Source organism: Sceloporus occidentalis, unplaced genomic scaffold (genome assembly GCF_023333645.1).
Source record: "Sceloporus occidentalis isolate IW3139 unplaced genomic scaffold, rSceOcc1.0.p SCAF_158, whole genome shotgun sequence".
Classification (NCBI taxonomy): domain Eukaryota; kingdom Metazoa; phylum Chordata; class Lepidosauria; order Squamata; family Phrynosomatidae; genus Sceloporus; species Sceloporus occidentalis.
In genome coordinates this window covers 2015111-2157782 of record NW_028317138.1, presented here as the reverse complement: position 1 = coordinate 2157782, position 142672 = coordinate 2015111, and the positions used below count along the sequence as shown (strand labels likewise).

At 42.0% G+C, this 142672-nt stretch overlaps 4 protein-coding genes across 4 annotated transcripts; all 4 read right to left on the bottom strand.

Annotated features, from left to right (window-relative positions):
* Positions 1-6226: 6226 nt before the first annotated feature.
* Positions 6227-20910, bottom strand: LOC149280200 (SH3 and multiple ankyrin repeat domains protein 2-like; the record flags this gene model as incomplete). The annotated part of the gene is made up of 8 exons (XM_089500760.1): positions 20707-20910; positions 17943-18146; positions 17761-17832; positions 17281-17389; positions 16335-16486; positions 15122-15289; positions 11201-11317; positions 6227-6304 (listed from the first exon to the last, which is right to left on the bottom strand). Coding segments are annotated over exons 1-8 (1104 nt in total), but the record flags the coding sequence as incomplete, so codon positions are not given.
* A 68296-nt stretch (positions 20911-89206) lies between these two features.
* Positions 89207-117259, bottom strand: LOC149280199 (uncharacterized). The gene is made up of 29 exons (XM_089500759.1): positions 117215-117259; positions 116581-116727; positions 115233-115379; positions 114217-114339; positions 113839-114012; positions 113327-113497; positions 112917-113039; positions 112658-112771; positions 112090-112383; positions 110982-111146; positions 110614-110731; positions 110143-110234; positions 109161-109311; positions 106806-106915; positions 106374-106491; positions 105614-105744; positions 104615-104724; positions 104205-104373; positions 103887-103991; positions 101616-103544; positions 93615-101552; positions 92955-93091; positions 91833-91980; positions 91279-91431; positions 90877-91029; positions 90624-90712; positions 90153-90287; positions 89805-89916; positions 89207-89365 (listed from the first exon to the last, which is right to left on the bottom strand). Exons 1-29 carry the CDS (start codon positions 117257-117259, stop codon positions 89207-89209), a joined length of 13560 nt encoding a protein of 4519 aa, XP_089356885.1.
* Positions 117260-123714: 6455 nt separating this feature from the next.
* On the bottom strand, positions 123715-126576 carry LOC149280198 (guanylyl cyclase-activating protein 2-like). Its single transcript, XM_089500726.1, has 4 exons — positions 126382-126576; positions 125621-125770; positions 124707-124815; positions 123715-123842 (listed from the first exon to the last, which is right to left on the bottom strand). Exons 1-4 carry the CDS (start codon positions 126574-126576, stop codon positions 123715-123717), a joined length of 582 nt encoding a protein of 193 aa, XP_089356852.1.
* Positions 126577-139737: 13161 nt separating this feature from the next.
* Positions 139738-140787, bottom strand: LOC149280197 (CD59A glycoprotein-like). The gene is made up of 3 exons (XM_089500758.1): positions 140718-140787; positions 140358-140462; positions 139738-139931 (listed from the first exon to the last, which is right to left on the bottom strand). The coding sequence occupies exons 1-3, from the start codon at positions 140785-140787 to the stop codon at positions 139738-139740; spliced, it is 369 nt and encodes a 122-aa protein (XP_089356884.1).
* Between the last annotated feature and the right edge of the window lie 1885 nt (positions 140788-142672).

Below are 142672 nucleotides of genomic sequence, written 5' to 3'. Positions count from 1 at the left end.
ATTTAGATGGGAAAGGAAACGTGGAAACTCTGAAGTGTGTGCTCGCCCCCCTACGAGAACACCCCAGTTACTAATAGCCGCCATACGATTACTATATCGACTCCTTTTTTCCGGTATAGCTATTAAATCAGCATGTAAGTGGAATCCTTTGGCTTTCCGCGTGTGAATAAGAGACCTCTAGGTTGGCTGAGACTGCTTTCTTCACCTAGGTCTTTAAGTAAGTTAAGTACTGCTTCTCTATAGAGAACTCTTCTAGAGCAACTGTAGGGGTGACCGCTATTAGGAAAAGGTAATTTAAGGGGTACAAGCCCCATGGAAGTTTAGATTAGTTACAAGGATGCAGTCTAAATGAGTGTAAGCTTCTAAAGCCATTAAAGTGGTGAAACGTCCTATCTAGAGTCATCAAAAGAGTTCTTGCATCCAAATCTCTAAAGCAAAGTTTTTATCGTGGGGATGCGAAATGTTCTCGACAGGCCAAAAAATGTGCAGTAATTAAAGAACGCAACCCCACCATTATCTCTGTATAATGACAGAGAAGAGTGACCCTGCAATAGGGTATACTTAAAAGACAGACATAACCTTAAAACCCATTAATGGGATCTTCTTCCAGAGATCGAGTATTTTACTTTCCATACATAGACCTAGACTCTCTCAATAATAACTGTCAGCCATCTCTAAAGTTGTGGGAGTATATTGCGCAGCGCCAGAAAACTATTGTATTTAATCCCTGTGGGTGCCAGAGAAGGTGGTCTCACCATGTACAGTATACCAGGTGCCAGAGAAGGTGGTCTCACCATGCACAGTATGCCAGGTGCCAGAGAAGGTGGTCTCACCATGTACAGTATACCAGGTGCCAGAGAAGGTGGTCTCACCATGCACAGTATGCCAGGTGCCAGAGAAGGTGGTCTCACCATGTACAGTATGCCAGGTGCCAGAGAAGGTGGTCTCACCATGCACAGTATGCCAGGTGCCAGAGAAGGTGGTCTCACCATGTACAGTATACCAGGTGCCAGAGAAGGTGGTCTCACCATGTACAGTATACCAGGTGCCAGAGAAGGTGGTCTCACCATGTACGGTATACCAGGTGCCAGAGAAGGTGGTCTCGTCATGTACAGTATACTAGGTGCCAGAGATGGTGGTTTTACAGGGCACAGTATACCAGGTGCCAGACAAGGTGGTCTCACGGGGCACAGTATACCAGGTGTCAGAGAAGGTGGCCTCACCATATACAGTATACCAGGTGGCAGAGAAAGTGGTCTCACAGGGCACAATATACCTCTGGTCACACACAAGGCTGTGGATGAATTACAAAGTATTCTAGACAACATTAGAATTATAACCCTGAACAGACGCTACCTTGATTGAACTCCAACTCCCATTACCCTAGCCATTTTTGCTCTCTGAGGATCATAACCCAGCAATATTTGGTTAACCACTTTCATCACAATCTTAGAAAAGTACACTGAGGTTCCAGAACCACTGGCTATCTAACAATTTACATTCCAAATGAGTATACAACCCATGGATTTGTCATATATCAATCTGGTCCACAAATTGTTAATAGACAACAGTAACAGAAAGAAAAGATATATACGATCACTAAACAACCTTAAAAAAGCGCTCTAAGTGTAATATATAATCGCTAGGTACAGACGAGTACTGGATTGCTTTTAAATTCACAGAATAATTATTGCTATCGACAAAATCCTCCCTTGTGAACCAAATTCAAACAAAATCTGCCATTAAAATCTCAAAATTAGGTTCAATACGCATTGTAATAACCCACAAAGACAGCGCAGTACGATTATAAATAGTATAGGTGGGAAGAAGGCAGGCAATAGAGAATTACACGAAACCAGGCACACAAAAAAAGTAATGATTATAATGAAAGTCAACAAAAATCATACATTTAATGAAAGTAAATGAACATGAACGCCAGTTTTTTAAAAGAAAATTAAATAAAATCTGGAAGATGCATTAAAAAAACCAGACCTGTTCTTAACTTCTTCCCAACCAACAGCTAGCTTAGAGAGATCCGCAGAAACTGCAGCCCACACATTGCGTAATTCAGAGAGAAGACATGCAGCGGTAACGGGGACGATGGATGAGCACCGGATTGTCAAATGCACAGCAGCACATCCCAACGCACTTGTGTTCCATCATCAATTCTTAACAAACCTTTCATTCTAGAATCACATTTGGGGAGGGGGGGGGAGAGGACCAGTTTAAATTCAGAGAACACTCTTCCTACATTGATGTCCACGTTAGCGATAGAACCTGGATTCCCAGGGGGGTTTAACCCATCGTCGGCTTTAAGATAATACCGAGATCTCTTTTTTTCTAGACCAGGAGGTAACAAGGCACACCTTTACTGGCTTGCTACAATGTAACACTTATATGCAAGTTCTGATCCCCCTTTCGGATGCATTCTAAGCACAGTTTTTCTGGGCAGTAATAATAATTACCTTTTCACCAAGTTCTGGCTCATAGGGTGCATCTCCTCCAAGACTATTTCTTGTCTCTGATATCCTCCTCCAAAATAGATTCTAGACCTGCTGCAGCTATTGAGTGATTTGCCAATAATGGCCCGCTTACTTATTAAAAAAAAAAATCTCTTAGCAACCATTTCTTAGATCTTAATGTTTAGCTCCACCAAATATGATTCATTATTCCATCTGTGCTTCAACAGCGAGAAAACGGCGCTCTTAAAATAGTTTTCAGATGTCAGGTATGGTCAGCACCGGGAGTGTTCTGGAGGCCGGGGGCGCTCTGGACCCCATAGTGCTTTAGATAAGAAAGATAAGATTGTGTAGAGCAAATCAGCAGAAGACATGGCAGACATAGGACTCGGGCCAGCCAACCAGTCTTGTCTGGTAATGGTATCGTCAGGCTTCATAATCCCATTGTATACGATCACCATTCCGCTTTGACAATATTATCATTTAGTATGACTGAAATTGTTTGCCCAAAAGTTCTATGCATCTCATTCATCATTGTTTATCATTCTTTTAATTGTCCCAGCGACAATGTATTCTGGGTATCTATAGAAAAATCTTCAATTTAAGATTACTTTTTTATGTATAATTTTTTTCTAGCTAATCCTGTTATCAAATATGCTAATATAATGGATCAGTTTCATTAAAAATGGTCGATTTGCGATAAAATTAATTTTTATAAGTATACATTCATTCGCTCAGAGTTTGGTGCGATGAATACATTCAGCTACCTGCCTCCTCTGATGCACACTTAACCTAAAATGTACTTTTGCATCCTTGAGTTGCAGGGAAGCGCTCTAATTTCATAAGGAGCAGAGAGAGACTGTCACAGGCTAATATGGTAATTAAAGAGATCCTTCAAGAGACCAGCAATGCAAATCTGTCTCACTTAACAGATGGTGCGTTGAACTGGTCAGAAATACAAATAAAGTGAAGTGTCAAAGATCTCCCAAAAGATCAAAGATTAATTACTCATTCAATTCAATCGCATAAAATGTTTTCTGACGATCAATTAGCCTTTTAAACTTAAACTTGGATCAGCGAACACAACCTGCCATTGGAACACAGGAGTGATGGGAGTGATAAAGGGCCATTGGAACACAGGAGTGATGGGAGTGATAAAGGGCCAGTGGAACACAGGAGTGATGGGAGTGATAAAGGGCCATTGGAACACAGGAGTGATGGGAGTGAGAAAGGGCCATTGGAAAACAGGAGTGATGGGAGTGAGAAAGGGCCATTGGAAAACAGGAGTGATGGGAGTGATAAGGGGCCATTGGAACACAGGAGTGATGGGAGTGATAAAGGGCCATTGGAACACAGGCGTGATGGGAGTGATAAAGGGCCAGTGAAACACAGGAGTGATGGGAGTGATAAAGGGCCACTGGAACACAGGAGTGATGGGAGTGACAAAGGACCATTGGAACACAGGAGTGATGGGAGTGATAAAGGGCCATTGGAAAACAGGAGTGATGGGAGTGATAAAGGGTCTCTGTACACCTATGAAGAGATTCCATTAAAAATCAGCCGTTTCAAGCTACAATAGTCATTTACAGCATTAACCCCGTCTGCTCTGGATTTCTGATCCATATGAAGTTATATTAATAAATTTGCTTTTCTTTAAAAAAAAAAAAAAAGGACATTTCTAAGTGACCCCAAACATTTGAATGGTAGTGTTTATAAAATACTGAACAAGCTTTCTAAGGGTTAAATCAATGCTTTTAGTAAGGTATATGTTTATAGTGTTGCATTACTTTTGTTTCACAACACACACCATTCTCTGAACTGGACATTAATTGAAATACCCCTGTGTGAAAGAAAAAGCATAACCATTCCAATCATTAATTTTTTTTCTAACTCCTGTTAGCAATTGCGAATTGGTTTATATGAGTTATGGTTTCTATAACATTTGTTCTACATCTCCAACGGAAGCTAGGCCATGCTCTGTTAACCAATTGGACTCAAGCCTAAACAACCCTAAATAAATAATGCTTCTTGAACAACTAAAAGAAACGGCTCCTGTAAACTTGCGTTCTGAGCTTTAAACGTTCTATGTTCTATTTGTTCCAAGAGCTTGCGCCGGTTCTTTAAAGGCGTTTTATCAAAGTAAAAGCTCTCTCAATTGTGTTCCACGTTGACTTTTGAAGATAGGTGATGTACCTGGGAGGACATTTTTTTTTCTTTTCTCAAACAGCAGGAATTGGCCTTTGAAATCTGGACTGCTTTCAAGCGTGGGAATAGACTTGTACTATCATGGAAATGTTTGCTCTGTAATGGTACGAGTGAGCCAACGTTCGCTTCAGCTTCTCGTCCCAATGCACTGGGAAAAAGAAATATGCCGTGTCCAGGAGCCAAACAGACAGTTTTAGGTGCCAGGGAGATATTCATCCATACCGACCGATGTAAAAGAACAAAACGATAAGAACCAACCATAAAACTATAGCAGTCGGGATAACCCAGCTCCTTCTGGAGGCTCATGCCTGCCATGAAACAAGCTTTTTGGTATCATATACACCTAGTTTTGGTTAACGTGAAATAAATGGATCAGATATGGCAACAAGATTAGTTAAACTTCAATATGCCAAATTGTATAGGGACCACTGAAAAATCCTTAGAACCTGTTCTGTTTTCTTGCGAGGTGACATCAGATGAACACTCTTTTTTTGTCATACATGTTAAACATTGAAGAACTTGGCTACTCTTCCTAATGAAGGGTATATTTGTCCCACAGACCAAGACGGACCACATTCCAAGAGTTGGCGAAATCTATCCACTTATAGAGACTGAGGGCTTCCCTGACAGGCAGGATGATTTAATTCCAAGTGCTTGCGTTACCACAGAGTTAGAAGAAAGCCCCCAGCCAACGAAGCCACCTCCTGCGGTCCCAACTGAATCAAAAGTTGTCACATTGGGGAGAGAAGAGGTTTGTTACCTGGGAAACAAGCTCCAAATAGAAGGGGGCAAACGAGCCGTCAGATCACTGGAAAAAAGGGGGCCCGAAAGAAAATTCTGCTCTGCTGCCAAACTCTGTGCATATTTTATCAAGCTCATGTTGCGTTGCTCCAAGCAACTAAAGAGGTGATGGGGACAGAAGGAGGGGAACCGCTTTTAGCAGATGAGCCGGGTTCTGCTGGCTTTGCTGATGTTTTTTTGGGGATACTGAGTTCGTCTGATCCCCCTTGCAGCTTGAATATTAAATGCATGCCTGACACAGCACACGACGGCCGTTCTGATGCAGGCGTTTGTGTTTTAAAAACCAAAAGAGAACTGCTGCATCTCCGAGACCATGAACTGAAGCCCAGGGGGGAAACACAAAGCTGTTCCTTTGTTTTTCTCCACATTGATGAGTCAGTGAGGACGGTTAAAAGAGCTAGACCTTATTAACATTGACGCTCCCAGCGGGGCAAGAGATTTACCACTAAGAAGCAGGTTCTCCGGGACGGAAGATGGCAAAATGACCAGATCAACAATGGTCACTTTTGGCCACACAGCAGGAGAACCTTTTGAGAAGCTAAAGGGGACGATGTGAACAGCGCTGGCACCTGCAGGGTTCTGAAATGTAATACTGTTGCAATATTGCGTTCCCTCGTTCCGCTACATTCTTCTTCAACATAAAAACACAATGTTCTTCTTTCACGTAACAGCTTTAGAAATAAAGGAAATCTTTTCCAGCGGAGCAAAGGGTGGCAAAAGAAAACCTACGGCTTTCATAACGCAAAGCTGGGATTTCTTACCTGGAATGGAGATTGACTATTGTAGTTTTTTATTTCCTTGTTAGCCCCTCTGAAAAGCAGAACACGGGCACAGCCGTCCTGTAATACAAAGGGAATAAGTGTCATTTGCATAGAAATTGTCATGTAACGAACGAGCGCTTAAGGCAATGTGTGAAGTCTGAGCTTTCTTTCATGGGTATTGTATAGAATGTCTAAGCAGGCAGGTATGAATGGAAATTGGGAAAGAAAACAATGTTCAAGTATAAAAAGTATATTAAAGTAAAAGTTAAATGTGTGAATATATGAAATTCTAGGGCCTTCCACCATTGGCTGCGCAGTAGCCTTGGGTGAGCTCATAGTTAATATAGTTTACAATATGAACAAGGAGAGGACAATATTAAAGGGACGTTCCAGCCATCGTATGGACTTTAATGTATACGATGATGCTGCATGGTCCCTTTACATTTTCATGGCAGAACCCCCTCCCCCTTATGCATTTGCCCCTTGCTTTGACCACCAGCTATTTTGCGTGTTGAGTGTTGATGCTGTGTCCAGCCAAACACATCTCCATGCATGCGATGAACTCCCCTTCAGCCAGCGCTGGATCTGGGAGTGCTGCAGACCCCCATGCACATGCGTGGCATTAGAAGGGCCGCGACCGAGCTGCAGCTTCTCGGCCTTCTAGTGTCGGTGACATTAAACTGTCTCTTTAAGTGCAGAGTGCGGCGTGAGACAGATCCGTTGTGAATGTGGCTGAACTTACATCTTGAAACAAAATCGCAAAATAGGCCAGCAGCTCGGAGAAAGCAAGGCTTAGCATCGGGGAATTCCCATGGATGCCTTCTCGCCGACGCAAATAACGGGTTTTAATGGTTTGCCTAAAACATGCTTATAGTGCTAATATTTGAGCAGCTTGAAATAACGTTTACTACTTTCATAAAAAAAAAAGGTTTGATTTGTGTGAAAAATTTTTTTTACTGATCTGAAACATAAAAGACTAGACCAGAAAGAAATATACAGTAACTAAATTCCTGCTCTGCTCATGATTTCTTTATATATATATATATATTTATTTTATTTTTGTATTATTATTTTTTATTTTTTTTTAGCTTACAACTTTGCTGAGCGCTAAATGATTTTTATGCATTTTTTATGCTGCGGACCCTTTATTAGAAAACTCCAATTTCACTAGATTTCTTTTAATTTCTACAACAAATCTGTGCCTAATTTTGAATAAAATAAAGATTTTGAGAGAAGTAATGCTAATTAAATAAAAAAAACAATGAAATCTCAACATTCTGTACACTTGACCTTAAGAGCTTGGACTTATTAATCAAGGCATCTTTTCTCCTGCTGAGCCTCTAACACTGATTCTTGTGGCAGATTGTACCATTTTATGCGTAGATGGCAAGCTCATTAGGCTACCCGGCGCGTTTACATCAATAGCCAGTAAGGTCCTTACAAGGGGGCAACATAATACATGCCATTATCCCCTCTAGAATGTACGCTTTCGGGGCAGATTCTGCTACAATTTACTACATCAGAATACAGGATCGGCTCAGGGACAAATAATAATAATATAATAGTACAGTACTATAAGGATTATACCAGTATACTAATCTGCGGAGCAGAATTATACCAGTATGCTAATCTGGTAGGCAGAGTTTTACCAGTATACTAATCTAAGGTTATACTGGTATATTAATGAGAGGGGCAAATTGACGAGAGGGGCAAACTGCAGGGCAGGATTATACCACTATACTAATTTATGGGCAGGATTATACCAGTATACTAATTTATGGGCAGGATTATACCAGTATACTAATCTATGGGCAGGATTATACCAGTATACTAATCTATGGGGCAGGATTATACCAGTATACTATCTATGTGGCAGGATTATACCAGTATACTATCTATGTGGCAGGATTATACCAGTATACTAATCTGGTAGGCAGGGTTTTACCAGTATACCAATCTCAGATGTAAGGTTATACTGGTATATTAATTAGAGGGGCAAACTATTCTGAGAAGTAAGGTTATACCAGTATACTCATTCGAAGAGCTTACTAAACCAAGAATGGACCACTACATGTACTCCAGACCTAGCAGACCATGAAAGGTCCCTTTGTGGGCGACATGTTTATTGGGACATCTCTTGCGTCGGTGCTGTGTGATGGTAACATATGTATAAAGATACGCCGTCGGTGACAATACTATCCTTCACAACTATCCTCGCACATGGGCCACATGAGCCTTGTGTGACATTATTGCCGCTTTAGAGCTCATATTAACTACATTTAAAAAGTGGAAAAATACCCCTCGCTATCGTAAACCGGACCCTGTTCACCTGATGTATCGGTTCGTCTTAGTCTGTCAATTATAGTTTTGTCGGACCCTTTGAATGTTGGGACTGTAAGAAGCGCTGCGGAAGTTGCTGGCACCATATAAATAAAAGATATTAACAATGATGATAATAATAATAAGCATTATTTCCTGGAGTTTTGAAACATATTGTTGTTCCAAAGAAAATAAGGGTTTCATTATAAGAGATTTACCGCATTCCTCCGGAAAGGACGGGGAATATTGTGCTGACCTGAATAATGCTCCCGGCTCTACCTTCCTCCGGCCGATGCTATTAAACGCTTATTTGATGGCTTGGGACTTTTTTTTTAATAACTCTGCCTCTCGGCGGTTTGTATTTTATTTTGCTGATTTTACACCTGCGGGACTGCATCAGCCACTCGGCATGCCCATTTTACTACTTAATTAAACTGGCGGGGCGTTAAAGGAGCTCTGTCACATCACAATGAGGAAATTAAAAAGGATATTGTCATTAAGCACAAAACGAGAACTCTTTGAGTGATAAAATGCTCCGAATAAGCCGCCGACGAGGCCGCCGACAGGTAGCTCCCCAGCCGTCGGTGATTTACAGCCCCTTGATTCTGAGCTATCCTTGTTATTTCAGCGAGCGCTAACGCTTGGCTACCTCTGTGCGAAAGGATTTTGATACTTATTGGATTTTAATTAAATCAGATGCATACATAGAAAACAACGACCAGGAGACTCGAACTAGTTGGTACCGAGAAGAGGGTCGATACCCATGATAGAGGACGTCAATACCAATGGTAACTCTTTTAAACTTGATGTATATCATGGAAACGGTGCCAAAAAATGGCAAAACAGGTAAAGTCAACGGGGGGGTGAGACAGGTGGAGGTTAAGAAAAATGATGGAGGATATAGGAAGACCAAAGGTGTGAAAAAAGAGACTTAAGGGAGAGGACATGAATATCGCCAACTAGGAGGCACAAGAGAAGGACGCAAGGAGGACTCAGAAGCGGCTGGAGGGGTAACTAGAAAGAATATGGGTTATAAGTAGGGAGAGGGTGGGGTAGGAAGAAGGGTTTGTATTTATTCCCCAAATTGGAGACCCCATTGTTTCTGTCTTAATAAACTGCTCTGTACGTTAAGTAACAAGCAGACAACAGGACGGCTGCTTCATGGCGTCTTGTGTACTCTGCGGGTTGTTACAGATCCAATGTCAGTAGAAATGTCATTCATTATTTTATGTATTATCATTCTGCCTTCCACTTTGTGAACAGCTAATAATATATTCTGTGATGCCTCTGGTGCTGCGAGGTGAGGTGTCCACTTGTGCCCCCGGGGGCTATGCCCAGGGCCGGCCTTAGGGGTGTGCGACCTCTGCGGCCGCACAAGGGGGCCATGGTAGCAGGGGCGCCTGCCCGGGACTTAAATTAAAACATCGGGGTTTTTTTAACTTTATTTAACGTCATTCATGTTAAATAAAGTTTAAAAAAAAACAAAAAAAAAACCGATGCTTTAATCTAAGTCCCGGGCAGGGGCACCGAGCGGTTGCTCGTGAAGTTCTCAGCAACCGCTCGGCGCCCCTTACTCTCCGTGAAATGCTCAACATGAAATGCCGGCACCGCGGCAGAGCGAGAAGACGGATGCCTCCCGCTCTCACCGCAGGACTCCGGCAACAAGGAAAGTGAGGGGGGGTGTAGTTTGAAGGGGCAGAGGGGGGGGTGTAGTTTGAAGGGGCAGAGGGGGGGTGTAGTTTGAAGGGGCAGGGGGGGTAGTTTGAAGGGGCAGAGAGGGGGGGTAGTGAAGGGGGGGCGCCAGAGGAGTAGTCCGCACAGGGCGCCACAACGCCTAAGGCCGGCTCTGGCTATGCCCCTGTGCATTAGTCCACTCCCAGAAGTGGATGTGACCCCCAACCCTGCCACAGGTGCCAAGAGCCCCACTTATGGCTCTATGCCATTATTTATGCGGACCCCTCTGGCCGTACTCCACCTTGAGAAGGCCATCCCCGGCTAGTAGCCACAGCTCCTTTAACTTCTGCCTTGTACTTTATAGGGCTTTCTATCAATGCGTAATTTACTGACTCCACAGAGACATCTAGCAGGCTTTTAAAATCGTATGTTTGGCTGTCCAATTATACAGAATATTTTCCCATCCTCGTTAGGCTTCTTCCCCAGGTGTCTATTCCGCTTTGCAATTAGTCAGGTTATCCAGATGTTAACTAACTGCCGACTGCGATGTGTTATCCCCCAAAGACATGCTTGGGGGTCTTGTGCTTAGATGTGGGCTCTTTGAAGCAGTAATTCCCTTTCCTAGCGTGTTTACCGTATGTTTGAAATGCTAATGCCAGAATAGCCTTAATCAATAAGTCAGTCTCTTGTACGCACCGCAGGAGGTCACAAGACAAACATATAAATGTGGTCATTAGGAACTTCTATGAACGGAATGTGTGCGCCCCATAACCCTTTACTGTTTAGTAGATAAACCCACACAGTGATACGTTCATGGGACAGAGATATAAGTAGATGGAGTGAAGACTGTAGGTTTATTAGCAGAAGAACACGTATAGGCACAAGGGGCAGTAAGTGGGGGTACACAAGAGTGGGATGCACCGGGGCAGTAAAACAGAATGAATTGCTTGTGTTGCTTAAATACACAGCAGAGCTCCTCACCTGATTATAAAGTGCGCAGATGTGTAACGCCGTGTTTCCAGATGCGTTCTGAGCACCCATGTTGGCTCCATAAAACAATAAGTGCTCCAAATGTTGGAAGTGGCCGTATCGACACGCCTGCAGAGACACACATACATCACACATGTGAGTGCATACCGTTAAAATAAAAGCATACAAGGGATAACTCAAATCATAGTTACCCTCCATCGTCAATACATGATGCATAACAAGGGGAGAAGATTGTACGGCTGCTCTGTCTCTTCTACCCAAGGAACTAATGGAGTTACAATGACATTGTCCTGTTTATACGATATATTGACGCAGGGTTAACCTACTAACTCTTCACCTTTCAGCTCTCAATCCATAACTGTATCCCCCATGATTACTCCAACATTGTATAGGATACATTGCACACCTCCTTAGGCACCACCACAGAAGGAGTTGGACGCATCGAGAATATAGGCATAGAAGATATTGTTGGAAGCATCCATTTTTTTGGGGGTTATCAAGTGTGAAACTGTGAAATATGAGAATTCTCCAAATTTTTTTGTCCTGCCAACATGTTTTAAATATTAAAACTGTGGCTAAGTCAGTGCAAGATGTGTTGAATTCCAGAGTATTTGCAAAGCTCCATACAACGTAGCGATAAATGTCACAATTCCCAGAAAGCTCACACATTCCAAACGTAAAGATATAAAGGGAATTGGTGATTTACAGAGATGCGATCAAGCTCCTTCATCAGTAGAGGGCACCACAGACTTCTAATCATACGAATTCTGCCTTGCAAACGAGAAATTGGAGATGCTGTTTGTCTGACAGACCCCTAATTCATCATTTACTAAGAGAAATTCAGCGTAGAGACTGAGTGCAACACAAGCACAGCCAGGTAAGACCAGTCAGGAACCGGCATGAATGTTTCATGAGAATGATGAATGTTACACGATGATCTAATTTCTCTACCATGCAACAGGGACCTGACAGCTTTCTCTACCCTTCCTGAAAACACATAGAAACATAGATTCTGCCAGCAGATCGGCCCCATCTAGTTGCTTGTTTTTTCTACTGTAAAGACTCAAATCTTAATCAGTTGTTGGTTCCATCTTAGATTCGGAAGCCATATGCCTATATGCAAGATAAAATTCCCTCTCGTCTTGTTCTAAAATTCCTCCTCCTTGTACCCTCTTGTACTTGTAACCTCTTGTACTTGTAACTTTTTGTACTTGTAACCTCTTGTACTTGTACCCTCTTGTACTTGTAACTTTTTGTACTTGTAACTTCTTGTACTTGTAACCTCTTGCACTTGTACCCTCTTGCACTTGTACCCTCTTCTACTCTTCTAAATCCCTGTATGTATTTAACAGTTTCTGTCACTTCTCACCTTTCTCTGCGTTCCTCCACATACAGACATCATAGAAATAAGTAAAAGAGGCTCTTTTGCAATTTGGATAATTAGCCGCACTAAAGTAGAACTCTCTTGGAGTGAAACGCCCCAAAACTGCAGCATTAGTACCATCTTACATTATTTACAAAAACTAGTATAGAAAACTAAGTGTTTAAACGTTAAAACGTCATTGCTGGTGGGCTGTTATTTATATCACCAACATCAACATCTCCGTAGTAAGGTGAATGTTCAGTACATTTTCCACAGCAATTACTGTAAATTATGGTTGTTGGAAGCTGGTAAAGACCCTCGCAGGATGTAAATGGATGTTTAGGTGCAGGAGCGAGAGTGATATGTTTTACCCTGGTTTAGCTTCCTTTTTCTATGCTATGCTATGTTAACGAGCAAAAAATCTTGCCATAGAAATGCAGCATGGCTTTACTCTTCAAAGACACAAGTACACAGAAAGGACACACTTTAAAACATACTATACAACAAAGTGACAATACACACAAAATAGATACACAGTAGATAGTGAGACAAAAAGAACTGTCTATGCACTGTGAAGTTGAGTGGTCAGTCGCGTTAAGGGTTTATGTTTATAAGTAGATGCGCCTTTCAATTTTGAGAGTTGCAGGCAAGGGCATGTGAGTTGGATGACACCCTGCATGTCTTCACCTGCTATTCGAAAAAAAAACTCGCAGAAAATACGTTTTATTCTATTTAAAAAAAAATTTTGAAAAGTAAAAGCAGTGAGGGTTAAAGTGTATTTAACCATTTGGAGGGACACAGAACTTGTCAATCAACATCCATCCCCAGTTCTGTATGCATCCTCTGTTTAGTGAATAGACCTGAGATGTAACAAGAGACAGGGAACATGGGAACAAATGTGACATCAGCAAAAAATTATGGTGCCTTGATTCTTAAGAAAAAGTTGGATTTAATTCACTAAAACATCTATTCCTAAAATAACCCCTCTGCCATTTTAGTCTTGTGCTCCACAGTATTAGAATGTAGAACGTATTCAGTTTGTGGAGTTCCACATTTGATACATTAGGCCAAGTACATACTTCTTCACCTAATCATATTAAATCTTGTATCAGTCTCATCATTAAGAAGCACAGAGTCTGAATTAGGCATTTAAAGACTGTTTTAATAAATTTGATAATGCCCTCTATAGGCATACCTTTATAGAGATATGTGGCAGCTCCAAATACCCGAATGCTGCTTAATTCTCTCCCCTCTTGTCCTGGGGCTCTGTTATGTAAATATTCCGCTCTATGATTTCATTATCCGCACATTGCCAGAATCACTGTTCTTTTTACTGTCAATTAAGCACTCGCGCAGCGGCTAATATTTAAGATGGCAGCTGACATACTGTTTCCCTCCTGCCATGTGTGCGCCATTAGTGCGGAGTGTCTGTATTAACAAAATGTGTACAAAGAGAGGAGACAGGGAGAGCTGGCAGGCCTCAGAGAGCAAATGAACCCATTAGCACTGCAGTCCTTGTTTACACATTCACCATTACACAGTATAAGTATTTAATTAAAAAGAAATGATCTCGCCACTTTCCTTACAGTGACCTGGTGGTTCGCTCGCTCGGGTTTTACTGTAGAGCTGATAATAATAACAACCAGCCATTTCTTCTGCTTTGTTCTGCGGTGTGTATTATGATGTGCGGAACAAAATGTATTTTAACGTATACACATATGTATAGCCCTGTAAATAAAACTGCAGCTTCATATGCACAGAACCTTAAGAGAACACGTATCATAGTATAGTTTATAACGTATTGAGTGGAGCTCTGGAGACCTTCAGAGTAATAGACACGTTATGGAGAGCGTTCAGAAGAGGGCTACCAAAATGGTTAAAAATCATGGAAGACTAAAGGAAGCTCAATATGTTCGACTTGGGGGAGAGAAGAGAGAGGGGATGTGAAATGGGATTTAACAAAGTTTGGAGGGAAGTTTACTTCAAAAGGAGGAGAAATGTTAGAATCTAACACTAAAGGGTCGGAGGCTTAGATGTAATGTAAGGAAGGTTTACTTTACTGAGAGGGTGGAGATAAATAGAACATCAGAGTCTATGTTTAAATACCCAAAAGATACAAGAGCTACACATTCATACACTTGTCCATTTGAAGGGAATGTCATCTCGATTAAAGATTTAACTTCACTAATCATTACGCTGGAAGGGCTCGGTTGTCCTTGCATAATTTACAGCATTTAGAGATGCATGATGGAGGACCAGCTCTTTCTCTTCCGCCAGTGAAAGTCACCAAGGTTGGAGCTTCATCATGCACTGTAAAGATGGACGGTGTGGTATGCTCCTCATTCATTCACATTCTTTTCCTGTCCAGCAAATAGAGCCTCAGATATACCCCTATTAATGGAAGCTAAAGTGGGAACATATGGCTGATAAAGTAAATATAATGGTTCTGTCCTTCTGTAAGAGTGCAACCCCATCCATTCTTCCATCTAGAAAGATCTCTTATCGCCATGGGTGAAATCCAAAACACGTACATATCACATTTACTGTACCTGGTGGATCTCTTGCCAGCCATTTTCATCCTTGCATCCCACTGTGGCGTGTTCGTGAAGCAGTAATTCACAGCAATATGGGTCTCCTCCGACCATCGCTGTATGATACAGGGGAGTCAGACCACGGCTGTCCTTGTAATCAGGAGATGCTCCCAGTCCCAGCAAGGTCTGTAACAAGACAACATTGACACATATTTTCAAACACCGTTTCCACTTCTCCTATCTTGATCTAATGAGGGTAGCAATAGTTTATAGGCTTTGTTGGTAACATTTCCCCAGGGAAATAGGTTCTTCTTACATATGTCCAAAGATTCAAAATCAAAGGAGGTTGTTTTTTTACGTATTATATAATTTCCATACAATAGTTTTTTGGGGGTTTTTTACGTTAAAATGAGGAAATAGCAATTAAAGCGGATGCAGTCACCATAGCAACTGTGAGAATGTTCATGCTGTTTGATCCAGAATTGATCTGAACCCCAAGTTCGTGCGAGCAGGAAAGCAGTGTATTATTTCTGGATATTTAAGAGTATTCTTAAATATTTGATACACAAAGAAGGCAGAATAGTTTTCCCCAAACAGAGAGGTCTAATCGCAGCAATATAGGATTTTGTATGATTAGAATAGCCTGTTCCGTCTGCGACTTTGTATGCGAAGAGCCTGTTTCTGGGCTAATGTACAGTAGGTTTCTCTCTTTAAGAGCCGGGACATTGAAATATTAAATATTCCGACTCACACTGGCGCTAATGGAAGATTTTTCAAGGCAGGTGACCCAGTAAAAGCAGAAATATGCCGAATTAAATTCAGGCCACGGGAAACCCTGGAGGGGCACCTGCTCTGCGAGATGAGAAACTGTATGAAAACGCTCAACGACATTGCAGGGAATGTGAGGGTCAGAGACTAAGAGACCGAGAAATATGATAAATAGTAATGTTTCATCACAAGGCAGAGGTAACATGGACCGGATATGTAGATATATCTGCAGAGGAAGTTGGGTTACCTTCTGTGTATTTAAAGCACATGAACAGCAAAATATTGTTTTTACAAAACATTTTGTTCTTATTTTTGTATAATGTCCATGGCTCTAAATACTCCTTCTGTGAAAACACTCTACTTAGACCACAGAATCCTTACTTGGCTTATCTTTTATAATGTCATATACATTCTCCTTGTATAGTAGAAGCCAAAATCCTTTGTTTTTGGATGAGGAACCTACCACGAGAGCTGTCTGGGTCTTCGCCCGAGACGCTTTATGCAAAGCAGTCATGCCATCTTTGCTCCTGAAGTCCAAGTGAGCCCCGCCATTGCGAAGAGCTTTGATGACGTCTGTAGAGTTGTCCAACTGTGCGGCCAGCGTGAGAGGGGTTTCTGCCAAACATCAGAGCAAAAGAGTTCACTCAATCATGTAAACACGGAAATGGAAGAGGCCGTCATATAAGCTCCCATTAAGCCCCTTCCTGGTCCATGGCTTGAACATAAAATTGCCCCAAAGCTGGTGCAGCAAATGCTGTAGTATATTCCAATCGCCTAGACTCGCTGCACGGGAGAAGAAGAGGCCGTAGCTATACTAATCACTGTATCACAGCCCTTTGACAGCAAAAGACTTGCACTACAACTTAATAAATACACCCAATCCAATAATAATGATACAATAGCTCCTATAGTCAGAGATATAGGCGACAATATCAATCAAATAAGCCAAAAAACAACATTAAACCATACCAGGTATAAACTTGATGGACCTAAATCACAGCATTATTTTATACCTATTTAGAGATGAATACTTTCTTTTCACACTTATTTATTGTGATTTAGTGAGTATATAGTATACATATATATATATGTATATATATATGATTATCTCTATCTATAAAACTTTCCGATTAATTCCATTATAATCTGCTCTCCTCAAGACGTGTACACAATATTATAAAGAAATAAAGCCGCGATACGATCTAAAATAAATCCCTTATGCGCAAAAAGGTAAACATTGCATTTTCCAACCAGAAGAGAAAAATAAAAAGCATTGTAAATAAAACATTATTAAAAGGTACAGCCAAGAGATTTCATCTATTATTGAAAGATATTGCACTTTTTACATGTAGTATGAAGAGGCAGCTAACGCTGAACCCTTTCTGCCTGCCTCGGTTGTCTTTTATTACCTCCGTTATCTGGGTCATGGTAGTTTGGGTCCAGTCCTCGGTCCAGCATCTTGTTAACCTTCTCTACAGAGCAGTGCTGGATGTAATCCATAAATTTACGTAGGCTGGCCTGAACGAAACAAGATATATATTAAAATAAAGAATATGTTCATCTGCAAAGCCCATATCTGTTCCTCAGCAGCATCCTTTAAAACCAAACCCTCTCTATATTATCAAGAGTAGAGATCAATGGAATGTATGGACCATACACAATAGAGAAACATAGAATCTGATGGCAGGTTTCCTGACAACAATCAGTCCTTGGACTTGTTCTAGAGTCAGGATAGTCATATGCTTATCCCAATGCATGTTTCAATTCCCTCACTGTATTAGCATCCATCACTGGGTGGCTGTTCCACATATTTACCACCCTCTATGTAAACTAAAATGTCCATACCTTGCATCAATACATGAATATAAAAAGTATTAACATTGAGTTACCTTTGTATGGAGCTTAGCGATCTGTTTCTCATCAATGCTGGACTGTTTGTACAATCTCTTCTTATACCGAAACTACAAAAAGAAAATAGGAAATAATTATAAAAACCTGTTCAACCCAAACATTAAAAATACCTTTTTTTTGTAAAAAAAAAACAAAAAAACAATGGCACTTGGACACATACCTCCATGGATGGTACTCCCCTGCTCATTGGCTGTGGGTATTCCCGCAGAAGACGTTCCTCATCAAGGAACTTTCCGTCCCTTCCGTTACTGAAAGGCTGGTATAAGCCATAGTTGAGGACGTCCTTCAGACTCTGGTTGAGCGTACACAGGATCCGCTGCTTTGCTACCCATACGGTAGCATTGGGGTTAAAACGGATACATTTCTGCAAATCAGGAGCATAAAAAATGATAAGCACAGTGGGAAAATAATAAGCATTGGTTAAGTCTTTTATTTATTTAATACATTGCCAGCGTCATAAAACGGCAGTTAGGTATAAAAACTAAAGAAGAAAAAAAATCACAATTTATATCAGCTAACAGATTTTTCTAATCTTGTTGACTACGGACTGTCCCATGACCTTCACCAATAGTGACATCTGGATACCCATGCGTAAAGAGTCATCTACACTGAGACAGCTCTACAAATAGCAGGTGAAGCGTGGTAACAAAGTAACTGCGGTTCTTCACCCATGGAGCTGTGGTCCAAATATATCACAGTATATAATTAGATCAGTTCTCGGGCAAATTCAGTCCCAACGGTGATGACCGCTGCCGGCCAAGTTCGGGTTCTCTGATCATTGTACAAGCTTTGAGCTTCTCCTAAATGCCTAAAGACCTGAAGGGTAACATCTAATTACTAATCTATTCCTGTGTATTACATGTATCTAGAAATGTATTAACTTTTTTGAGACCCAGGGGGGCCCACTGGCAATCTACTGGGATTGCTACGGCTCAGAAGCAATCTTTTCTCCCATACTATTGTTTTATTGAATCAATATATCTTAGTAAAATTATAAAGATTTTCCCAGAGATTTCATTTCAACCTTTTAGCCTCAAGCAGACAGCTTGCATCTTCAAGCCAAACGTGTCTTCCGCGTATAAACTTTAATATTTCCAAAAACACAGATCTGTAAAAAAATAGTGTGGCTTCTGTTTGCTTGTTGGAGGCAACATTGTATCTATCATGATGTCATCTTTCAGACCACATTACCTAGAAACCTTACACTAACTTTGGTATTCCTGTTATGGATTTAAAGAAGTCCTAAAATTGGAGGGATCTGAGGAGATGAGAAAGCTAACAATCTAAGAGAAGGTGAGTCGCATGCAGACCTTTTTCAGTGAACCATGAACTTTAGAGCACTTTTGAGGTTGGTGGGTTAAAGGTAATGGGGTTTGTTAGAAGAACTAAAAGGCTTCATTGGATTTTTATGTCATGCTCGGTGAAGAACTTTCATTCTTCTTTGTCTTTCAGAGGCTGTAAAGATTAAAGAGTGTTTAAGCCGACACATTGTTCAGTCATGGTGGGTAAACGCTATTAATAGGTGATTTTGTAGTGAACACGAATGAGGGGGAAAGTTCAGGAACTTTAACGTGTGAGAAATGAGTCTCTGTCTGAAAGAGGCATGGGGCAGGTTTCCTTCATGAAGCAAAGTCTGAATAGGGTAACTCTGAGTTGCTAAGTGAGAACGTGACATAACAACATTGAGCCGTGGATGTGGAGGAGAGGTGCTGAAATACCCAGCAGAGGATAAAATGAGGTTGTGCCCTGAACCAGATTTAAAAAGTGTGCAGCGTTAGAACACGCAAGAACAGTTCATGAGCACAGAGAATTCCGCAGCTAACTCCTTAACTGCTGGACAAAAGATCGGTCAAAGAGACAGACACTGAAAAGGCATTGAGAAAATAAAAGTGCTGGCAGGGAACGACGGCTTGGAATATTTTTCAAATAAAAAAAAAGAAACACCCACGGTGTCTTCTGGTAGATCTCTCAACTTACATAAAATGCAACCGCTTCTTACATTTAACAGGGGGGCTGTGGGGAGGCGTATATTACATTAAAATCAATCCCGCTCTGTAGAATCTATTTTTATGAGGATTCAAAGGCCACAATGGCCACCTTCAAGACACAGATCAAAAGAATACACCTGAAAGGCAGAACGCACTGGCCGGGTTATATAAAGAACCCTGCTTCAAACAATAATACCCCATCTTATTTTCTATTAAGGACTTCTAGATTTACAAGCCAGTTTCTGTTTTTTAAAATTGTAATGATTATTTGTGAAGTTTTAGAAAACCTTAAGAATGAGTGGGTTTTGCAGGACTTCAACGCATGAATGAACGCAGGAAATATATTTAGTATATTGTTATTGAAATCAAGAATGGTAACCCGCAGAATGTATACATTATTAATGCAATTTATGTACTGTATGTTAAACATTAGATCTCTTCCCCCTCAATGTGGGGGGGGGAGTAATTGCCCTGCAGATACAGCCCACGCCTCCCCAAGTGACCTCATTTGTATTATTAGATTTGTGGATATGTCTAAACACGTACTGCTGCTCTTTTCGTGGGATGACCAGCACTGCCTGCTCTGCTTCTGTGATGCACTTGAAATGAAGAGGGTATTAGGCTTGTAACCATGGGAATAACTAGAAATCACAGGGTCCCAGTGCAAATTTGTCCTCAAACAGCTTGCCTGTGCCATCTTAGCCCCAAATAGCCTGTCTGTGCCATCTTTGACCCCAGCTTGTCTGAGCCATTTTTTTCCCAAAACAGCTTGCCATCTTAGCCCCCAAACAGCTTGACTGTATCTCTTTCTCTCCATGCAGACATTCTGCATGCAGGAAATGGATGTGATGTCACTTCCTGCATCCTGAATCAGACAGCGCGCAGGGAGAGCGCGAGAGAGATCATCTGATTGGTAGAAGCCACAGTCTGACTTACAGTTTGCTGTAGGTCTGGAATTACAATCCTGATGACCATAGTGTTGGTCTGGATGTCCTCCAGACGACTGGTTGGACGTTCTGCAGTGGCTCTGATGGTATCATAGATGGTTTCTTCTTTCGAACTGTCAGATTCGGACTCCATTGAATAGTCTGAAAAACTCTGCGCCATCTCATCTTCACTGGAGGTGGGACTTCGTGGCATATTCAGCGTCATTTACCCTAAAGCACAAAACACAAAAATATTAAATTATTTTGGAGGAACATAACGATGAACGCAAGAAATTCATAAGCAACAGACCCCATTAGCATTATGTTTGTCAGACATATAGGCGAGATATAGGCGTTTACACTTTGAACAAAGCTGTATATGTATCTGGTATTATTACCAGAATAAAAGTAGGCGTTTCATCTAGACAGATGTTAATCTGGAGTCTTAAATAAACCTTGGCGCTAAAAGTACCAGGCTTTATACAAACCGATACCACAAACAGTATGGAAGTTAATTTAGTTACTTATTAAAGACACAAAAGCCTAGTAATATTTATCCATAATATATGCCATATTTTATGGGGTGATTTTGCACCTTTTTATTCACACATCTAATTTTTCCTTTTATAAATTGTTACAATTGCATAATTGCAATAGTTTTAGGTCCCCAGGTGTTGGGTCATTTCAGGGACCCACTGCTCCGCATGCCCCACTAGTGGGGGGCAGTTTTGCTTAAGGGTTCCCACATTCAAAGCTGCCTTCTTCGTATTATTATTATCTTTTATTTATATAGCGCCAACAATTTACGCAGAATTTAATACAATACATATATTCAAGGAGTTCTGTACTAGACATTTTCACTATCCTTGGATACATAAGAAATCTTAAAAGTGTGTGATTTATAATGTATTAACTCTTCGCATGCGTCTTCTGTCCCACTGACTACTGTATCTGGTATATAATAGGAGAGGATGTGCTGTGGATTGTGCGATCCGAGCCTCTTGTTTAATTATATATACAAGTGCACGGAAACATTAATAATAACAGGGGCAGCGCGTCTAGAAGCAAACATTGTATTCCCCGTGATAAACACACGTTCGGGAGAAACATTCTACCTGGCAGTCTAGCCCGGCCTGTTCACGTCCTTCTGCCAAACGTCAGAACCTCCTATAAAACGTGCGAATGATTCCTATCTGCCGTCACATTCTATGTCTCTATACATTCACATTTCAAGATACGTATAGTCAATTAGCAGAACGCAGTACATAATCTATAAGTGGTTACACTATCAATTAATTATATAAATTACATTTTTAACATATTCATGCTTTCATCGCCAATCTTTTAAATTTGGAATTTTAAGCATTTGTAACTTGGAGGGTTTCATAATTAATTATTTCCAATTAAAATGACATATGCAATTACACACATATATATTGTATCTCACATGGGTAGGTCTATTTAAGTTAATTATCTATTGTGTACCTAATTCATAGGTCCCTATGAATCCACATCTGACATTGCAGATTGTATGTGCTTTTCTTATTGTTTATGGTAAACACACGTACCAATTAAAGAAGCTTCCAGCAAAAGTAATGCCTATTTACAGATTATCCTTTCCACCCCAATCTTCCCATGTTTCATGTAAAGGATCGAATCTATGTGTTACATCCCAGAGGAACCAATATCGGAGGCAGCGAGTGATAAATATGGATTAGTTGCCTAGTCCTCCCCATTAATACGTGTAAAGAAAACAGTTACACCTCGGACTACCTGCACGTAATTAGGTGATATCCATCCCTGCTTTGGTTTAATGAAATGCACAGAGCAGGTGTTGCTGGATAATTTGCATTTATGGAATCTATATGACTGTGAGAGCCATAGGCGCCCTCTGAGAAATACAATACAATATAGCTGCCGAAATATAAAAGCCCTGCTTAGTTTAACCCATTGAGTGGAAAGGACAGGGGCACAACATGGAATGTATGCCAACAGAATGGAAGGATATGGTATAAATCAATCACACACTGCCTGGTAGGTAAGTATAATGTATAGATCAACAGTATCTTCTTTTAGTATCTGAATGCTGGATACAGAATTTTAACCCCTTGATGTCCAATGACGTGTCTGGCACGTCATTTCATTAAACAAGCTTAGAAAGTGATCTATGATCACTTTCTTCGCTTAAACGGTGTTGCTATAATGCCTTGATGTCGATTTCGTGGACAGCGGGATCACTTGAACGACTCCTTCTCAAGCTCCACAGGTTTGTGTTTTGCCGGCATAGGTATTATATTGTTAATTAATATTGCCTGTTCTTTCTTTCCTGGCTAGACAAAGGGATAATCAATCACAAGTTACAATGATGACAATTTCATAATTATTAATAATAATAAACACAAGAATTACAGACACTGAACAAAGCAGATAATAAGCCGGCTTCTTTTCATTGATTCACCCGTCGAGTCATCCACATCCCTCGTGATTTGTTTGATAAACACGGCTGAATCCAAACTATTACACAACCAAATAATTCTGCGAACAATGAAAGTTCTTCAGAATACAATGCGGAATAAAGTTCCCATGGCATTCCATTGTCGTACTGACACACAGTAAATAAATAATATTACAGTATTCCTCGGTAAAATGAGGTGCGGTGTGGTCAGATTTATTATTCCTATAAAATAAATGAATGATATGAAGGACAGTAACATTCCAGTAAACCAAGTTTTTACATTAAGGTGTCTCTACCTCTTTCAGGATACATAGCGTATTTACTATACTTAATAAACCTACGATTAATGTAACCATATGTATTAGAAATGGTCATTGTCATGGATTTGATTGATCATTCTTCCCATAGTTATTCCTCCCCTCTTGGTGTAAGGCGATCGGTTATTGGTGGAAATATAGAGCAAGTAGGACGGTTCATGTCAGGAAAATAATTCATTTTGCAGGATTAGCTCCACATTCTGCTGGGGTGTATTAAAATAGCCCCAAAAAGTATCATGTCGATAATACAAGCTATAGGTAGTTTTAGGGGATACATGTATTGGTGTTACGTTTTGGGACAGAAACACTTAAGAGTGATCTTACTGCCCCCCAGGACTAATAGGGGACAAATAAGTCGTAGTCATTCTTTTAATAACCTTTTCACCGAAAATTTGAATAAAAATATAACTGAACCTATCCCCTTGTAAATAGATCTTGGTCTCGCCTTAAATTCAAGACAGCCACCGTGTGCATTTTACAGATCAGACTCATGGTGGATAATGCAATCTATTATAATGGACATGGAAGGGGTCCAAATGCAGTGGTAGTGGGTGACTCAAAGCCCTGCGCAGGATGAGCGTTCTGGGGTAAAGCTCCTGGCTTTGAGCGCCCGCAGCCAGTAGCCTTGTTAGGTTTCCTACGGGTCATAGCCATGCAGAGTAGTAGTAATAGTAGGAGCATTCTATGATTCAGAACGGGGTCAATGGACTGGAGCAGGACGCTCTGGAAACAAGCCAAATGTATCCACACCATACGGCAATGCCGAAAATACAAGGCAGCTAGCAAAATGTATCAGCCCTAATTGCTGGGAGGATGGGTATTCTATAACCCAAGGGCTCATTAAGCCAAAACCAGCACTGGAACAGCTGGAGAAAGACAGGGGGCAACAGGCAGAGAATCGACTTTTTCTGCGACAACAGGCAATAAAACCCGCAGGTGGTGTCCAGAAGAGGAGCTTCCACCAGCAAACCCAGACTTCAGGGTCTGAATCTGGCAATTCATTCCACAGACCATGGATAAATTATGTTTTTTATTTATTGTTATTATTTTTTGTTTTTCATTTTTTATTATTTTTTTTAACTGGCAATTCATTCCACGGATTAGGGATAAATTATGTTTTTTTTCTTTATTATTATTAAATTTTTATTAATTATTTTTTTTATCTAGCAATTCATTTCACAGATTAGGAATAATGTATGTTTTTTTCTTTATTATTAATAAAAAAAAAATATTTTTCTATTAATTTTTTTTTTTTAATCTGGCAATTCATTCCACAGATTAGGGATAAATTATGTGTTTTTAGTTATTATTATTATTTTTTGTTTACATTTATTTATTTTTTTTACCATGGAGGTGAGCAGCTGGAGTAACTGCCACCTTTAAGTATTCTGATATTAATGATACAATAAAAATATGCCTTTACTATGAGTTTATATTAGCTTGGTTTGCTGGATAACGTTGAAAGAATGTCATTGCCAGAGCAGCCATGTTGGCTTTCGAAACAACAACTACTGTCAACGGAAATCAATAAATCGCAATTTATTTATTTTTTAAATCCTCTTTTAACAACATTTATCTGGGTGATGGGAAAAGCGCAAAATACTGGATTTAGATGATAAAAAAATGAACCAAAAACATAAGAATAACACTGTTTAACTTTACCGGACATACAATTGTTACTACTAAATGTACGCATTAATTAAATTATCACATAAAATAATGCAGAATAATTCCCAGCATCCACCTTCCGTTTGGATCACGATACTGTAGGTGCTTTCATCCAACAAACAAAAGTATATACAGAACAGAGATACTGATCTAATACAAACCATCCACCCAGCGAGGCTGCGATTCTTTATAACACTAAACAAAAGTTCTTCTAAACTTCTAAACAATGCTGCCTTGTTTTATGGCTGAAAGCAGAAAGGTAATAGATGCACAGAACCATTTTTCTGGAAACACAGCGTGTAACCACAAACCCTAAAACACAAGCAATTCTATGTGATGTACGCGGGGGAGAGGTTTCTTACTGTCATAAAGTAAAACTCCGGGCTGCTCCCAATAAATGGGAGAATTATCTTAATCCAGAATCATGATGTCACTTGCACGTGATTGCAGGAACCACCAAATCAGCTTCAGAATGTTTCTCAAAAGCCACATCTAAAGTTTCAGAAGTAACTCTCGGAGGCGAACACTCCCAGATAAATGAAAGGCATTGTGTTCAACGCCTGGGAACCGAAACACAGCCGTAACCACCTAACCGCCATACCTGCTAATGAAAACAGTATCATTCCGAACGGAATTTTACCTACATTCCTTTTCAGCTCAAAAGGCGCCCTACCTGTTCTCGATATCCTCACACAGAATATGTATCTGATGAGCGGACTCAAGTATGATCGGATTACAAAGTGGATACCCGGTCATAGCTGTTCCACCGGAGAACAGGGACAAAACCTTGCGTCTTGAACTGGAAGAGCTTCCCCGACTACGGGGATCCCTCCTCCCTGTGTGAACGCCTATTATTCATAAACATTAAACAGTCTCGGGAACACAACGACCTACATGTAACAAAAACTAGAATATCGCAACAGGGGGGGCTTACCAAAACCTACCAAGGGTATTTGCACAGAAGAGCAGAGTCTCCCAACTAAAGTGTACGGCAATTTTTAACCATCAAATGGCCAGGGGTAAAAAAGTAACACTCCAATGATGACTTTAACACTTCATGTTCTTCTTTGGAGGGGCCAAGGCTTACAAGTGTCAAGAAGAAATCATTCCGAAAATAGTCTAAAAAAAGTCTAAAAAAAATGTACAAAAATAAATCCTATCAGACATGCTGATATACTCGCCAGAACAAGAAGACAGAGGCAACTAAACTGCATTGAGATGGATGAAGTTTATTTTGGCAAAGTTCCACAAGTTGACTTAACAGTTACAGAGCCAAAAAGCCTCGCCCGAGGTGCTGAGGGCGACATAAAGGCGAAAAACCAAACTCAGGGTTTCAATCTCCTCCCCGTTGACACTTTGTGTCGTTAGAAGGCTTAATAGAACAGCTACGGTGCTTTGCCAAGAAGTAGTGAACGGGATGGAGGGGCAGCTGGGATACAGAGCGCCACTTCATGCCAGACGTGAAATGATGACCGGGCAGCTTATATGTGCAACACCGTTCAAAACTTTGGGGTCAAATGGCGCAGATGGGGTTAATGTTGTAAATTACTTTTGTAGCTGGAAACGGCTGATTTTCATGGAATCTCTTCATAGGGGCATAGAGGCCCTTTATCACTCCCATCACACCTGTGTTCGAATGGCCATTTATCACTCCCATCACTCCTGTGTTCCAATGGCCATTTATCACTCCCATCACACCTGTGTTCCAATGGCCATTTATCACTCCTATCACTCCTGTGTTCCAATGGCCCTTTATCACTCCTATCACTCCTGGGTTCCAAAGCCTCTTTATCACTCCCATCACTCCTGTGTTCCAACGGCAAGTTGTGTTCGCTGATCCAAGTTTAAGTTTAAAAAGCTCATTGATGGTTAGAAAACTCTTTGGCAATTTATTACAGCCAGAAATGTCCTTGTTTTCTGTGAAAGCAGCTGAGTGACCCCAAACTTTTGAAAGGTAGCGTATTTACTAAAAACTTTCACAATAAAATAACTTTTAATGCACACATTTATTGACACATTCGTTGATTTCCATGCAAAACACATCATTATGAGTAACTAACAGTCAGTTTTTTGTTTAAAGATCATCTGGCTTCAGGTACCTTAGACAACCAAGCTGTCTTGATGCCAAATGCAATTATTATTTATCCCAGTATATCTCATTTAACTTCCTTGATCCAATAAACAATGCATAATTCCCACCGGTGTCTGTCGAAGGCTTCATCGCGCCTATGAGAGTCCCAGCAATGAGCAGCTTCTCCTGGGAACGGTTCTAACGTCCCTGCATTGCAATCTGGGAGAAGGTTACATCTCCCCCCGAAGAGAGGGTTCTATTGTCAGAATAAAATATAATAATACATCTTTTTTAACCATGTCTCATTTACGATCTATACCAGAAGGCTTGAATGCCATGGGCGAGGACATCACATCTCCTGGAAACAAAGTTCTTGTTGGCTTTACGAGGCGGGGGCAGGAATTTAGCACTAGATTTGTGGTTTTGCTAATTAAGTTTTTATTCTGCGCAGATATACAATATTACAAATTATCTGACATGACATCACATTACAAGGCTCTGCGCGATGACGAGGGTTATAATGGCAGCACAAGGACTCCGCATATTTACAACAGATATGCCAAATATTTTTTTACCCCTAGTTCTGCATCTGCGGTGATTGTTCTGATTCTCACGATCATTCTTTTAAAGGTATTTTATGAACGGTTTGAGGGGTTGGTTTGGTTCCCAGTTCTGTTTTTGGTGAAACCAGTAAAATCTTTGAACTTTGTTTTAATTTTCGTACGGAAAAAAAAGGTTCTTCGTACGGAATGAAATTCCGCCTTGGAAACAAGCAATAAACGCGTAGAATAAGTTAAATTGAAATGGTGAGATTGTCCTCCTCTCCGAAAAAAAATGTGCGAGTCTAGTTTTAACTCTCTAACTTCACGATTCTCCAGCAAGAAGAGCTGAGCTAGACCTTGAAGGAAACTAACCGATTTAATTATACATCATACAGGGCCGGCCAAGTTCTTCCTGCAGCAGTAGATCATTGGATTGGCTCTTCATAATGTATAGTGTGAAGGAGCTCAAAATGCCGCTCGCCTGCACACTCTCTCCTTTCAAATCTCCCTTTAGAGAATAAATCCCAACGCGTCAGAGTCTCTCGCTGCCCTCTGATTCTCCCATATTTTTTCATGGAAAAATAGACCTTTTTTATGTATTAATCAATGGACAGAGTTCCCGTCACACATCTTCTCATCTACCATTGCCGGTGCTTCCCAGATCCCGATAAAATCTCCTGTATCAAAATCTATTAACACCTTCATTGTAGCACAACAGTTCCTGAACTGCCCCGCAGAGCCCAGATGTTACAAACAAATCTCTTTACTGTTGTAATTAGATGTATAATTGGTCCGCTGTACAAATTATAACATATATATATATATTCTTCAGTTTTACGTGTTTCCATGGGATTGTGAATCGGAGTCGTTGAAGCTCGTCTCTCCTCCATCCCCCAGGCAGCCCCCACACGTCCTCCGTATTTACCCCATTAGTCCCCCCTGCAGATGGTTGGGGCAGCAGATAGACTCCAGATGTTTAATTGATACGTAACACGTTCATATTAAAGCCGTAGAGCCCACCCTGATTACTTTACATTATGTTTAGTAACTATTTTAATTTGATGATGGAAAAAATATAAAATGAAACCTTATTTTTTTCCCCTTATATTAATGCAAAGCATTGAGAAAATAAAATATTCCCCATTCTGCAACACGGCTACTCGTTATAAACCAAAATGTCAGAATATGCAGTGTTTGGATTGATTAATGAGGGCGAATGATGTCTCACCCTAACGAGCTGAAGATGCGCAATAAAAGCAATCATCCGTAGTCACTAGTTCGGAGCTAATTAATATAATGTAGCGGAAAAGCTAGGATAACGTTTATATGTGTCTAATTACTGAACGACATACTTGATATTAGAAAGATATCTGCTCCTCTAGCCCCCAAGGGTTACATTCATGGTTACGAAAACATCGGCAATGCTGGATTTATGATTTATGATGATTTTACCCCATTCATTATGCAAGTGAAGATCCCCTACTTATAGTAAATAATCAATAATATAATACTTTGCCAAGATGCTGTCGACAAATATCCACGAGACACAGGGGTTTTTAGGCTTTCGTTGAAATATGTTATAGGAGGTTTTAGACAGAAGAAAGGAGACGTGATTCTAATGTTTGCATCATATGCAGAGGTTCTATTGTTAATCTATAAGTACCCCATACAGACATCATTAAAGGGAAGGTCACAAATATCACCAGCTGGAGACTGAAGGTATATCCAGTACGTAAAGCTTGGGATCTGGTGATGGTGTCGGCTGAGGGTGTTCTGACAAGTGGACTGTGGAGAAGAAAAGTCAGAAGAATGGAATCATTTAAAAGGGTTTGATGGTTTCATCGATGACTACACATACCAAATCAATGTTAAAGGGTCTCATTATTGAAATAACGAGGACATATTTAATAGAAATCCACGCCAGTCGAGTTCCAGCAAAGACATTTTAACAGCTTCTCATAGAATTAGCATTTTCGCTTCCCCTTAGATTAATTTTCCCCTCTGGGTGATGCACCCTGGTAGGATCAGGAGGAGAAGGAAAAGATAATAAATAGATAAATACATTAAGAAGACAGAAACATAGAATTTGCCAGCAGATCAGGCCGGTTCAGTACGTCTTGTCTGACTTGGGCTCATCTTTAGGTAGCTAGATATATTTAATGTTAAGAGCTTGTTAAACTATAATGATTATACAAAAGCACAAGACAGATCTCCTCTAAACAGCTCCCAAAAGGAGTTCAGAGACACTAGAACATGTACAGAGACAAAGTCTTGCTGTATGGTATGTTGTCAAGAACAGAGCCAGAGCGGGAAAAGGAAATACCGTATTTGCTCGATTATAAGACGACCCTGATTATAAGACGACCCCCCAAAATCTGAATATTAACTTAGGAAAAAAAGAAAAAGCCTGAATATAAGACGACCCCAAAGGAAAAAAGTTTTACCAGTAAATGTTAATTCATGTAAACTATTTTTTTTAAATAAAAGCTATGATTGAGAAAAATATTTTTTTTGTTTTTATTTCCTTGTATTTTCCAACCTGTCCCCCAGTTACGCACATCTGCCCCCAGGCTTGCCACACCAATATGGCACTGTGGCTCATGATATGCCTTTTAACTCTCTATATGCCACTGTGCCCCATGGTATGCCTTTTGACCCCCTATGTGCCACTCTGCCTCCAGAAATGCCTTATACCCCTATATCCCATTCTGGCATTTAGGGGGTTAAAATGCATATTGTGGGGCAGAGTGGCATATAGGGAGGTATAAGGCATTCCAGGAGGCAGAGTGGCATTAAGGGAGTTAAAAGGCATTGTATAGAGCACTCTGCCTCCAGAAATGCCTTATACCCCTATATGCCACTCTGGCATTTAGGGGGTTAAAAGGCATATTATGGGGCAGGGTGGCATATAGGGAGGTATAAGGCATTTCAGGAGGCAGAGTGCTCTATTAAATGCCCCCTTAACGCCACTCCAGAAATGCCCTATGCCCCCTTTTAACTAACACACACACACACACCCTATACCCCCATTTAACTAATACACACACACACACTCTCTCCCCCCTCCCTCCCCTCTCTTACCGGTGCTTCCAGCCGGGGCAGCGGGTTGACGTCGCCTTCCGCTGCAGCCGGAAGGAGGTGGAGTTGGCAGCGGGGGTTTGTATCCGTCCGTCGCGTATACTTTCCCCGGCTGTCAGAGATCAGAGTTCCCCGCACCGGTGCGGCACCGGTGCGGGGAACTCTGATCTCTGACAGTCGGGGAAGGTCTACGCGACGGACGCAGACAACCCCCGCTGCTAGCCACGCCTCCTTCCGGCTGCAGCGGACGTTGTCTACGCGAATCGCGTAGACGTCAACCCGCTGCCCCGGCAATACAGCAGGAAGCACCGGTAAGTGTGTGTGTGTGTGTGTGTGTGTGGGGGGGGGGGGGAGACAAGGGGATCCAGGTCCCCTGCAGCGGTGCGGGGGATCTGGATCTTAGTCTCCTAATCAGACCTCTATTTGAGGTCTGATTAGAAGACGACCCCGATTAGAAGACGAGGGGTATTTTTCAGAGCATTTGCTCTGAAAAAAACCTCGTCTTATAATCGAGCAAATACGGTACTAGCTAAGCCTGTGTCTTCACCTGTGACAGCCCCATCTCCCCAGAGGTCGAGCCCCTGGGTACTCTGCGTCCACTGGGGCTTGAGATCCAAAGCCAGTTGTCAAAGGAGTAGACAAACTCATAACCTAAAACTAGCCAGGAGGGCCGGGGCAGGTGGCAGACGAGCGAAAGTGAAGCCAAGGTCTGGTACACGGGAATCTATGGACAGGAATCGCATCCAGAGTACAGCAAGGTCGCTCAGCGACTATCTTAAATACCCCAAGCAATGTCACATGTACATGAGACAAAAAAAAGATGCAAACCGCGTAGGGCATCATACCTGTCTTCTACAGAAAGCATAACAAATAATGCACCTGCGGACCAGGTAGGGACATGACACCTACTAGCCAAACATGATATGGTCGACGTTGTCAAACGACCTTGAAATTTCACATAAAGTCGCTTGAAGATATTCCAGAAGGACAGCGTGTTTTTCGGCTATTTAGACTGTGAAAAGTTACCAAATCAATTCCTAAATACCGTATTTGCTCGATTATAATCTTATAATCGAGGTCGTCTTCTAATCAGACCTCAAAAAAATGTCCGCTGGGGCCAGGCTGCTTACCGGTGCTTTGGTCGCGAGCAGCGTTTCTTCTGCTAGCAGCAGGAGAACAGGAAGCTAGCAGAGTGTCACATAACTCTGCCTCCCCCCTCCTTCCTCTGGGGGCGGGGCCAGAGAAGTTGCTCGCACAGCCGGGCCCCTGCAGAAGTCTTCGAGTGAGAGATCTGCAGTTCAGGTAAGGGGGTGGGGGAGGGTTTTTGACCAAGTATGTGTGATTAATGGAATGAATGAGTATTTAAATGTTTGTGAATGAGTGTGTGTGTGATAGCATAGATTTGTAAGGGGGGGTGGTAGTAGCATGGCATAGGGAGGCTGTACTCACACTCCTATCATCCCCAGGTTCCAGCATGTACTGGTTGCCTTGGCTTGATAGGAGTGTGATTGCTGTTAGCAGTTATATATATATCTCCAGAAATGCCTTTTAACCCCCTATATGCCACTCTGCCTCATGATATGCCTTTTAACCCCCTATATGCCACTCTGGCATATAGGGGGTTAAAAGGCATATCATGGGGCAGAGTGGCATATAGGAGGGTATAAGACATTTCTGGAGGCAGAGTGGCATATAGAGGGTTAAAAGGCACAACATGGGGCAGAGTGGCAAATAGGGGGTATAAGGCATTTCTGGGGGCAGAGTGGCAACCCTGGGGGCAGATGTGCATAACTGGGGTGGGCAGGTTGGCAAATAAAAGGAAATAAAAAAAATATATATTTTTCTCAATCATAGCTTTTATTAAATATGAAAAATGGAAATTTTTTTACTTACCGTAAATTCCTTTTTCCTTAATACAGTGGCAGTACCAGTGGGTAATGTTCTTTCCTAGGGACAAGTAGAATCTAAAGAGAGTAAAGAGTTAAATTGCCCAGAGCCCCTCCTCCTTACCCATAAAACCCGGGACCTCTCGAAGAGAATCAGTAAGTAACAAGACACACACAGAAAGATGCTTGCCAAAATATAAGTTTATTCCACCAAAACAGGGGAGGGAAACCTGTACTGCCACTGTATTAAGGAAAAAGGAATTTACGGTAAGTAAAAAAATTTCCATTTTTCCTGGCATACAGTGGCAGTACCAGTGGGATGTAGCAAGATCCCGGAATTGGGAGGGAAAACGCATCAGGAAACCACAACCTGGAGCACCTTACGCCCAAAATCCGCCGCAGAGGAGGAGAAGATGTCTAGCCGATAATGATGAACGAAGGTGGAGAATGAGGACCAGGTAGCAGCTTTACAGATGTCCTCAGGGGAAGCTGCGGCCTTTTCTGCCCAGGAGGTTGCCATGGCCCTCGTGGAATGGGCCCTGATGGGCCATTGCAGAGTGAGGTTATTGGACTGGTATGCCATCCGGATGGCGTCCACCAACCACCTGGAAATGGATGATTTCGAAGCCGCTCTCCCGGCCGAGCGCCCGAAAAAATTCACAAACAGCTGGTCCGAGGTACGGATGGAGGAGGTACGAGCAATATAAATCTCTAAAGCCCGTTTTACATCCAACGTGTGCCATGCAGACTCTTCAGGAGAGGAAGGAGTGGGCAGAATCAAGGGCTGATTGAGACTGGACCTGGAAATCACCTTAGGGAGAAATGAGGGTTTGACATGTAGAACAACCTTATCCTCATGAAAAATGGTGAACTCAGGAGAGGAAGAAAGAGCTTGGATTTCTCCAATTCTCCTAGCCGAGGTAATAGCCACCAGAAAAATCGTCTTCAGCGAAAGCAGCTTAAGGGACACTTCCTCCAGAGGTTCGAAAGGCGCTGAACAGAGAGCATGAAGAACAAGGGAAAGATCCCATGATGGAAAAACAGACCTCCTAGGAGGACGACGAATAAGGGCGGCCTTAAAAAAACGTCTAATAAGCACGTGAGATGCCAAATCCGAGAGAAAAAAATGACTAAGGGCCGAAATCTGCCCCTTAAGGGTCGAGACACTAAGGCCCAAAGCCAGACCCTCTTGCAAAAACTGAAGGATGGAGTTGATGGACAGAGGGAAAATCGAACGATTCTTGTCGGAGCACCACAGGAGGAACTTGGTCCACACCCGCAAATAAATTCTGGAAGTAGAAGACCTGACTGAAGACAGAAGAAAATTAGACATATCTTCGTCCAGACCCTGGTAACTCAAAATCAGCCTTGCAACAGCCAGGCTGTCAGACGGAAGACCTGAAGAAGATCCGGAAGGACGACGTTCTCCAGAAGCTGGGACGAAATCGGCAGTTCCCAATAGGAGACGGCCCTAACCTCCTCTGAACCGTGTGGGGGGGCTGGTGACACGGTTGCACTGTACTGACGAAAGCTCCAGCAGTCAGACAGGCAAAGCGCATTATAAGCAATTTAAAATTGCCGCCCTCCGGAAGATCCGACTCGCGCATGCTCAGTAGCACGATCGGATCTTCGGTGGAACGCAACGACACCCGGGCGTGCGTTCCACCAAACTGCGCATGCTCCCGCTTCCTGAACATCAAAAGGAAGACTCACCACATCCTCCGTAACGCGAACCGCTACGGAGGGACGACCCCTCTCTGCTCACCACCCGGGGAGCAATCGGAGGCAACGAAACCCCCAGGCAGCAACCCGTGCGCCTCACCAGCTTGCCGAAAATGTCCGGACCTGACGATTCCACCTGTCCGTCCCTGAAAGGGACAAGAAAAGAACTGATTCTCTTCGAGAGGTCCCGGGTTTTATGGGTAAGGAGGAGGGGCTCTGGGCAATTTAACTCTTTACTCTCTTTAGATTCTACTTGTCCCTAGGAAAGAACATTACCCACTGGTACTGCCACTGTATGCCAGGAAAAAATTGTTTACATGAATTAATATTTACTAGTAAAACTTTTTTCCTATAGGGTAGTCTTATATTCAGGCTTTTTGTTTTTTTCCTAAATTAATATTTAGATTTTGGGGGGTCGTCTTATAATCAGGGTCGTCTTATAATCGAGCAAATACAGTACATCCTTCCCTAAACATAAATGTGTTAAAATTTTAGGAAACGATCGGTTCGCCGGGCACAGCTTTCTAAATAAACCACATTTAATGACTGCCCCATTCAGATATTGCGGAGAACTTCTATCCTGTCAATGCTCCACTGCTCATTGCCTGGGACATCGAGAAGCCAAGGGAAATTTACTCACAAAGGCTGAGAGAGTATTTTCTGATTTATAAAGATGTCTGTTCTCTCCTCTACCAGAAATTACTGTATAAAAAAGGCAAAGATATTTCTGAGCTCCTGGAAATGAGGTTACAATGCCATTTCAGATAAAATACTTCCATTTTTCAAATGTGGGTCAGAGTCTTCGCATATATTCTTCCTTGCTACATTGTGTCAGCCTTCTGCTTTTGCCTCAAGCTGTAACTTTAACGAGTAAAGGGTTGTATTTAAACATGTTGGGAGAACCCAAGAGCTCTGCTCATTACTTGGCGGAGCAAGAAAGACCACCCTGGAGCTGCAGAACATTGCAGACCAGGCAATCGAGTCACCAGGAACACACATTCTACAAGGGAACCAATACAAAAAAAAGTTTAACCCCCTTTATTCCTTCCTTTGCTTATTAAAACACTAATCATCTGCATGGTGAATACCTGATAGCCCTAAAGCCTTGAAGCTAGCTCATATCAGTGACCTTCTCGCAGTACTTCCATCTCACCCTCAACCAGGGCAGTAGCTCTCTTTATGGCCTGTCTAAGGTTGTTCTATCGGCCATTGGAGAGAAGACCCTATGAATGATCTATCCTACAGGCTACTGTTTGACAAGTATAAGATCCATACATTGAATCAACCTATAAAGTCTACATACTACTGGGCTGCATTTGAATTCATGGTTGGTCAACCTTCAACAGCCGATACGGTGGTTGAGTCTCTCTGCAAAGGGATAGGGTGAAAAATGGATCAGGAAAATCCCTGGATTCACACCAGATCCTCCCGTATTCAGAGCTAAAAATCAGGCCTCCACGATAGCTTCTTCACTAACGAAAATAGCCTCACCGAGTCGCTCACCTGCTTCCCTACAATATGCAACCAGGCTGGAGTGGGTAAGAAATCAAAAGATTTCCCCCTGGGCTGTGCTAAAGTTAACAAGATGGACTGGGAATCTAGTCTCCCAATTAAGGTGCAATGCAACCAATGCAATAACTGGGTTGTTTATGAGCGATGGAAATATGCTGCGCATGTAGACCCTTTTAAGTTTATGCTCACATCCCACCCATCATTTTGGGACACCTAATCCTTGGGCCATTAGAAATGCCATCCGACCTTCGTCTTACCTCCATCACTCATCTGAGAAATGACAATATTCCTTAATAGTAATTATCCCCAATGCCATTTCCAGCATCTTACGTTACAAAATACATTTGTCATGCCGGCTTTCATGTCTTTTAAAAGCACTTTTCATTTCATCTTCATAATTCTCTGTTTGAGGAAGACTGGTATTCATCGGATGAATGCGTATTTTCTCATTTAGCGTTGACTCCTACTGGTAAACTCAGCCATTTGTCTTATTTACATGTTATTGCCTGTTATTCTGTTATATTTATGCATCATCTGTTCGGCTGTTTACTGTTATTTATTACACTGTCCCACCTATGGCACGATTCTATTTATCTGCCTAATAAAACATGAAACATTTTTATCAATATTGTGCATGTGGTTAAAATCAATAATCCCTTCTCAGCTTTTTTACAGCTCTAAATAATAGCGCTGGCTGTTAATGAGCAATTCCCTGAAACGTGATCTATACAAAACTTCAGCATTTTAAAGGAACATCTCCCAGTAGCATGTAATACCAGTGTCTGCTGGATATAATGCCTTTCTTTAAAGCTGCTGTTCCACTACTCTGCTGAATTTGCACTTTTAAAATAAACAAAAAGAAAGAAGCCACACTTCCAATAATTGAAATTGAAATTGAACCCACTGGTAGATAAATGTATAACAGCTCACTGAATAAATATAAAATTTAACTTTTAATAATACGTTACCCGATGGAAGCCGAAACGTGTGTAGGGTTGTCTATTTAAATTGTTATTATTATTATTAAAATATTATTTTTTATTATTATTATTTATTATTATTATTATTAAAATATTATTATTTATTATTATTTATTATTATTTATTATTATTAAAATATTATTTATTATTATTAAAATTGCAGTTACCGTATATATTTATTCAGTGAGGAGTCATACATAAATACCAAATTAGAAACATTACTAATAACGTTGAATGGCTCAACCCTTCCTATAAATCTTTAAGCTTGTAAAATGTTGCCAAATTCATACATTTTCAGGGAATCCTTGGCTGTCATGTGACAAAAAAGGAGGCACTGATAGGTTGTAGCCAAAGAAACGAAACCTTTTTTTTCACACAAACAATCATTTGGGTTTGTAATATGATGCGCATGGATGTCTGACCACCAATGAAAGCAAGTAACCACTTTTGGGGAGCTTATAGGACAGTCTATCTCCCCTTCTAGTCATCTGCTTGATGACTAGTCAACCCTACTTTGCCTTGTCACCATAAGCAGGAGGAATGAACACTTACATATAAGAGCTGTGCTAAAACCATTCAGAATCCCCGAGTAACAGGGACACTCCGGAGGTAAATGTTACTTGTATGAGGAGATGCAAGAGTTAGCAGAACACCGAAGGAACTCGTCGTTACATTGTTTGCCACCGAGAACCTATGTTTACCTTAACATTAGAGACTTCAACAAAGCCAACAAGGCAAGGCTTTGATCATCTCAAAATCTCCTTCTTCACATTTAGAAAGGGCACAGCGCAGACACTGTTTATATAGTACTGTATTCTTTTATGCTGTAAACGAAAATGGATCCAGTACCTAAAGTTTGGGTATAAATGACCAATGCGTCTGCAGCGATAAAAGGTGTGCGTCTGCAGCGATAAAAGGTGTGCGTCTGCAGCGATAAAAGGTGTGCGTCTGCAGCGATAAAAGGTGTGCGTCTGCAGCGATAAAAGGTGTGCGTCTGCACGGATAAAAGGTGTGCGTCTGCACGGATAAAAGGTGTGCGTCTGCAGCGATAAAAGGTGTGCGTCTGCACGGATAAAAGGTGTGCGTCTGCACGGATAAAAGGTGTGCGTCTGCACGGATAAAAGGTGTGCGTCTGCACGGATAAAAGGTGTGCGTCTGCAGCGATAAAAGGTGTGCGTCTGCACGGATAAAAGGTGTGCGTCTGCAGCGATAAAAGGTGTGCGTCTGCAGCGATAAAAGGTGTGCGTCTGCACGGATAAAAGGTGTGCGTCTGCACGGATAAAAGGTGTGCGTCTGCAGCGATAAAAGGTGTGCGTCTGCAGCGATAAAAGGTGTGCGTCTGCACCAGTTCTTTAGATTGTTGTCTTTTTTTTCACACACAATTATAGGAAGAACCAACAAGTGATAATTGGCCCCCCTAATGTAACAAAGTGGCAATACAGCGCTCACCAGAAACCTCATTTTCAGGGATAAATTCAGGACACCAGGTCCTCAGCTGGTGAACGCTAGATAGATTAGTCAGATAATGCGTTGAATATCCTGGGGGAGAGGGGCCAAATTATCTGCTTGTGAACCACCTGCTGCCAGTCTGTTCAGGCTCGTGGTGCGTGACGGTGCATGATCGATATAAGACCTTGCCGGACAGAGGTAATTACCTTACCGTGTTCCATACACTGCATGTTCATATATATATATATATATATATATAATATTTTAAATACAAAATGCTCCACTTTGTCGGAGAGACAAACTTCAAGCGCTACAAAGCATAAAGAAATGTTATCTGGAGCAGAGTACCATCCTCCTTCCTCTAACTTCCAGTAATGTATCACCGATCAAACCATTATAGTACAATGGGAAGTTAATAAACCCATACTGCTAAGAGGAAGATGTCTCTTCCCACCATCAAACACCATTTAATGGCGTATGCATTGGTTTGGTGACAAAACATATTTGGCATCCAGAGAACAATTTTCCGTCCTATGGACGCAGCGAAACGTGTCCCCGGAATTGTTAGTGACAGAGACAATCTGTGTTGGCCTTTGGTCCCTGTCTCTGGCTGTTAAGATGATTTAAGAGGACGAAGGAAGCGGTCACATCTTATACACAATGGTTGGAATGGGGAAATGGTAGGGATGTTTGTTATCTGGCCTGCAGCATGTCAGGGAATACATCTCACTTATCTCCGTGTACTGAGAACGGGACATCGCCACACGGAAGAAATGCCAACCATTTCAACAAAGACAATCCCATTATCTACATATTGTATAGGGTCTAGTTTAATAATGTAAATGGGCATATACTGTAGTGTCCAGCAATTGTTCTGTTTATGATGAAATACATGATGGTGCATCCCGTGGACATTTAAGGTTAGTTTATGTTTAACATTCTATACAGTTACAAAGATTTTAACTGCAAACTACAACAGATATATATTCTGTCCACATTATATATATATATATATATATATATATATATATATATATATATATATATATACATATATATATATATATACATATACAGGTGAGCTAATGGATACTGTGGTCCTTTAAAGGCAAATACCAAATCATGTGCATTATCAAACAGGATACAAGGAGCTGGCTGGCAAGAATAACAGGTAACAAGAAGAACCTGTTCTCCTGATAATACGAGGATCTGGGGTAGAGGCAGTTTACCTACACAGCACATATCAACACACCAGGCAGGGCAGGAGGGAGATGGGAGGTTTCTTGGCATATTCATGGACTACGTGGACGGGTGATTCTGATCCAGCTCAGGTTTATTTAACTAGTGACATTTTGGTCAGACACCTGATTGCTAGTCCCTCTGCAAACTTCTTTGTCCAGCAACATTAATAGTTTTGCAATCAGTTGGGGGAGGCTCACAAATTCTTGAACCAAGGGTGAATTACACAAATATCGTGACCTCTGGTTTACAGGAAGAGCAAATAATTTATTGTCATGTTTTAAAATGATTACACCATTAGTTTGTTCAATGAAGTCACTCAAATATCCCTATAATAACTAATAAGACAGACTTGGGTAACTAAGGGTGTAACACAGTATGTTCAACTTGTATCTCTAAATGTAGGTAGATGACCCAGAAATGTCACAATTGTCACCAACACAACCATGAAAAACCATGAGCAGGGGCCGACCTTTGCTCCGTGAATTCTAACTGTGCCTGGTCTTGAACTAACGTCCAGCCAACATCAATAAGTAACTATTGCAACACAAGAATGAAAGGCATTCCATTTAACGGTAGAGATAACGGTGACATTGGGGTCATGACTTGTCCAGGATCCCTGATATTATATTAACTATCTCCACCACTTTCTCACCGAGGAAATGTTTTCATTAACTGAGTTAAAGGTTTCTAGCCACAGGCGCGCTCAAATCGGCACAAATTATTGTTAAGCCATTAACACAAGAGAATGAGAAAGATAGAGATGGCTGATACACCGTTCCATCTATGTGACTCTATTCTGTGTTTAATATTGGGGGAAAACCTCCTCTTTTTTGATGTAACCGATACCAAAACCTGCTGCCAAAAATTTCCTTGAAATTAATCAATGGAACATGAAAATTGTAATAACCATGTGGCGGTTTTGTGCATATTTGTAACAAAACACATTGGTTGTAAAAATCATTGGCTTTTGGACATTTATCTAAATCCAATCTATACGTCACTTGGTAGTGATCTATCCTCTATCCGCTCAAGTAATAATCTATCCACATCCATAAAATGATTTTTGCTTCCAGCACCTTCCATACAAAATATCTGATTCTTAAAAAACATCAATATATATATATGATGTTATAACAAAAAAAAAATCAGGAGATGTCTAATTCTATCTTAAACATAAATTCACTTTAAAAAAAAAATAAAAAATTATTCATTCTCTAGTGTCACTAAAAACAGGAGAATATTGAGCTTATTCTGTTCTGTTTAGTTGTCCATTAAAAAAGAATCCTTATTAGAATGTTTGAACCAGCAACGGATATTATAAAAAGTAAAGCGGGGTTAGTGGTTTTCAGTAGAGTGTAAAACAAGTCTAGCTACATTTCAGTGAAATCACAAATCAGTGTATCTTTTCATACAGAAAGAAAACAGCAGCGCGCGCGCAAGAAAGAAAAGGTGCTATAGAAGAATATAAAAGATTTTTTATAAAAAAAAATAAAATAAAAGCTGCATGACAAAACATAACTATAGAAATGAAGAATTCAGCGTAATTTACATGCCTCTTTGTGAAAAATTATTCTCCAATATACAGAAATGTGTAAAAAGTGTGAAATGTTGATGTAATAGGCGAAGCAGTAGGATAGGAATCTAATATGGGGAGAGCGGTCATAATAGACGGTTTATGGGTGCCGAGATGGTCGGGCGGTTGGATCAGCTTGGATCGGCTACTGACTCGATCTTAAATAACAGTAGATTTTTATCCCAATAAAAATATAAATAAGCCTAATGCAAAAAAAATCCTAATACACTGGCATTCATGTGAGTGCCGGGCAGGGCCGGCCCGACAATGGAGCCGAGTGGGGCAGCCGCTCCAGGCGGCACTTTTGAAGGGGCGGCACTTCGCCGCTCCAAGCCCTTTTTTTTTTTCTTTCTTTCTAAAAAGAAAGAGAGAGAAAGGGGCGCCGAGTGGTTTTCGCTTACCAAGCTGTCAGTACCCGCTCGGCGCCCCTCTCTCTCTCCACTGCGGCGAGTCTTCCTGTTCAGTCTCGGTGCCGGCTTGTAATGCTGAGTGCCGGAAGATTTCCGGCGCTCAGCATTACAAGCCGGCAGCGAGACTGAACAGGGAGATTCGCCGCAGGACTGCTGAAAGGTAAGTACAAGGGGGGGGAGGAAGGGTAGATAATATGGGGGGGTGGATAATGGGGGGGGCGGCAGGGACGGAGGGAGAGGAAGGGTAAAAAAGGGGGGGGCGGCATTTTAAAATTCGCCCCAGGCGGCATTTTGCCTTGGGCCGGCCCTGGTGCCGGGAATCCAAACTGATCTGCACCCCCATAAACATAAAATATGGAGGGAATGATTTTCAGTACACAAGTGCTCTGCAGTAGAATCCGTTCAATTGAAAGGATGGTTTCAAACCTCAAAGGGGATAATTACCCACAATGCATAACAGCTATGTTATGGATAAACTCAGGCAAACCGAGATCAATGGCCATGGTTCGACCCCAACATTCAGAGGTTTTGCCCCTCAGGGCAAAGGGGTATATTCTATGGGTCATATAGTCTGAAGCTGACTCCTTCCTATTTTTTGGTATATAAGACTTCCAATTGGTTCTTTTGCTACCAGTATGTTGGGGGTTCTATTCCTGCAAGGTTCCATGAGGACCTGTACTAGTCATTTGGGTAACGCACTTGTGGCCCTGCATGTGGAAATATGTTAATTTTCAATCTCTGGATAAAGTAAAATCCAAGACATTTACAACAACGATAAAAGATGCCTTAACATGAATCACAGTGTAAATGATTGTGAAAAAAGGCATCAGCTACAAAACTCAATAGAATGCCATAAAAAGTTTATTAAATTCCCTTATTACAGGAAACTCTTTCCCCAAATTATAATCTGAGATGACGTCACAGAGATAGAAACACAAAGCTCCAGCTACCACGAGGAAGATGACAAATCTGAAATTAGGTGATAGTTCTGATGGTTTTTGATGAAAAAGACGAAACCGTAGACAATCACGGGATTGATGTAAATTAACATTTAATTACAAGATGCAGCTACAGCCGCCCCAAGTCTTCAAATCAAACAATATTTTAAAAGACCGTTTCGCTAATGAAAAGCAATATCTAACTAAATTATGTTTGCACTATCAGTCCTCAAGGGAAGGGCCTTCATTAAAATGCTCATAAAAAGTGCATTTATTTCTCCCCATGTGTGCTGAGCTGAAAAATTCAAAGATTAATAAATAAGTTATAATAATAACTAAGAAAAAGCCCAAATTTCCCAGGGCTGGTAGAAGTAACATAGATGAACGTGAAACAATGTATCTGAGATATATCTCATTTCCACTCTGATTACCTTCTATTTCATCAAGGATCTGCCAACATGACTCACTTCTTTTAGGTACTTTACTATTAAGTAAATAAGTAAAATCGACCTCCCTTTCGACAGGACCATGCTATGCTAAAGAAAAGAATAGAGGTTTTCTAACGTATTCGTGACATACAGTAGATCTAACCTTGGATCTTGGTGAAATAGCCTCATACCTATTTGAGGGGTGAGGGAGTTCCTGTGTCTTAGTGACATCTCTGACCATAGAGAAGTCCCTGGTCCTATCTATTGTCTTCTGCCATTCTACTCATCACAAAAGCTGTTTCTTTGTCATGATTTTTAAATGATATGCAAATGTATTTATCGATTTACCTGGCCACGGAAGCAACTGATAAAACCGAAACGATAGTAGACAAGCCAGAACGGGAACTCAATCAAATCCATCCGAGAAGCTAATTATTAAAAATCGTCAAATTAATTCAAATGAGCAGATGGCCCTGATTCTGTGAAGAGTGTCGGGCACCTGCGTGTTCACATTGTTCTAGATTGCGCTGTCGCCTCTGTAACCCTTGCCGGCGCGTGTATTTGCGTTTGTATAAAAACCTCATCAGCTCCATGCAAGAACAACCAAAGAAGACGAGTATCCACTAATCCGAACATTTAGAAACCACACATAAAAAGTAGATTTGAAAAGATTTTAGTTTAAACGATATCATAATTTTTTTTTTCATTTGGAGAACTTGGTTTCAGATCTACCTGAAGACCTCCTGGATGTATATTGCATTTAGGGAAAGGTTCCGCACATAGATATATATGTATATAAATAGATATAATATATACTGTATATATTAGACATGTGCACGGTGAGCAATATCGAGTCGGACAAAATTCGGGGTCTTTTTTTATTTGGAATGACATTCAGGCATTTCCAGTGAGGTCCCTGACACCTTTTGGACTCACCTTTCATTATAGAAGTTTTTAAAAAAGGTCCTCCCAGAGTAAGGACTTTCAAAGAGATGCAGCAGCAGCAGGAGTAGTAGTAGCAGGGCCTTGGGTCTGGGCAGGCAGACACTGGCAGATGATAGGTGCATGCAGCCCCGTGAAGCAGGACTAAATTTCCCCAATATTATATATTATACATATTATATTGTCACCAATATTTATTATCACCAATATTTAAATAAATAAATGAACGCGTCCACATATGACAGGTTTGATATAAATGGCCAACTGTGTCAATCAACTAAACTCCACTCAGGAACAGAGGAAAAAAATGTTGGCTGCCGTCCCTGTAATCACTACAACGTCTCCAATCCCCCCCCACAACAGCACATTTTCTGCACTAAAATAAACTATTCATTAACATGCAGTATTCTATATGAGTAACGAGCAACAATCTCAGCCTCTGCTAAGCTAACTCTCACCATCTCACACTCCAACTCCCATCAGTCTGTAACTGCCGCTACTGAAGCTGAAATGACGTCAGCTCACTTATATATCTAACGCTTGTCCCGTCCTCTTGTAAATGCTGATTCGGCAGAGTGAAAACCTCCCCACAGGCTGTTGGACCTGTCAATCACAGCCATTACCATGAATGAGACCACCACCTTTTTTGGCTACTTCTACCGATCATGCATTTTAATCATGCAATAAAAAAAACAGATGTTTGCAGACTAAAGACAAGACTTCATGTATAATTCCTTAGCTCCAAAGTTAAAATTATTTACTGGTCCTCTGAATAGAAAAGAAACATGGAAAATGTTTACAGTGCGTTCTGAAACAGGAAAATCATGCTGTACAACTTCGGAGAATGGAAGAATAAGGTCAAAGGTCACAGTTCTTCCAAAAAGATGTTTTCACATTATGACATCATACCATGACTAAGCAGCAGGATGTTCCTGTTACAAGGTCCAATCGCAGAGCATGGCCATTGCACTTCACTCGAAGAGGGTTCAGGGATTTCCCTTTTAACATAAGAACCATATGGAAAATGTATATCGAGAGGGCTGCATTAAAATCCCTGTTCCCTGCGTGGTACATTTTATACATGTCCCCATTTGGGAGCAACCTGGCCACCCTACGCTAACTGGCCAGTAATATATGTATGTACCACACGAATACCAACAGTAGATAAGTGGCACAGCCACACAGCAGAAGTGGTAGAGGTTAACGCAGAATTTCAATATGCATGGGATAGACATATGGCCATTAAATTCGGTGTTTTTTTGTTTTCACCGAACTTCCTGGCAGCCCTGGTGTTAGTATTCCAGCTAGCGCTTATGCCTTATTGAATTGCGTGTTAGCGCTTTCCCTTCTCGCGGTCCGAGTTTGAGCGATGACTCGAGTGTTTCCGCGCCGACATTGACAGACTGCTATCTGAAATGACTGTCACTTTATTGCAGCCGCGTTGCGAACACATTAACGTGTAGTGAAGTGGATAATTCTCAGACGCTTGACAGATTAATATACTATCCATGCGGGGAAGCAAAACAAAACATTTACAAGCCACTTATCCCGTGCCTCCCAATGCAAGCAATGAGAAGGTTCCACTTAAACAGAAATTCCAGGCGTCAGACATGAGTGAAGTCCCTGCGAAATAAAAATCACTAATGATTTACAGTCATTTCTTTTAGTAAGTAACAAGCAGCGGGAAGAGTCCTCTGCCTGCCAAAGAAAACAAAACAGAAGTTGATACAATGTAAGCAAAATGACTGCCAGCCGCTCCCTTCGCTTGTATGGGTCTTTCGAGTGAATGGCTGATCCGTTGCAATTAAATAGGCTTTGTACGTAATCGCAGGCAAGGATTTTTACCAACATGAGTCAACTAACTGTGACTATGGGATGAGGAATGAGTACGGCGTACACCAATAAGGCTCCGTATAAAATGTCCCAAAATGTTAGACGCCAAATGTAGAATTCTACAATCACCTCGGATAAATATAGAAATACAGGCTACTTAAGACAGGTTTTCCATATCCGTCACCTGATAGATGCTACTGAAGTAGGCCAGTGTTTGGAAGTCAAATTAATTTAATTAATTATTTTTATTATTATTATTATTATTATTATTATATTAAATGTGATTATTTCACCCAGTATATGAATTGTTCTAAGTCAAAAGACGAATCAAACGGTTGTCTTTCAGCGCGGGGAATTCATTGGTGGCAACCCGATCTCAAAAACCACATAAAAAATCATTTGATTACAGATCACCACGACTGTCCATTAAAGAGACACACCAGCCATATGTACATTAATGGCGGGTAAGAGGTCCCTTTAAATCTTCCCTCTTGCAAATAAATGCAGAATCCCCCCACATTTGCCTTTGAGTACGTAAAAAATATCACATCATATCTTCCTGCTGTAATACAATAACCCCTTTATCACAACAAAATCGAGCTTCAATATTGAGCAGGCTACATCCGATATTAAGAAATCATTAAACTGAGCGCTGCCTGCTTTCTAACTAATTATCAGCTTAATTGCATCTAACACCTTAAATCAGACGCACGGCACTCTCAGAAATGAGTTTAATGAACTATCCCTTATGGAAAGGTTTTCGGAGGCCAGCAACTGCCTCCATTAATCTCAAGCTGAAAACCAGAAGTATTAACAAAATGTGGCCATCAACTCCCAGCCCAACTCGTTTCAAGTAAGTCGATTTTTTTGAACTGTCTAAATAACCATAATTCATTCCAGCGCTCTCAGCCTTTATTCACCCAGAAAGGCTTTTATGGACATGAATGTAAACACGGTTATAAAAGGGGAATTACCAGATAAAGATTAATGGCAGTTTATTAAATATAATTATCGCAAAACTAAATAGCATTTAACAAAGAGAGAGAAAGGCAAGTCTCGTAAAACCCCGGACACCACAAAGCCAGCTTCCATACACCGCAATCTTCTTAAGTGATAGTAATGAGAGCGATGAGAGTGCTAACCATTAAAGGGCTTGTAATAAGCCATGAAATGTGTATTTAATGCAAAAGGAAAACAACTTGGTAGTTTGTTTTAATACTTTTAGAGAATCTCTCAGGCTGGCAGCTTTTTACATCTCATGGCAGAGAAATAGAACTAGCACTCACAACAGTCTCATCCAGCCCTTGCCATGTTCCTCCTTCTTTATTACATAGCACATAAGGTTGAAAAAAGACCTAAGTCCGTCAAGTTCAACCCTTCTACCTAACCTTCCTACCATCCAAAAGAAGGCAAAAAACCCTAATTAAGCTACTTTGAATTCTGCCATCAGGGGGAAAAATTCCTTCTTGACTCCAAAAGGCAATCGGATTTCTCCTTGGATCAAGAAGCTCTAAAATATTCATTCTATTGATAGCTCTGTATGTCATGCAGACCCCTTTTAAAGGCATCTAATGTATTTGATAACAACACCTCCCTTGGCAGTGAATTCCGTACCTTTATTGTCCTTACTGTAAAGAATCCCTTCCTTTGTCGTCTTCACTCCACTCCTCCAGCGGCAAAATTAAAGAGATAATAGCTAAAAGTCGGTAACCAAATGCCCATTCTTGCCATCAATGCTTACACTAAATTTGTAAAATTTTACATTTTACAGCGCAGTGATGTGCTTAATGCTGTGGTATATTTTCCATTAGTACCTCTATTAAAAGGAGAATATTTTCAGCCAAGTCTGTATTTCCTAAAACCCCAAGCATATGTAAGGCCACGGTACAACCATCTTTCCAGGCCGTGTATCCCATCATTGTAGAGAAGCGTTTTCCTGTATTAACTTTGGTGCTGTTTTCTTTAATTGTAAATATTATCATTAATAACAACAAATTAACAGACCCGAGCAGTCTGGAAAGACTGTGACCCAGCATGATCTGAAAATTAATTTAAATACTTATGTTATATGATTAGTACATTTGTGTAAGGACTGGCATCCATACATGGCTATTAGACACTCAACGAAAAGACAGGGTTGTGAAAGATCTGAAGGCAGAACATGATTTTCGAGAGCTCTCCAAAAGACCTCTGGTTCTCTCACTCGACCAAGGTTATAATCCGACGACATTGATCTCACAACAAGCATTTCTAAATGTCGTCATCACGCCAGAAGCATTTAAAGGTGTTTCAAGTTATAATCCAAACCTCATTTTATGCTTCCCCAAGAATCAATATGCTGGGAGCAACAAAGGACACAACTTAAAAATAACCAAAAAAATTACAAACTTGTATTTGTTCCCTCAACATGTGGTTTTGTTGGTTGATAAATGAACTGTATGGATGTCCTAACATGACTGGAAGTATATAACTATCATTTTTTGCTACAAAATATGAGTTTCTTGTAACAAACATACATTTTGCCAGCATATCAGACTCATTCGGCCCCGTCTAGTCGCCCGTTTCTCCTGCTGTAAGGACTCAAACATTAACCAGTTGTTGGTCTCGTCTTAGATTCAGGAGCCATATCCCTGCCCCATGTATGTTTAATACCATCACTGTATTAAACTATTCTGGGTTCTATTCTGGGTTCTACCCATCTACCACTCCCAAAGCCAACTTGTATTCACTTAGCTTCCAGACATATTAACCCCCAGGTTTATCAAATACCCCTCACAATAGTGGTGGGGGAAGAGGTGGGCAATCATCACCCCCCCATTAGCTAATAGGATGATGTAGAGACCCCCACCTTTTTTTTTATTATTCTTTTATCATTATTTTACTTACTTATTTTACTTACTATAGTGCGGAATTATAGTTATAGGAGAGGGCATGCAAGTTCACAACAGATTTTTGAATAGAAGTATTACTAAGCGAGGGCATTCGTCCTTAATCGAGTCTGATAACCCTCTTGACTGACCACTCGACCTCTTGTTCTTACATTTTGCCTCTTTTGAAACAAACTTCCCTCTTGTACTTTGTTAAATCGCTTTATGTGTTTAAATGATTTTATGTTTCTATGTCTTTTGTGATGTAACCAGTTAAGCCTGTCTCAGAAACCATCTGCATGTCTAGGGATTGCTGGGTTAAATTTGTAGCCATCAGCCAAAATGCATCACGTGAACCGGGGAATTAGAGAATGGTAAGCAAAGGCAGTACCTTTTTTATCATAGAAACCAGTATGTGGTAATACCTTTTTCTCTTGGTCAAACCCCTCAACCTTTTCAGGATGAAGCCTGTACAATGGTTAGTAAAGTTAACTGTAATTTGTACAATTACTCCATGAATGAGTTAAGCAGGGCTCACTTATTACAGTATTTGCTCGATTATAAGACGACCCTGATTATAAGACGACCCCCCAAAATCTGAATATTAACTTAGGAAAAAAAGAAAAAGCCTGAATATAAGACGACCCTAAAGGAAAAAAGTTTTACCAGTAAATGTTAATTCATGTAAACTATTTTTTTTAATAAAAGCTATGATTGAGAAAAATATTTTTTTTGTTTTTATTTCTTGTATTTTCCAACCTGTCCCCCAGTTACGCACATCTGCCCCCAGGCTTGCCACTCCAATATGGCACTGTGGCCCATGATATGCCTTTTAACCCTCTATATGCCACTGTGCCCCATGGTATGCCTTTTGACCCCCTATGTGCCACTCTGCCTCCAGAAATGCCTTATACCCCTATATGCCACTCTGCCTCCAGAAATGCCTTATACCCCTATATCCCATTCTGGCATTTAGGGGGTTAAAATGCATATTATGGGGCAGAGTGGCATATAGGTGTATAAGGCATTTCAGGAGGCAGAGTGCTCTATTAAATGCCCCCTTAACGCCACTCCAGAAATGCCCTATGCCCCCATTTAACACACACACACACACACACACACACCCTATACCCCCATTTAACTAACACACACACACACACACACTCTCCCCTCTCTCCCCTCTCAGCCCTCTCTTACCGGTGCTTCCAGCCGGGGCAGCGGGTTGACGTCGCCTTCTGCTGCAGCCGGAAGGAGGTGGAGTTGGCAGCGGGGGTTTGTATCCGTCCGTCGCGTATACTTTCCCCGGCTGTCAGAGATCAGAATTCCCCGCACCGGTGCGGGGAACTCTGATCTCTGACAGTCGGGGAAGGTTTGCGCGACGGACGCAGACAACCCCCGCTGCTAGCCACACCTCCTTCCGGCTGCAGCGGACGTTGTCTACGCGGATCGCGTAGACGTCAACCCGCTGCCCCGGCAATACAGCAGGAAGCACCGGTAAGTGTGTATGATGGGGGGGGGGGTGAGACAGGAGGATCCAGGTCCCCTGCAGCGGTGCGGGGGATCTGGATCTTAGTCTCCTAATCAGACTCTATTTGAGGTCTGATTAGAAGACGACCCCGATTAGAAGACGAGGGGTATTTTTCAGAGCATTTGCTCTGAAAAAAACCTCGTCTTATAATCGAGCAAATACGGTAAATACAGAGGGGCCTTATACACATTTGTCCATCTGGAGATCAGTGGCGTCGGCAGGGGGGGGCCAGAGGGGGCCATGGCCCCCCCTACATCATGCTGTGCCCCCCGGTGTGCCCCCCCAATTGAAACGCCATCTTTTTTTTTTTTTTTTTAATAGACCCGGAGGAGAGAGTGAGAGGCGCCGAGCGGTTGCTGAGGAATAAGTTCTCAGCAACCGTTCGGCGCCTCTCACTCTTCTCCGCGACCGCGAGGCCTCTTCCTGGTTCGCAGTGCCGGCATTTCAAGCCGAGCGCCGGTATATGTCGTCATATCCGGCGCCCAGCAGTGAAGCCGGCAGAACCAGGGATACAGAGACCTCGCGATCTCACCGCTGGACAAGCCCAAGGTAAGTGAACTTCAAAGGGGGGGTTAGAAAGTTAGGGGGGGGTTAGAAAGTTAGGAGGGGGTTAGAGAGAAGAGGTAGATAGGAAGTGAGAAGGGGTAGATAAGGATAGATTGGGAGGGAGAGGGGGTAGATTGGGAGGGAGATGGGGGTGGATGGGATACATTGGGAGGGAGAGGGGATAGTTAGGATTGATTGGGAGGGAGAGGGGGTAGATAGGATAGATTGGGAGGGAGAGGGGGGTACATAGGATAGATTGGGAGGGAGAGGGGGGTACATAGGATAGATTGGGAGGGAGAGGGGGGTATATAGGATAGATTGGGAGGCAGATGTGGTAGATAGAGAGGCAGATGTGGTAGATAGGATAGATTGGGAGGGAGAGGGGGCAGATAGGATAGATTGGGAGGGAGAGGGGGTAGATAGGATAGATTGGGAGGGAGAGGGGGTAGATAGGATAGATTGGGAGGGAGAGGTCTTTATGGGACAAAAACGGCGTACGTTCAGCTGTTTGGGGACAAAGTTGACATAATGTGTAACTTAGGTGCTGGTCAGGTTCTATATGGGCAGTGTGGACACCAGGGCTGGCTTTGGGGTGTGTGACCAGTGATCTATGCCTGTAATTTAGGGGGGTTTATCTATACCTTTAATGCAGAGTTTATATGTAATTTCCAATTGATTTATATCTGCAAAGCTGGGTTTTGTGTCATTCTGTTCATCTGTATCGGCTATATTTCCATACATTATTAATGTTTACCTGCAAATATAGGATTTGCATGTCTTATTCAGTTGATCAATACCTGGAGTGCTGTTTCCATGTGTTGATTATTTGATCTAAACCTTCAGTGCTGAGTGTACATGTGATTTCCAGTTGATATATACCTGCAATGCTGGGTTTGTGTGTTCTGTTGGGTTATACCTGCAATGCTATGTTTCCATACATTATTTATGTATACCTGCAAATACAAGTTTTTTTTTTATCTCATTCAGTTGCATGTGCCGTTTCCATGTGTTGTTTATTTGATCTATACCTGAACTACAGGGTGTAAGTAAAAGAGCGCTATGGTTTAGTGAATGAGGGGACAAAGGGACTCTGGGGATGATTACAGGGGAGAGGACCTCTCAATGTCACGGTGCAGTCAGACGGAGGGAGCACTGCACTGACTCTCACTGTCTTCCCCGATCTGCAGTCAGTGTGGCAAATATATTGGCAGCAGGGTCTAATATTAATATATATTGGCTGCAGGGGCTAATATTAATATATATCAGAAGCTGGGACTAATGTTTATATATATCAGCAGCAGGGGCTAATATTAATATATATTGTCTGCAGGGCCTATTATCAATAAATATTGGCTGCAGGGGCTAATATTTATATATATTGGCTGCAGGGACTAATACTATATATCGGCAGTAGGGGCTAATATTAATATATGTTGGCAGCAGGGTATAATTTCTATGTATATCGGCAGCAGGGTATAATATAAGTATGTATCCGCAGCAGGGGCTAATATTAATATATATCCGCAGCAGGGGTTAATATTAATATATATCGGAAGCAGGGTCTAATATTTATATATATTGTCAGCAGGGGCTAATATTAAAGAATGAAAAATAACTGTCACTTTAGCTGTTATTTTGAAATCATATTTTAATCACAGTCTTTACTTCAAAGAGATAAGTGCATATTATGTAGTTAAAAATGCACGTCTAACGTGTGTGTGTGTATATATATATATATATATATATATATATATATATATAGTGTATATGTACCGTTTTATAATTGGCCCCCCTACTTTGGTCCCTGGCCCCCCATGTGCCCCCCCTAAATATGAAACCTGGAGACGCCACTGCTGGAGATGTATCCAAAGGTTGAAAAGAAGAAGGTGGACCTTGTCTCCATCTCATCCTCCTTACCATCTCAGATCCCCGACTGGGTGAGCCATTGGTTTCATGCCTGGTTTGAGCTCATGTTGTCTCTCCCAGCACTTCACATAATAATTTTTTGGACCTTTCATTTTTTATTAGTGACAAAAATCCCAATGCAGACAAGTTTATATATTATGGGTCATCGTGTCCTACGTATGTATGCAGGTGTGAGCAATCCATTTTTGTAAATTCAACCCCACTATATAATTTGATCAGCTTAATCATGATAACCTACTTGTAATTGTTAATATAAGGGTCACGTTATTGTGCTAGGGAGCTGCCTCATTAACTCCATAAACAGTCAAGCATTGTAGATATGTTCAAAGCAAGCTGATCTAGAGCACTGGGTCCAGAACGTTGACAGGGACCACTTTTATATCCTTTACAAACGCAAAAATAACCAAAAAAGGTTAGTATTTATAGAGTAGGAACTATAAATGTGTATAATTTGTGCTTCGTGAGACATCCTTGCACCCTATGGACCCTAGTGATTCACCACCACAATATATTGTTCTTCTTCGGTGTATTACTTTGAGATTCACGTAAATGTTTTCATGAACACAAAAAGGGTAACCGTGCTCCAGAACCGTGCTCCAGAACCGTGTTCCAGAACCGCGCTCCAGAACCGCGCTCCAGAACCGTGCTCCAGAACCGTGCTCCAGAACCATACAAAAGGAGGCGGTGATCGAAAAGAACCGAACGGTGAGAAACCGTCTATTTTATTAGGCAGAAAAACAGTAGGGAAATAAATCATCCAAAGGCTCTCCTTTTTCTTTGAAATTGTCACAGCGTGGAATTGGTAATTCATGATTACACTCCTCACATACATTATAACAAAAACTGAAAAGAGATTCATGCCCTCTCCTCCCGCGCAGCATTTTGATAAATTAACCACATCTTTACGCTGAGACGTAATACGGCTTTATCAGACGTAAAAGGGAAATGTCACGCTAGTTATTTGCGCAAGTTAATGTCAATTGCTATGTACATAGCCATAACTGTTTCTGAAACGCTGGATATTCATCTCCCTGACATTTGGCCCGTGATAACGGAACAAAAATGTCAAAAATGCATGGAAACGTTCAAAACGGCTACGTTTCCATACTGCAGTGTGACAACATCATTTATTTTTGAATTTCAAAGTTAATTCAATTTTTTTTTCATCTTTATTAAAATAAACCTGTCATCTCAGGGCTACGGCATTCGTTGATGAACTGTATATTTAATTTCTATATGAAGGGATTACCCTAGGACTGTTTTATCCACGAAGATTGCGGGCGATTGCCCAAGTCCCTCAGTTTATGGCACCACCAAAAAAAAGAGAGTTGGAATGATCAAAGTTCTTTAGTAGGGCAGCATCCTTTACACATAAGAGCCACATGATAGCGCACACTTTAATTTAATGACATTATGTTATGCATTTATGGATAATGCATAAGCTGCTACTTACAGCCCTCTCTAATTAATTGGCCGCATCCCTCTAGATTGTAAGCTTGCGAGCCACCTAATGTATGGGTTTGCCTTAGTCTGTCAATTCTCGTCTTGTCAGACCCCTATGAATGTATGTATTGTATTAAACTGCGTAAACTGTTGGCGCTATATAAATAAAAGCTAATAATAATAATCAGAGACTATTAGAGAGATTCTCCCCGGAGATCTGGATATATTGTAACATCCCAACCCTATACTGCAGTGGATTTTTAAATGGGCATATAAATTGTATAGTACGCAGAATTTAATATACGTTTCCATCAACATCTAAAAACCTACAGCTGTCAGTTATCTTTTCTTTGAAGGGACGGCCATTGTGCTTCACTATTTTTATTCAAAGATATTACCATTAATATCATGAAGTTGCTGAGCAATTGGGGGAGCTGAAAGGCTCAGCGGTCTTCTTACCATTTTTCCAGGCGACAGATAGGGATCTGCTAGCTACAGAGATTGTGTCAAATTCAATTGACGACTTTAAGGGCTGGATTATTCTTATTCTTATTCTTATTCTTAGCAAAGAAACATATACAGGGTTGGAACGGCTATAAGGAACGTTTAACGATAAGTCCTAGCTTGATGATCCAGTGAGAAGTCAGATTTTCGAATCAAGAATACATCTTCCCCATTTTTAGGCACACTTGGAAATCAATTCAATGGGGGTTTATTGCCTTCTTCTGGATCTGCGGAATTGAACTCGATGGACTTGCAAATGACAACATCATGTCCGAAGCCTGAAGGGCTAGTAGAAATGAGATTTTGACTACCGGATCCCACCTATTCTGCAGTCATGTCAATGGATGTAACCTGTCCTATTAACCGAAACAGGCTAATTTAACTCGGAAATTAAAGTAAGCATCACGTAGGGCTAAAAAAAAATCATCTTAATTTTGCCCTGAGAAGTGTTGCTCTTTAAGACAAAATGTTTTGTTGTCCTCTGGGTCTTAACCAAGCCCGATGCGCCCTCAATCAGTTTGTTTCTGCGAATGTTAAAGTGCTTTTGTCCGTGGTTTCGAGCGTTCCATCAGCAAATCAGGACCCGCTTAAATAAATCCATAACTCAGACCCCACGTATCAGGCCCCTTCTTCATAGGGTACAAAAAAAAATCTGTAGAAAATGAATAAACCATAAAGAGGACCGTAGTTCAATTTACATCTTGTTTTCATCTTTTGATTTAAACGTTAGCGGGAAACACAGAATTTGCCGGCAGGTTGGCCCCCATCCGGCCCCCGTCTAGTCGCCCGTTTCTCCTGCTGTAAAGACTCAAAACTTAACCAGTCGTTGTTCTTGTCTTAGATTCAGGAGCCGTATGCCTATCCCATGCATGTTTAATACCCTCACTGTATTACCCTCTACCACTTCTGCTAGGAGGCTGTTCCATTTACCTATCACCCTCTCAGTAACGCAAAGGTCCTTCACAAAACGTATCAACCGATTAACGAATGGCCTCTACCATTCGGATACAAGAGGAATGGTTGCAAAAACAAATGTTAATTAGGATTTGAGTTAAAGCACAACATATTTACCATGGTAACCCCCCCTCACCCCCCGTTATTTATCATCGCAATGCGTCTTAATATTCTTGAGTAGTATGTAGGAGCTAACACTTCAACTGCCTTGAGTTTACCTGACCACATTGGGGGTTTTTTTTTATGTCTCATTGTCCATAAAAAGTATTCCAAAATTAAGAAAATAGCCTAGAACAGTGGATTTCCCGGCCCCCTTAGCTGTTATATACGATAGAAATGTGATTTATTTGTGAGTTTCAGGATTTTTGGACCATATAACCCTGCAAAATAATGCAGCAGATCCGCTAATGAGCTTCTAAAAACCACCAGTCGCTCCCGTTCCCAAATATTCGTCAATAATAGAAATAGTGCGCCGGTGACATTTTCTAGCACTGAGCACAGAAAATCCTTGAATTGAATGAAATTTGCCATTTCGCAGATTAACGGGACGAAGTCTGTTATAATTCAGTGCTTCTCAGGAATTGATGAAGATGCCGACGATAATCTGCATTTAAATGATCCACAAACAGGGGGAAAATAACAACTATCATTTAATACATTAAAACACTGATTACTATTAAATGGGGCATGTAATTGTTTGTCCTCCCCCATATCATCGGTGATATTTTGTCTTTTTTCCCTCTATCTGCTGGGCTGTTGCCTGGCAACCTGTTTGCTCGCCGTGCCCATGGGAGTATCAGCGAGGGTTTAGCACACCCCTGTATTTTAACCTGGCTGTGTAATAATATATTAGGCGGGGGGGGGTGACGCGTCTTCGGGTTTATTAATATTAGTGTTCTGGGGGGAGGCCGGAATGCTTAGCGGGTTGTCCCCCCACCCCAATAAAATGTGATACTTAATCTAAACCCGATGATGTTAGGGGTGTCTTGCTGCCAAACTAGCCATTAAAGGAATGGAAGTATCATTTGAGGTCTATTCACTAAAGTGGGATTTGGTAGGAGAGTTTGTGTCAAGCTGGTGGCCGCACTTTGGCCGAACCCAATTGCCCCTGGAGCAGAAAGCCACGACCCACCTGGCATTTGGCAGATGGCTGGTCTGGGCCTGATCCCTTGGAAGATGCACCTACAAAAATGGCTGAGATGGTCCTACATAATGCATTGTCCAGTTGAGGAACTGACTGATTTAACTAAGCATTATCCAGGGCCAGCCAAGCTCTTCTTCCGCAAAACCTCCCTAGGGTTGGACCTCTATAATGAAGTTGGTGAACTGAAATCTCCATTCTCGTGCCAGCTCTCCCTTTTAGTGAGTAAAATCCACTTTGTGAATTTATTTGTTAAACATAACCTGAGATCTTTGTTCGATCTCTGCTGCTAAATCTTCCCAGCTTCTGAGTGCACCTGAGCTCAAGAACTCACAACAATGTCTGATGTCATGGAGGGACCGAGGGCAGCTCACGGAAGCCAAATTAACACACTCAGCTTTAAGCACACGGATACGCTCGGCTTTAAACCTTTAAGCTAATTAACCCACTCAGCTTTAAGGTACTAGTTTCAGCAGAATGTTGCGATATGAGAAGAAACAAGAATATAATATAAGACGTACCTGTTACCTGCAGTTTTCTCAACCTAAGTCTTGCTGGAATTCCGCTACAGAGTCAGATCCTCCGCGGACCTTGGATGGGATCTGAGCTCAGCAAGTCATGAATCTGATGCTCCCATCACCTACTTTACTGCAATGTCTATTAAAATATTCCTAAAGGTGGGAAATATACAGCCTAGAATACTAGGATAATATTCATCTCTCACTAAACCATGATAGTCTCTGGATTCTAACCTGCGTACCTAGAATAGGGGGACGTGGAACTATCCTACCTGTAACGCCCCTTCGCTTAAAAATCCCAATTCAGTAAAGGATAATTATGGTTGAATATCATACTCCAAAATGTATATTATCCTAGGGTTTTATGCTGTATATTTCCCACCTTTAGGAATATTTTAATAGACATTGTAATAAAGTTTATGGTTTTAGTTTCATTTGGGTCTGTTAGTTTTAGGGCTTTAGTTCCCAATTATTTATCCTACCACCAGCACCATGGCGTTTAGGTTTGGCGTTCCCATCGCCTACGGCTAGATATGTGTTCCTTCCCAATGCTGGAATACTCCAGTGAGCAAGTCCATTGATAAGCTCCGCTGGCTTGCCAACAGGCTGTAAAATAACACCAGTTAGCTTCGACGGGAGAAGGACTTATTTTAGAACAAATTAGCTAAGAAGTTTGCTCTTTTTTTGCGGACGAACCTGCTTTCGCCAAGTTATCAAGTGGCCAAATGTTGACATGTTGAAACATCGCTAGACGGTGAGGACTGAGGGACCTTCACATCTGCGGAGTGTGAGAGCGTTGTGAAGGCAATCAAGGCAGCCTAATCACACGTCTTAATTTCCAAACTTCTGAATCAAATTCTAAAATAGAGCTTAATGTATTTTCCAGGCTCTCCCCTGAGCTCCTGTCATATTTCCTCTCCTTAACCCCATGAATCTTCTTCACTGCCATTTTTTGTGGTTGCCTAGCAACCAATGAGTTCAGGAGTTAACAAGAGGAGTTTGTGCTGATTGGTGCATCCAGGAGGAACTTCCAGCCAGAACAATATAATGGGTATTCCATACAATGCATGTAACACTTCCATTTACAGTCAATTGGATCCAGCACAAGACATAATTTTTGTCCTAAACACTAAAATATGCCAACAAATCACACCATATTTAACATTTATTAGGATCAAATATGTGTTATCCAATCCTCCAAAATCTTAGGTTTTCTGTGATACTGTAACAAGGTAATTGAAATATGTATATATATATATATATATATATATATATACACACACACATATATATATAATATGTGTGTGTGTGTGTGTATATATATATATATGTGTGTGTATATAAATATATATATATAAATATATGTGTGTGTGTGTGTATATATATATATATATATATAAATATATGTGTGTGTATATATATATATATATGTGTGTGTGTGTTTATATATGTGTGTGTGTATGCATATATATATATATATATATATATATATATATATATAATTTCCCTGTTCCAGTTACTTAAACCATTAATACCTGTAAATCAATAACTTGAATGTTTGCTCTCCCTGCACAGTTCACATGAACTAAGTCCCCCCACTTGGCAGAAAAAAAGACTTATCAGGGAATTTTTAACAAACAAAAAAAAAGGGGAATTAATCCCAGCAGGATGTTTATCAACAGAAATGTTTTAATAAATATTGACAATCATTATTTATACACACTTCTTTTACGAACAGGACATTAAGACTAATCACACAAAAAAGCAAAAGAGTGTCAGGTGGGCATTTAACTCACTCATCACCAACAACCAACTGTTGCATGGTGTTGGCATCTCAAAGGTTAATAGCATTATATAGAGTAACGAAATGCTTGTCATATACGTATATCTATAACGTTATCCTTATCCATATAGTGTGTGATAAGAATATATTTGTTTTTAATATTCTACACTACATTACCGACTAAAGACAATGTATTACAATGTATAAAGACTGTGGGGGTGGGGTGGTTCTAAAGCATTTTCACGTGTAGTTATTACAAGATACTGTTTCTGGCATTTTATCTTGACTTTTTATCTTGACTATCTTGTTTTTTTAGTACTCTGAAGAAGAGACCTAAGTAAACACAAAGGCTTGCAATCTATTGCAGTTCTTTTAGCCAATAAAGGCATCATTATCACCAAAGAAAGTCCTTTCAGGAGGCTCTGGAAACACTTGCACAAAAGAGGAGAAAGTGTTCCCAAGAGTCCTGACCCCAATCATACTGAGCAAACAGCCCCAGTGTAAGCAATGTAAGCAATGCCTTCAATCCCCAAACAAGCTCTTTAATTTTCACTTAAAGGAATTACCTCAATAACTGAGAAAGCCCTTTGAGAATTCACTGCTCCATCCAACCATATAACAATTACCGGATGGCTCTGACAGACAGAATAATACCTTTCCTAACAACACTAATATCAGTCTCATCCTTCCAAGAAAGGGGTTTCTCAGCCCCAAAGAGCCCCTTTTCAACAGAATCGAAGCACAATGCAGTCTGAAATATGGGGCACTGGATACTCTGTAGGGGCTTCATAAAGATTGTAATCTGCCCCAGCAATGAAACAGTTAAAATTATGTTTCAACATGTATTTTGAGGAGGAATAAGAGAATTATAGGTGATCCTATACAGATCTCTTACAGAAAGCTCCCACCTGTAACCCCTTCTAACCTGGATAGCAAGATCTGGTAAGAGACGCTGCAGCTCTTTGGCTAAGGGGGGGGGATGCTGTGTTCCTAAATTATTACTTTTTCTTAAATACTTAAAAAAGTTTTAATACTTATCCCAAACTGCACACACCTGCTACAGAAATTAACCTGTCTGCTCTGGATTAAGAAGAGAAGAATGTTTGTCTTTTTTTTTGGTGGTTGAGGGCAGGGAGGAGGGTCTGAAACGAAATAGCTCTGAGTATTGTTTCCTTGTGTAAGGAGATACCCAAGTATTGTCTGAGCACCAGCACTACCCAGTTCCAAACTGGGAAATGCAACTTAATTAGGGCTCTCTGTCTTTCAGTACTGGCAAGTACAGCCATGACCTATTTGCTATTCACTAAACCCAATCTTACATTGGATGAGATGAATTGCCCCTGTATTCCTAAAACAAGCATAGTAAACAGCCACATACCTCAATCTGGGGTGAGTGCACACTCATCAGCGCAGAGAACTGAGTCCCAGTTTAAAGGGCATATCCCACGTGACAGCTCCTGGTTTTTTGGATAGGGTCCGGGTGCCCTCGTTAGAGGGACGGGGTGAGTGTAGAGAGGCTGTCCGCTGCCAGCTCTTGGAAGGAGGAAAGGGCTGTTAATGATCGGGTGCTACTCGCACGATTCTGCCCCTGCACGCCGGTAAAGGCTGCCTTCCCTTCGCTGGAAACCGGGTGAAGGAGGCTCGGCTTCCCCGTGATGTTCGATCACTTGCAGGACGAGGCTGTCGCGTAGAAATAACTGGGACGTCCTCCCAGTATGAGATAAGGTGTTCCTGCTGGAAGTGGGCTGTGCTCAGAACAAAACTGGGATGCCCCTGGGGACAAGACCTGGGCACAACTGGGGTGGTACTATAACAAGTCCTGCCCTTCTGGGGCAGAATAGGGGGCACTGTGACAAGACCTGCCCTTCAGGGGCATAATAAGGGCACTGTAAGAGGACCTGCCCTCTCTTAGTACATCTCGTCTTCTCCGCTAAACAGAATTAGAATGCAATTTCTAGAAATCGGTTTAAGACTGGAGTGCTGGGAGCAGTGGTGTCTGCACAGGGCTGGATAGGACTGAGAGGAGTAGTGGTCCCCTTGCACAGGGTAGGATATGGGTACTGGGAGTAGCGGTGTCTACACAGGGAAGACTTGGAGTATTGGGGGTAGTGGTCTCATTGCACACGGCTGGACTGGAGTACTGGAGGTACAGGGCTCAGGGTATGATGGAGGTATTAGGAGTGGTGGTATCCCTGCACAGGGTATGATTAGAGTATTGGGAGTAATGATCTCTGCACAGGGTATGATTGTGGTATTGGGAGTAATGATCTCTGCACAGGGTATGATGGTGGTATTGGGAGTAGTTATCTCTCTGCACAGGGTATGATTAGCGTATTGGGAGTAGTGATCTCTTCACAAGGTATGATGGTGGTATTGGGAGTGAACAGGGTGTGATTAGAGTATTGGGGGTGATGATCTCTCTGTAGAGGGTATACTTGTGGCATTATGAGTTCTGTGATGGTGAATTCCGTGCTGGACCTGCCAGTCTATTTCCCCAGGATTGGGGTGCTAGGAGTTGTGTTCTCTTCACAAGTTTCGGGTGTCTCCCTCAATTAGCGCTCTTTCTCCACAGGACGGGGAGTACTAGGAGTAGTGTCTGCTCTTTCTCTCCGCGGGATTAGAGTGCGGAGAGTAGTTTGCTTGCAGCCCATGTGACTGCGCATCGCCCGCACAGTCTCTTTTAACCATACTTTTAACCATACTCGGCACCATTGTACATTCCGCAATATCCCCTCCGTTCCGTGGGTACCCTTGAGGCAAAGGCGCGCTCCCGCCTCTCACATCCACGGGCTGGTGCAGCACACGCGCTCCCGGACCACTTAGAGGCGCGTGACGGACCCGCGCTCATTTCCACGAGAAGGAAGTCAATCAGACGCAGGTGGCGGGCATGCGCAGTCAGTCACGTGGTGCCACCTGTACTGGTAGAATGCGGAGCCCGCATTTGGTCACGTGTCACCAATAATCATCTGCTATACATTCTTACTCTGGCATTTATGGCTTAAATTGTTAATAACTGCTAAAGGTAGGCGATGCATGCCCCTTACCCTGGTCAGCATTACTCCCATGTGTCCCTGACTAGTTTACCCAGTCCCTGTTTGGGCTCCAAATATGTGTCCCTCCTTCCTCCCCTGAAGTCTTTTTTTTCTAGGAGCTCTGAATGTTTGGAGGGTGTCACAGAGGTCTAGTGTACATCGAGTGTCCCAGCTGTGTAATGTTCACATTGTATACCGTGAGCTAACAATCACTTTCCCAAGGGGTGTTTTGCCCCCGGCAGAATGTCTGCGGTCCCCTGGAACTGCCACCCCAGCTTTGATGGGGCTATAATATGCCACTGATAATATATATAATGTACACAGCGTAAGACCTGTTATTGATCAGAAATGACAATTTCCTTCTGTAATGGTCACCATAAATCCATCGCTATTTGCCCTAACTTGCGGTATTTTCCCGGCACCATTCCAATAATTCTCGGTTATTCCTACGGCCAGAAGATATCAGCTCAGTTAATGAATCAGCCATTTTTCCTGCCCCGCCAGTGCAGATGAGACAGTCCTGTGAAATGCCACGGAATATCATCAAATGCAAAAAAAACATATTTACCTTAATCTGCACCAATTATAACAAAAATTATAATAAATTAATATTTTCAAGCACCAAGCTCCCCAATAGCCGGGCACAGCTTTCATATGTATGGGCTAAAGTAATCCGCTGCCGCTATGCCCATATAAGGAAATGCTTGGCATTTTTTATTTTTTTATGCAGTTTTTTTATTTATTTTAGGTTAACTCAGTATGAGAATTTAATCATGCATGGGGCAGGCATACGGCTTCTTAATCTAAGAAGAGACCAACAGCTGGTTAAGGTTTGGGTCTTTACTGCAGGACTAGATAGGCTAAATGTAGGCCTGGACTGGCTACCTGGCACCCCCGATCCGCTGCCCAGCGTTGTGCGGCCGCCGGCTGGATATGCCAGGTCACACGCTACATGAGCACAAAAAATAACATGCGGCCGCACATATCCATATGATGGCTGCTGGCCTTAAAGTGCCAGGTCCCCTTTTTTTATCCCCAGTCTGGCCCTGGCCAAATGGTTCTTGTTTGCCGTTGAATTCTATGTTTCTAAGTCACGGCATCCCAAATGTATTCAAGACTACTGTCCATAATAATGATACCAGCGATTGGTTTCACAGGTTTCATGCGTTTTATCCATCTTCTCGTAAGCACTCTGTCTATTCTGATTTTTCCCCTGAAACATATCTGATTTGGGGGGTTTTGGTTCCAGTGTTGTGCCGGGCCAATCCAGCTCTCTGGGCTCCTTAATCCAGAGTCACCCTGGTTTATTCGCTTAAATTATTTATTTATTTAACTTGATACATGTTGCACCAGGTGAATGATGTGCTTTTAAAACACAAATAATGAAAACTTGTAACATTCTGGATGTTGCAACCAAGTGTGACATATATGATAAAGAAGGATTTTAATGCCCAGGGTTAAAGATCGTGGAATGTTTTCAGGAAAATAAAAAGGTTACTAAATCATTTTTGGTCAAGGCATAGCAGACCTCTCCTATGATATGGGTGTAGTGCATTACCTAAAGGGTTAAGTCTCTTTACCCTATAATAGCCCTGGGCATTAACTGGACATGGCGGATCATAGACGTAATATGAACATAGTCTCATGGCTCTCCTGTGGCTACATGGCTTGTGTCAGGTGAATCTTTGCTCTCGAAACAGGCGTCTGCTGTTCTAGATCCTGAAAACCTGCAATATTTAGAAAAAGAATATGAGGACTGACTTTTAGAACCCCATGAAATAAGGAAAGTGAGTCAATGGCACCCCTGACTTATGTGATATTAATGATTGGCCCGCTATGTTAGGCCGCCTGTCCATCAAATTGTCAGCAATCTGGATGAACCTCTTGAGAATGATAACCTGTCAGTTACCGTTCTGCCTTCTGATCTGTGACATCAAAAAAGTCGAATGGTTTGACAGCTCGGCGTTCCCGGAGGCGCTGCAATAAATAGAACTTTACGTTTCCAAGAGGTTATTGACTAATAATGACCATAAGGGGGGTGATAGGGATGACTCCATATCTGGGATGTAAGAATAATTTGCCCTCTAATGTCAATAACAGCAAATATCCTTGTTTAAAGGGACAGGTGTGCCAAATGTACATCTGGATGAAGTAGTTACCCATTTATAAAAGGGTTTATATTGTTACGCTCTATGAGTGCAATAAAAGTCAAAGTTAACAAAGAAAGGAGATCTCTGTGTCCGAATCAATAGGAATAATAGCAATAAGGTTTTGAAGTATGTTACGTTAGCGGTAATCTTATTGTGAATATTAAATCATTTTTGGTTACGTTGTTGCGGTCACAAGAAAACTGATTTTCCTTGCCCTATCTAAAGCAACTTCCCCCGAAGTGTTGGCTTAGTGAACACTGCAGGTCTACCTAGACCCTCCTGAGACCCCTGACCCCACAGGTTGGTCAAGGTGCTGCGATCAGCAAGTCAGGGCAATGGAGCACGCCGTGATCAGCAGCCTTGACGACCAAAGTGAAAATTGTTTAATTGTTGTAAGCAAAACACCTAACTTAACTACTGAATAAATCGTACACAACTCACACCTCCCTATCCCAACGCACTACATCAAGTATATAGTAAGTAACTGTGGATACAACTCCATTCCCCATAATGGTTATCCCTGTATGTATCAGCCTGACACTGTTTCATGTTCATTGCTGAGCACACACTCATCTTCATTCTCAACAAAGGAGAATGTATATTAAAGTACTTGGGAGAAGTACCTTTGGGAGAAGCTGCAGCTCCCCGCCTCCCCCGTCGTCTCATAATTCTAGCTGTTGATTGGCTGGTTCAAGCAGCCAATCAGTAGCTGGAAAGTGCCTCTATAAACATCAGTGGGATGGCTTTTCGCACATACAGTGGGGAGATGTTTGCTGAGCCAACAAAGGAGTAGACTGGCAGTAAGTATATCACTTCCCAGGAGATGTGTCGGCCAAACGCATCTCCTGCACAGAAAATAGTTAGGAACAAAGGCATATAAGGGCATTCTGCAGAATCCCCCCCCCATGCCTTCGCAAGGGGGACACTGTGTACATTTAAAGGAATCTCCCAGCATATAATGCCTGGAGTGACCCTTTAAAAACTCTAAATATTTTTTTTCTATTGAATTTAAATGAAAGAGCATAATTATTTGGCATTTCTTGAGAAAGGACCGGAGGTGGTCCGAAACATTGGCCGTGCTGATAAATAAACTAGTGTTAAACGCACTTTACTACAAAGACCCGTGAGTGCCCATTTTTCTTTGGTTACATATATATATATATATATAGTGTGTATTTGTATGTGTGTATATATATATATATATAATTTCCTGGAGATATCTGTTGTTTTGTTTGCAGGAGGGTGTAATTCTTTGCACTGTTTGTCATGGTCGCCTCCTGCTAAGATACATAAGTTGATACATAATATTAAGTGCAAACGTGAAACAAATATATTCATATAAGTCAGAGGTAAAGAGACCTCAAAGCAGACCCCCACAGCTTCTGCTGCGGCAATTACCAGTACTAAAGTCAATTAGAGGTTTTCCTTTTAGTTTTATTAGACTTGTAGTGGTTTAGACATGGAAACAGTAACTCTGGGCGGATATTATGACATATGCTTGCTAAATGTATACATGCATTTAAGAATTTAGAGATTTTTTTGGGGGGGGGGATTTGTTACCGTTAGGTTATCTTTTTCTTCATTATAGATGGGTCATTGAGCTCCTTTTTTTCCCCTCCAATATTAATAATGGTATAAAGTATCACTCAGTTTCTTGAATGGTTAGAGTTGATGTTGAAATTGATAGGTATATATATTGATAGGTATCTCATTATTTAATAGTTTAATACTTTTCTTTTTTATAATGTTACATTGCAATATCAGCGCCATGGAGATTAGCTTTGATGTTCCCATACGTAATTGTGCTTATAGGTTAAAATAAGGAATATACTTATATATATACATATATATATATATATAAGTATATTCCTTATTTTAACCTATAAGCACAATTACGTATATATATATATATATATATATAAGCATATTCCTTATTTTAACCTATAAGCACAATTACGTATGGGAACATTAAAACTAATCTCCATGGCGCTGGTATTCATGTGCAATGTAACATTATAAAAAAGAAAAGTATTAAACTATTAAATAATGAGATCCCGCAGGAAGGAAGAAGTCCCATTAGTATTAAGAAAATGAGAAATATGACTTAATGTAAAAATGCTTTTTTAAATTTAAAGGTTTATTTAAAAATTAAAATAAACTTTCCCTTGTCCTATTAAATTTTGTGTAATGATGCCTTCCAGTTGTCGTAATATCATAAGTTTCCATTTTATTTTTCGGGAGGACAGCCTTAAAGTCTTAGAACAACCGTGCATTGTAAGCATGTCTGTCAGTCTTTATAGGAAAGACAAAGCAATACCAGGAGCTGGCAAGGGATTCCTCTAATTAACAGTTAATTAACCGATCAATTAGGCTGTCAACTACCCTGGAATAAGTAACGTAATCTTACCCTTCAGCCCAACTCTGTTACGATTGCTGGAGAAGGACAGATGACGATGAACGTTCCACTGACAACCGTAAGGAGAACTTAGAACCCCCCCAGAAACAATCAAATCCAAGGGAAATTCATGTGTAAGCTTGAGTATGCCTTTATAAGAAAAAGACTCCATCTGAAGAAGAGACCACTGTGGTACTGAAACCTTATGTAAGGGTTAACCGGAAAGATGGGACATAAGAGTTACAGAGTAACACTGATTGTTACTTTCATTGAAAAGCAAAGAGCCTTCAGCTCCATGGAAGGCTGCTTGGGGGTTTGGTGACTCTTACTTTGTATCTTGGTGCCCTGATGGAGCTGCTGAGATATCAGAACCTTCTATACTGAGATTAAATGGTGCAGAAGACATAATATGGAGTATTTACTGGCACTCGGAATGTACATTCCTCTAAAGTTCATATTTCTCTAAGAAGATGCAAGAGCTTTTGGGATTGGTGGGAATTTCATAATTTGGGTCACCATATGAGGCCACTAGTCCATCGCAGAAACAATTTAAACTTAATTCATTACCTAACGTATTGGTTTATCTTAATCTATTGATTCTAGCTGTTATCAGACCCTTTGTTATTAGTAATTGATTTATATAGCACCATCATATTCTGCAGCGCTGTACAATGGATGAACAGGACATACCATCACATAACAGTTTGTCTTGCAGAAAGAAGAGGTAAGGAGACTCAGTAGAGGTACAATCTAGGAGATCGTCTGAATGTATGGAGTTTAAGAAGCCTGGGGAAATGTATTATCGCTACATAAATAAAATATAATAATATTCACTAAGGGCAAAAGTGCTGTCAGATCTCTGCTTTGGTAAACTATCATTATTTTCACATACATATTGCACTATTTAGGAGGGTTTACACTCTTTTTAGGACACTAGCGCATGGAATGAGACTGATGCTGTCCAGGGTCCTTAAAAGTAGGCAGCTTCATGCTCGGTGATCATGCAAAAAAAGGTAAGCTTGATGTGGTCCCTATAGGCACCTATGGATGAAAATTGGAATGAAACTATGCTAAAACCTCATTTTACGCATTTGTATTATTTAATCCTGGAACTAGCTTAGCGCATCAACATGTTTCTACATGCAGGGGGTTTATCCACGGTTCAGCCATTTATTGTATTCATTTGGGAAGCTTATAATGTATCTGAGGTCTTGTCCTCTTATAAATATGGATTCATTAATAATATGACCAATACCGCATGTGTTTCCTGAAACCTTAATCAGTCGTTGGTCTCGTCTTAGATTCGGGAGCCGTATGTCTATCCCATGCATGTTTAAATTCCCTTTACTGGATTAGCCTCTAACACATCTGCTGGGAGGTTGTTCCATTTATCTAACACCCTCCTACTAAAGTAAATGTTATTTTCTTTTTGAATGCTTTAATGGATAACATAACTACTAAAACCTCTCACACTCATGCAAACACCGCTCTTTGCTATTCTGAATCAACTGCATAAAAGTCCGGATAGGGAGCTCAGTTCAATATCCTATCCAGGACCATATGGGGTTGTAAACAGTAAAACAAGTAAAACTGGTAAAACAAAATGTGCGTCTCTTACAAGTTGCGACTTTGTTGCCCCCATCTGCCTTGATTAAGTAGTAGTCTCCATGTCCATGGCACATAATATGTATATACCTGCTATGGTATAGACCTTGTATGTGACTTAATGCTGGCATAAAAGGAAGAATATATAAAACTGCCCTCGCTGGCTCATCAATTAATTGATGTTGACCGTAATCAATGTGTCCGAAGTTCTGGGAAGCCGTCACTAAGCTGAGGAGGCACTATGTCGTCGGTAGCGAACACATCTGATCAGGATCTGGATGACCATACCGATCCTAATTTCTGAAGGAGCCATGTCAGCGCGAGACCTCCGATACAGATGAGTGCGCTACATACTAATGATCTGCCAAGAAATAATTGAATCTGCAATATTTCGACAGTAGAAGGTGAAAAAACTGAATGCAGGAAACTCTTCTGGCATTCCGGAGGTTTAACATTTGTATCAATGGAATTACGAGTACTTTATCTATCAATGCACTTTTTCTATGCTGCGAACAATCCACAGATTTCATTGACAGAGGCAGAGAATGGGGAAATAAGGAAGCTCTTGCAGTAACCATGGCAACCTTGTGGGACACTGGGGTAACCAGAAATATACGTTTAATCGCTGTAACTCATTATTTTGTGAATGAATTCAATTAGAATAAAATTAGGGTTTCTTAAAGTTGCGGTAAAAGGGGCCAAATATCTTTTGAGACAATTACTTTTCCGTAAGTCTTCGGTTATTATGTCTGTTTTTAATACTTGTACTTTTTGCAGCCTGGATGTACAAAGGATAATAAGGAATGTACTTGTGTCTCTAGACAATCGGTGAGAAATGCTAAAGTTCCGAAATGATTCTAGAGCCATTATGTACAGAAATTATGGTGCAAACTGATAAAAGCGGTGCAATCATGGAATGGATTCTTCTGATTCACCATGGATGCCCCATCAGGCACACACTGCCATTATAATTCTACATGTTCCCTGGTTTAAGGCCATGATATTTTTTTATGAATGCCCAAAAGACAACCAAAGGACCCACCAATTCTAGAATAAATGCTGTTTGTTTTGTGCTAAAATTGTGCTAATTACTAGACATGTGCAAATGGGCCAAAAATGATTCTGATGTTTTTTTTAGTTAGTTTTTCACCCATTCTTTTTCAGCCAATGAATTATGTTCCAAAATAGCTGCACCGATTGGAGGATTGGGAAGTGAGGGCAAAATAACAGTGCTTTCGGTGACATCCTCTCCTCTGATTATCGGGGAGAGGACATCACCGCAAGCGTCACCATTTTGGAGGAAGTTGATGTTGGGTTACGTCCAATGGGGGTAAGACATCACCGCAAGCACTGTGTGAAGCTATTTTGAAGCTTCGGATAAATCACCAAATTTACCAAAATTCAGTAAAGTGCAATGCATACGAATACGAATGCACAAGTCTACTAATTACTACTACAGCTACAAATGCAACAGAGAAAAATCATTGATGTTATCTTAATTTTCATTGAGTCTCAGATACAAATACACCCTGCTGTTTAATTACATCTGTTTAAAGACTAAGCACATGCGCCACAACCACTTCTGTCCACAACAAAGAGCGCTACCCTCTTAAGAACCTTCTAATAATAATTCATGTCCTGGGGGTAACAGTTCTGTTTGAAACTATTAAATTATAGAGTATTGCTACTCATTAATGCTCTCGCAGCTCTACTGCATTAACCTTGATTCATGCAAATGGTTGTGAAACGCCTTTAAAACCAAACGAGGAATCTCCTTTGTAGACATCTGGTTCTTCTGCCCTGAAGATGAAGCGAGAGATCCTTGGAAACTGTAATGGCTTTTATTCTATGGAATTCCATTTCTAGATAAATCTGACATCCCCCCAAAACTTTCACAACTGGAAATATCCCCTAAAATGAATTAAAAGAACCTAATACCTTAATACCAACCTCTATTGTCATCAAATAATAATTAATACTGTTGATCACCAATCAATATATTATCCAGAAAGTCTGACTCATGTTATAATCTCAGGTTCTTCACTGTCCTAGAATTTAGGTTAAAGGAACGGCAGTCAGGGTTGGAAGATTTATGGCACCGAGTGAGACAATGCACTGCGCACTTGCATGTTAAGGAAGCTTAATCCGTCACCGTCACAATGAAAAAGTAGAAAGCCGGTATTTAGGTTACTCGCTTATTTCTGCTCATTTACAATTGGACTAATCCTGCTTTCGAGTAATGTCAGAATTTTCCCTGGAAAATGATATGGTGACATTGCAGAATCCTTTGTTTCTTACTTTACCAAGATGGTGGCAGATAAATGGAACAGCCACCCATCACAAGCGATAGAGGCTTATCAAGTGAGGGTATTAAACATGCATGGGATGGGCATACGGCTCCTGAATCTAAGACGAGACCAACGACTGATTAAGGTTTGAGTCTTTACAGCAGGGGAAACGGGCGACTAGATGGGGGCCGAATGGGGCCAGCAAAAAGTTCCACATTATTATTTATTTTGTATTACAATTATGGCACTTTCCATAATTATTTGGCACTGGTTATGGTGACCCACCCAGGTATACATCTTCGTTATCCTATATTATTTGTTTCTCTTTAATGGCGATCTGCTTTTATCACTAGAATCTGACGTTTCCATAAACAGATACATTGTGAGTTCATCTACAAACGGCTTGTCACGCTCGCACAGTACGATCGGCCTGACATACGGCTTTCAGTTCGGTTTGTTGTTGAAACAGAAATTCTTCCAAGGGAATTCTTTCATGTGAATCTGAATGCTCTAACCGGCTGTTCCTCTCTCTCTCTAAATATCACCTGGGCTTTCAATGCAATGATTATAACCCATTGGAGTAACAAAATGATTCACAACATTCTGGGTTTTACAAAAATTTCTGCCCCATCTGGTCCCAGAATATAAAAAGAAAGCGAACCCTGAAACGCTAATTGGGATTAGTGGTCATTTTTTATCAGCAGAAGAGAAAATACGCATGCTGGCATTGATGGGGGTATCTGCCCTTAAGCTACAGGAAAATGTTGTCCGCTTTTTACAATTTTACTAATTTCTTTTACTGACATAGAGCACATTTGTGTAAATGGGGGGCAGAATTTCATCCTTGAACCCAGTCAGCACAATGTTTTGGGCCAGCCCTGAGTCAACACCTAGCCTCACTTTGTATTGTGTTGGCAAAAGACACCGTAACTCTTTTGAATGATGGACACTTAATGACTTCTCCTAAGCAGTTTGCATCCACCGGGGACACCCCACTCTATGAGTGTAATTTATCATATCTACTTAACGCAGTACTTGATAAATGATCCCGCAGAATAACATGTGATTAAGAGTGATTTTCTTTTGGTTGAGCGTCTCTTGAAACATTTCAGCACATCCCTTAGAAGCAAATGATTGAAATTACTCTAATTGACAGCGGAAGGCATTGTGTCCGTAAACATTGATTCCTAGTATTTTATCATAATTTCACAAATGTTATGTTTTAGTTGACGAAATGCCCTTTTCTGTTAATTCTTAGGCTTCCATTAAGGCTATTAATTTTTTTTAGCTGGTATGTTCATACGTTTTATATCTAGAATTGTACATCTAAGAAGCTGGGGGGGGGGGGAATGTGAGCTGTAAATAAAGTAATCAATGTGGTCTTCCAAAGAAATAACAAATCGCACAACTTCTTCCTTTTCAAATGTCATTATATGACTCTTTCAGGGTAAATATCCCAAAATCAGAGATCAAAATGCTGTCATTATCTATCATGCGATAATATACAGATTCATAGATTCCAGGAAAAAAAAACATTTTTTGGTTAAATGATTGGCATTGCCCCACTGAAGCCAAAAATCACGTATGACATGGTAAAATTAGTCTAAAAAGACCCCCCACTGACTCAATTTCTTCCAGAGAATAAACTCTTTAACATCATGTGATTAAATAATTAGTCATAATTAAATATCAGTAATAATATGAACTTATTCTTGGTCATATTGCACATGAATTCAGAAGTGTTAATATCAGACTGACTAAAAGTCTGCAAATATTACATTTTGGATACAATTCAATTGTCACTTTAAAAAATAGATATTTTTTCACCCTAATAAATAATTTGCATTGGGTTTATTCCATGTAATATATAATGTTTAATAGAATGTAATATTTAACCATTTACATTGAGTTTATTCTATATAATATATAATGTTTAATACAATGTAATATTAAATAATTTACATATGTGTTTATTCCATGTAATGATTAATATGCTGTATTTTAATCTATATATACATAGGAGTGAGTATACAGTATTTGTACTTTTATTATTCTGGCTTCAAGACAAAAGATGAGGCTCCACTAACATTCTTATTGGTTTCGGATGAGTGACCCAAGCTGTCACCCTGGAATCTGCAATCTGCTTTGGGACAAAGTGATCACTGAACTAATATTTTCTTGAGCTATCAAATTAACCAAAATGAAGGCATTTTTGTCGGTCCTGAGAAAGCAGCCTCAATTCCATGAAATCTGGATACATTTATTTTCTTTGGGTCGGTATATCTTTGTCTGATGTTCAGGTACTTTTAATCTGAGTAAGACTGATGTCGCTGAAACGGCACAAGAATATTTTATGCACCGGTTTTCGTATTCCAGACCACAAGTAATATGGAGACTGATTCCTTTTTGGGTCATGAGGTCCCATGTTCGTTAGGAAGAACAGGTGTGAAACCCAACAGTCTTCTTGCGTCAAGTTAATCGGTTGACTTATTCCATCGAGTTCTTAATGATGAGTCCAAGGCTACACTCCAAGTGAGGACTCATCAATGTCATAGATTAACACAGATAAGATGGAAACATGTGAAATGTCTTTCCATTCAGAAGAGCCATGAGCCTGGCTTTGACATCTAATGGTTAACAAGCACAATGAGCACATGTAATAAGTTGGAGATGCCATAGGGTAGACTTGAAGGTCTTCTTCTGCCCATGGTGGGTTGCGCATACATGTAAGTCTTTCCATGTTGACATGTGCCGCGTGCATCTGGATACCTTGACACGGGACGCGTTTCCGGCAGCTATATTCAGGTAATTATCAGTGGCCTCATTTTCTGCCTTATAGCTGGGAGTGAAGATATGACCTGTTTTTCCTTAATTTTTTAGAATGCTTCTTCAGCAAGGAGATAACTCATCCAACAGTTACACACGTAGCTTGCGCATGCATGACAGATGCCAGCAGCTGCCTTAATGCCTTGACGCAGCTTTCAGTTGATGAAGCAATTTGGCTTCTACCTGTAATTTGCCAATTATTTTGCAGTAAATTGCTATTAGAAGCGGTGATAGAATTACCATCCGAAGCCAAGACCAACGTGGGGCAGCTAATCCTTTCCCAAAGTTACCTCTCCTCTAAGCAGCATAATAAGGGGGAGAAAGCTCTACGGGGAGGAATAACCATAGAGATCCTCAGAAAAAGAAGTTAAGACAGCTGCTCCCCTGGGATACACAAGAGTTGGGTTTATAAAATATTTGTGCATTCTGTGACTCGTACGAAGCTGGAAAACGAGGCCAGACCCTGCATGAATCGGAAGAAAACTAACCAAAAAGTTCAGATTTTTCCTCTAAAATGTGTGGGTCCACATTCACTCACACTCTCACTCACTCTCTCTGAATGTTTTCCTACCTTCCGCTTCTGCCGACCACTTCCATGGTGAAGAAGCTTTATGCGAAACGCGTTTGCGTGGTGATGTCATTGGGGGAGGAGCCTAATGACCATGGAAGATTTTCTCATCACTTATTCACTTATTTGTTTATCTTCTATCTTCGTCCGCTTCTCCCTGGACATAGCCCGGAACTTCCGCCAAAACAATGGAGCTTGCAGTGATGTCCTCTCCTAACGTGAACTGAGGGCAACATGGCGGAGCGTCCGGTGACATCCCCTCCCCCGACTGGAGGATCTGGCCCGTTTGATAAACATAGGTTTATCTAGTGTATAGAACTGTAATGTAGGATTTGTGGCAAAATGTTTATTGTATTGAAGCGAAGTGATTGAAGTGTCATTGTTCTTAGTAATCTTTTTTTTGTTTGTTCCCTATTTGACATTCATTTTATTTAGATGCCTAATGTGCAACGATGGAGAAATGACTACCTTTTCTATACTTTACATGCACCTCATGTGACCCCGAGGGTCTAGCGTGATAAGCAGGTGGTACTTTGACACTTTCGGGACTTACCTCTCCTTCTCTCTATAGTAAGTGGGTTACTGGGGACACAGAATGCCGGGTGGTGGCATTGGTACAGATGCCCCTGCCATACCTCAAAACAGAGGTGGGGGGAGATAGGGTAATAAGCACCAGGTAGATAACCCCAACATATTTAGAATCTTCAGATAAAGTTGAGTTGAGATCCCAACTGCAGAGTTCTAGAATCAATGTCTTTATTTTTTTTACAACAATTTATTCTTCAAATTGAGGCCTCTGATGACACAAATACAAGATTCCGTGTAATTGTAACTTATAATGTCAGTGTTCTAATCATAAAACCGTGGTTAGATGTAGCAGCAAGAACGCTGAGGAGATATATGGAAGCTGATGGCTAATTGCAATCTCCATGTTTATGATAAACCACCTCTGAGGTGTCAACAATCAATGATAATAGGCGGTAATCAATCCTACATCTTGCATTATCAACATTGTCACTCTTGTTGGTCCAAAATCAAACATCAATCTTTCCGACAATAATAATGATAACACAATTAACAAATCTCAATTAGGAGCTCCTCTCACCCACCATCACCTGCCACCTCCTGCCAACGAATTCATGTGAGATCATTCTGCTTTCTGCTTTCTCTAAATAGGGGATATTATTAGGCTTCGTTAACCCGCTGCAAGCAAGAGGTTTAATCTCTCTTCTCCGGGGATGACCTGGAGTGTCACTGTTCAGATAATAACTTGGAATGGCGAAAACAAAAATGGAATGATTTGGAGGTTACCACGGAAATCTGTAGGATCGACTGTGATCATCGTGCTCCACATCATTTTAATTCTTTACCTCTCCTTACTAATTACACAGGGTCATTTGGATTAATCAGTTTTATTGACATTGTGTATTGGGTCTTTCTAGCCTTGGGGTAGGACCCCGAAAATCACAGCCGGGTAGTTAGTATACACCTGCTCCAGATCCGTTACCACCCGGTCCGGGGTGCTTCATCCAAACTTGGGGTGCTTCGGCGTAGTGGCAGTTGACACAATTTACGGCCATATAATGAGACGGAATCCCCAATATTTATGCCGCAGATATGTGTTTCATGGTAGTCGCTGGGCAAGCGCTGAATTCCTGCGTATTTTTTGTGGGTTTTTGGTCATTATTATTCTAGCAGCAACCTGAGAATCTGAATGTTCGAGTCTTTTATGCTTTTTAGGTTGTGCCCTATTTTTGTATATCTTTTCTGCTTCATCCCATTGCCAATATGGCTTCCTGGCTAGGGAACTATCAAGAGGGCCCCACGCTGGCAGGCCTGTTTTAAGGGCGATGGAAGAGGCAGATACCCAGCATTGCTTGTATGCTGTATTTTTAACTAAAAATTTATTTGGGATTGTAGTGGGGTAAACATTGGTTCTCGTGGCTCTGAATGTGACTTTAACAGCGCCCATAGGCAGAATGTCCAACGGTGATATATATTATCTTTATTTTATACCTCCTGTGGTCATGATGTGTTGGAATACCTGGGCTCCTTCTCTTACAAGGACTAAGGACTTTCACAGGGCATGGGGCGCGCGGAGCTGCTAGGACTTCTTAGAATCGGGGGCCGCACTCGTCGGCACCCTCTATTATGTGTCCATAGACCGCGTGCCAAACTGCAAACCTGTGTTTAAAAAGTAAGACTTCTTCCCATTTACCGAGCCTTGAAGTCTCGCTGCCCCCACTCACAGAGATCTCTTCTTTTCTCACAGTGGGAATTATTTTCAAAGAAACATTTGCTTTTTTTTTCCACTCAAAGCCTCGTGGATTCCCGTGTAAGAGGGACCCTCTCTTAAAGGTGACGCTCTGGGGATATTCGTCTTATATCCTCGTTGAAACCAACTGCAAAGGAGAGAAATACGTCGCATGGCCTCCTTTAGAAGGGGTTAACCTGTTCATGGCTGCAGCAGTGACTGTATTACGTTCAAAGCTTGAATGCTCTCCACGAGGCTGGGTGGTCTAAAGAAGCAGAAATTCAGCCGGAAAATCCCTCGGTAATGAATCTTCCTCTCCCTGCAACCCTGCTTTCCAGAATAATTGCACCATGTGAGCTTCTCCCAGCTCTCCATGTGAACCACAAGAATACATTAAGAACATTTCATTCATGTCGCTGTCAAGAAGTTAACACACTTTGTGCCTATCAGAGCCCATCGGAATTAAAAAAGGTCCCAATACATCCCTTTTCTCTCCTCTCTCACCCCATTTATTGTGGGCTCTCCCTCGGCCACCTCGCTAATTAACCACATTCCGACATATATCCATTCACAGGGTAACCAAGGCAACAGAAACTATGGAAACCCACACGCAGAGGGGGGAGTATGTATGTGTGTGTGATATACCGTGCATGGTTTGCATTGAGGGTCACTATCATGAGGGTGTTTGTAGCTCTCTTTTAGAACACACGTGGGGTGGCATTGATACATTGTATTAATACATTTACGATACATGTGTTTCCCGTGTATATGGCTCTCCCCCCATGGACAGACCCGTCAGGTGTCGCATGAGTGTCTTAAAAATCCATAGGGACCCCTTTTAACTAAAAACACGTGTTATTGATATTGATTTTTTTCTAGTAGTGGATCTCTTTAAGGCTAGGTTTCCACTTGGGTTTTTGTCCTGCGTTTTTTTCTTGATGAAAAACGCCAAGAAAACTCCCACTGCATTTTCCTGCGTTTTGGCGTTTTTTCTGGAGTTTTTTCTGGCGTTTTAGCCTTTCTGTGGAAATTGCTTTTTTTGACCTTAGGCAGTTTTTCCAGCCTTTACACGTTGGAATTGTCACCCAGCTAAAAGGGATTCGGATAAATGGCAAGTATCTGCCCCCTCCTGATGTCATTTCCTTGGTAGAGTTCTACGCCCCGGCGGACCCTTTTGTCACTTTTCTGTGGTTTGTAAGGCCTGCTTTATTCCGAATGTCTGCTCCTCGAGGAAGATTGGCCCCAAATGATGGTGCAAATTGTTTGCTGTTGCTTTTGGCAGGCAGGATCCAGTTGGTTTGTTTGTATTGGATGTTTGTTCCAAATGGTGTAAAATTCAATATGAACTTTGTTTTGTGTGAAACAGTTTGTTTCCAGCCTATTTCTCGTAGGACACACAGATACCGGGTCCATCCTCTGCATTGTAACTGCGGAAAAAAACGCCATAAAAAACGCCAAGGCAAAAAACCCACATGGCTTTTTTTCTCTCCCATAGACTTCTATTGGAGAAAAACGCCAAGATTTCCTTGCAAAAAACGCCAGAGAGTCAACATGCTGCGATTCTGAAAAACTGCTGAATTGGCTTTTTTGTGGGCGTTTTCAGCAGAAAAAAACCAAGTGGAAACCTAGCCTTACGGAGACTTTGTCTTGAGGGATGTATTTCCTCTCTGCTCTATTATCTGCCCCGTGATAGGAGATAACATCATTTTGAAGATGTTGACTGAGTTACAGCAGGTTCCTGGTTCATAGTTCTACTACAGAATTCAGTTATTAAAGGTATTGTTTAGACGTGAGGCGGAAAGTTTCCATGAATCAGGGTCCACCAGTGAAGCCTCCACAGATGCCATGATAAGAAATCATACATATCCGCACACACGTTCACTCTCTGAGACACATAGTGACCCTACACCGGTATTTTCTGAGACCACCACCTGTCTCCATATTCACGAGAGATATTCAGACATAGACGGTTATACGATCTCGTTTCCGAGCTGGGACTGCATCGCAATTACTGAACGTGATGTCATGATGACAGCGCCCCCTGCTGAAAGGTCATCTCCCAAAAATCTGTTATGATCTCAGACCGGCGGTTATTTTTTTCTCCTGTGTGATCAATGATGCTGAATAAATGTAATGTGACGCCGAACGAGCAGAAAAAATAAATAAATAAATGGTTTCCCACGAGGTCTCTGCTCTAGATTTGCAGAAAGCTGACATTGATACATAAAACCCAAACGCCCTCCCAGTTATTTGTATCACCATCACTCATACAAGATCCAGGGCTTGAACCCGTAACGACTTTAGAGTGAATACTAAATTAATAATCCAGCTCCCTAATTAACTGTTTGGTGTTATTAGAAAATTAGGCGTATTTTTCTTCTCCCTTGCCTACCTTCTACTGTTCGCTGCCCGTGGATGCTTTTTGTAAGCCCATGAACAGGCGGCATACTTAAGTACACTTACTGACCGTTGTGTGGTCGAGCTCATGTGCCCGTATACCACATCAGGGGTATAACTAGAAATCACAGGGCCCGGGGCACCTCAACTTCACAAGCAACATGTCCCGCAGTGCCACCTGTGCCCCCAGCTTGTCTGTGCCACCATTGCACCAAACAGCCTGCCTGTGCCATCTTGGCCCCTGAAACAACCTGCCTGTGGCATCTCTCTCCCTGAGACAGCCTGCCTGTGCCATCTCAGCCCCTGAATCAACCTGCCTGCACAATCTCTCCCCCTGAAACAGCCTGCCTGTGCCACGCTTGCCCCTTAAACTGCCTGTCTGTGCCACCTCTGCCCCTGAAACCGCCTGCCTATAAAACAGGAATGCACACTGGTTCACATGCAGTAAAATTCCTTGGGGTCCACGTGCAAATGCATAAAAAAATTGGGGTGTCTCTTTAACAGTAATATATACCGGTATTATACTCTATATTATACCTACCATGCCGCGTATGGACTAATGAATGACATAATTAATATGCGTGAGTATTTAACCCATCTCAATAGATTTGCCAGCGACCAAGTATCTCTTCAAATTCATTAAGTTTAATCCCACCAAGTGCTTGTCATTTTTAATTGAGCCCAGGGGCTGATGGTAATAACTGGTCGTTCACTGGAAACACTGAAATCGATTAGCGTTAATCTGGTCCCACCATGTAACTCAGCGAAAAGAACTCTACGTATAGATTGTGTTGTGATGAATGGTGCTAGCGTGTTGTTCTAGCGTGTTGTGCTAGCGTGTTGTTCTAGCGTGTTGTGCTAGCGTGTTGCTAGAAAGACTGTCCCCTTTCCAGGCTGTGGTTCTGGGCACATTCGGCGCGGTAATTAATCATCGCCTCTGAAGGTACGACCTTGGTTTGTCTTTGTGCCAAACGCCTGAGTAATTTTGTGTGACCTGCAGGAAGCAGATTGCGACTTGTAACATCTTTAACTGCATCAAATAAAATGTTACGGCGGCTCGGAGTTCCGGGGAGATTTATGATGTAGGCTGGAGGAGTTTTACTAAACGAGTCAATGAGATTTTAGAACGTTGGGGTAATAATTACATCTGAGGTTGTCTTGTTCAAGTAAACACTCAACGTATGGATGGATTTATTAGTCCCTGGCCTTAAAGGGCCGGTTTTAATCCACAACCATTAATAGAAATAAACTTAATACCAATCCATAGAGCATAGGGGGTCCTGCTCATTGCGAGGGGCTTGGGCGTTATGGGCATTCATCAGAACTTCTTTCTTCTCTTCTTGTTTTCTGCTCCGTTAATGAAATTGTGCCGCAGAATATGATGGCGCTAAACAAATCCGTGAATAATATTAATATATTAGGCTGTGATAGCAAGAAGGTTAAATGCACGATACGATTAGCACAACAGAAGGGGAAAGAGAAAACATATGTGCCGTGCTTCGCGATAATACCCCCCACCGAGTCACCTACACATTTGCGCATGCACGCGCGTTTCGCAGCCTTTCATCTATCATATTATTTGTTGCGATTTATTTTTTATTATCAGTTTGGTTCAGATACAGGCAGGCAGCTACGATGTCGATAAAGCCGAAACCGCTGATAATTTATGGCATCACAGCATCTATTGTGTCGTTGCGTGTTTTATTCGCTCTCTGGGTCCTATTCATTAAAGGTCGCGTTGAGCTGAGTTGGCTTTTAAGTCGAGTCACTGAGGCTAACGAGACCAAATTATCTTTAATGAACCAACATGATTATTCGTTAACGTTAACCTGACATTCCTGTCTCGACTCAATCCCTCAATAAACCGCGTTGGGAAACGTATCAGCGGCGGGCAGGTCAACCAACTACTGGTGTGAGCTGCTGAGTTGTTAGAGCCATTCTTCCTGCCGATTGACCAACCATCCAATGCATGTTTAGCCTCTACCATTTCTGCTGGGAGGCTGTTCCACTTATCTACCATCGTCTCGGTAAAGTAAAACTTTCTTCTGACCCTCTAAAATTGCTCCACCATCCGCAATATACAATAACGGGGCGCACATGCCGTCACAGAGCTGGAATCTTAATAAATAAAGCAGTCTTCCGAATGTGGGGAGATGCGGATGGCGTGTAAATGTAAATGTTTCTCATTTCATTCATACACACACACTTCAGTGCACACGCTTAGCGAGATACGCAAGCACGCGGTTATTAACACGCGGAGAGACCTGCACAAGACGTACAGCGCTCTGAGCTTAATGTGCGTTTAACATATGAAAATGTACATATATATTCATACAAGGAATGTTATTACTAACTACTTTTTATATGGTGACAACAATGTCCGAGGCGCTGCTTACAGTCCCTACATGTAAAGGGTCTGACAAAACCATAACTGACAGACTACGCTGATACATTAGGTAACGAGTGTCTTTCTGCCTTTCTCTCTATATATATACCAGTTGGCTCCAGTCCCATCCTGCTGTACTGGGGCAACACTTGACTCTTGGTGTCACACCATCTTCTGGAAGTTGGAACCTCTTCTCTTCTGGAAGTTTGAACCTCTTCTCTTCTGGAAGTTGGACCCTCTTGCCCCATGGAACATCAAGTAGGAATTCAGCTTTGAACTTTCCAGAGCACCCCCCCCCCCCCCATGAGGGTCACAAACGCCAAAGCAGCCAACGTGTTCATCTGGCAAATCCCCCCCCAAGTTATAATAGTTACCCCAAACGATCATTCCTGCTCATTTTCTCAAGAATAGTTGGTTTTTGGATCAATGGTGAATGAGCTGAGTGATGAATCCAAGAATCATCACCTCAGTAACTAAACCTACATCTTACTGGAAGCTCCCATAATTCTTACAGCATGGAACAGGTTAAATATTCTCTTTGAGAGTGAAATTCCTTGAATCAGAAAAGAGTAATCCTGCTATTTATATCAACAATATATACGAACCCACCACGTGGAACACGATCCTCCTTTGGTTGAGATATTCCTCTCTGACCGAGATGTCCTCGATGGTTAAATATAGCACAACATCTGTAGTCATTAGGAAACGTGATAACTAATTATGCAAAAGAAGACTGAAAGGGCCACCGCCGGAGAGAAAACTCCTTGTATTGTTCCTGTTCAATGTTCAGGTGAATAAAGTTACAACGGAACGCGCGGAATGAGCAGCCTTCATTCATTCAATCAGCGATAAGCGATTGTCCTTTAGAACTTAAAGGTTAGGACCTTAGGACTTTCAATGCTCAAGTGAAGTTCACTCGAGTTAAGGCTACTTTATTTTAGGTAACCGGATAGTAAATCTCTATCTCGCCAGCAGATCCTGGAATTGTATGCCCAAAGAACATGTCCTCGGGTCATGGTCGGGTCAACTGTTGAGTTGATGTAGCTTCTCCATGAAGGTCTCCTTTGGGGTCATCAGTCGATTTCTAGGTTAATGTAACAAGTCTTTGGTAGGTGGAAAACTACCCTAACAAGCGGGTTCCTGACAGGCATTCTAAAAACAATGTATCAAGTGGATTTATTAAAGAGTCCGACCATTGAGTTGGCCAAAGCTGTCCCTGGGGTGGTCTATGGTCTGATAAAGTTGGTTCCTTTGGATCCCTACCTGAATGTATCCAGCCGTGACCAAAAGATGATCCCAAAACATGTTATTCATTGGCTATATAATCTCTGTAAAGACTACTCCTTCTGACCAGGTCACAAACATTCACTACTGAGTGTGATTTCTCTTGCACGATGTGTATAGACTTCAACGTATATGTTGCGTCAAACAGAATTAAGCAACGGGGAGATCGTCAGATCCGTAGCGGAATAACAGAACGTATTAGAATGAATATTATCCGTCCGTCTCCGCCGCAAACACCCCTCTCCGCCCGCCTGTCACGGAGTGCATTAGCAGAAGATGAAAGAAGAAGGGTCACGGGGGTCATCGTATCCCCGGGGGTCCTATTAGACGGAAGGAATATGTTATTTCTATGGGTAACACCACTGATCATTGAAGCAGGCAGGAGAAGAAAGAGGAGAGGAGAGCCGGTAGGGAGCTTTATCTCCTACAAATTAGCAGCGCCTTGTGCTCCGCGGAAATGTCACAGCCCTCCACGTGGCCCTCATCCTCCCACACATCGGGGGACACGCAACTTCATTTACATACTAAGTCCGTGACATTAAAACAAACTTCTAGCCATGAAACATCTTTAAAGAGACAGGCAGGGTTCCTGGAGGTAGTAACGATCCGCCTCCCAACATCTGCCGAGACATGGGTAAACCAACCAAACAACATGTTGTGCGTGTTATAAGGATAATATAATATATAATATAATGATAGTATAATGGTATAGGGCGTTATGAGGATAATATAATGTATAATATAATGATAGTATAATGGTATAGGGCGTTATGAGGATAATATAACGTATAATATAATATAGTATAATGGTATAGGGCGTTATGAGGATAATATAATGTATAATATAATGATAGTATAATGGTATAGGGCGTTATGAGGATAATATAATGTATAATATAATGATAGTATAATGGTATAGGGCGTTATGAGGATAATATAACGTATAATATAATATAGTATAATGGTATAGGGCGTTATGAGGATAATATAACGTATAATATAATATAGTATAATGGTATAGGGCGTTATGAGGATAATATCATATATAATATAATATAGTATAATGGTATAGGGCGTTATGAGGATAATATCATATATAATATAGTATAATGGTATAGGGTGTCACCTAGTTGCGCAGTAATTGAAGTCCATTATGTTCAGCCTAAAACACATCTCAGAGCCGCACTCAGGGTTTTTTTTCCAACACCTTAGTTGCTGCTATAGATTAGAAAGTAAAATAAACATATATATATATAATGTGCTGGAAATGATATGGTTAAAGCAGACATTGCCCTTGGAGTAAGTGAGGACTTCCTGAAAAATCAAAAATTTACAGGAGAATGTCAAAAGGACCCCGCCAACTAACCGCAGCTGTGCACAGATTTTGATTAAAATGTAATCCCAACATCTGTGCGCCTCGCTGCACCCCGGCTGCCTTTGCCATGACCTTAAATCGGCGCCGTTCTCTTTGCTGGACGGAGCCGGCGCTCAGGGGTTGAGTCCGGCACCATATTACACATCGGCTCGGGATCCACAGCTGGAACACTTACCATCTCAGCAACTGATAAATTCCGAGCACATAAATCCACACATTGTCAGGAGTATAAATTTATAAAACCCAATATTTTATTATTGAAATACTCGTCAGCTGGACACGCGCCGGACATGAAGTTCCAGTCTCTGCAAGCGACATCACCAGGGGGAACTTCTCGCTGGTTCTTTCGCAGGTTTAGAATCATGGAAGATGTTTCATTCTCCACGTTGAAAAATCTTATCTGTGAAAGGTTCCCATACATCAGAACCTCCCAGAGGTGGAAAGCTCCCTGATGACCCAAAAACCTCCCCTCAATATACCGTCCGGCTCCCATTTACCGATCACCTACCTTCTCCAAGCTGTTTGAGCTTCACTATCTTCTCCATCTGTCTTATGTCTATCCCACGCGCCCCCCCCCATTCAACAAGTGAAAGATAACTCTCAATGTTTCACATCAAGGCTGGCTGAGGGTGTCGAGAGCTGTAGTGCCCGACACCCAGAAGCCTGGAAGTTGCCAATCTCAGCTCGCGAGGCGGCAATAATTCCATCTCCACTACGTTTTAAGAAAAAGAATCCTACGAAGGACTTGATGGCATGGAGTGAAACTGACACGATGCCTCTGAGATCTGCGTTGGATCTTCTCAGTGGGCGGACGGGGGGGGGGACAGGAGGGAAGGATAATGAGGGAAGCCCGTTTTCCTTTAATCACTGATTATTTCAGGGGTTTGGGTTTGATGGAGATGTGCTGGAGATGCTGGGAGCTGGAGGGGAGCCTGTGTCAGAGAGGAGATGCTGAGAATAGAGATGGAACAATGTATCTGATAAACAGATGGAATAAAACATGAGATCAGGCTGTCAGGACCCTCAGCGGCAGCACATGGAGCTCTCTCATCATCTTGGATTGTTGCGAAGGAACATTAAACATCTTCAGCAACATCCAACCCCACAGCAGCGCATGGCGGCGGCGGCGGCATAGTTTTGCTACTAAGTATCACTCAGCAGCAACAAACACAGTAACCCCATCTCGATACGTTGTCCTTTTGTCTTAAGAATGAAGCATAGAAACATTGAATTATCTAACAGATCGGCCCCCATTCGGCTCCCGTCTAGTCGCCTGTTTCTCCTGCTGTAAAGACTCAAACCTTAATCAGTCGTTGGTCTCGTCTTAGATTCAGGAGCCGTATGTCTATCCCTAGTTTCCATTCTAGGTTTCCCTTCAAGCCTTCTGTGCAGGGCTTGGGATGCATTACGATTAGCCATGGGGAGATGATTGTTTTTATCTTTCAAGAAAAATCAGCCAACACCAGAGGTTTCAGCCTTCGGGGCACCTGTTTAAACGGGTTAAATATGGAAAAATATAGAAAAAGAACAGGTTTTTGTTTCTATTGCCCCATAAATGGCCTTAAAGGTTAAAGATCTCGAGGTGTTAGAAGGACATAGTTTCGTATATTCCTTGATTTATTCAGCAGGATCGAGGCTTCTTTATCTGTAATGTTTGTGAAAAGTATGGTTGAGTTACTTGTTCATAGCCGACTATCCTCCGTTTGATACATTTTTGTTTTTTTTTGTTGTTGAATGTTCTTTCTGCGTCTGCTCCCTCCCCATGGAACAGAAGCCGAAAAGCGATGGCAAAATGTAACATACGATATCTCCCTGTTTGGACGCAGCCCGCTAAATGCCTCCGGCACCGACACCCCGCCGCTTATGGGATTGTACGATACGGGAGTCATCGATTCCAACTTTTCAGCTGCCTCTCGTAGCTCCGTGAGTTCAATATGTAGCACTTAAAAGCGTACGCGTTATCCGGGCGAACAGCAGCCCAGCAACTCCCTCCTGTAACCCGCGGAGCTCCCCGGACAGCCGGCGCCGGCCAAAAGCAAGACGTTAACGCACTACACGATGGGCACTTAGGAACAAACGCTTGATTTGTTCAGCATCGACTAGAAGTGGAAATGCAATCTATATTACATACAGCTTGTCCGAGAACAATCCCACTGTTCAGAGGGAGATTATACCCTTACCCACAAGAACTTTACTTTACTCGGAGTGTATGGGTGTTAATGGATACGGTCTATTCGCAGAGCTACTAAAATAAAGTGACTTGGATCGGCCATCTTGTAGAGATGACCAACGGCCAGGCCAGGTCCTACCAGCGCTCCTCTCCACTCGTTACTCCATGGAAGCGGTGGGATTGCATTATTGTAGACAATCACATTTTTTTTATGCAACAAATGAGAGATAAGCTTGGTATAGATTCCATCGTTATGGTCTTTGGCCACCAAATCCACAAGTCATGGCCAAGCATTCTTGATGCAAGCTTCAGGGCTTGACGACGTTGGCCGTGGTCAAGCCCTCTAAGCTTGGCCATTATTACAGCCCTGGTACCAGTTCTTTAAAAACACTTTAAGACTAGGAAACATTCAGCCTAAAAATACGGGCTCGTCTTCTCTTAGTCGCTCATGTTGCTGTTAATTCTGAACACGGGGAACACGTTATTGTCACGCGACACGAAACCAAGGCAAAAAATGGATAAATCAGATAAGGTTTATTTGTGGAGCGAACTAGAGAGCACGAGTAATATCCTGTCCAAGTGGGACAGCACCTTTAATATCTACTACTAATTCCCACATATGTATCAGGACACAAAACCCGCTGGTGAATCCCACGAGTGTTAACGCTGTCCTTCTATCGACGTTCCTTCAGCCACCGATGCTCACTGTGAGGGTTCGGGGTAGATGCCGCCTGGCGTGTACCATTCTCTCTCTCTTTACATATACACGGAAATGATTTGGAAGCTGAATTTTTTTTCCTCCCCGAGCCATACATCTGCTCGGCGGCTCGTTATATAATCACAAAGGGCTTTTTCAGCTGAATACATCGAGTTTGTTACAGACGGCAGATAGCGGCACGTGCAGACATGGCCGAGGTGCGGAGCAGGACACGGGACATCGGGCGATGGATATAACCGTTAAAGGAAAGCTGTAACAATGTATTGTTCACAATGCCTAGCCATTCCCGGGTAAATGCAGCATTTCATACTTTGTCCCAATCCCAAAAATAAAAAACGTGATTAACCCCTTAATGACAAAGTGCATTGTTTTCAATGGGTTTAGGGACCGCCCATTGTCCTTAAGGGGTTAAAACCCAATATGTGGGATTTAAATGCAGGATTAGGAGTTTTTTGTAAATCCAGCGATTAAGATTTTTTAAATATTGTATTATCACAAATCATCTGGATGAACTGCATGCACAGATACACCTGGGGACACCTCGGGGCAGATCCTCAGAATCACAGAGTTTGGAGCTGAATCCATCATATTCTCCTCTGATGTAACGATATATGAACATCCCGATTGGTACTTTTCTCATTGCTATATCACATGTGAAATCCCTGCTTGAATACAGGTGACTTAAGTATATGTATATATATATATATATATACACACACACATTCATTCATTAACAGCGCAAGTTTGGTGCATGAATGTCACGACCTCACAGCAAGCGTGTAACATTCAAAGGGGTATATATTTTTAAAGGGCTGATCCGGCGCCTCTTGCGACCCGTTCCTTCACGCCCTGGGTAATAATTGCTGAAATCTGCTACAAAAAGAGTTAAAGGAAGTCAGAGGTTTGGGAAATCCTCATATGACTTCTTTCATGTGACAGATCCGTTCTGCATCTGTCACGTCCCTCAGGGCTCAATCCATTGGAAATCACAACAATGTGCCGTTTTCGCACTGAAAGGCACCTTCCCGGGACGCGGACGCAAGACAAAGGCACTTTTAATAATTTTCAATTTAACAAAAATGACATTTTATTAACGGGGGTCAGTGTAACAAAACGTAAGGAGAATGATCCTAAATCTGGATTATTGGTCCTGTAATTCGAGCCCGGAGGGGATGTTGTAGAGGAGAAGGGACTTTTGTTACAATCGCGCATGTGTGTGCGGGGTCTGTCTGGAGACCCTCTGCAGGGCGCGGTGCAGAGCAATGACTCCACCGCCCGAGCCGCAGGACTTAGAGATGCTGAAGTCCAGCGCTTTGAGGCTGCAGGCACGCTGCTCATTCACACGCAATGTAAACTTCCGGAGGTTTTTAAAGGTGCCGTCCCACTTATACATTTTTTTGCCCACTTTCCTAGATGCCTACATTATTATGTCCCACTCTTGTGTCCATGTAAAATAAGCATACTCCTGTTTTAAAATAAAGGAGCATTTTTCCTAGTTTCTCCGGGGATTCTAAATTTGTTCCCTCTGCACTTCTCTCATCTGGCAGCCAGAAGGGGCATTTGATCGAAGGCCTATTAGCTTAATGGGGACTGGGAATGGTTGCGGTGGGTCAGACGGCTCTGATATAATACATAGAGGAGAGGCTTTGGAAGAATGACAGGACTCTAAAGGTTTCTAAGCAACTCCAGCATCTCAATAAACCTTTTAATGCAGCTTTTAAGTGACATGGCTTTTCTTTGGTTCTTTTTACTTATCTGGCGATACTTTAGAAGGCACTCAAGGCGGAACTGAACCTTTAAGAGGAGACCTAATGGCAATGACATCGACCGGAGCTTCACGAGCCCATTTATCGGCATTAACAGAATAAAGACACAGACACATTTTATCAGTAGCCTGTTTAAAGTTTTATTTTTAAGGTGGAAACCCAACAAATCTATAATATGTTTATTGCACTTTTAAGCTTCCTTTGCCACACACCAACCGAGAAGCCGGGAAGAGTCTAAACGCCGATTAAATACAGACCGTTTTATCTGGTCAAATTACATCAGTATAGAAAAAAAATCGACTCTGATTCAAGTAATAAATCATCAATAAAACCTCTGAAAGCAGCATTTTCTATACAGTCCAAACCAGGAATTGTTTAGCAAATATAATATTATATAAAGTCATCTAATACAGAACAACCGTGATATACAGAACAGCTTTGGGTCAGAGACAAGGAACCTCTGAGCACTCTGTCTACTGCGGACTACGGCTCCCATAAAGCCTCTGGATGGCCAAACGCCATAGGGATTGTAGTCCAGAGAAGACGATGTGCCCTTGGCCGCTGCCCCTGCTTTATATTAACTCTTGACAGCCCAGGAGGCCAGGCAACGCGTTTCACGGCCTCTGAAGACCTAAAGGCTTACATACAGCAGTGAGATTTCTATATACATACAACCATACGCAGTGCAAAGGTATAAAAGCAGCAATGTACCGTGGGGAAGAAGGAGTGTTAAATACAGGATCCAGTATTTACAGTTCATAGGACTGAATATTTTCAGACCCTACGAGAATTATTTTAAATATACACGTTTAAATATAGAATGACCTGCTCCTACGCTCCGAGACCCTGTATACTTTTATAACTCAGTAGTGATACACCAGACGTCTTGCTCCCGTGCTCCGTAACTTAATACACGTGGTTTACAAAAATAAATTGTTAGTGTCATTGGATGCCAAGGGTTAACAGAAGTTTTCTTGCCGCCGTTAACCCTTAAGCAGCCGGAGAGGCCTCTGTAGTATCGTTGAAAGCGAGATTCCCGGCTATAAGACTCCCATCAGGCACATGAGGACTAGAGCGTGCAGCACCAGAAGATAAGTCAGAAACAGGTAGCGAGATTTCGATCGGGACGTCAGCAGCTTGGAGCAGTAGAGACTTCTGCCACGCAGCCACCTCCGCAGCGAGAGGACGCCTCCTTTCATCTAAAAGGGGGAAAGAAAGAATAAAAAAAAAAAAATATATCACATTACAGCGCTCGTGAAATGAATGAAAAAAAAATGCAACCTATAAAAATAACGCACTCAAACATAAGCTTAAAAAAAAAAAATTATGCAACATTAGTAGGTCTCATAATACTCCATGAAACACAAATAAATCAACACCAAGAACCACCTACCCACTACTTTCCATCTGCAATCTTTAAAAATTAAAATATATCAATAAGAATTTTAAAAAAACATACAAAAGTCCACATTTTATTTAAGAAATTATTTCTTCCTCCTTTTTTCTTGTGAAGATGACACGTTCCAGTTTTTACACCAAAGACAAGCTTGCGCTACTATCTGAGAACCCCTGATATTTCCGTCATAACCCGAGGAAGGATTTTCCCAGAGCGAGCTCGCATCGTGGCTTCGTACAAACCTTGCGCACCATAACATTCTGAGTCGGATCAATTATTAAAGCTTCTCTCTCGTCTTCAGACTCCATCTGGAGGGAGAACTCGTAGTCTCTGGATGAAGAATTTGTCTCAAGTCTAAAACAACACACAAATTGTGAATATTTCAGCGATGCAACCACTGGGTACGAGTTCGCATAAAACGAGCAGGGTTTGCCAGAATTCTACATGAACAGAGTCAAAAACCAAGAGAAAGTAGTATGGAGAAGATGGCCTTATGGAGATGTGTGTGTAAGTGCTATACACACATATATAAATACACACATATATATATATATATATAAAAGCAGTAACTGATATGTATCATGCCCGACCTTTTGCTCTGTTGCTCTGCCAGGTTCAAGGCATCTTCAGCAGCCTCCCGCCTGGACTTCTCTTCCATTAACCTGTCGGTGAGTTGGGCCAGCTCTCGTTGGGTTGTCCCGTAGTGGAACTCCATCTCTGCAAGCCTACATTAGACAAAAAAAAAAAAAATTATAAGACCGTAAACCTGAACCAGCCAAAATATGAGGTTTTCAGGCTTACCCTCTTACAACATTACTGGAAGACAGCTTGTAGTCTCTTAAACAGATCAAACATCCCCAAAACACTCTTGCCCCCTCTCACATAAAACCCCTCCTAGACAGAGCGCGATAAACAGAGATCTGCCCAGAGGTGAACGTTCCATGTGGGGAGCCTACATAGTATAGAGCAGTACCGTTAACAACGCTCACAGCAAGAAGTTATAATATTCCAGTAGACACAACTAATTCCTTAGGGACAGAAAAGTCACAATGTTAGCAAACCTCTTTCTCAGGTCCATCAGCTCGGAACCGTCTACTTCCACGAGAACGCTTGCCTTTTCCCGGGAGACAACTTCTGCACGGAGGTCATTCTGTAAGCAATGCGTCAGGGGTTAGAAATCCACACATAAGAGGCATGGAGACCTGGATGAATATCAGTTGTAGAGTTGCAGTGACAAGCAGATGTTCTCGCTCCTTTCTATAAGGGTATGCAAACATATACATAAGCAAACACCAAAGGTTCTTGCGATCTCACCCGGTTTGCCCCCTGCACGGTCCGAAGGTCCGTCTGAAGTCTGTAGTGTTGGTTCTGCAGGTCGCTGTATCTTTTCTGTGCCTCCTCCAGGCCCTGGGATACGGTGTTCAGCTGAGCCGACAACAGCGCATTAATTTCTATCGCCTCCATAGCCTGGAAAGAGACCGCACGACATTATCGGGGGGGGGGGGGGGGGGGGCTTTACCTGCCAGGAGGAAAATTTACTATAGCCCACCAGCTGCTTTGTGATACACAATGTTTTTGTTATTGCATCTTTCTCATTGTGTAAAATAAAACGTCTCCATTGTTTTGTGGATGTCCATGACAGGATTTAGGCGAATGAAGAGTGTGAGCGGTATTCGGTAACGGGGCCGTGCCAGCATTTAACATCCAGTAGCTCACCTTGGCGTTAACTTGCTGTATGATGAGGTCTTTCTGCTTGATCTCCTGAAGGTATCGCTGGACATCGTGCTTCGGCTGAGCTTTGTCATCTGCTTGCTCACCAACTCTTTCTTTAGCATTAGGACTTCCCAATAATGCAATTCTCTCCACGTTCTGCAACACACACTGAGCCCATTACACCGTTTCTGGTAATTTTTAACAATTAGGTATTTATTATTAATTTGCGTTCAATGCCCGGCAGCTGGAAGAGTAAGCCTCAAGGTAATAATTCCAGGAAAACATTCTTCTCTACCTAAATTCTACAAGGGACAACATGAATGTTTGGGGATGGGACTATATAAAAAGAAACGCTGGGGAGATGTATTAAAGCACTTAAAACAACAGTGGAGGGAACATGAACACCTGAAGGGTAAGTGCTGCTAAATCTGCATATATATATATAAATATGAACCATGCCACTTAATTCCCATACTTTAAAACCTATTTGTAACAAAATACAAAAAGATACTTTTTTCTTTTCTAAATTAGTTTAAGGCGCTCAGTAGTTCTCTCACCTTCGCGCCATATAACACATCGCCGCCGGTGGCAGACTGATCCAGGGCTTTGCGTAACTCTGCAATCTGATGGTCTTTGTCTGCGAGTCTGGCATTAAGCTCATGCCGGAGAACTTGTGCTTCTTTGGCAAGGATGTTCTTCTCAGATCTATAAACGTAAATCATAAGAACAGAAATACATTTAGTTTAAATATCAAAACGTGTAAATTCCTATAATTACGTGATGTTAGCATAAATCGACCACAAGACACTGAGGTGGAAAAGGAGAGAGAGAGGAAAGAAAGAAAAGAGGAAAAAGAAACAGAGGTGAATGAGAAGGGAGAGAGACAAGAGAAGTGGAAGGGGAGAGAGACAAGAGAAGAGGAAGGGGAGAGAGACAAGAGAAGAGGAAGGGGGGAGAGAGACAAGAGAAGAGGAAGGGGAGAGAGACAAGAGAAGAGGAAGGGGAGAGAGACAAGAGAAGAAGAAGGGGAGAGAGACAAGAAAAGAGGAAGACAGCAAAGAGCAAAAAGAGAGATGGGAGAGAAGTAAGAGAGAAGAGGCGATGAAGAATAAAGAAGAGGAGGGGATAGGAGAAAGAAGAGAAGGAAAATAAAAAAGAATAGATGAGAAGCGGAGGGGAGAGAGGATAAAAAAAGAAAGAGGAGGGGAAGGAGGAGAGAGGAGAGACATTCACAGAAATGCAATGACAGGCTAGTTGTTATATATTAAGGCAGTTGTATAGGTTACATTTTGATTGTCAGCTCTTATAAGTCTAGGGGGGACGTTTATTCCGGTATAAGAAAACAGATTTCACTCGGGGAAATGAGGTTTCACTCTACCGAGCCCAATAACGAGGTTTATCACGAGGCTCTGGTAGATTCTCATTAAATCTTTACTTTGGGGTCAGTAGTGATTTGGCATTGTAAATATACTCAATGAGCCTGAATCAGGAAGAGACCAAGCGCATGCTGGGACACCTCATATTCCTGACAGAAGAGACAGCGACGCGAGTGCAAATCCTAGAATTCAACCAGCACATGGTGCATTAAAAATGATAACTTCTACCTAGGTTTTTATGATTTCTGGATGGTTGTCACGTTTTGTTTTTTTTTTTTGGTGACAAGCAATCTGATCGTTCACCTGAGTTCCGCCAGCTCAAACTGATAAGATGTGATCTCTCGCTCTGCCTTTTCCTTGGCTTCTCGTAGCATCCTCTCCAGCTCCTCCACCTTCGGCCGCGAGAATTCAGCCGATGAGTTTCTGATGGCGTCCGTTACCTAAAAGAAACAGGTAATTAAAATAAATTCACACCGTTTTCAGATTGTGTATTACTCCAGACACCTGACGGCAAGGGGACCGTTAAAAACCATGGGTTACGTGTAACGATCAAATGTGTTTCTTGGCATCAATGAAAGTTACCCCTCCATTACCACCCCTGCTGTGTTCACTACCAAAAGCCCCAAATGGAATTCGTGCAGGAATGCCCGTCTTCCGGGGCGTGTATTATTAGGCACCAAAGTACACCTTTTAAACTGTCGTGCGTCCCTTAAAAAGTCCAGAAGCTTTATGAGATAAAGCATAGAACTCACATTCTAACTACAATAGTACATAAACCACCCCCCCCACCACGATACACAGAAAATAGTCACAAAATAAAATAAAAGCACTATTTGATGATACAATACATAATAAACAAATCAAACAGAACAATAGGAAAAAATGCAGGGAAATGACGTTCGGCATGCAAGGATATCAACGTTCTATCTTGGACAAACACGACGGTGAAGAGGTGAAGCTTACCTGCGCTATTTTATCAGTCTGAGGCTTATCCATAGTGAAGTATTCCGTCTCTTCGGGGCTGGCGGGCGCCGCGGAAGCTGCCGGGCCTTGTTTGACTTCCCGAAGCGAGGCTCCTGCTTGAAGCTGATGGAGTAGTCTCTCTCTGTCGTGCTGGAGACTGGCCAAGGCTTTGGAAAAGGCGTCAATCTGCTGTTTATAGTTTGTACACTCCGAGGAGATCCTGGTGACCTCCAAGCCTCCGCTGATCACTCTGGAACACACAGTTTCTATTTCAGCGCCCAGCCTCTCCAGGGTCCATTTTTCCCCGGAGAGGAGAGTCTCGTCGAGGAGAGAGTTCTTTTTCAGAGTGTTGTAAAGGTGGCTTCTGAAGTCATCCAGCTGCCTTTCAAGATCGTCTCCTCGTATCTTCTCGGCTTTGAGCTCCTCGGCGTATCTCCACTGCAGCACTTTGAAATCTTCGATCAAAGAGTCTCTGTTGTCCTGCAGCGCGGCCATCGCCTTCCCGAAAGATTCATTCTGAGATTTAAGTTCCTTGTTTTCTTTATAAATGTCCCAGTAAGGCTTATCCGACGTTTCTTCTTGGTTGTCCAAGCGGCCAGGCCTCTGGTCATTAGAACCGTTCTGCAGCTCTGAAGGCTTCCTCCTCTCGTTCTCCTCGTCCTGCTTCCCGAATCCTCGCCGCGTCTGCTTTCTAGAGTCGAAGAAGATCTTGTCTTTGTTTATGGCAGCGATGAGAGTTTCCTGATCTTTCGCTTTCGAGGTTAATTTTTGATTCTCTAATTCTAAAGCCTCAGCGGCCTGTTTTAGGGAGGAATTGGCATTCTGCATATCTCTGCATTGTTTCTGGAGATCACATTTTTCTTGTTCTAGATTTTTGATATGGTCTAACTTTTGTCTCAAGAGTTCCTTTAACTGGTGGTCCTTTAGGGACAGGACCTGATTCAAGTCCTCCCTGTATCTAATCAGCTGCGCCCCTAACATTGCACTTTCTGCATTGAGGTCATCGATTTGATTAAGAAGTTCCCTGACTTCTTGTTGAAGTGTATTGTTTTCGCTGGTGGCAGAAATAATGATCTCGTCTTTCTGGTTGAGAAGCGTCTCGTGTTGGGAATGCAGATCCTTTAATTCCGAGCACAGCAGGTCTCTGTCGGTTTGGAGCGAAGACATGGATTTTTTGAAGGCCTCGACTTCGTTAGAAATCGAATGCTTGTCATTCAGAGCTCTTTCGGATTGTTCTTGGAGGATCTTTAATTCTGTTTTCAACCTCTGACATTCTTTATCAGATCTTTCCTTCTCCACCTGCAAAGAGCTCAGCCGATGCTCGTAATCCTCGATTTGTTTCCGGTACTGACTTTGTACTTGAGATAAGTAACCGGATATTTGCCCGTCTTTAGAGGAAAGTAAGGCAGAAATTTCAGCATCTTTGTTGTCTATTACCTGCTTCATATGTTTGGAAATAGTCACCTGCTTTTCTAAATCTGTCTTTAGTCTTTCCTTTTCCGAAAGGACCTGTTGCAGATCTTTGCCTTCTTTTATTGACATATTCTGCATCTGGTCCTGCGTAACATCCTCTTTAAGCAGAGGAACGGAGTCGTGAAGCCTGCTTCTGACCTCACCATTACTTTCTTCCTTGTCAGGCAAGTCGTTTGAGTCCTTATCACCATTCTCCCTACTTAATTTGAGTTTTTCTTTCACGTGATTGTTGGCCACCGACTCTCCATTGCTCGCTTCGAGCTCAGGCATAAAATGTCTAAGCTGTGCAGTTAGGTATGAAACTTGCTTCTTTGCGCTTTGCAACAAGCGTTCCTTCTCTGACAGCTCCTGCTTCAAGTGCTGGCCATCTTTGGTCACAGTAGCCAAGTTCTTACGGGCGCGGCCAAGTTCTTTCCTAAGATTTTCAAGTTGACCATTAGAATCCTTCACCGTTCCTTCTAGGTCCAATATCAGCTCCTGGAATCTTATAGAATCTCTCTGCAACTGGTTTATCTCTTGTTGCTTCTCCTTGAGAAGTTCCAGTAACTCTTTCGATTTGCTTTTTGTCCCTCGATTATCATCCTGAGCGCATTTCACTCTTCCTTCGAGCTCCCGCAGAAGCTGGAGCTGATGTTCCTCTTTGGCTCTTTCTATGCTGCTTTTTTCCGACCTTAGAGACTCGACCTGTTGACTGAGGAGATTTGTCTGGACCTGAAGAGACTTAAATTTTTCAGACAAGCGGTCGTTGTTGTTTCCAGCTTTCAGCAACTCTGCCTCTAAATTCTCCCTTTCATTTTTCAACTTGTGAAACTGTTCCTGGACATTTTCCATCTCTTCTTGTAGAAGGGCCTTGTCGTCTTCTAAGATCTTTACCTTTTCGTTCAGGTTTAACTTTTCTAAGTGGAGGTCGTTTAGGTCACTCTCTAACTGTAGTATTCCGCTCTTTTCCTGTCTTAGCGAGAGCTCGGCGTTGCTCAGTTTCTCTTGTACATCGCACCTCTCGTCGTGAGCTTCGGCCAAACTTTGCTCGCTCTCCGAAAGTTCTCTGCTTAATTCCGTCACCTTGTTGGACAGGGTCTCTTTCTCCGAGAGCAGTTCTGAAGTTCTAATTTCTACGTCTGCTTTGTACGTGTCGAAATCCATCTGCAAGTCATCTAGAGCGGTCTTACTGACAAAAAGGTTCTGTTTTTCCTGCTCGTTGTTTTCTGCTAGCATCTTCATGCTTTCGTAATCTTCTCGGAGTTTTTGGTTATCCTCCGTTAGCTGATGATTCTGGAAGGATAGTTCTTCGAGTTTATGTTCCAGCTCCGCTCCAGATCTCAGAGAGTCGGCCTGTCTATTAAACTCCGCTTGCAGGCTTTGTATTTCTTGTTCTCTGGACTCCAGTTTGGCCATCAGCTCGTCGTTCTCATCACGGGCGTCCTGGATTTCTTTCTGCAACTTGTGATTTTCTGCCTGGATTTCGTGGCACTCATGAAGCATTTCATGTTTTTCCCTCTTACTTACTTCTATAACTTGTCTCATTTTACAAATCTCGTCGCTGATATTTTCATACGCCTGGAGAAGGGACTCGTACTCCTTATTCAATTCGCTATGCTTGGCCTTCCACCCGGACAACTCGACCGTCTGAGAATCCTTTAAAGAATTGAGCTGGAAGGAAAAGGCTTCTTTATCTTGGACAATGGTTTCCATTGTAGACTTCAGGCTTTCGCAAGCTGCCGAGAGGTTTTCATTGACCGACATAAGCCTCTCGTTCTCGGAGACCAGCTCTTTATTTTTCAAAGACAGTTCAGAGATTTCCGAGCTTTTGTTTTCATGGACGTTGGCGACTGAACGTTTCAGTTCATCTCTTTCCAAACTTAAGGAATCTATCGTCTCTTTTTGGGATTTGTTTTCTTTCAGCAAATCTTTACGGGATATCAGCGCTGCCTGTAGCTTCCGCTGGATTTGCTCCTTAGTGCCGCATTCTTTTGTAACCCTCTGCTCCAATTGTTCCTTTTCTTCTGTGTTTTGCAGGAATTTGTTTTCAAGTTCCTCAATCCTGTGTTGTTTTCTAGAGCAATCGTTGCATGCGGTTCCAAGAAGATCGTCTCCAGCCTGGAGATTTCCATTTGGGGCATCGGGTAACAGATGCCCGACATCTTCCCCGTCCCGCTGTAACAGTTGCGAGCCGGCTCTTTGTGCGACCTTCTCTTCTTCCTTCCGGGAGTTCGCTACAATCGTCCTTAGATGCATGATTTCAGCGTTCGCCTTTTCGAGTTTTTTCAAATTATCTTCCAGTTCTCCTCTGATTTGATCAAAAGACGTCTGGAGTTTGTGTGTTTCCTCATAAGACTCATTGAGTTTAGTCTGTAGTGTTCCAAGTTCTTCAGAGGTTGTTCTGTGCGTCTGAAGCAAATCCTTCAAAGCTGTGATCTCTCTCTCTTTTTCAACACTCGATGTTTCAAGAGCATGCTTCAGTTTCGCAATCTCTACCTGGTTTGAGTTACAGGTCTCAAAGTATTCATCTTTCTCGGTCTTTACTTGCTGAATAGCTAGTTCTAGTCTCTTAACCTCTGTTACGTACGCGTCAATATTTTTCTGTAACAGATTCACTTCTGCCGTCATTGATTGATTATCATTTAACAGCTGCTGCTTTTCATCCTGCAATATTTGGCTTTGGCTTAACAAACGTTCATGCTGGGTGGTCAGTGTTACTATTTCTTCGTCCTTATCTCCTATGCTAGACCTCAATTCAGAGACTATTTTTTCATCCTGTTCGGCTTTGTTTAAGTCTTGGGAAAGGTCTTTGATTTTTTGCTGCTGTTCTTCCAGTTTAAGCTCTCTGTCACCGAGTTGGGTTTTCATCTCTATTAGTTGTTCTTCTAGAACCTGTGTCTGGTGCTGTAAATGTTGCATTTGGGCTGTAGCTTGCTCATACTCTTTGCATTTGGTTTCATAAGCATTAAGCAAATCCGCACGGTCCACCTTCAGGCGTTCAAATCCCTGAAGGCTACTGTTAAGGATTTCCAGCTCCGCGGTCTGTTTATCTTCCTTTGTGATTCCCATACTTTCTTCGTTGCAGACGAACGACGTGTGAACATTATTGTTTACAACGGCATTTTCCTGGTTTGAAAGGGTGTTTTGGTGACAAGCACTAGAATTCACATTGTTGACGGACGCAGCTTGAGCAGGGTCATCGACTTTGTGGTGTATCTTTTCAAGATGGGATTTCAGGTCTTCGAGTAGACGTGCATTCTCCTCCTCTAGGACTGTAACCCTTTCGGTCAGCGAGTCTCTTATCTGAATAACGTATAGCTCTTTCTCGCGAATGACTCTTGAATGTTCTTCGCACGTGTTATCTTTTTCCGACACGGCGCGCTCCAGTGCAAACACTTCATTCTGGAGCTCCTCTAGCCGTGCGTCTTGCCCAGCAATGAGACGGTCCAACTCGCTTCTATTCACTTCTTTCTCTGAGATCTCTTGTTTTAGCAGCAGGACTTGAGACTGGAGCTCTTCATTCTGGTTCTGGATACTTTCCAGTTTGCAATTTAATTCCTCGACTGTTCTCTTTAACTCTGAGGATTTAAGTTGTTCGTCACAAAGTTCATCCCGTCTACCATTTTCCAGTTGCTCGATTTTAAGCATTAAATCTTTTCGGATAACTAGCGCAGCCTGTAGCTTTCTTTTTAAATTTTCCTTTTCTTTGTTAAATTTCTTCAGCTGAAGGTCTTTCTCATTTGCTAAATCGCTTAGTAAAGTCTCCTTGTCGGCCAGCGCTTTTTGAGACTGTCGCAGCTCGGCGGCGCACGCCTCCAGCTTTTCCGAAAGGTTCTGAATTTCCGATACACAAGAACTTTTGGCTGATCGCAAGTTCTGAAGTTCTAAGTTCAGGCTATTCTTCTCTTCCGTAAACCTAACCATTTGATTAGACATGGACTCCATGACCTGCGTAAGAGAAGCATCTTTCTCTTTCATTTGATCACTTAATGCAGAGATTAACTCTTTCTGGTGATTTAGCTGGATATTCAGACTTTGCACAAGCAGATCATTTTTCTTGGCGTCTTCGACTAGCTCATGGACTCTACGGAGTTCCTCGTCTAAAGACAGGCGACTTTTCTCTTGCTCATTCTTTGACAAATCTAGCTCTTTCTGGAGCTCATTAATGTACGCATTCATCTCTCGTAACCCAGCTTCCTTTTCTAGCAAGATACATCGTTGCCGATCACTGGATTCCTTAAGAGCTGCCAATTCTTCTGCCGGGGATTCTCTTTCGGACAACTCTCCTTTTAACTCTTGAACATCTCTTTTCAAATCCTCTCTCTCTTTCTCGAGGGACACAATGGATTGTGCTTTCTCTGCTATTTCTTTGTCTTTGGTGTCGAGCACTAGCTTTAATTCGGAGACACTCGACTTGTAGCTTGAAGCCACGCAAAACATCGACGAAAGTTTCTCTAACTTGCTTTGGCAATCAGACTGGTAGTCGGACGGGGAATATTCCGAGACGTTCTCATCACACAACACGCTCAACTGTTGCTCTACAAAACGCAAATCGTTACGCAAAATCTGCAGCGCGTTTTCTTTGATTTGGATATCATTTTCTAAACCGCTGTTGTGTTTGCCAAGACAGACATTTTGCTCACTGACACTTTGTATCTGCTGCTGCAGAGCAGTGAGATTCTGTTCTAAGTCGTTAATATTTACGCTCAAAGCACAGATTTCTTCAGCTTGTCCACTAACCTGCTTGTGAAGATCGGCATTTTCATTCTTCAGGTGGTTGTTTTGAGTCTCAGACTCCTCCACGTTATGAAGCGTCTTCTCTTTCAGCTCTTCAATGAATTCTGCCTTTTCCGTTAACTGTTTCTGCAGGCTACCCAAGGCGAGAGCGTTTTCTTCTTGTAATGCTTGTAATTGTGCCTCAAAATGTAATTGGTCTTGTGTGGCGGACTGGAGCTGCAGCTGGAGCTGTTCTTTTTGAAGTGCCGTGTCATGCTGATCTTGTAAGAATCTGTAATTTAAAGTCTCCAGATCGTACTTGAGGCTTTCAATTTGTTGGTTTTGAGAGCCGCACGTCTCCCGAAGATCTCGGATTAACAATTCCTTTTGTTCCGTCTCTTCTGTTAACTCCTGCAGTCGTGTCGTGGACTTCTGGTGTTCTGCATTCAGCGACTCCAGCTCAGTTTTCAAACTTTTTACCGACTGTTGAACCCGAGACATAGAATCCTCCTTCTCCTTGAGAACATCAGATACATTTTTGAAGTCAGACGCACCTCTACCTAGTTGCTCTCGTAAAAGATCAACTTTGTTAGTAAGCGCTTGAACGTTACGTTCCGCCACTTGAAGGCATAGTGCCTTTTCATCCTCAGACTTCAGAAGTTTCGCAATATCTTCTTCCTTCTTGACGAGGGACTCCTCAAGCGCACGTTTGTGTTCGTAAAGAGATGCGTACTTATCTTGCAAATTCTGAACCGTGTTTTCTTTGTCTGTGGTCGACTGCTCAAGAGCTTTTATTTTATCGGTCAGTTCTTGCACTGAATCTTGTAGCGCCGTCTTCTCCGCAAGCTGGGAATCGATCAGCTCGTCTTTCTTAACAAGGGAAGCTTTGCTTTCTTCTAGCAAACCATTTACACGATTTAACTCGCTTGTTCGCGTTCTATTAATCTCTTCCAGGTACGTTATCTGCTGCGTGAAGGCCACGCGCTGCTCCTCTTTTCCCCGTAATTTTAGTTTCAGGTCTTCGTTCCCCAAAACCAGATCCTTGAGCGTTAAATCTTTTTCCGACGCGTGAGCCTTGTGCTGCTCGTTTTCCACCACCAAGCTTTCCAGCTGCCTTTTCTGCACTTCTAACGAGTCCTTTAACTCGGAAAACTCAGCCTGGAGATTTACGTAACCGTCTACCTTCTCTTTCAGAGACTCGTCTTTCTTTGTTAGGGTCGTGTTTAATGTATCTGTAGTCTCCCTGAGATTTTGAAGCTGGCGGTGGAGGTCGGATATGACTTCGACGTGTTCTGATAACTGAGTCCTAAGCAACTCTGCTTCCTCGCTTTTATCCTTGTATAACTTTACTTCGTGGACTAACCTTTGCAGTTCTAGCTCCTGGTCTTGGATTTTTTGCTGCAAAAGAGCGCCGGCAGAAGCAGAACTGTGCAGCTCGTTCTGCAAGGCCGAGATCGTTTGTAGGTAATGCCCTTCGCCTTCCAGCCTCTTCTCCGTTTCTTGAATCAGCTCTTCTTTCTGAGACAGAAGATTATCTTTCTGCTCAACGCTAAGCAATAGCGTTTGCTTTTCTGCACTTAGAGTATCAATCTGATCGTTCAAAGACATAATCGTGTGACCTTGCTGAGATAAATGCGAGCTTAGAACACTGATTTCTTGGGACTTGCTGGCCGAGGTGGTGTTTGCCAACGTGATATCGGAAGCTAGATTTTCATTTTCTGCCTTTAAAGTTTCTAACTGCTGCTTCAATGAGCCTATTTCTGATTCCGTCTGAAGAGCTTGCGATTGGAGGCTCTCGCACTGCGATTTGTAATTAGACAACGACAACAGAACCTCCTCCTTTTCTCCACTTAATCTTTCTCTCTCTTTAATACTATTGTCTACGTTTTTGCTCAAATCATGGTTTTCCTGCGTTGTTTTTAGAACCTCCTGCTGCAGCCGCTGACGTTCGCCGTTTAACTCTTCTATGTGCTTCGTGACTCTTGCGTTTTCCTCTCTTAGCTGATGTTCTTCGTTTCTTAGCTTCTCAAAGCTCACGTTTGACTCCTCTAGCTGTCCGTGCAGCGCGTTAATGGCCAGACCCTTTTCTTGTAAGTCTAACTTTCTGCGTTCAATTTCTTCGGTTAATTCATCCACTTGCCTTTCCAACGACGTGCATTTCTCTTGGTTTTGGGTTAGATTCTCACGTATTGCATTCAATTCCAAAAGCCTGGCTTGAAGCTCATTGTCTTTCTCGTGACAGCTCTCCTGAGCTGCTGTTAATTCGTCTCCCAGCGAACGCACCTGGGCATGTAAAGTCGAGGATACCTCTTGCTCCTTAGCTAGCTGTTCCTTTAAACTAAGGCACTCCCCAGCTTTGCCGTCTAATTGCGAGGCGACGATACGGTCTTTATCTGCCCACTCGGCAGACATATTCTCGATCTTTGCCAGTAATTCTTCTCTCTCGCTCCTAAGGTTGGACACATTTGTCTTCTCTTCTGTTAGTATATTCTCGGCATTCGTCATTTTACCTTGAAGATCAAGCAAAGCTTGGTTCAAAGACGATATTTCAGATTCTTTGTGACTCAAAACCTCCAGCAGACGTTCCCGCTCACCAGACAAAAGGCGATGCTCCTCCTCGGCGTTCTGCGCCTTTCTCTTCGTTTCCTCGGCTAGGTCTATGTGGACGGTGAGGGCTTGGCCTCTTTCCTCCAGGTCCTTCTCTAGAGTTTTATTTTGCGCACGCAACTCATCGCTATCTGTCTGAAGCTTATTAATCACATCAGTCTTTTCAGCCAGTTGGTTCTGTAGTTCTTGTATCTTTTCCTGAAGGGTTTCCAGCTTATCCTGGTTGTCCCTTAGAACGCTTGCAGACGTCTGCTCCAAAGACGACCAACGCTCCTGTTTGCTCTGTAAATCCCAGTTGAGTTTATCACAGAGCTCCTTTTGTTCACCGAGTTCATTCGATAGCCGTTCGATCTCTTCGTCCTTTTTCGATATTTCACAGACTAATCTGTTGTGTTGTTCTTTTGCCAGCTTCAGCTCGTTTTCAAAACTCTTCTCTTTGTTGCACTTCTCTTCCAGCAACCCTGCAATCGCTTCTCTTTCTGAGTTATCTTTCTCTAATTGAAGCTTTAAGCTTTCGATTTCCTTTCTGTGCTTCATTTCCGTCTCGTCGAGTTTCGCAACAGATACATTAAGTTGTTCCTTAAGTGATGTAATTTGTGCCGAACACTCCGTGACGTGATTATTGTGTGTAACGGCTTGCGTCTGAATCTCCGAACGGAGGTTTTTAATTATCACGCCAGTCTCATTGATTTGTCTAATCAGCTCTTCCGCCTCTTTACTTTTACTTTCGTTCAGACTCTGCGCTCTATTTAATTCCACATCCATTTCGCTGAGTTGCTCGGAGAGGGAAGAGATCTTAGAGTTTGTTTCTTGCGTGTCCAAACTCTGAGTTTCTCTCAAGAGATGGAGCTCCCTCTCGGCTTTAACGAGGTGGTCGCTCATCTCTCTCATCTGGTCCTCTTTAAAGCGAAGCTGCTCTTTTAAAAGAGCCACTTGCTCCGTGTATTCTGAAAGATTGCCGGCGAGGGCGGTCAGCTCCTTGTCCTTTTCCTGTAACACGTCCTTCAGGAGGTCCATCTCCCGCTCGCACCTTTGCAGATCGTGAATGAGCTGCGATCGCTCCTCAAGGTGACTCGTATTAAGTCGATCAAGTTCTTCATTGGTCAGATCGAGGTCCACCTGCATCTTTTGCAATGACGAGTCTTGCTTTGATACCTGCAAATGTAAATAAAGGCATTAAAATGAAAAACTAATTCACAGATAAAACGCAGCGGGTTATAAGTGATTATTTCTCCTGTTGGAGTCAAAGTTCTTTTTGGTTTCTATCGCCAAGTTCAATGCAGTATTTGAAGGAAAAGCAGATGGCCACCCTAATGCAAAGAGGATAACACAAACTCCCTGAGGTCTTCATAAGAAATACCAGAATTTGATACAATTTCATTTACATGTAACACTAAATAAAGCCTGGTGAATACAAAAAAATAATATATCTATATCTAAGTTTACCTTAAAATAATATAAATATATATATATATATATATATCTATATAAGTTTACCTTGTCTTTAAAAGCCGACACCATCTCCAGAAGTTCACTATTGGACAGTTTCAGAGCTGAATTTTCCGTTTCTGAAGACATTTGTTTCTTTTTGGCATCTTCAAGCTAGGAAAGCAAATAAATCACAATGTGAAAAATGTATAGGTTACTTAGTGTAAATTATACTGACTGCTCGGTGGGGACACCAGATTTTTCACAAATGCCCCACACTTCTATCTACCGTCCCACGTCTCACATCCCACCACTGTCAGACCAACCATCATTCTATCAAAGATCCTCCGTCCACTCGCTTTAAGGCCAGCATCATTTTGGGGTTACCTGGTGCTCGCTGTGCTCCAGCTTCTCACAAAGCTCCTTGTTGTGAAGCTCCTTCTCCTGCAGAGTTTTCTGTATCACCCCCAGACGCTCCAACTTTCCGGATGCTTCTTGCAGGATCTGCTCTTTTTCCAGCATCGCGTTTTCAAGAAACACGTTTCTGTCTGTCAAACTAATAGCAGTCGGCGCAGAGTTAAATTCATGCATCGAACCAGGGCACAACTACGCAGATTCAGACGGAAGACACAAAAAAAAAACTTGGTACTTCACAGAGCTAATAAAGCAATTTTAAATATTTTACACCCAACCCGTACAAAATACCCCCCACCAATAAAATGTAATTATTATATATATATATATATTTATTATATTATTTAATTATAATGTAATAAAACTTAAAACAAAGTTCATACCCTTTAATTTCCTCGTTCAAGGTTGATACGAGGTGATGGTGCTTTTCAGACTCTCGGCTCTGCTGTTGACGGAACTGTGCGATTTGTGACAGCAAACGTTCATTTTCATTCTATAATAAGACGAGAGAGGTAGGGATCATATTTTCCAAATAAACGCTGAGCATGTAATAGAAACAAAACACAGCCCTCTGCCCTCACCCCGAGTGTAAAACCATCACCCAGCGAGAATCCCCAAAACACTGTGTGGATATATGTTCCTGGTGCTCGATCGCACAGAGGATACTGTTCATGGCTGCTAGACAAGCTGGTTACCAACATATATTACATCTAACGCTACTCCTTTATTTATTTTTTTAACCCTTTTTTTCATCTGAACAGTCTTTCTTAGTGTGTTTTTTTTTACTTGTCTTTTGTTCTTCTTTATAGTTTTCCTTTAAACATTTTTTTTAATAGAATCTAGAATCTCAGATGCCCTAAAATTCCCAAACAGGACAGGGCTTTCTTTGAAGGCGCGTGGCAGCTTCGTCTCGATGTTAAGATGCACCCCAAACAAACACAAAGCCATGTTTAGGGTCGGCAGCAGCCAGAAGCAGTGCACACGGGATAGCAAACGCAGCCAAGTGTTAATCCCCCTTCACAACGCACAAACACACGCTCACACTCCGGGAAGGGCCGGACACACCTGGATAAAGGGCTGAGTGTCTTCATCTACATCAAATGTTACCTGTGTTAAAATGCTTTGTTACAACTCCCAAAGAACCAAGGAACAGCAAATTCTCAACCTATTTCCGATATATTCAGTTGTACAGAGAAAACGTTCACGAATAATTGACTTTCGCAGGCATAGCGTTTTACTAAAAGGGGCTCGGCAGTAAATAGTGCTTTGGTTTTCAGCCGGGTTAATATGTTACATGCCCAGCTTTGCCCGTGAGAGTTAAAAGCAGCACGAATTCTGTGTTTCGAGTGGATCGTACAGGGTTGGCGATGGGGGGTGCATACCTGGAGGGACTCGATCCGGACTTGAAGCTGCAGCCTGTCCTCCAGCTCCTGACAGCGTTCCTCCAAGGCCATGATTTGCTCCTGCAGCTGGTTCCTCTCCAATTCCAGCTCCTCGACGACAGTCCGCAGACCTGCAAAGAACACGTAGGAATACGCAGATCTAAACTACCGCACAGAATTTAAATAGTTCATATCCACATCGTAAGATAAACACAAGAGGTTTAAAGTATTATTTGCCGGAACTTTAACAGCCAAGGAAATAAAAATAATTTAAGCGCTTTGAATAGTGTATAATATTATATTTTATATATATTATATACACACACATACATAAATATACATGGATATATAATAGATGGGGTTTTACAGTGATTTGGACCACACACACATGATATATGATGCCAAATACATGCTGCTCCTGTTCATTCCACCGCACTATGCATCATTATGAACTTTTAAAAACAGTGAAGACGCACATTACCAGACCCACAAGGAACACTGCAACAATAACCGTCATAACCGTGAACCAAACTAGGCAGTTCATCCAGCTTGCACATGCCTCCAAATGAAAAATAAAGAGATGAGCCACATAAAGTAACCACAAAATAAGGATTAGGAACCAACACGCCATAGACATGTTAGTCTAAAAAAAAATAAAAAAAAAATGGATAAAAAAAAAAAGTGATGCAGTGCATGCTCGCCCCCTTGACTGTCCGAGGCCAGACTTGGGGGTTAATAAACTGTCTAGTGGGGGTCAAACCTGAATTAGGAGAACTGTACTCAGGCCACCAACCTCCCATGTTCTCCCCCTCGGAGTCGACGCTGTCCAAAGTCGAGTTTTGGTCCTCGAACCGTTTGATGCCGTAATCGAGTTCATCCTAAGGGTAAAAAAGAAACGGATCGCACCCACAACGTACATCAGTCCTCGGGGAAGGGGAAACGTTCTGATGGAAACCGGGACCTCGACTAAGAATAATCTATTATGATTATGATTTTATTGTTTTATATAGCGCCAAATTCCATAGCGCTGTACAATAATCTACTCATTTTCCAGCCCAAGGATGGTTAATTTATCCCTGGTTAATTCCAACCCTGTGTTGAGATAAGATACCCTTAAATTTCAACATCCAGGGTGGTATTTTAAATCCAGTCGGACACGTCGAGTAATGAAACGCAGGGAAGGTACACTGACCTGAGGCTTTGCGGGTCCTTTGCTGCTTTTCCTTCTGGCTTGCCGTAGTTTGCCCATGCCCCTGGCAGTGCTCAGTTCCTCCTCCAGCTCCTGCTGCCCTGAGTCCATGGCTGGATCGGAGCAGCCAGGAAAGAACCAGTCATCCTCAATCAGTTTTGTGCCACAGGAAAGCAGTTTAACACAAAAAAAAGACAAAAAAAAAGCTCTACCGACACGCAAGCCCCCAAAACGTAAAAACGGCATCAAGTCCCCAAAAGGTACATGCAAATCTAGGCAAGAAACCAAAAAGGCGCACGTCTGACCGAACCGCCGCTGGGTTGGGTAAGCAGAGGTCAAAGAACTCGGAGATCCAAGCCACGGAACGTTAGAGACGTGCAAAGTTAGAATTCTGATCAGGGAATACACAGAATGGGGTATTTTACCAAAAAAAAAGTAAAGAAAGGCAGCATTTAGTTTGGTGCAAATTATGTTATTTCGAGGACATCACAAGGTTCCGGAACAAAGCAAACCGGCATCAAACCATATAATTATGTATAGACAATCGGAATTTTGTGGGAGAACCACATAAAGATTACAAAATAGTAAAGTGCTGAATGAATCTTCTTGGTTTAATTTCAGTCGTACCCGATATATTCCCATCTGTTTTGTGATCTGACAACAAAAACGTTACGTTGATTGAGCGAGCAAATCGTATCATGCAAAGCAGACAATGGACAAAAGCAGAAGGGAGACGGGTTTGTGGAGTTCGGTACGAGAATATCTGTTCATTCTGAACGTGGGTTACCAATCCTGGCCGTGTCTACCGATAAAGGTTACGGTGCAAAATGCTAGTTACCTCTAGTCCGTTACTATGGTGACTGCACCATACTTAGAACTCCATAAATACAACCTTAAGTCGCTTAGACTGAAATCTGCTGTGAACAGATCTCTCCGCATCTTGTGTTTAAAAGCGGCATGTATTTTGAATGTCCATTACAGTTTCCAAGGGGGTATATATGGGGGGTATATTTGTTAAAATGCCTATATTCTCCGCACCTCTACTGCCCTAGGAAGTCCAGAGCCCTTCTGTGCCGATCGCAGGAGGACGCGGATAGAGCTCACTGGACCAAAGCTCGGGTCCCATACCTAACATGGTTTAGGGGCTTTTAGGGTCTACACCAGCTACTGAACCCACAATCCCAAACAGGTCTCACTTGTGCTTTAACCAAAAAAATACTTTACAAGCCATTTATGAGCCTTATTGACCCCCTAATAAGCTTTAATGGAGTCTATAAAGCATCACAGGACACGGTGGGATCGCAGTCAATTGGAAATGGAAATTCGGACATGCCAATGCGATATGATTGCCAGCTATGCCTCGCTGCGAATGCTTAAACATACAGTCCCGAGCAACAGAAAACAGACATGGGTTTGGTGAGTAAAGAGGAGATTCAAGCAAAATCATCACTAAAACAGAACAGGTTATGGTGAAGAAAACAAGAAGATGCAGAGGCAGCAAGCGATATACGGCTGTCTGTTTCCACCGCTAGATAACACTCTGGGGGAAGCCATCAGCCGTACATCACAAGCTGGTGTAGCAAAAAGAACCTGCATGCACAAAACTGATGGGAAACTATGTTCTCGGTGGCTGAACAAATCCCAGTGAAGGGTAGAAGGGTGGAGGGTAGGAATGCTGAGCACTCAGCGGATGAAGTTGTGGAAAAATAGAGACAAAAAGTCATGCTTGGCCACAAAAAAAAAACCAAAAAACAATATGGAACCTTTGAGAAAACAATCCTATGAAGTCTCCAGCTGATGTACGACAACCACTCCTGTGATTCCCAGCCAGCCTGAGCACAGCCAATCAGCTGCAGGGATACAGGGTAGCTACGTACGCTCGATATAGGTCAAAATTTACGCCAGCGGAACCAGCACCTCGATCTCAAGAAGCCTAATTATAGCCAGTGCCCCGAAAAAACGTTCGCTACCACCAGAAATCAAGACGTAGCCGCAGAATTAAAAGCCCGATACCACCCAGGAGGCATTTACTGTGGAGACGTTAGCCCGGGTAGATGCCTCGAGACCCTGAAATTGTTTGCAACACTAAAAAGGAATTAAGAAAGCTAAAGGACAAATTTAATTACGAATATGGAGCAGAATGGCGTGGTTTTAAAGGGATGCCAAACTTGGAAATGGAAGCTTAAATACATATTTTTGAGATAAAATATTTTTGTGGCATTACTCGTGAATTACTCTTTGCCATTTTCCATAGCAAATAAAATCAAAATGCAAAGCCGTACACTAGACGCGCTGCCGTCAGACACAAGTGAACCTGACAAGGTAAGCTGCTCTCGGAAAGAAAATATGGGGATTCACCTTCTCTTTCCTCTTCGATCTGAGCCATTCTCATGGCTAGAACCGATTTCTCCTCTTGGTCGTGATCTGGAGTCTGTTCGGTTCCAGCGTTAATTTCATTCCACTCCAGAAGCTGGGTCTGTAGCTCGTCCACGCTGCCAGACTCGCTGGTCTGAAAGAACAACACACCAATCGGTAAGTAATAGTCATGCATAGTAATGTACAGTCCCAGCTCTCTAGCAAACCAACGTATTTCAAAGAAAAAAGGTAGATCTATATATACTCCAGTACATCGGCATATTTATGGGATGACAACGCCTTGCGGCATTGAGAGGAGCAAAAAGAAAAAAGACAAAAAGAAAAAAAAAGTGATATCTTTGGATAATGTGGGTTAGGGAAAAAGGAATATATTTTGTTCAGTAAGGTAACCACAGCATGCAGAGTTAAAATGTTTTAATTAATTCAGCAATTTTGAGGCTTTAGGAAACAATCTCAGCCTACCTTTTACTGAACCCCATAAAATTGAGTTATGGGCATTTTTTTTTTTATTTGTTATTATTTTATATATTTTTTTTTTATTTATTTTTTTTTTTAACACTCGTGATTTCTGACCCAGTAATAAAACCAATTTCCACACAAAACACAAGCCAATAAGTCAGTGGGAATCCCATGCATGACTTTAAAAATTCTCCCGTAAACTTGCACACAAAATTAAAAAAAAAAAAAAAGAGAACCATGTTGAAAACCACAAATGGCAGAGCTTTCTATACCTGTTTACTGTAAACAAATCCAAAAGAACATAAGCACATGGATTCAGTTAGAATACAATCGGTTTTTGGCCTCCGTTATGCTCTGTTTGAATTGTAATTTTTTTATGTTTGTTGTACTGTAGAGGTTTGTTAGAACAATATGTGCCGCCTGCGGCTTCCTGAGGCCATTAAGGCATAATTAAGGCAAATTCATCTACGCCTATAAGTTTATTTGCAATATAAAACGAGGTCACCTGTGAGTCTGCCCTCTTGGCAACCTGTTCAAGATCTGCTTGAAGTTTCCTCTGTTGTTCTTCGTAGATCACCAGTTTGGCCAGAAGATGCTCTACAGAACATAGAATTATAAAGGATAAATTACAGAGCGCCCATAGCGTACTCCGAACCATCAACCACCAGTGCAAAATAAATAAAGAAATCAAAGGTTGTCCAAAGTAGCCCAAATTACAACCAAAACATAATGACTGCCGAGTATGCTAAGCACTTGCAAACTTGCTAAGATTCCATGAATGAAGCAACTATCTTGAGATGATAAACTCGGAAGAAACGAGCAGCCAACTAAATTAGAATCCGTTACTTCCGGAAGACGCTCAGCAAAGACTAAATACATAAAGTGTCGCCAGGCTAGGAAAAGCCAGTTGCCTTTTACTCAATAACCCCATTTGGTACCATAAAGTTCTAGAAGATTCCTAATGCCGGGTACTCACCATTTACCGTCTGCAGTTCTGTTAGCGACTCTAATCTGGACTCCATCTCTCGCTTGTCATGTTCTAGCTCAGAAATTCGACTGGTTAGCAGGTCGAGATCACGGCTCTTGGCTTCCGACTACAAAGAATAAAGGATTAGAGAATTAAAGAGCTGAAGAAATCTGCCTGCAGTTTAATAAGCAGATCGTGATTATAGTATACAGATACAGAAAGGCGCCGAGACCAGGTGAGATTCAGAAAAGGTTTAACAGGTAAAGGGTATTTGGTATAAGCAGGGGATGTACAGATTTCCACTAACTTAACAATGAAGAGGAAGGCAGAAGAAGAGCGGGACTATAAGACAGGTTGGATGTAAAGGGTACTTGTACAGTTTTTAGTTCTTCCTCCAACTGCCTGATTCTGGACTTTGACCATGCCTTCATTTTAAGGAATTTTGCTTCTGATTTACTTGCCTCTTCGGTCTTCAATTTCACTTCCGCTGAAGAAAGAAAAGAAAACACAGGATGATCAGTCTCGTAACTTATTTTTATCAGCTTTTTGTTCGGATCCATAAGAATTTTAACAGAAATGTGCCAACTCGTACGTTTGATAATTTGTACGAATGTCTAAAAACTTAGAATCCCCAGCAAAGAAAACAAAGCAGAGAACTCTGAAGTTTTGTTTGCATTCCGTTTTTTTCCTTCACTTTTTCTGTCTTTTTTTCACTTTATTGGCCCGCTTCTCCCATTAACCTCGTTCTTGGTCCGCTCCTCCCGTTAACTGGCCTCATGAAGTGCTTCCGCAGAAGGGCGGGGCCATGGTGTACCCCGCGGGGGGGCAGCCTCTCCTCATTCCTCCAATCCGGGGAGAGGGTGTGTGTGTGGAGGCTCCGCCCCTTTGTGGAGGCGTTCTGGGAGGCCTGGATAAAGCAGCAGATAGCAGGGAGAAGCAGACCAACAACGAATACAGAAGGCAGAAGAAACAAAGAACAAGAAGAGGCAAGACAAGAAGCTTCGGGAAAGGAGATGGGGACACGGAAGCGACTGGCGGAGAAGGTAGAGAGACAATGACCGCGAGTGGAAGAGATTGCGAGCAACACATTTCAATAAACGAAAACATTGAATTGTTTTTGGTCCATGTGCACAAGTCTCATAGACGCTATATATTTGCCCGTTTTTGTCCCAGAGTCTCTATTAGTTTCAATAAAAGAGAGAGAATGTTTATTGTTACGTTCGCTGAGCTCCCTCTGTTGTTCAATCCAAGAAACTACTCATTCTAAAAATATTTTATTTAAAAAAAAACCTGCCTGCTACTCAGACGGAAGGAGTAACGACGCGTAAGGCAGAAGGGGCAAAGGCAGCGTTGGTAAAGATGGGAGGCATTTGGAAACTGGGATGCAAAACACCAACCTCTAACCCATTTAGAACAGATCCTAATGCAGGAAAACCCATGAAAAGTTTACCAAGTGACATTTTATTCACCTTGCCATTTAGCAACTGCAGGGCTGGAATCGTCCGTGGATCCTCTGGGGTTACCCTCGGCGCTCCCCAAATCCTGCAGTTGTTCCTGCAGCCTCAGCACGGTTTGGCATTTCTCCTGGATTTCAACTTCATGTTTCTCTTGGATTTCTTGCATCGCCGAGTGGTGCTTCTCGTTCAAACAACGCAGCTCGGTTTCATGCTTATCCATCATGTCCCGGAGCTGGGCTCTCATTACGTGCTTCTCGGCATCCAGCTTTGATTGCAGGTTGTCTTTCTCTGACTGAAGGCGCTTACATTTCTCATTCAGTTCCTGGAAAACAAAGACAAATTTCACTGGAACAGGAAAAGTGAACGTAAATGAATGTTTCCAGATCATAGCTTTCCAATGACTTGTGTTTATAATTCTTGTACAGGTATCAGTTTCCACCCAGAAATCCGTAACCCTCCTGAATATAGACACATATAGAATAAAATGTACCCTTACGACGTGACTGGTTTATCTCCATTTTTGTTCATCCTTCTAGCGGCAGAAACGTCGCTGAAGTGAGAATTCTTTTTTTATGTCGTAGGGGAAAAATTCTTACCATGAAACGCTGGTCCTTGTTATCCAACTCTTTCTGCAGCACATCAATCACCTGGTTCTTTCCCAATAAAACCTCTTCCTCCTCGTGTAGTTTCTGCTTCAGTGCTTTGAGCAGCTGGAAGAACAAAAATATTGACTAACTGTAGACATTCCCTGCCCCAGCAATTTGCAGAAACTGATTATTAATGGAACAGAACGCCCTACGGTTACAGAGGGTGTAGAGATGGGAGACATTGCACGTTAATATTCATTGTTAATACCTGATGGAGATCAGCACTAGCATCAGATTTCGCGGCCAACTTAAACAGCTCCTGCTCGTGTTTTTGGGATAATTCTTTCAACTCTTTTTCCTTTTCCATGATCATGTTTTGATATACCCGTATCTGAAGAAAAAGAAGGAGTGGGAGAATTCACGATACTCATCCTTTCTGCGGAGGATCAAGAAGTTTGAGCTCAAGTGCCTGCATAGGCGCCCGCTAAAGAAGCCCTGGTGTGTCTTAACTTCATATAAAAAAAACCAAAAACGCCAATTGGTTCTTCTATATAAAACCAAGCATAACACTTCTGACGACAGATTCTCTAAAGACCGTCTGGAGTCATGTAAACATTTTAAGCCCAGTGTCTGCTCCCTGAATCACCCACACAGTACGTCCCAGTCCAGCTCACTCACATTTTCTGTGTACATTGCCTCTTTTTCTTGGTAGTCATTCTTCTCTTTGCTCAGGAGGCTCTTTAAGGTCTCTGCCTGCTCCTGGAGAAGGCTACACCTCTCCTCGCTTTCACCCACCTTCCTGGTCAGGTTGAGGATCAGAGTCTGAAGTTCCTGGTTTGAAGAATCTTTCTGGTTCTGGGCAAATGAAAACAAACAATAAACAAATGGGAAAATGGAAAGCTTCAGCGTCAAAAAGGCATACACTTTTTGGGATGTGACGTCTATAAGAAAAGACTAAGTCCATTGGACCAACGTTAGGACATCAGTTCATATTGTCACTTAAAACAACCAGAACACGTGACTTCCAAACCACCAACACAGCTGGCGTACACATCTGGAACTGAATCATCTTGAAAAAGTGCCTCAAACCCAAGTGTGTGTGCGTGTGTGTGTGTATTTAAAGGGTTTCTACACACAACAAATTATTATAAAATGTTTCCTATTAAAGCACCTGTGATAAAACTGAACACTGCCCCTACCTTTGCGTTCTCTTCCGACTCCGACACTTCATTGTGGATGTGTTTTCCAGCTGAAACTTGGAGCTCGACAATGTACGCCTCCTTCTCGGCCAGCTTCTTTTCTTTCTCAGCAAGCATGTCGTCGATCTCCGAACCGCGCAGGCGCTGCGACTCCAGCTCTGCCTCCTAACAAACGGTCAACAAAATTTCAAACACAAGCAAAAAAAGGGTACACAAGTGGCAATAGAACACAGGTACAGGGCAAACGGCTTCATAAAAAGGATTCTCCATTTGCAATGTTTTCCATTAAACTGTATTTAATGATATAAAGGAATGTTTAGCTCTGTCTCCGGTCGATGATCTAATGTGATTAGTCTACGTCAAATTTACCTTTTTCTTGAGATCTTCATTTTTTTGTGACAGCTGAGACTCCAATTCTTCTACGCGCTTCTTTAATACGAGAATTTTCCCTCGATTCGCCGAAGCACTTTCATGGTCTCCATCTCCAGAACCCTTGAATCAAACCGTACAAGATGAATATCAAATGGTAAAGATTTGGTGAGATTTGCATTCACTAAATAGTATACATTACGACAGCAGGAAATATTGGTATGATTTACAGATAGCTCCCTTGTTTGAATGCAGGCCGGGTAACTACACAGCGACTTTAACTTAATGATATATGTTATAGGCAGGTTTGTTCCATCAAAGAAAAAGCGCACCAACTTCCAGGCTCAACACTCACAGCCAGAGCTGGGTATCAGGATCTCACCATATCTTTCCCAGAAGTCTCTTTAATTTTATTACAGACAGTCCAATGACCAAATGGGCTCCGTGTACTGATATGTGAACCTTAACCCAAGATCATTTGGTGCATTAAAGCAGAAGACCCGGATCACCAGCGAGTCCTGCAGACAAGCACGGGGTGATACCACCGACCCGAAACCACTAATTAAACAATAAAGGTTAATATAACATGCCTGCCGATGAATAGCAGACAAAGATTTGGGGTTATTTTACAGGTAGCTATACTTCAGATGCCCCCAGAAGAACATAATACAGCGGTACTGAATGGGGGGGGGGCTACAAAATCAACAAATGTTATTTAGGGCTCGGGAGATGCTTTGCGATATAGAAACATGATAAGCGCACTGCAATTCAGTGAAATATATATTTGAAAAATATTAGAAAAAAAAAAAAGATTTAACCCCTTAAGGACAACAGTTTATCCGTAAACCCATTAAAAACAATGCATTGTGAGCCCGTAGATGTCATTAAGGGGTTAAAACACAAACATGGGGCTGGTAAACAAATCATAAGTGCTCCATAAATCGTGACATCAGACATCACCAAAATGCATGGTTTTAACAGCAAGCAATACTAGAAAAGGCTTTGGTCGCAGTCACCTTTCTGTGCTCGGATCGCTTGTCCTGCTTATTGGGAGACCCAAACTGCTTCTTCAGCTCTTCCAGCTGGGACGTCAGCGACGCGATCTTGGCCTTGTTTTGTAGCTTTGCTTTGGAAACCTTGGATTCACAGGACTCCTTTTCTTCCTGTACAAAAAAATAAAAGCGCTAGTTAGAGAACTTTGCAAATGTTTAACAGATTGTGGAATGTAGTAAATCAAACATAATCCGACCTAAGCAAACACAGAAAGCACTTGCTGGCGATCAACGCCGATAAACGTTTATTACCTTTAAAGGAACAAAAGGGTTTTCCGACAATCAATTAGCCTTTTAAACTTAGATCAGCGAACACAACCTGCCATTGGAACACAGGAGTGATGGGAGTGATAAAGGGCCATTGGAACACAGGAGTGATGGGAGTGATAAAGGGCCATTGGAACACAGGAGTGATGGGAGTGATAAAGGGCCATTGGAACACAGGAGTGATGGGAGTGATAAAGGGCCATTGGAACACAGGAGTGATGGGAGTGATAAAGGGCCGTTGGAACACAGGAGTGATGGGAGTGATAAAGGGCCGTTGGAACACAGGAGTGGTGGGAGTGATAAAGGGCCATTGGAACACAGGAGTGATGGGAGTGATAAAGGGCCATTGGAACACAGGAGTGATGGGAGTGATAAAGGGCCTCTGTACACCTATGAAGAGATTCCATTAAAAATCAGCCGTTTCCAGCTACAATAGTCATTTACAGCATTAACCCCGTCTGCGCTGGATTTCTGATCCATTTCATGTTATTTTAATGGACAAAATGTGATTTTCTTTAAAAAAAAAACCAAGGACATTTCTAAATGACCGCAAACTTTTGAACGGCAGTGTATATCATGAGAAGAGTATTAATAAGAGTTCACTGTGGGAAATATAGTCTAAACAGAAGAAAAACAAGTTAAAACCATTAAAAAACAAAACAAAACAAAAAAAACGATCTTTTAATGATTCACAAATGACTTTTTTTGTTGGTTGATGAGTCTGTTTGAAATGACCTTATGGTTTAACCCACCATTTTTTTTTTAAATGTGCCAACTATGCCAAAAATAAGGAAGAATAAATATTTATTTAATAAGTAAATAATGTTGTCAGACTTTAAGACACTGGCCGCTTTAAATCTAAAAAATAAATGTTAATTTCATGTCAAGGAATCAAGTGAGAAATTTCACAAATAGCGCAGCCAGCCCGCTGTAAGGGAAGCCGTGCGCCTCCACGCTGCTGCTTCGAAACGGATTTGTCTTGAGAATTTAGGAGCGACAGAACACAGACAACCCAGAACTCAGTACCGGGCCTCGGCACGCAGACCTTAAGCTGTTGATCTTTCTTGCGGAGCTCATTATCCTTCTCTCTGATCAGTTCCTTCAGCTGAATCACCAGCTGCTCCGTCTGCGAAAGCTGCTCCGTCAGATCTGCCACCGACATGGTGCCAGCTCCCTCCTGAGAGTCGGGCGCCTGCGGACGGAAAAAAAAGATGGCGTCAACTAAGTGTCAACCCTGTGGCAAATATACCAGCGAATATTTACAAGCTACACATCACCAATAACACAAAACTCAATACAAAAGGTGAAAATATTTACAATAAATATAATTTTCTTTGCCTGCAGAGATATTTCTACTTTATTAATCAGTTGGCAGCACTTGTCCGGTTGGCCTCTACGTTGGGCAGATCAGCGCCGCCGGCTTTTATTTTTTGTCCTGAATCACAATTGGTGTTCTGTCACTTTAAGAAACCTTCATTACGGAGAAAGTAGGAAGATCAGCCTCTGCAGGGAAGAATTTCTGGAGGGGTAACAACTGGGGTAGGATTTCTGTTTTAACACTGATAGTCCCTATATACGCCTGTATAAGCCTCAAAGACTTTTTTAACGGGACATTACATTTCCTTGGAATGTAGAATAAGCATAAAAACAAAACAAAAAAAAATATACATTATACTTACGCCTGCAGGAGGTAAGGACTCGTCGGCCGAATACCATTTCCACATGATTTACACCGGGCTCTGAATAGAAGAACAGAAACAGTTACATCAGTAACAAAGCACACTTCAAAAAATTCCAAAGGATCTGCTAAAGAAAGTTATTAAGTATCATATTTTCCTTTAAGTGACACTTCACGATTATTGCTGCAGAGCATCGCATTACATTCACAGTCACTTCTAAACAGTCCAAGTGTTACAGAAAGCCGGGCAAATACAGACCTAGACCTCCCGACGATCTGCAATCCTGGCCTTTCCGTTGGGCCCGAACTTCCATTAAATACTTGGGAATTGTTTTTTCTACAGATTTATCTAGTTTATTTGACTTAAATATGCTCCCCATCATTACTAAATCTTTGTCGGATTTAAAAGCTTGGACCACTCTTCCACTTAATCTCGTTGGAAGGGTAAATCTCATCAAGATGGTCATTTTTCCCAGATTCCTCTATTGCCTCAGCATGTTACCACTAATAATATCCCCACGCGATATCAGGAAAATACACAACGCATTCTCTCGCTTTATATGGAGAGGAAAGAGGCCCAGAATTAGCTTTCAGAAACTGACACAACAAAAGTCCAATGGTGGACTAAACCTTCCCAATATCAAATTATACAACATTGCTTGTCTTCTCCGGTTTGCGAAGGACTGGATCTCTCACACTGACCACTACACTGATTGGAGACGCGACCAAACCTTTTGCTTAGAGTGGAGCTTAAATTATCTCTTACACGCTCCCACAAGAGACATCCCAGTCTCCTGTCGCTCTAATCCCCTTATAATGGCTACTATACAAGCCTGGCGTAGTGCCTCTTGGTTCCATGACACCACACTCAAGTTGCTGCATAGAGCTTACATATCTCCAAGACAGCTATCCACATTTACCCCCCATACACCATGCCACTGTTGTAAGTGTGCCATGATATCGGCTGATATGGATCACTGCTTACTTACCTGCCCCAACCTTCTCGCCTAGGTCTATGGGCCGTGTCATAGGCACCATACTGGGTGGTGATCCCATTACTATGTCTTTTGATATTCTGCTGGGCATCTATGATTCATTAGAGATCAGGGGGAGGTACAGGATAGCCTTGCTAGACTACTTAATACTGATAGCAGTTAAATCTATTTTGGATCACTGGCTAAAGCCGTTAGCTCCTTCTTTATCTTATTGGAAGAATAAGGTCACTAAGGCCATGTTTCTGGAATGGACTATGGTCCTACGCGATAAAGAGGGACGTGGTGAGAAATTTTATGAGATGTGGGAACCGTACATACTCACCCTGCCATCAAAACTGCAACGTCAAGTTACTATGGTCTTTCAGCATACTGTATGGTTTTGTTCGCGGGCATTAACCTCTACCTAACTAATGGTGTATATGTCTTGTCTTCCATCGCTATGTTGTGAATCATAATCTACATGCGATACAATGGCTTTTGTTGCTTGGCCCCTTGGTCGGACGAAGCGTGGTACTTGCATATACTTCTCCTGGTCTCGGTCTCTTTTGTTTACTGTTATTTTTCATTTCATTTCTTGTCTTTGTTAATTTTTGTTATTTTCTCAAAAACACACAAAAAAAAAGCACAAGTGTATAGTCTTATCTCTACAATGAGTTACGCTGCAGATTTGAGTTCACTGCGCATTCTTTGTATACATGATATGATGCCTTGGCTGGGTTGACCCCGCATACTCTGTAACTCCAATGCGACACCAACTAGATGTGACTTTACCTTTACTGTTATCAGATCTCTCCACTCTGGACTGTCGATACATTTACTTCATGTTGAACTCAAATGTTTTACTACTGTATACGCTGTGCTTGAATAAACAGTTTTGGGAAAAAAATACAGACCACAACTCACAACATCCCCAGGCAGCCAAAGGCTCCTTGACCACGCGGTAACATTTTACTATCTCTGAGTGAAGGGGAAATAAAACCTGTAACCCCCCTCTCCATGTATGAATCATTCAGACTGAGACACGTCACTTCTCCTCTGTAAACGTACACCTCTCCGACGCTCAGTCATGATCCATCTTGTCTAACGTGGCCAAAACCTGAAAGGCAACATAATATCTGCCTTCTCCGAACGGCCACAGCATACGATTACAGGCGCTCGGAAAATAAATACTATCCCGACCTCTCTCCATCGCAGAACAAGGCAGCGTTTACATCGTCTCACCACTAATCTACAGTTATTGTCTAAAAGCCAAAATATAATCCCAGCCGCACGCGCCATGTACAATATAATACATATTACAAATAAATAATAGAATATTAAATATTACAAATAAATATATTACAAATAAATAGTATAAATAAATATAATACATTACAAATAAATAATATAATATTAAATATTACAAATAAATAATAACAAATACTGCAAATATAATAAATATTAAATATTAGAAATAATATAATAAATATTACAAATATAATAAATAGTATAAATAGTAAAATATAAATAAAGATTATAATACATATTCAACATAAAATATTACAAATAATACTTCTACATATATAAAAAAATATTACAAATATAATATAATAAATAGTAAAAAAAGGAATAAAAATAATTATTAATATAATAAATAAAAGTACAGAAAAGGATCAAAGTGGGACAAACCTAGTGAAATTCAGCACACAGTGTCTGCACTTATACGCAAGAGGAAAAAAATATCGATTGAATAATAAAAAAAAAACTTCAGGTGATGGGACCTCCTCGGCAGCGGAATAAATAGAGGAACTAGTGGTCCTTCAGCTCATCCATAAACACTAAATTGGAAGTTTTCAACTAATCATCTTCACTATAATCCGGGAAGGGACAACCCAGCAACCCATTTAAGTAAATAAAGCCCTAAGTTGACGAGCACCGTTAGTAACACCGGCTACGTAATTTTTTTTCACTTTCATAAATTTGTGGCCAAAGCTTTACTACCAGTAAATCTGATGAAGCAAAGAGTAAAGGTGTACGCGTGTGTTATAATTATAAAACAAAGCTTTACTGTGAGCTCGGGGGCCAAGGTGAGCAAAAAGCTGCACATAGGCTATGGAGGGGACCAAGCCATGTGGGCTACAACACAAAGCCATTAGAAGGGGGTACCTAAACACATAGGAGCATGGAAAGGATCCAGACATGGTGTAAATGCTGCATAAAATCATTTTTTATGGAGATACTTTTATGCTGAACATGTAAAATTTTCTAGTGACCCAGAATGTGCAAATTGCCCCCTCCCATACCGAAATGGCCAGGGCACCCGTCGGGTCACGTACACACGCTCCCAAAAAGGATCAGATGTGCAAGACAGAGTGAATGTAATAACCTAAATAAAAGTATTAACCAATAGACATGGACCTTTAGGGTCAACCTAAAATTCACGAGTGAACGGGGGCTTTGGACGGCCAATAAAGTTTCACCGCTGCATTTTGCCGGTCAAATCAGTATCGTTGCTGGACGCTTCATTACATTACAGTAAACTTTGGCCGATGCATGGTTAAAAAATACCATCACTCTATATGTTGGCTAAAAAAATAAAAAAAACAGAGAATGACATCATATCCTCCTCTTTAAATTATTTTTCCATCATCCCACCCGTGCCGGGCTTTGTATTAAACCGAACGCCGTAACGCCGGCTTCAAAGAAAGATCAGTCTATGGACAGACTTTATGGAAAGTACTCAGAAGTCTCTCTCGTTATCAAATTGTAAACCTTTTAGAAGTAGTAACAACCAGTCAAACTGGTTACCGACTGCGGCGGATCACCCAGCAACCGCTCCCTGTATAATACCAGCGCACCCTTTATAGAGGAAGCCCGCCACTCACACTTCAGCGTCGCCATTTAGAAAGGAGGCTCTTTTTTAGTTCTGGGCTCTCACTTATATTTTATTCGTTTTAAAAGAGTCAGGTCCATCGTACATCCATGGCATAGATTATGCCTGTTTTGTTTTTTTTTTCCTCCCCGACGCCTGCTCTCCACTTCTGAGCCGCTGTCACATAACCGCTGCATAAACCACAGCCACAAATAATTATTTCGTGGGGCTCTATCCTCCTGGACGGCATTAGATAAAACTCCCATGTCATATTTTTAGCCTTAAACTTTTTTGGGGGGTTACTGGGGTCACATGACATTAACAATGGCTAACTGGAAATCTCGGAGAGCAGTCTCTCAAAGTGACAGCTGGAAGAAGGTTGGGGATTACCCCGCAGCTGTCACACACACAAGGATGGAGGAAGACGAGACGGCCAGGCTTATCAGACGACACGGGGCGGGCGGCGATGAGACGCAGGGACCTCTCTATAAGCAAATTAATTACATGGAAACAAAGCAATAATACAGATGGCAGCACAACTTCTATTTAATATTGATTGTAAGCTCCTCTGTCCAGGGTCCTCCTCCCTGTTGTTTCTGTAAGTCAAATTGTTATGTTATATACTACTTGTTATGTCCTGTCTGCCCATTTTACAATGCTACAGAATACGATGGCGCTATAAAAAACAATATATATATATATATATTGACGTACGTTTCTTCCCCTCATGAGAGGGGGATGCTTTCATCAGGGGTCCCTAGGCAGCCCCCTTTAAAGGCCAGTCATCTATATATGTTTTCAGGGAGCGATGAACGAACGCACACATCTGCCGCATTTTGACATCATGAGATGAACCCAGCAACCGACGAACAGCAGCACCAACTCAATAGGCTCTCCCATAGGTGCCCCAGGTTAAAGGCAGGATTTGGTGGCCCCCCTGGGCTTGGGTCGCTGCTTTTCAGGATCAGGGGCGTCCTGCCACCGGTACAAACACCCGATAAATAGGTGAAGGAGCGAGACCACAACGTGTAGCGTACAAAAACACTACGAGGGGCCGGTTAGGAAGAAGTAAAAAAAAAATAATAATAATACACAATTAATGTTAAATTGCAAAGCGTTGCTTACAAGGGTCACAATGAGGTGGCCCAGACACCGGCATTTATTCCAGTTGGGGTAAAATGAAATACCCCAACACCCACTTCCAGGCAGTACTTAGCCTGGGCCCAGGTCAGGGGGTGAGGTGCAATACTCCCTAAACAACCCCCCAAACTGACATGCCAGGGGAGCTGGGCAATAATGCGGAAGGGGCCTCCCCCGTCTGTAATTGGGGTGACCCCCTACCCGCAGGGGCAGATTCCACCCCCACTGAGCCTGAGGCACCTGCTCCCCCACCTTTAAAATAAACCAAGCCCCTCCCACTTTTATAGCAGCTCCTCACCTCAGCCCCGTGGGGCATTAGGAAAGCCTCATGTCCCGTCGCTTTGTTACCCTTCACACTCAGTTGCCCCCTTTACCCCACAGCTTCGCTTAGGCCGCCATCTTTGGAGAGGATTACTACCACAGCTGACGGTGCACGTCAAGGGGGCGGTCCCACAGGGCATCCAAGCCCTATCTCAGAGCACGTCACTTCCCATTAGACTTTGCCAGTCTTAAAGATGGCGACCGTTGCCGGTGTAAGAGTGACGAAGCCTCCAACAGTTATCACTGTGTCCGCTAGATGGCGACATATACATTATCTTGTAGATGGCGACATTTATATTTACTTGTATTATTATTATTATATAATATACAACAAACGGTTACATTCTAAAAACATAAATCACACAATGAAACAATTGTGTCTGTATATTAACTTAACTGGAATGATTTATTAACTGCCCCTTGTATATAGATTGCGTGTCATAACTATTACAAAAAATACAGAACATTATTGTGTACTTCGCCACAGCAGTGCGAGCGTCTTCAGAGATCCATTAATGCAGCAACTAAATATCTTTTGCGTTGGCTGCCCCTGTGTGGCATACAAAAATGTATTAAAAACTGAAAAAAAATAAAAATGATCACATTGTTCCATTTTTTTTTGAGTAATAATATTTATTAATTGGTTTCAGTGGAAAAGAAGTTCCCCCTCAGATGCATTCATTATAATGTCCAGCAGATGGTGCTCTTTGATAGGTGTTGGATGAGATCTGGATCATCCCGGGCTAGAAAAGTCACATTAGAGTGACGGGAAATGAAATTATTTGCGTCACATTCATTCCTGGGAACTTTCTAAATAAGCCAACCCGGAGATTCTCCAAATATTAACCCTTTAATAGCCCGTCATAAAGATTCTATGTAGTGACCATCAAATGTGTTAACCAAATGGCGCTAATACCGGTCGTCATGGAAACCTTGACTTGTCATTATTTAAAGATACACTTAATAGAGTCGCCTGTATTCAAGCAGGGACATCAATCGTAACATACTGGGGGCAAAAGAACCAACTGGGAGTCTAATGTATGATCACAACAGATAGGAGTATTCTACCTGCAGTCAGACTGTGTAACGCTGAGAATCTGCCCCTTCACCCTGAGATTGGGGCAAAAACCCTAAGGCTTAGGGGCAAACCCTGGGAGTTCCCAAAAGTAACAAACAAGGCAAATACGATCATTTTTAAAATAAAGCACTTTTCCTCCGTTGCTCCATAACCCAGTTATATGGACTTGTGTTGAGCTGCAGCATCTTCAAGACCCATTCGTCCTTCTTCGCTCCTTCTATAAACTCTTCGAGTGAAAGCTGGCCTGGGAAGGAGAGACCACTCGAATTAGCCACTGAATCCATGCGTATGACAAAAAAAAAAAAAGCTGTACGAAAGAACACCCGCGGGAGGCTGTCAGTGTGTGATGGCTGGACATGCTTATCTACACGGACAGGTGGTAGTGTGAATGCGTGTGTGATAGGATGCAGCGGAGGATGGTGCGGGCGGCCCCCGTTTTCTTAAATTGGGTTCAGGCTTTCCAATGTGGTTGCCAGGGGTTGATGGCAAAGGCGTGATCAAAGCATGCCTCCCAACAGTCCCTGTTTTTGAGGGACAGTCCTGATTTTTAGGCAACGTTCCACTCTCCTCCTATCCGGGGTAGCTGTGCAACTGCCCTGCTTTTCTTGGCATAGGGGATCCTCAGCCAGTTGAGGAGCTGCAAAATCAACAGACGCCTGGGTTGTTGACCCACAGACCTCCGTTTTAAGCTCACGATATTGCTAAGCACCACGTGGTGGCTCTTCAGGTGAGATGAGCAGGTGGCCGCACCTCTGGCCTGGCCCCTCCCTACCTCTTACCACACCCCCTAAAACAGGTGTCCCAGTTGGACACCTGAAATTTTAGGGGGCATGTGGAAGTGGGTACAGTGGGTGTTGGGGGCATTAATGGGATGGGTTTTTTTTAACATAGATGGGTAGTTGGCGCAGGTTACAGTTAGATTTTTGGGGCAAATTGTCTAAATTATGTGCACTAAAAGTAATAAACTGACAGTCTTCATACAATCTTCACGTGGGACGAGGTGTAATAAATGCAAAACCAGAGAAATTAAGAATACAGAGGGGTCTAAAATGTGAATTGTCCTAAAATCATTTTAGGGGCATCCCGTGAATGCAAGTCCTGATTTTACCGTCTCCGTTTTCATCAACAAGCTGAAAAATCCTCTCGCAAACGTCGTCAGGGCTCATTAATTCTGTTTCTGGATCCCTTTTCCAGTCTTTCTTCACGCTATAAATTGACTAAAGAAAAAAACAACTAATTATCTATAAACATTTGGTTTTATACATTTTTTGCATATTTAAGTTGTTGAATTTTCACGGGCGCCCCCTCCGCGTCCAGCCACGTGCTGGCAGTGTGGGGCGGAGCCATTCGCTCCGTGCCGGCGCGTGAGCCGACGGGAACCGTCTGAGTGGCGGGAGGCGTGATGTGCACACACACCACATGCATGCCCGGTGGCCACGCCCACAGATCCAGATCACACTGCTGGGACAGGGGTGAGACTCCTCCTTCGTTACCCCAGCAACAGGGGCGTTCCTTGTCACCTGGAGCTATAAAGCCCCACTACGGCTTTTCTCGCTCCCTTTGGATTGGATGCTCTTGGACAGCTTTGTTTGCTATTGGGTTCCAGACCAGCCAATTGGGGCGTACTTAGTTAAAAACGCCTAGAAGTATTTTATAGGGTCCCTATGCTCTTCTACTTTTTTTACCAGATTTCACCTTTCCCAACAGCTTAACATCTTACCCAAAATAACTCCCAGAGTCTTCCCTTTTTAATACATTAAGATACAACGGCGCAGGGTCTTCATTGACCGACGGTGGGTCCACAAAGCTGTTTACTAAAAATAAAGGGATATTTCATTATTTCCTGACCTTTTAGTAATGAAATACAAATAAACCAAGATTTAGAGGCTTAGCCGCTCGTTTCTACTTGGCGTGTATAGAGGCTATTTTGGTCGCTGACCGACCTGATTAGCTAATGGTAGTTACATAACATTGTCAGTGAAAGGAGCATCGTATAGGTTTTACACCACGGGGTGCCAGTACCTGCACGATTTCTCTCAATTCCCTTTTATCTACAGAACCGTTTCCGTCCCTGTCGTATATTTTAAACGACCACCGTAACTTGTGCTCCAGTTTCCCACGTAGTACGAGATTCAGAGCTGCCACGTATTCGAGAAAATCAATTGCGTTGTCCTGTAAGAGCAAAGTTGAGACTAGTCAGGTTCAAATGAACTTATTATGGCTCCATAACAAAAAGCACACCCTGTGTTAGAGGGATAATTGTATCTCTTTTTTGTAACTTTTTACGAAAAAAACCCACAATTCTATATCTTAACTGTCCAGTATGTAAAAAAAATAAAAATCTCCCTTAGAACGTTCCTATCATTCCCGTAGATAAAGTTCCTTCCTTATATTGACCTTGAATGGATCTATATGTGAATTTAGGTTCTTGTAGAGGGAAATTAAGCCTCAAAGTACCCAAGTACTCCATCCCACCTGCTGGGCCACGGGTGCCAAAGAACAAAAGGATACGTATCTACCATTGGATACATGGATGTATCTCTGCTTAGCCCCTACTGTGGGCACGTTACTCCAAAACCATTGGGCCGTTATGGCTATCAAAGCCAACAAATGGAGCAAAGAAAGATATCTACCCCGGGAAGCTCGAGTCTTCCTCTTTATCTTCATGGAACACCAAGCGTCAGGTCAGGGAAGATATGAGAAGAGACTGGAGGCCCTAAAAACACTCAAGCGTGTCAAACATGTCTTCAACACAAAAGATAAACAGTAAAGCATTGTCTTACCCCATTTCTATCAAAAGAACTGAACATTCTTTCAACAAATTGTGAAGCTTCGTTGTTCTCGGAAATTCCAAAAAATCTCCTAAATTCGTGCTGATACAAAGCTCCGCTAGGACATTCGATCACAAACTTCTTATACAAATCTTGTAAGTCTGCCACATCGATCTCCTCGGCACCAGAACTTTGATTCTGCCCCATTTTTTTGAATTTTGTCTGGATTGTCCTAATTTTGGGGCTCACACATACCGAGTTCCGTAGAGGTCGAGCGTCCATCACACCACCGAGGGCGAAAGTTGGAGAGCTGCAAATAAATACTGTCTCCGCAAAACACTAGAACCCGTCTATATATACAAACCAAATACGCTGAAATCTGATGAGCTCATTAGTAGGGTCATTTAATTATCTCCCACTAATCCCTTTTTTTATTTTCTGATCCCAACATGAAACCATCAATGCTTTTAGCAAAAGTTTCAGGATGAATTCATGAAAACAAACGATTTATTTTCCCCCGGAGTAAACAAATGAAATTAAACTTTGACCATATTTAGTGAATGAAGCAGCTTTGTAAGGGCTGTAAGTTGTTTCCAGTGACCTTCAAGAGGTCATCCTCTGAGATGGGAAGAGTGGAGATTTCATAGACGACCAAGGATACACATCTTTAAAAGTGAGGGCAATAGAGGTACGGAATTCACTGCCAAGGCAGGTGGTTCTGTCAGATACAACAGATGCCTTCAAAAAGGGTAAAAGCAGAACATACCGGGCTATAAATGATAGACAAAACATTAATATTTTAGAGCTTCTTGATCCAAGGAGAACTCTGATCCCCTTCGGCGGTCAAGAAGGAATTGGCAAAATCCAAAAAATAGCTTAATTGGGTGTTTTTTTGCCTTCTTTTGGATCAAAAGCAGGAAGGATCAGTAGATGGGTAGAACTTGATGGTATCTTTGGCTTAGTTTCTCAAGTTCTGTGATACCATTTGCTTCATTTTGAATGTTTTCTGCTAATCCCGAGGCTACTGCACAAAAATAAATGAAGTAGAGAGAAGAAGTTATCTTGTTCCTGAATCAGAATTCACGCTGGAGCCATGTGATTGCTACTTTAATGCACTGGGTGTTCAACTGTCCATCGTTCATGCGGTTTGTTACCAAATACCAACACTTTTAATCACAAACAGACTTTTACGATTCTAAAATAAGGGTCACGAGGCAGATGTTTTATACAAAACTCTCTATTTTTGTTTTTCTACTCATCACGCAGGGTCCATCAAATTAAAAACAGGCTGGCAAGTCCGGTGGAAACAAATAAGATTGTGGCACAAGTTGTAGGAGGCACCATATGGACAATAGGTATTCACACAACGTTATATCACAATACATTAAAATGACAGATGTTCTCTACTTCTTGCACGAAACGTGACTTCCAGTCATCGAGCTTGGATCTCGGCATCCCTCCATACGGTTTGACGTAAGCATCATCCCACGTCTCTGTACGTTCTCAGATGTTGGACCAACCACACGTCGAGGTATTGATAGAGAAACAGGGGTCCATGAAGAAAATGGCTGGATTAGTGAGCCTAAAGTACGAGGAACTCTTGGCGAGGATCTTCTGGGTAATTCTGGAAACCTGACGAGAAACTTAGGAAGCAGAAAAATACAAAGTCAAAGTTACTGATGCCTGTTATCCAGAGGCTGCGTTAAAATCTCACATAAAGAAGGGATTCATGCAAGGGGTTCTTGGACTATTAATGGTTCCTGTAGAAGAACTGAAGTTCTAGAACCAAACGGAGCTCAAATGTGATTATGTTCTGTGGCCCAGTTGCCCTGCACCTTTGGAACCCGCATGGCTGTTGTCTTACGGGTAAACAGGGAAACTTTTGTCTCCATCGAAATAAAGTTCACCTGCTCACAAGTTCATGACTATGATGGCATTCAGGGTTCTGGGTTATGAAGATACTACCTGTAAGAAATCATTTTTATACTTTTATTTTGTTCTGCACATTTTAGGCCTGAATGCAACTTGAGTGCTAGGAACATATGGTATTAATTAAGTGACGTAGCTTAGAGGGTCTTCTGTGGAATGCCGGTGTATCCTATGACTGTTCCAATAGGATTCCTTTACGTATACCCTAACCAAATGTAAAGGGGTATAAATTGGCATGACTACAAGGACAAGGTCTCTTTCTACGCTCTTTTCCACGCTCTCACCTTCATCTCACCAAGAATACTGAGCCTACAGTACCTTTTATCAACATTTGTTCCAGCATTGGTATTGTATGAATTGATAATTTGTTATCGAATAAACCTGATTAATAAGACATAGAAGCTGTGGTCTTGATTGCTGTTTGATCACTGGAGAAGCTTAGATATTCAAGACAAAGAATATTCTAACAGTACCGATAGCTCAGTTCTTCTCTGTAATATATAGGATAGTTGCCCAAGGACAAACAAGTGAAATGAAGATGGTGGAGGACAAGCAGCGGCCCTTTCTTCTTGGATGGACTAGCGTAGCATTTTTACAGCAAAACAGCGCTTCATCTACCCCATTCCTTATCTCTGTTCCTGAGGCCCTTTCTAGCCCCAGCCTGACACTAAGTAGCATTTACTATAATTATACAGAGATTTACAGATTTAAATAATTCACTGCTTACAGCCATACCATATGTTTGACGACTGCACTATGTTCCTTCCTCTAAACGCAGGCTCCCTTGTGAACCCCAAAAGTGAACCATTATTATTTCCTTAAAAAAGGCCTTATCGTCCAGTGCCGACATCCATTTGGTCAGGGTCTTTCTATCACGGCGGCACGGCAGTCGTTGAGTTGGTAGCCTTGGAAATGAAGAGTGAAACGGCGTTTTCAGAACCCGCGTAGGTTCAAAATAAACATTTCCACCGGCAACGTACCAAACCTGCCATATGAGAAAAAAAATCATCGACATTCTTATAAATCTAATTTCTGCTTCATTATTTTATTATATTTTTTTAGGTTGGTGATGTAGAACCTCATTTAATTACAGGCTGGTATCAAAAGACCACATTAATAGGCCTAGGTCTCATCTTAGATCCACATATACCTGTCCCGTACATGTTTAAATGCTCTTATTCCCACTTCTACTGGGAGGCCCTTCCGCTTATCTACCACATAAAAAATGTTGGCTTAAACTTCTCACCCCTGAGTTTAAATAAACCGTTGGATACATTGTACACTTTGATGCACAAGGAAGAGAGTAGGACACCCAGGCTGATGATGCCAACGATACAGCAGAGGAATTGAATTCCGAGGTTGGATGCGGACCCCCCAGTCTGGTTACAGGGTGGACAAACATATACTGCGAGTTCAGCAATTTCTAGTTTCTGCCCCGGGCTTTGGCGTATCATGCGTGAAAAACATAGATTGAGTTATTTTATCCCTGAACCTGAGGAGGCAAAGAAAATGATCTTCAGCAGCTTGTCCAAGACCAACGTTAATCCCCGACCCCGAACATCTAATCAGGGTAATGCGCGGTGGCTGCGCCTAATCTAAGGATTATTCGCTGCCCAGGTCTCCAGAAACACATTACTTTCATGATATCCGCCATCATTATAGCTCATCTATTTATCGATGTTGATCAATTGTTACTCTACTAATTGCCAGGACTTTATCTTGCTGACTATGAGCGACACGTCGTGGGAAAGGGGGAGTCCATACCTTCCAATGGTCCCGATTTGCACGGGCCAGTCCTGATTTTGCCATTCCATTCCGCTATCCCACTAATCTCTGCCTCTGTCCCGATTTCATTCTCCAGTGTCTAGAGAACTGGAGAACGCATACTGTACATGCGCAGCTCTCGCAGTGACGCTAGCTCCCAGACTTCACCCCCAGCTGATCTGATTTGCCAGGGGTAGAAGGAGCCCAATGGATAACAATATTTTTCTCCTTGGCGCTATATATACACAGTAATATACCACCCAGCACTGTATACAGTAATATACCCCCTCACTCTCTACAGTAATAATCCACTAGCTCTATATACAGTAACACCCCCCCCCAGCGCCTTATATAGCAATAACCCCCAGCACTGTATACAGTAATAATAACTCCAATAAACTCCCTTCATCTGCAGACTCAGAGGCCGCCATTGTTGTCAGTATTTATTTTGTGTGACTTTTCTGCTCAGACACCACACTGAGCTGATGCTTTATGGTTATGCTAATAAAGTCAGATCCTCCATAGATTTTCATTAGCCAGAATGTGAGTTGGGTGATTAGGACTGAGCCATTCTATTGTTTCCTACAGGAAGTCGGGGTGTTTGCCTAGTAGATCGGGGCTCAGATGACAGAACGAGAACTCATACAAACGGCTGATATGCAGTTGCCTTAAAACACAAAGCGTACTCACTGTGAAAGGGTACACGGAGCCTGGGGTACTTTGTGACAGTCGGTCGCCTTTACGCCTGCTTTTCGGGTGGTTTCTGGCAGTGCCTGCGCTATAACAAGAGCAGATAATTGTTCCAAGAGTTGCGTTAATTGTTTGAGCTTCCACAATGCTGTACTTGTCTTAACATGTCTTAGAACAAAGAACACATTGTTCAACAAGTTGAAATAGAAAACCATTATTTATATTTATAGTAGGAATCTAGAACTTACCCAGCAGATGACATACAGTCTATTCAGAGAAAGGTTCTAGAGCAACATTCTAAGAGCTTTCTGCACTAACTATACATTGTAAGATTTTCCTACTGTTTGGCTTTGGTCAGAAAGATCAAAGAAAGGGTCACTTGGAAAGACTAAATCCATTCCTGTGGTCTCCTCCAGCCCATGTTTCATAAACCAAACGTTTTCCATCCTTGCACTTTTCAGATAGTAGACATTGGATATAGTGACCCGGCTGGGGGTCCAAGGTTCAGGAGAATTGAACCAATGGTGGCCCTACCATATAGGCTAGGTGACCCAAGAGCAGAAGACCTGTACATCTGATGGCAAATGTCACTTTTTACCGACTTCTTCCTTTGCCTGATTTTATGGGATAATGTTATAGAAGAAACTAATCTGGAGAAAGAAAGTTGCGATTGGCCCTTGACCCCCACTAAGGACGGGTTACACTTGGACAAATGGTTTGCGAAGCATCATCTGGTTTAGTAAATCATTAGAAGGAATCATGAAGGAATAACAGGTTATGGATGAAATAATCCGATAAGGGAAGCTACAACCCTGGGTCCGAGTGCGCCACGCACTTTGGTGATGCAATACAACAGAAATGACCTTGGCCAAGAGACCATTATTTCTCCGTAGAGACTGTTTAACTGCAAAAAGTAACAAGATAAATGATACAATAAATGATCACGATACAATGTGTAAGGTGGATATACAGTATAAGGGACGGATGCGGTCCTTATCTCACTAGGATAGATGTGGAGGGAGGTAAAAAGCTTTGAGACACGGACCAGTCAAGTTGCCCCACGGAGGAGTTTCTAGTATAAAATGTATACAGCATAGGTGTCAATGTAAGAGTTCCATGGCTTTCAACAATACCTAGCAGAGGGCAACGAGACATACCGGAAAAACACGAAGAAAGCCTTTACGGAGAAAGAGTCCATTTATTATCCTTATTTATTGTTTGCGCAACAATGGATGTGCGCCAATCAGCTACTGAGGGTAGGATGACCTGATGGCTCAGTTCCGTTGTTCACAGTTAAAGGAGTCATCGGGTTACCACAATTTAGATCACCAACTAATCTGTTTGCCCCTGCACCCCAGGGGCAGGATGGCCCTAATTCTATAAACAGGAGGAGCTCATGGCCCACCTGCAGATGCCAGGCTAAGTGGGGTCATGTAAGGTGACATTACAGGATCCCACGGCAGTAGAGCAGCAGGTCACACCATGGGTCTGAAGGTAGCAGCCGTCCCCTGTTGCCACACATTTAAAGGAGGTAAGGAGTCACACACACCCAGCTGAACATGGGGCAGTTCTCAGGGCTGATAGTGACCTCCCGTCTGACCTACAATTAGCCTGATTTTATGCAGCAACGTTGCGAAGGCTTTTCTTCCTCTCAGGTGTAACACTCTTGAGGGCAGTTGGAAGATCAGTCATGTGAATCAGACCGGTAGATGATCCCAGTTCTCTAGGTGGTTGGTAAGAATTGTCTAATAAATAAAAATGTGACAAAGTGTATAAATAAGGATTGAGTGGAAGTCCTGAATCTGCTGTCTATTGGTGAAAGGGAAAGTTCCCCGGAGAAATACCGTAATGCTTGTAGCACAGTATATAATGCTTGTAGTGTAACTTAGAAATGAAAAATGTGGATTTTATATAATTCTGTTCCAATAAATTTCCTTTATCTACAGATCTTAAGGCCGCCACCTTTAAAAGTCATGTGATGTTTAAAATCCCTGCCCTGCTGAAACACCACACTGAGCTGATTCTTTACGGCAATGCTAATGAAGTCCCGTTTCTCAAATAAAGTCCTTTGTCCATAGATTCCCATGAGTCAGAGAGTCCGAGGAGTGCCGCATTCCTCCACCTAGATAAATGACTAATTAACTTCCACGTGTACATTTCAGTTTGCATGTGATGTCTCGAAACCATACCCCGGTGTACTTCTGCCCTGTGAGCTTAATGTACAGTTACCCCTCAAGTTAAAATTTAACTTTAAGTCAGCAGACTGAGTTGTCTTAAAACTCTTTCTCATGATGTATTTTGTACACCCTAAAAATTATATATATATATATACACCGGTATATATATATAATTTATACAGTAAATATATATATATATTATCTTTTAGTTATGCAGTATATATATATATATATATATATATATATATATATATATATATATATATATAATGTTTTCACTTACATCTACATTAAAAATGGAAATGGGAGACCTTCTCTTATTTCTTCCCTAAAGAGGGAACTACAGATTGATCTTAAGTCCATATTTACTTAAAAGTCAGAGGTCAAGACAAGGATAATATATACATTGGATAATGTCTACAGAGGAGTGAAAGCCAGACAATCCACCCTTTACAACAAATTGGTCAGATAAGAAATACATTTGTTTGTTTTAGGTGATAAATGTGATAAATGTGTGAGTACACTCTCATTCAAAAGTTTGGAGTCCTTGTTTCTTAAAGAAAAGCACATTTTGTCCAATAAAATAACATGAAATGGATCAGAAATCCAGCGCAGACGGGGTTAATGTTGTAAATCACTATTGTAGCTTGAAATGGCTGATTTTGAATGGAATATCTTCATAGGCATACAGAGGCCCTTTATCACTCCCATCACTCCTGTGTTCCAATGGCCCTTAATCACTCCCATCACTCCTGTGTTACAATGGCCCTTTATCACTCCCATCACTCCTGTGTTACAATGGCCCTTAATCACTCCCATCACTCCTGTGTTCTAATGGCGCTTTATCACTCCCATCACTCCTGTGTTCCAATGGCCCTTTATCACTCCCATCTCTCGTTAATCCAAGTTTAAGTTTAAAAAGCTCATTGATGGTTAGATGATGTTACAATTATGTTACAGCCAGAAATGTCATTGTTTTCGATGAAAAGTGATCTCAAACTTTTGATCGGTAGTGTATATATATATATACTGTATATATGTGTGTGTGTGTGTGTGTATATATATATAAATATATATATGAATATATTTTTTTTAATGCTGTTTTTCCCCCCAGAAAACTCTTCTCTCAATAGCCTGAACCGAAACATTAACCCCCAACAGTGCCAGAGAGAATTATGTATTGCGTTTATCAGCCACCATGTCCTGAATTGTAACGAACTTTGGCTAATTTGTTTTGTTAGAAACATTTTGCTTGTTGCTACATTGTATCCATTCATTAAGAGGGAAAAAAACCGGAATAATCTATTTACTTTCAACTTTAATCTCAAAATGCCAAACCTGAGTAAATATTCCTTGATACGGCCAACGTATATAAAGCATGGAAGGTGTCGGCCGCCGCTATCCCCTCCCTGTGCTCTGTCCCTCGTAGAAATGGCATCAGGTGTATTATTTCTCCCTCGGTGACCGTTCTGTGTTGCCAAACCGGATGAGGAACCAGCAAATTCTTCTATTGTCTTCCTGACAGCCAGAAGAAAATAAATCTCGCTGTGAGGTTTTTCTGATGAGGTTAAAATAAAAAGTCTTTGCTACGGTATAGGGCTGTGCTATACCTTCACATTCACCTGCAAACCTCAATGCCGGCTCCATCCATGTGGAATTGGGCTTCAAGCATCTCCTATCTACAAAGCCTTTAACATTCATTTCTGAATTGTGGGGTGCAATGACAAAAAAGTACAGGCCGCGTCCCATCAGCAACATGTACTCCTTGCGCATGCGTGAAATCAGCGCTTCCGACACGCAGCCATGTTTTGGAGCGAATAAATGTGCCAACTTTGGCCAAAGATAAGGCATTGGTATGACCAGCATGTCTGGTTACATAGCGAAGCCATTGTCAGTAGAAATGCCAATTCGTGTGCCCCACAAGGGTCTACATTATGCCCCTTGGTTAAAATAATGCCCGGCTATGCCTGGAATTACACAAAACAAAGTAAAAATTCAGAGAATACCATTCAAAAAACATAAAAAGGCATAAATATCGGGGATTCCGTCACACTATATGGCCGGATATCACTTCCCCCCGCCCAAGTTTGGCGAGTCCTGTCTAATTTTTCACGGCTATATTGCTTACCAAGGAGGTGAATCAGTGGGACTGCAGCACATTTTAACCCAAATGAGACTGTCTATAAGGCCTTCTTTGATTGATTCAGAGTCTCATTTGGTGATGCAGTCCGTGCCTTTGTAATTATTACAGCCATTAAAAATTAGATAGCACTCCCAGCTATTGTGTGTTTTAAAAAATTAAATTTTTTGGAAAAAACTTAAGGTATGCGCTCTATTTAATTTTTTCAGGTTTTCTGCTAAATCGGTTCTCTAAGGTAGCGTCCAATTAAATGACTCCAATACAATACAACTCCTTTTATCTGTGATGTTATTTGGGGTGCAGGAAGTTTTTTTGTGTTTTTTTTTTTAAAATTTAATTTTTTGGAAAAAACGTAAGGTCTGCGGTCTAATTTTTTTTAGGTTTTCTGCTAAAACGGTTCTCCCAGGTATCGACACATTGTACTTCCAATACCACTCCTTTTAACTGGGATGTTATTTGGGATGCTAAAAAAATGATTTCCTGAAGTTTTTGAGTGTTTTTTTAAAAAAAAATCATTTTTTGGCTAAAACTTAAGGTCCGCGGTCTAAGTTTTTTCATATTTTCAGCCATATCTGGGGTACCATGTAGCTTCCAACGCAGGCCTCCAATACCATTCCTTTTTACTAGGATGTTATTTGCGATGCTAAAGGAATGATTTCCTAAAGGTTTTGAGTGTTTTTAAATTTTTTCATTTTTTGGCAAAAACTTAAGGTTTTTCATATTTTCAGCCATATCTGGGGTACCATGTAGCTTCCAAAGCAGGCCTCCAATACCATTCCTTTTAACAGGAATTATATTTGGGGTTCAGAGTGAATTATTTCCTAAAGGTTTTGAGTGTTTTTAAAATTTTTCATTTTTTGGCAAAAACTTCGCGGTCTAAGTTTTTTCATATTTTCAGCCATATCTGGTGTCCCATGTAGCTTCCAAAGTAGGCCTCCAATACCATTTCTTTTAACAGGAATTATGTTTGGGGTTCAGATTGAATGATTTCCTCAATCCTCAAGGACCTTCTGACCGAAAAGTGTATATATATATATATATATATATATATATATTGTGACAGAAAGCAGGGGATGATAATGGAGGGAGTGTATATATCCCCTTATATTTTGCAGGGTGGTTACCCACAATAGGTTTTCTAGCCCCAGGGAGATGTACTGTTAATATTGGACTTATTAACGTCTGTTGTTATTTGTGTGTTTTGGGTCCCTGGGGTGGAGCATTTGGAGAGTAGGGCGGGCCAGTGCTCCACTCCACAGTTTATGAGCAGCCGAAGACCAGCAGGTGGGGATCCAGTCCGGAGATTATCGGATACTCTCCTAGTACTCACCTGGTTCCACTAATTAATGGGAGAGGCAGTTAAGTAGCCTCCTGGTCTCAGTGCAGAGGAGAGATCATTTGGCTCCCTGAGAGAGAGCTGCCAAAAACACTGACTGCTGCAATTATTGCATATATATAATATATTTTGTTTTGTTGGAACGGATAAGCCGTCCAACTGCAGTTAGGTTGGAGTAACTTGTATTAGTTAGTGCTCACAAGAGCGAGGCTTTTTGTTTTGATTTATTTATTTTCTGTTATGCCTGTGACGGAAAATAAAAACAGGCCCAGCCTTTTATTTTACCCTCCTCGTGTCTGAGCCGTCTCTGCAGCCTTGAAGACTGTGTGTAAGTAAAGATTCCCGGACAGAGTACCAAAGTGAAGGGGTATTCTGTCACATATGGTGGAGAATGCGGGCAACACACGAACAAGTCGGTAAGGTGTAAAAGAGACTAAAGAAAATGGAGGATGTCATTAAAGCACTTATCCAGTGCACCACAGTGCAGCAAGAAACTAACAAAAGGGCAGCTGAGACTAATACTATACAGCAAGAGAATATCGCTGCACTACAGCAACTGGTGCTAGCCCAAAAAAAAAGCCTCGCTCTTGTGAGCACTAACTAATACAAGTTACTCCAACCTAACTGCAGTTGGACGGCTTATCCGTTCCAACAAAACAAAATAACACAATATATGCAATAATTGCAGCAGTCAGTGTTTTTGGCAGCTCTCTCTCAGGGAGCCAAATGATCTCTCCTCTGCACTGAGACCAGGAGGCTACTTAACTGCCTCTCCCATTAATTAGTGGAACCAGGTGAGTACTAGGAGAGTATCCGATAATCTCCGGACTGGATCCCCACCTGCTGGTCTTCGGCTGCTCATAAACTGTGGAGTGGAGCACTGGCCCGCCCTACTCTCCAAATGCTCCACCCCAGGGACCCAAAACACACAAATAACAACAGACGTTAAGTCCAATATTAACAGTACATCTCCCTGGGGCTAGAAAACCTATTGTGGGTAACCACCCTGCAAAATATAAGGGGATATATACACTCCCTCCATTATCATCCCCTGCTTTCTGTCACACATATTATATATATATATATATATATATATATATATATATATATATATATATATATATATATATATATAGGTATGGAGAGTCTTCCAAGCAGCCATCTTATAAATCTGTTCAGGAGAAATGAGACACCACTCGAGCCGTCTCTCCTTCCTGGGTGGAACTGAGTGCGCTCGCTTCCCCGTAGGTGAAGACTAGCCGGCTGCAGAGTATGCCAGGCTGATGGCCGACACAATCCATCTAGCAATGGAACGTTTGGAGACGCTGGGGCCGGAAGTGGCACCAAACGGGTGAGAGGACTTACGTAGGGGTAGAGCCCGTTCCAGATAAATAGTGAGGCATCTCAAGGATAATCAAATTCTGAGTCCGACAACTGCGGCTGACGACTCAGGAGAGAGGGATCCTGCACTGTGGGAAGGTGAGGAAAAAAAGAGGTGCAGGGATAGCTTGACGAAAGGCAGAGAAGGTGGCCTGCATCTCCTCTTTAAGCCACGTCAAAAACTCCCTTCCTCCGGCCGCCTCAGAGTCCGCAACCGATTTTAGGAAAGCGGTAGAAAGCTTCTTCCTGGGATCTTGCAAGGCTTTGTGACACCGCGCATGTTTGGATTTCATTTTGTCCTCAACAGAGGGGGGCTCAGAATTGTCAGGAGCCGACATAACTGCAGAGGCAACAGCACCCAGAAAAACTTAGAGCAAAGAAGCTACTCAGCCATCAGCTTAAATAGCTAGCAATCAGACTGTAAGCCGCAAAAGCGGCGATTTGGCGCCAACAAACTCAAAATTGGCCGAAAATTAAGCTTGAAACGAATTTCCGGAAGGGCGTAATGCTCCTAACCGGAAGTTACCGGAACGCCAGATTGGAAGTTCCAATATGCCGTGCCGCGGCGTACAGGCCGCCTGCTATGCCGAACTGAACACCCACCGACTGCAGAGGATAGAGTGAGCTGCAACAGCGGCTCAGGGAGCTAAGTGCCTGCGGACAAGGCCGGCAACCAGCCGTCCGGCTATAGTGCCAAGGTATTCCCCACTAAAGGGGGCTTAGCCCAGGAGACGAGTCCTCCCTACCTGATGTAGGGCAGGAGAAAAAACTGAGATACCAAGAGGGGAGGGGCTTTTAAATGTTTTGGAGTCCCGCCCTTTCTCAGGTATCTGTAATGTCACCTGGGACGGCAGGAAAAACTTCCATCAGCGGAGTGTGGTGCCTGAGCAGGGAACGTTATCCTAAATATCACACAACTGACAGCAATGGCGGCCTCCAGAAAAACAGATAAAAGCAGCTTTTTATTAATCTGGATCTTTTCCTGGGACTTCCCCTTTAAGCCTTACCCAAAATAGTCCTCGTCGTTATATACAGTCCGGCGTCCCCAGAAACTGCCTGCATGAAATAAATCTTCTACTCCAACTGCAGGGAGATAAAAAGTACATTGAAACACTCCTTTCTTTTAATTAATTAAAGAGCAATCGCAACCATCACGTGCATCGCGATAGCTCCATAACTGCCATGGAATCCACATTAGGGTATTCTGCAGTACCCCCCCCCCCCCCGATACACAGAGCCAAAATTACTACAATAAACGATTTATAGATTTCAGAAACAATATTTTATTGAATATTTTTAATTGAATATTGGGGGGGGGAAAGCCTACATTCCAACCAGCCTCTATCGGACGACGCAGGAGATCTAGAAAGAGTTATATTTTTTGGAACTCTCAAAAAAATTACAGAACAGAATTTGCAGAAATCAATCATGACATCATACGCAGACAAGGAAAGCTGAAATGCTGCCATTGCTTTAATCTTGCAACCATCTGGCAGAGCCGGACTTGAGTTATTGTTGTTTTATGTAGTGCCGTCATATTCCGTAGCGCTGTACAACGGGTAGACCGGACTTGAGTAATATATGACATCACAATCTGACTTACAGAAACAGGTGAGGAGGGCCATGCTCAAAGGAGCTTACAATCTAGAGGTTGACTAAGCAGCCCTGGCATTTTAAGGCCAGCAGCCCCCAAATGACATTAGTGCTGACTATTCGTGGCCACGCGTTGCGTTATGCGCATGCAGCCGGAGATATGCAGCCGGTGGCACCGATCTGGCTGTGTATATAAAGTAAATATAATTATATATTATCGAGGTGTGCAGTGCAGGGGAGGAATAACTGTGAAAACTCAGGCAATGCCGATGCCGTTAAGCTCGCTAGACTCGTACGCCGATTAGTTTTGCCAACAGATAAAGCCGGAGATTGTCGACGGGAAAGAACCGGCCGAGCGATCAGCAGGAGGACATCAGCAGAAGCACCGCGGCCAGAGCCAGCACCAAGTATGTGAGGGGCAGGCTGGCCGCGCTGTGGTTGCACAAGTTATTCTGGCAGCAGGAGGAACTGAATTTGGTCAGCCGGAAATCGGTTTTAATGCTGTTTATGTCACATCGGTTGCTCTCCCAGCACTGGTATATGGATTTGCCCTCTGAAAAAGAAAAAAACATCACAATGCATTTTTTTTTTTTTTTTTAAACGGACAACCCATTGTCCTTAAGGGGTTAATATGAATTATTTGAAAGAAAGAAAAAAAAAAAGAAAAAGGGAAAAAACCCCACTGACCTGAACTAGAACTAGAACTGCAGCTGCCCTCCTCTGTGCTCCAACGAGTCGTGCCACTGATTGGCTGGTTGATTCAGCCAATCAGTGGCAGTGGCCCAATCTACTAAATATATATAGGGCAGAATCCCCACCCCCGTGCATTAGCAAAAGGGACACAGTTTAAAGGGACCTCTGAGCCATCATATAAACGTTGGAATTGCCCCAGCCATTTGCTTGTAGAGGACAATGGTGAACTAATGCCCCTTCGGTGGGTATTTCTATTTGGCGCATGCGCGGATCCCACAGCACACACCTGATGTGACTTTCAGACAAGTGTTTTTCGGTGCGACGCAGCTGGCCTTGTGTTCACACTTATCAGTGCTTAATTGTGGACACTCGTAACACTCGAGGGCCAGACCTGAAAGGCAAAGCAGCGGACACGTTAACATCAACAGGAACAGAGACACGGGAGCTACAACACCAAACAAATAATAAATGCAGACAGACAGGGCTGCGATCAGCTGGATCCACCGGAACCGGACTACAAGCGGCCAATCACAGCTCAGCTTTCATCTCGAACTTGTTCGGGACGTTCCGGATCAGCACCATTTTTATATATATACACACACACACACACACACACACACACACACACACACACACACACACTTACTAGTGGAGCACAGTGCAAGCAGAGTCAGGCCGAGGCAGATCACGGCACGGGGCCCCCAGTTTGTATCCATGGCGTCTACAAAATAAGAGAGATCTGATTATTGTTGCCGAAGACGTACAAAAACCGTGGAATTCAGTCAAACTCATTGAGTGAACACTCAAGTATACCCCACTCGCATCAGGACATCTGTGTTGGGAGGGATGGGGCCAGTGCCAGAAGAGGGCGTGGCTGGGGATGTCCCCCAAGGAGCCTCTTAGTGGCAGTCAGCTTCAGAGCATCGCGAACAACATCAAAACATCTCCTCTAACTGGCCTATTTTCCCCTGCTACCTGGCACTGGGCCTGAAATCCGAGACTGTTGGGAGGTATGCTCGAGAAGCTGGTTAAACTAAACTATAACACCCTGGGTTCTCTCTCAGTTGAGTAAATTAAGGAGTCACATGATCGCACCTCAAGACCACCTATGAGAATATTCTAACAAAATAAAGCCAGCATGACCCCCCCCCAAAAAAAAAACGAACCCCCTAAAACTCCCACTTAAGTCTAACCCATCCAGATCCAGTGTCACCAGCATGTAATTGTTCGTAGGGGATCAATCGGAATCGTTTCTAGATTGTAAGCTCCTCTGACCAGAGGCCCTTTTTTGTTATTTATAAGAGCAATTTATTTTATGATGTAATATAAAGTTATGCCCCATAATGCTCTGCATAATAAAATTACCTTTATAGAAATCAACAAGAATATACACGAAACAACTGATGTTACAAATATAAACAAACATTCTGTAAATATAAGCTAACAAATATAAACAACCCATAAAGTAAATATTTGGTCTTAAAGGAGTTTTAATGGTATGTAACAGCAGCCAAACACATTAACTCTTTACATACCAGTCAGTGTCCAAAGGGTTGGTCCCGCACACAAAAAAATAAAAAAAATAAAAAAAGTCACAGTAACCTAGTCTTCTAAGCACCGAGCTTTTATTTGGAGGGTGTAACTTTTTTTTTTAACATAGTTACTTTTTGAAATTAAATACTTTGTATTGTAGGTCAGTACCTACAGTGATGGGAGTGATAAAGGGCCATTGGAACACAGGAGTGATGGGAGTGATAAAGGGCCATTGGAACCCAGGAGTGATGGGAGTGATAAAGGGCCATTGGAACCCAGGAGTGATGGGAGTGATAAAGGGCCATTGGAACACAGGAGTGATGGGAGTGATAAAGGGCCTCTGTACGCCTATGAATAGATTCCATTAAAAATCAGCCGTTTCCAGCTACAATAGACATTTACCGTCTGTGCTGGATTTCTGATCCATTTCATGTTATTTTAATGGACAAAATGCGCTTTTCTTTCACACATACAAAAAAAATAATTAAGCGACCCCAAACCTTTGAACAGTAGTGTAAGTGTGTGTGTTATGTTTTTGAGACAATTGGATATACTGAGCAGGATTTAGCAGACAATGGCTTTGTTCCACAACCAGGTGTGATGCCGGTAGCTGGTACACTAAACACACCAGTCTCTAGTTGCCAATTACATTTATTGACCTAGTAGCAGCCAGTGGCGTCACTACAGGGGGGCAATTGCACCCCATAGGTTTATTCCTGGTATGTGTGTGTGTGTGTGTGTGTCTGGGTGTCAGTGTAGCGGAGCCTGTCCTGGTGTATGTGTGTGTGTGTATATGGGTGTTGGTGTGGCAGAGCATGTCCTGGTGGGGGTGTATATGGGTGTCGGTGTGGCAGAGTCTGTCCTGGTGTGCGTGTATATGGGTGTCGGTGTGGCAGAGTCTGTCCTGGTGTGCGTGTATATGGGTGTCGGTGTGGCAGAGTCTGTCCTGGGGTGTGTGTCTGGGTGTCAGTGTAGCGGAGCCTGTCCTGGTGTATGTGTGTGTATATGGGTGTTGGTGTGGCAGAGCATGTCCTGGTGGGGGTGTGTGTGTGTGTGTGTGTGTGTGTG

Bases quoted from the DNA above. Each gene is read 5' to 3' on its own strand.
- LOC149280197 (XM_089500758.1), bottom strand. From the start codon at position 140,787: ATGGATACAAACTGGGGGCCCCGTGCCGTGATCTGCCTCGGCCTGACT. The intron at 140,463-140,717 runs GTAAGTGTGTGT...TTTGCCTTTCAG, and splicing joins GCTTGCACTGTGCTCCACTA to GTCTGGCCCTCGAGTGTTAC. The intron at 139,932-140,357 runs GTGTGTGCTGTG...TTTCTTTTTCAG, and splicing joins TTGTCTGAAAGTCACATCAG to AGGGCAAATCCATATACCAG.
- LOC149280199 (XM_089500759.1), bottom strand. From the start codon at position 117,259: ATGTGGAAATGGTATTCGGCCGACGAGTCCTTACCTCCTGCAGGC. The intron at 112,772-112,916 runs GTATTAACAATG...TTGTTCTTCCAG, and splicing joins CTAGTGCTGATCTCCATCAG to CTGCTCAAAGCACTGAAGCA. The intron at 109,312-110,142 runs GTGACCTCGTTT...TTGTTCTTTCAG, and splicing joins CCAAGAGGGCAGACTCACAG to ACCAGCGAGTCTGGCAGCGT.
- LOC149280198 (XM_089500726.1), bottom strand. From the start codon at position 126,576: ATGGGGCAGAATCAAAGTTCTGGTGCCGAGGAGATCGATGTGGCAGAC. The intron at 124,816-125,620 runs GTACTGGCACCC...TTTTTTCTTTAG, and splicing joins AATTGAGAGAAATCGTGCAG to TCAATTTATAGCGTGAAGAA. The intron at 123,843-124,706 runs GTAAAATCAGGA...TCTCCTTCCCAG, and splicing joins TGTTGATGAAAACGGAGACG to GCCAGCTTTCACTCGAAGAG.